This window comes from Pseudonaja textilis, chromosome Z, assembly GCF_049901715.1.
Source record: "Pseudonaja textilis isolate UNSWEBS1 chromosome Z, rPseTex1.2, whole genome shotgun sequence".
In the NCBI taxonomy this organism is placed as follows: Eukaryota; Metazoa; Chordata; class Lepidosauria; order Squamata; family Elapidae; genus Pseudonaja; species Pseudonaja textilis.
Genome location: NC_142008.1, coordinates 95123991 through 95268169, shown reverse-complemented (window position 1 = coordinate 95268169; position 144179 = coordinate 95123991). Strand labels below are relative to the sequence as shown.

The window sequence follows — 144179 nt, the reverse complement described above, 5'->3', positions numbered from 1 at the left end:
AATTAAATCATGCTCACATTTGATTGTGAAAATAAATATTGTAGGAAAACTGGGAAAGTTATTATTTATTCTGGTTTTAAAAGCAGGGTTTTTTTTTAAAGGAAATGTATAATGTGCTTAGTGTTGCTTCACATTGTGAGATGAGTGACATATAAACTTAATAAATAAAAATAATTAAGAAATTTGATGGAGATTCTCAGTCATTAAGGTCATGGCTGTCCCAAAGGTGTTTTTTCAAGTGGCAACTGGACTTTCTGGTTTTTCTTTGAAGACGTTTCGCTTCTCATCCAAGAAGTTTCTTCAGCTCAAAGAAGTTTCTTGGATGAGAAACGAAACGTCTTCAAAAAAAAACTAGAAAGTCCAGTTGCATCTTGAAAAAGCACCCTTGGGATAATTAAGAAAGTTGTATGTTGTTCAATCGAGGCCATATCCTCTCCCAGCAATCACAGTGAAAAGAAATACAGTGATGTCACCTAAGTGCAACTATTTTAACTTAACAAGCAGGAGAGAATTTCAGGGACTGAATTTGAGAAAGAATTCTTGCTTCTTGAATTAGTACCTTAACTATCAAAAGCCACCAGAAAAGGCAGACACCAAACCTTAGACAGGCAGGAAAGGCCCATCTCTTAACACTTGCCCAAATGACATTGCTTTGAAATTGAAACTGACCATAACAACTTGGGGAAGGATTTATTGCTTCTGGAACTGACAGGTAAACATTCCCTCTCTCTAGCATACATATTCTGTTTACAGCTCAACAGGAAAAACAGACAACAAAAAGTAAAAGCCAGTTAAATTAACAAACCCTGCAATCTTCACCCAACCTAAGATTTAAAAAGTTCATCAGCCCAAGAATTTATCTTGAGCCAAGGGTTGTACAGCAAACTATTTTGTTGCAAAAACGAAACAAGTAGTTTTGAGCTTATGCAATTTAGCTTTTTCTTTGGTTGCCTCTACGGACCGACTAAGACGGTATACATGGCAGCCTAGCTCATTTTGGCCACCAAATCCAGCATTATCCATGGTATATTTTAAAAAACACAATGGAAATTTATCGCTGCCTGCAGTGAATAGCTTTTTCCTTCTCTCTTCGGAAAGGGGGCGCCAAGTGTGTGTTAGTAGGCGGAACACTGAAAGCACCTTGCCCCCAAATCGCCCTAGGCTAGCGTCACTTCTTTAGAAAGCGATTCGTCGATTTGATAAACAACATTTTTCATGTAGCGCTGGTGGCATGTTAGAGCTTTGCTTGCAGAGTCGGACATATACATCTGCTTTGTGAAAACTGCACCTCGTTAATTCTGTCGCCTCAAATAACTTCCATAAGAAAACAGGGAAACCTTATCTTGTTCATAACACACGCAAGGGGTTCAACCCCTGCACGTGTCACTCAGTGGCAAGTATTTACCACTATTTGCGTATACACACAGGGAGCCAATCACGTTAAGATTACAGCCATACGTATCTTAGTGACACACACATACAAGGAAACACGGGTTCGCCGCGCGCGCGCGCGCGCGCGCGCGGGTTAACTGTTCGCAGGTAAACATAAAGCGCTTTGCACGTGCCTGAACTAAAATATTACTATTGGACTAAACGGCCTTTTCGGCTTCGACTCATAAAGGGGCATGCACATCTTTTAATTTATTGAGGGGGGAAAATGAAATATATGCCCGTCTCCTTCGCAGGACATCTGGTTTCCACTACATGCAAGCGGCATGATGTCCCGGCCGCGGCGCGGGTATGTTTTTCGTCGCCCTTTTCACTTCCTGCACCCACAACTCCGGTCTCTTACCTGGGCCGGCACGGCCCAGCCCGGTTCCGCAGTCAGGGTCCTCCTTTCTTTCCGGGCCTCGCTCCGTCCCACAGCCCTGCCCCCGTCACAGCCTTGGTTCCAGCCACAGCCCTTCCTGCCTCCGCGACCCGCCTCCCTCCCTCTCTCTCCCACGACCAGACCCGCCTCCGTTGCCGCCCGAAAGCGGGGGCCGGTACGATTAGCCGAAGCTCCCCTTGTCACAGCCCTCTGTTGTTCATACAGCTAGAGAAGTGGTGGGAGTCTCTAGGCGACTACAAGAAACGCCCGCTTTCCCTTCTTTAAGGAGTGCTGTGTGTGCCAACCTCACCCCGACCGAAAGGCACAACTTCCCCATCAGCCCCTCTCCAAAGCGCGCCAGCCCAACTCGCACACTATACCTTCGGGCCACAAACAGTGCATCAACCGCGCACACACGCACTTCCCCGTCCGGAACCGTACACTCTCACATTCACTTTTGTAGCAGAGTGGGCCCCACCTCCAACCCAATGAATGTACTTTCTTTCAGCCTCAGGAGTCTTTGACTACAGCCCGCGATGCTGTCACAAATTCTTTCCTCTTCAGTATTGGCGTAAAACGGTACGCTTATCCCGTTGAGCTTTTTGAAGGGCTGCGTGCTGCATTCGAATTCTTGATTAGTTTTAAGTTGTTTTGTTTTCTTTCGTTTTCTTTCTGGTTAGGAGCTCAGCCTGTTTACTTCGATCGAATTTAGGAAATGGGCCAGTTCAATAAACAAGTCAGCATTACACAGCACAGTATCACCCCAATCTTACAGTCTTCAGACTTTTTAATTTTTTCCCCTTTGTGCTGCTGCTGCTGTTTGGAATAGGCTTTATCATCCTACACGCACAGCTTTCATGGGGTATGTAAGTTATGGAGGTGGGGGCAGAAACATGGCCTCATTTTGGCCTCTGGTTTGCTCAACGCACAATTAGCATTGCCATTGCTAAACACAACCCAATTTTCTGAGTTCACATGCTGTAACTGCTATAACCTACTGAGCAGGTACTGAATCTCATTGTATAAGGCTGAGTTCTCACCACCACATGCTGACATACACACACAAAACACACAGAACAAAGATCTAATTTTTTGATCTCTACTTTTCTCCGTCTACATTTTTCCTTTGAAAAACCTTCCCAAAACTCACTGGTTCATGGAAATCTTTGGCACAAAAACATTGCCATGCCTAGACAGCCTATGTCTTAAACAGTGAAACATGTAATGACATGAACATGTCTTGTTTGCAAAGGTGCTTCTAGGCAAATAATTCCTAACAGATTTGGGGCACTATTCACTCTTCTTTCTTATCAGTTTTTCATTGTGTTTGCAATGTTATTTGCATTAAGATACAATAATGTCTTGAAAATATGAGCAAACTAATGAGGAAGATTTGTGTCCCCGTCTACATTGGAATACTTTTTATGAAATAGGAAAATTGGAATAAAAGTCTTGTCAGAAATAATGTTGGTCTCTCTTGTGGCAAATTTGCAAGTTTCTGAAGCCCAAAACAGAGTTCTAGAAATTATTCATTAATAGCAGTAATAATATTAGTAACCTGTAGTACAATGCTAGCAAACAGAAACATGTGACAGGTTTTCTTTTATATTGCAGCTCTAACTCAGCCATTTTAAAAAATATTTTCATGTTATGTACTTATATAAACCTACAAAGTAATTATAATGTAGCAGTCAATATAGAACATATACGGCGCAGAGTGTTGGCCGGCGACCAAAGAAGTCGAAAGCAGACTCCAGATAATGGAGATGCGAATGCTCCGATGGTCGGTAGGCCTCACCCTACTCGATCGCGTCAGGAACGAAGAAGTGCGTAGACGGTTCAACGTCGTGCCCATCCCCACGGTCATGAGGCAGTCCCGGCTACGATGGTTCGGCCACGTGAGCCGCGCCAAGGAAGAATCTATCATCAAATCTGCAATGAAGGTGACTGTCGGAGGAGCGAGACCGCGTGGTAGACCTAAGCAACGCTGGATGGACACGATCAAGGCCGATCTAGAGATCGCGAAGGCAGACCCGACATACGTGGTAGACAGAGAGGTGTGGAAGCAGTACCTAAGGACATTAGCGGACCTCGCCCGAGCGCGAGACAAACTCTGAAGAAAAAGAAGAAGTCAATATAGAACATCATTGATCAAACAGTTCATGAATTTATGAAACAGTTCTAATAAGGTACAGAGGAGGAAGCTTGTAAATGCAGGTTCTGAGAACATGAACAGAGAATCTGAACAGCTTCCAGAAATAGATAATCTGCTTGAAAACCTGTATTTCCAAATCTCCAGGTTCCTAGATATCCAATGATCTAAAATAGAATAGAAGAATTTTGGATTAAAACTTAATTAAGAATTAATTTATTTAAATTAACAAAGTTTACATATTGATGTGAATTAGGGAGATGATGTACTGTAATGGTATGTGGGAATGACCTTGGGAGACGTGAAAAGGTGCAGACTAGACACCTGTCAGAAAAAGAAGTAATTCAGTCTTGGGAAGGAATTTTGACATGCCAAACATCTCAGAAGGGACCATCCCTAGTTTCTCGGACAGTAAAAGGAAAAGGCAAGGAAAGGTACTTTCAGACTTTCAAGATTCTGTTAATGTAGTCTTACAATAAAGTTAAAGCTAATATTTCTGACTGTGCTTCTTCTGATATCAGTTGCAAGTCTGAAAATCCCTTCTTGGCCATTCACTATGCTCACATTCCATATGCAGATTCAGCTGCTGCTTGACTGACCATTGTCTTGGTTGTGGTTTTTCCACCTGTCTTCCACGTCATCTGCATATACCATGACAGGTGCCTGCCTGAGTCACTTGTTATAACTTCTTGTTTTGGACTTAATTCATCTTGTCACTTTGGGAACGGATGTGGCCTATTTCTGTCAAGATCATCTTCCTTATTCTCTACAGTACCCCACAAGCAGGAGCTTTAGGTTCAATCACTCTGCTTCTGATCACAGAGGAAGGAGGACAATCACCTCAACACCATGCCTCCCCTTTCTAATTACAATATTTGGGCCAGAAGGGTATAATGGATGATCAATGATACTAAAAACCACTTACATCAAGATTTAACTGCTTCTGCCAATAGCTTCTATTTTTATTAATTTTGTTTCTTCCTCTTATTTCAGCTTTTGATCTCTGATTTCTTTCAATTGGTCAATCATCCGTACATTAAGAGGCTGATAAAAATAAACTCATATAGTTCTACCTACTTTCATTCCACACAGTTTTTTTCTGAGGTGAAAGTAGAGCATTTCCTAAAGCTTATGTTAAATAATACCACTAAGTGACAGCAGTTTTCACTTCACTGCATCATGGCAAACAATATGGTTTAGACTGAGCTTTTACCAGTTTATGTCAGTGGCTGTTGTCTCTATAGGATGTTCATCTCAATATACCTCCACAAATGAGTAGAAGTAATTTAGCAATATTTAGACTGATACGATGCAAAACCAGAAGCTGCATTATGAAGATATGAGAGGAAGCCTAACCTGGGCCCATAGCCAGTTTCATAGCCTCTACCTGTCCAGCTAACCTCATACAAGGTTAACTATCAGCATGATTGTTCCTGTTTCTGTTACAAAGGTACCAAGGGAAAGTTTTGTCCTGACTCCATACAAAGTTTTTGTTTGGAGTTCCTGTTGTTTTTATTAGCATGTATTCTCTTGCACCCTTCTTTTTCTCAAAATATATTTATATTTATTGTTCAATAAAAAGACTCTCAACAGCATAATATATAGGTAGTCCTCATTTACTGACTGTTTTCCAGTGACCATTAGGAGTTATGACAATGTTGAAAAAAGTGATTTTCAGCCCGTCCTCGAAGTTGTGGCCATCCTAGTATGCCTGCCATCCTCTAATCACAAATTGGGCATTTGGCAACAGCACACAATTACTGTCCCATGGTCACGTGAATTGTTTTCAATGTTCACTGTCAGTTTCCAAGTACCAAAGTGAATGAGGAAGCCAGCAGGAAGTTGCAAGTTGTGATCACTTGACATTGCATTAACAACTGGAGGTGATTAGTGAGAACAATGATGATTCATAAAACATGTTAGAGTAACAGAACACTAATTGTAGAGTTAAAGTTTTTGTTTTTGTTTTGCAAAACTATCATGGCTGTTTCAAAAGTTGTCTCCATATACATGTTCTTGCTTAGCTTTGTGCTTCACTGATGGTCCAGCTGAACTGGTTTTTGTGCATACATGAATGTATAGACAACTGGAGAAAATTTTCAGTCTTCCAAAGGATGTGGCTGTTTTAATAGAAAAAAGTGTTTGCTCAAACATTGTAAAATAACTCTTGAATGTTTAGCATATTATTATTTAGCATTTTATTCATGACAAGCAGTAGTATAATTTTCATCTCCAAGATAAAAAGTAAAAAGGATGTTTTGCTCTGTTATCATTGTCATAGTATATAAAGATTGGGCTACAGTTTTGGCTCAAGCCCTGAAACATGGAGAAAAGCTGCATTTTGGATGTTACTTTGAAAAGAAATGGAAATGCAGAGAATTTGGGGGTTGTGTAAACTTGTCAAATCAAGTAACATCCATGTTTAATATATACTGGCAGATCAAATCACTTTAATAGAATTGAGATGTAATAAATATATGTTCTTTTCCTTGAAGATCTCTAGTCTAAATGAATAAGAAAAAAGACAAATTCTTTTTATTTCTCATCTTTGATATGAATTACACTTTAACCATTACTCTAACAATTTTAAGAGTTATTAGGTAACCCATGTGCTCTTCCTTTTCCCATACAGAGCTGCGAGGCAGAAGATATACTGGTTTTGCTACTTTTTCATTATGTATTATCCCACATTGTTTACATATTCTGTGATGAACCAATACCTCTTCTTTTACTGTTTGTATGAGTGTTATATTTCTAACCCACCCCCCATCTCCCTCAAAGAAAGGCCTTGTTGGTTATCCTTAATTCATCAGGGTCATAATTAAAGTTGAAGTTTAACACATCTAAGAAACACCCGGTAGGAAAGGTTGAGATTCTTCCATCTTTCTCTCTCTCTTTAAGATAAGTTTCTGGGTGGGGTCCATTCTTCCAGAGTCGGAGAATGTAATATAATCATAACTTTGAAACAAAAAAGTTGTGTGGTAAGATGACTTATATCATTCTCTTTTCAACTTACAAGAAAAAGCAGTCCTTCCAAGAAAGAAATTGCTCACCATGCAAGTGAATAACAGATAAATCATCTGCAGAACTCTTCACTGTAAGACTCACCAAAACTAACTGTTCGCTAGTATGCAAATCAATTTAGTAATATAAGAAACTAGTCTAATGGTAAACAGTGTAATAATTAGAAATGGAAACTAAATCTTAATGCTTTAAACGCAGTTGATTCTGGATTATGAAAATCACACCAAGAGTATGTCTGTGACATCAGTTGTCTGCTTTACCTCTCTGTGATAATAACAGTAACTTCAGGATTTAATCTCAACCAAGGTTCCTGAGGTGTCATTTTTCCGCTTTTAGTGCTTATGTACAGTAGGGGAAAAAAACATAGCTCTGGGAATGTGTCACAATATTTTCAGGATTTGTTTTTTATATTGACAACATTTGTATTGCTAACTACTTCAAAACCTTTAGCAATTAAATCATTCAAGTCATTTGAAATCAATTAAATCAAGATTTTTTTAAAACAAAATCCAAATGCTATAAAACTATTGTGCTATACAACTATCACTTCACTCAAGCACCTATATTCTGCTCTCTTGAAAGCCATGAGGATGGGTTCCTATTGTGGTTCACCAGCAGCCACAATAGCTGGCAGCGGAATCGGACAGTGGGGAAGAACAGGGACCAGTCAGGGAGTCTGGAGAGGACTTGGCGAGGGTCCTGCATCCAATGAAGAGATGGGGTCAGGACCATCTGAGAGTGGGGTGCTGCCTTTCGAGACTTCATAGTCTGGCAGCAGTGAGGCAGAGGACCCAGGGGAGCCTGTTCCCAGTGCACGTGGGCACAGAGCTGCTAGAAGGCGACAGCAGCTGAAACAAAAGGGCAACTCGGAAGTAAGGCTGGGAGGTGATTGCCCCTCCCATAAGGGATAAAAGTCAGGCCAAGATGATGAAACCTTTGCAGGAAGCAAAGTAGTTTTTGAGCATTCTGGAAGCTTTTTATACTTCGGTTGGTTTTTCTTGTAGTTTGGTTGGTTTCTTTTCTAGTTCATTTGATACTTCTGTTCTTGGCTGCACTTCACAGAACTGACAGGTGTGTGCTTAATTCGGGGGACTGTTTGAGATTAATTCCAGCTGGGAATGAAAACAATTCCCAGTGTTGCAATAAAATAGGTTTTGCTTTTAAAACAAGTTTGTGAATAATTACAGTTTACGAACCTGGCTCAGAACAGTTCCATTCTCTCACCAACTGGCATTTATAGGCAGCACCCATATATTGGAAAGGAAAGGAAAGATTTTACATCAGGATTCAACTACTCAGCAGATACTGGAACCAAACAGACTTTGGTTCCAGTTTTTATTTTTAAAAAAGTATATCCAACATGTCTATTTATGAATGACTATGGGAGTCATAACTGGGAGTCTTCACTTACTCAGACAGTGTCTTATGGGACTCCAGGCAGATTGGTTGGTTTGTGTAAAATTATGAATAAATGAATATCAGTATAAGAAGTAAGTTATAAATTAAACTGTCCAGATGTTATAGTAGGAAGGAGAAGCAGATACTTTCCCCTAAAATGTGAACAGCTCCCCTGCTTTCCACAGAGGCTGATGTTAACTTCAGAAATGTCCAGGTGGTTTAGCAATGCAGCTTCTAAGATTACACAAAGTTAATTAAGCAATGTTATACAGTTCAACTACTTTTTAAATCCTGTAACTCATTTATTTCCCATTGAAAAATTCCACTGTGGAATTTTTCAATGGGAAATGGAAAACACTTTATCAAGTGTTACTTGATAAAACTGAAAAAATATTTGATAAAATGCTTTGATTTTATATTAAAAGGATGGATTTACATAACATTTTCTTTTATCTTTAACATATTAATCAATTTTTCAAACAACATATCGGTAATTGTTCACACTCGGGGCTCCTCTAAAATAAAACTATGACACTGGCTTTCATTTTTTTCCCTAGCTACCAACAAAAGAATGTATATCCAACATGTCTATTTATGAATGACTATGGGAGCCATAACTGGGAGTCTGTTCTGTTTTTCAAAAATATGTGTGGCACAATCAAAGATGGTAAAAATAATGTTTCGGAAAAGACAATATGTCCCCAAATCTCTAATATAACCAGCAGAATTGCAAATTAAATTTTTTACATTTTGAGATGTAGACCGAATTCTCATGTATGCTGTACTCTTCAATAATCAGAGAAGAGAGAGTATATTTCAGATAGAAGCTTACGATCCAAAATGCCAGGACCAAAACCAAGAATGACACGTGGCAGTTCTTCCAAGCTGAATTCTTTATTGTTTATTCTGGCATCACATTATTTATATATTTATTCATCCAACAAATTTATATGCTGCTCAGCAGGTGGTGTGGGATGACTGTTGTTTATAGTCACATTAACATCGTCAGAAACCCCCATTTTGAGAATACATCGCCACTCTCTCCATTTTTAATACCTTGAACCCTTGTGCTAGCAAAGTGTTGTAAGGTTTATTGACATAATTATCCCATCCACAGCCAATGGCTGGCTAGGGAATTCTGGGAGTTGAAGTCCATGAAATTTAAAATTGCCAAGGTTGAGAAAACTGGTTTAGAACAGGGATGTCAAACTCATGTCATCACATCATCATCACATGCCATATGAAGACTTTTTTTTTTTCCTTCACAAAACCAGGGGTGGGCATGGCCAGCATATATGATGCATCCAGCCCATGGGACGTGAGTTTGACACCCCTGGTTTAGAAGATTTATATTGTGCTGGCGAAACTTTGCAGTGATTTCTGTAATGAGGACCCTTGCTTTTTCAGTCTTGCTTCTCCAGCTTTTTTCTTTGGTTAGAAGACAGGTTAATTAATTAATTTTAGGTGTTGTGTTCCCACAATATGATTGACTTGGTGGAGTTACTTTTAACTCTCTGCAGTTACTTTTAACTCTGGTCTTCATGAAGACTAAATTGATCCAGTAGATGTTAATTTACTAGGTCAAGTATTCCCTTTTCGATAGTTCCACAACACCTGAAACACATTGTCTCCCTTAAGCTTGTATGGGAACAGGGCCACAAAGTAATTTACTCTGGAGCAATTCTAGAGCATGCCCTTCCTTACTTTCCTAAGGAGTCTTAATGCTTTAAAAAAACAAGTACTAAAATCGTTTTGCAAATTGAAAATCTGTGGAAATGATCAGCACACGGTAAGTTCTACAGAAATGATAACCTTTTACAATACCCAGAGAATGCAGAGTTTTCAGAGAAAGCTGTTTCAGAAGCAAAAAAAAAAAAAAATTAGGGGTATTTGTACTTCTGAAAAAGAATGTATCAAGGGAGTTCATCTTCCGGAAAGCAGTTCCCAAGAATCGTGTGCTCTAACCAGATAGATGCAGGAAGCAACATAGACAGTGGTTGTCAATATTTCAGTGTTTTAGGTGGCCACTTGGGAGTTTCCTGCACTTTCACTTTCAGTCGTAGATGACAGACTCCCCGCAGCCACTTTCAAGAATCTAGCATGCTCTTGTTGGAACTGAAGTTATGTAGTGTTTATTTCTGCCAACTATTCTAATTTATTCCAGACAAATTTACATAAGTATTTGATACTTGGACTGTAAAATTTTAACTAGATCATACAACTACAGTTAAAAGAATGAATAGTCGTTACAACTCTAGATTTTTTAAAATGGTATTTTTCATATTGTTATTTACAAGCTTGTGATCTACTGTTTTCACTGTTTGGCAATAATATAACAAAAATGGTAGAGGGAAGTTAAACTTTCATGAATACGTTCCTTTGAATCCTACACTAGAAAGCAAATATCAATTGGTCAACATAAACATGTACTTGACTGCATTCCATTTAATAGTGTTTAAGAAGCTATCTAGAGCTCATTTAAATAGTCTTAACTGTGAAGTGACAAGACCACAAATGAATATCTGAATGGCCGCTAGGTTGAGAAAAGGGTGTAACTGGTACACAATACAAATAGCTGCAAAGACTCTTCTGGCCTCAACTGCCACCTGCTTTGTGAGTTGCTGCAAGTCCTGGAAGAGCCACAAGTTGTACACCAATCTTGAGTAGGGAAATGCAATGGTCTTGTACTATCCAAAACCAATGGTGAAAACATCTCAGTGCTGGAGGTGTCCAAAAGAATTATCAGTATTGAACCAAACATTGTTTTTCCCCTTCCAGATTCAAACCTCCTCCAGACACTGAACCAGAACAATGGAAGCCTCACCTGCACACCACAATCCAATGTTGAGATTTATGGTTGGGTATCATCCAAATACTGATGATATCATACCCTAAACTGATAGATGGCCTCACTCAGCAGTTTCATGTCGATATTAAACAGGAAGGGGGAAAGTGTAAACCTTGAGGCGCTCCACCAATGACGACCATAGGTATAGTCTCCCCCTACTGACTGGAAGCAACTACTAAGCAAGAAGATGACAAAACAAATTGCCCCAAATTCCAAAACCTGCAACTGATCTAGAAAGATATAATGGACAGTATCAAACATTGTCTGGCACAGGTCAAGTCATCTTTGCAGAGATGGGTGGCACCTTTCAACCAGAGAGTGATCAAGGACTGATTTGCCCATGAAAGTGGATTGATAGTAATGTCTTCCAAATCCAGATCAATTACCCTGAGACAAAAACCCAGATCTGACGTGCAATCTCAAGTGTGCACTGAATCCTCCATTATTCAGGACAGGTCTATAATTGTCACAAAGGCCATGAATTCCTGAGCTACTCCATACTCAACATCCCCACAAGGCAGACCCCCAAGAACCATCAGCTTCATGAATTCCACCATCAACCCAGCTACCTAACCTAACATCTTAAGCAGTGATTATACAATGCAGCACAGTAGGCAGTATGGCAGAAGCAATCCCAACTGTTCTCAAAGGCCCAGCTTCAGCCAGAGAATCTCACATCTGCTGATCAGAGTCAGCTTCAGCCTTTTGTACTCCCTCCAAAACCTAAGGGCATATTTGTAAGAGGGAAACACTCCCCTCTAAGCCCACTGAGATCTCAGATATCCACACCAGATCATATCCCTCATCCAGAGATATAAAAACATAATCTGTTTATTCTCATTTCCTACAAGATTTATGAACAATTTTATAAAGTTGCTGAATAATCATCATTTTGTGGATCGTGAAATTATGATTAATGAAGTACAAATAATCAATTGTGGCTTTGGCATATAAAAGGAACTTCCAGTCAGGATTTATAGTTGAGGTGAAATGTTAAGCAATCATGTATGGAATGGACAAGCTTCCTGCAGTGCATATAGTTCACTTATTCTCAGTCACCATGGCCCATAGCAATTTGTCTTACCATTTTGTGCAGACGTGGCTAGATCCTGCCAAAGGTCTCAGTTGCAAGTCCTGCTAACCTAATGTCAACAAGAGCACTGCCAAGGTGGACAGTGAACTTTGTTTTGGAGGCTACGGATAGAGAATAGAGCCTCCCACTTTGGGAGAAGCAAGGACCCAGGCTTTAATTTATGCCAGGGTTCATGCTGAAATGGCAAGGAATCAGTTCTGATTTTGTTATGAAAATGTAAAATATCAACAAATAAAAGAGCAAAGGTAAGCTAGAAGCTCACTCTGGAGACTATGTTTAATGGTAGAATTCAACCATCAAAAATAAATGTGAAATTTTCTTAATATTAAACAAGAAAGGAAAGAACATGGCTCCAATTCTTTACCTGAAAGAGACAGTATAGTAGTTTAAAATACATACTCCCAGGAGTATGTCTTACAGCTAGTGAAAATCAAAGAGTGGAGCAATAGGATAAAAGTGCCATATTTTCTATTCCTACTTTTATCAAATGGAAGCATGGAGGCTTAAGAACGAGAACCTACTGGATCTCTCTTAAAAGAAACTTGGAAATTGGAATACTGGGGAAAATGGGAAAAAAACTTGCCTGGGATTAAAAGAAAAAAAAAGAAACACCTTTCCTTTTTCTCCATATTGATGAAAGTGTTTAACTTTGACACTGTTCATACAAACCAAAATTTGAACTGAAATCAGTATTACAGATCAATATTACAAATTGTACCTTGGGTGCAAAAGAAGAAATGTTCTACAATATATTATAGCCTTCAAAATTTGAAGACTTTTACATCATTTAATCTTATCTTCTAAATGAATGCCAGAAGTCACTTAGACCTTTAAACAATCTATTGCTGAGAAATAAGCAATCTTTATCTGAACCCAGAAGTTCAAGGAATAGGACTTGTTAAGAAGAATCGGGTCCTTGTTGTTAAGTTTGAGCAATGAGAGGCTGAACCAGAGCATGAGTGCAACAATACTTTATTATGGCAATAAAGGGCTGACCGTGCTTGCCACCCGCCTGGAACTGGCTCGCAGCAATCAGCAACTGGTTGGACCCCGCAGCCTGCTTTTATAGCTGGCTGCTGGGGAGAACTCAACCAATGAGAGAGGGGAAAGAACGCCACTCAAAGTGAGTGGACCTGAGTGAGAACTCCTAGAGTTCTCAGGACATAACACCCCTTCCCCCCCAGCTGTGAACATGCATAGTCTCTGAGGTAGGCAGGAGGTTTATGTTGGCGCCCGGAATGGCGTAGTTCTGGAACATCGTCTGTCCGTCCGGGGGTCTGCCTGGGCAGGCAGAGTCGGTAAAGTGTCACCAGTGTGCCTCGGTTTGGGCCTGCCCTGGGCTGCGTCGGGTTGCTCACTGGGGATGTGCTCTCGAAGGCTAGATCGGGCTGGTCAACTGTCTGGGCGCCGCTGTCCGTGTTCGAGCTTCGAACCGGCTGTAGGTGTGAACTGACCGCCGGGCGTGATGTGGATGTGAGGCTGAGGATGAAGCCTCCCTCGTCTAGTGCCTCTGGGTCCCTGCTGGCGATGGTGCTGAGGAGTCTGCGCGCAGTTGGTCTATGTGCCTTCTCCAGACGCGGCCATCCTCCAGTCTGACCCGATCACGACCATGACCCGGTGATGGCTACGATCTCGCCCTGGGATCCACAGGGGTCTCCAGCGAAGTTCCTCGCGAAAACTGGCTCCTGTAAGATAAAATGTCTCACCCCCGATGAGGAAGCGAGGGGAGAGTCAGGCAGTATTGTGGGTGTAGTCTGTCCAATACAGTCCTCAGTGCGCCTGCCCATCAGGAGATCAGCTGGGGACTTATTGGTGACTGAACAAGGAGTTGAGTGCTGGCTCATCAGGAACCGCGAGAGTTTGTGGTGCCAGTCATCCTTGTTGAACCTTGCCAGGGCTTCTTTAGTGGTCTGACGGCCCTTTCAGCCAGCCCGTTACTGGCAGGATGAAATGGGGCTGTGAAAATGTGGCGGATACCCAGGTTGGCAGCTGGGCGGCTGAACTCAGTCGATCGCGAATCGTGGGCCATTATCGGAGACGATGGAGTCGGGTAGCCCGTGCGTCACGAACAGGCATGTTAACACGTTGGTGATTGCTAGTGTGGTGGTCGTGGATAGCTGTGCTACGTCCGATCCATTTGGAATAGGCGTCCACGACCACCAGGAACATCTTCCCATGCAGAGGGCCGCTGGGTCGATGTGAATTCTGGACCAAGGAGGCTGGCGTTTTCCATCTAGTAGGGTGGCAATGGGAGCAGGACGGGATTCCCTGGCAAATGTTGCAGGAACTTACCCAATTGACAATGTCCTCGCCTAGACCCGGCCACCACATCGAGCTGCGTGCATAGCACGCTTTTCATTCTCACGATGCCAGGGTGTCCCTCAGCAATGCTTCCAGAACTCGGTGCACGCAGTGAGGCCGGGATGACCACTTTCAGTGCCCCATAAGTAGACAGCCCTGCAGACTTGACAATTCCTGCATGCGAGTCTTAAAGGTGTGAATTTGTTATCAACATTGCCACCTGCCACCCCTCTCACCCAGTCGAGCACCTGGGCGAGTGTTCGGTCTGTCTTGGTTTTAGCAGCAATGTCCAGGGCAGTGATGGGTAGGTCCAACTGGGTGATCTCGAAAATAGCGTGGACAGGAGCAGGGTCTTCAGCCGGGGCAGGCAAGGGGCAGCGACTGAGGGCGTCAGCGTGGGACAGTGTTTTACCCGGGCGGTGTATAAGTCTGTAGGAGTAGGCTGCTAGGAAGAGAGTCCACCTTGTCATCCTCGGGGAGAGGGACTTGAGGGGTCTGCTTGTCCCTCGCTAGGGAGGCCCAGGAGGGGTTTGTGGTCCGTGACCAGTTCAAAAAAAATGGCAAAAGGAATTCGTGAAATTTTTCACGGCTGCAACAGCTAGGGCTTCCATATCGATCTGGCTGTAATTGCGCTCCGTAGCAGAGAGCCGCCTGAGAAAAAGGCGATGGACAGCCGGCGCCATTGGGAAGTCAGACTTAGTACCGCCCCAATTCCAAAAGGGGAGGCGCTCTGCTGCTAGTACTAAAGGGAGATTAGGGTCTAATTGAATAAGTACCGCCTCTGACGTGAGTAGTGATTTGACGGCAAGCTAAAGGCATGGTCTTTCTTGTGCCCCCAGTGCCATGGTGACTTTTTGTCCAGTAATCTGTGTAGGGGTTCAGCTACTGATGCTTTATGGGGCAGAAAGGATGCGAAAGTTCAATAGCCCCAAGAACGCCTGTAGTTCAGTTTTGGAGGTTGGAGTGGGTGCCTCGTGGATTGCCTTAACCTTGACTCCAGGGGGTGAATGCCAGAGGCGCCAATTTTATAACCCAGAAAGTCCACCTGTCTAGTAGCAATGGCACATTTTTCTTTTTTCAACTTGAGGCCATGCTATCTGAACCTCTCTAACACAGCTCGAACTCTTTGGAAGAGTTGGGGTCTGTCCCTGGCCGAGACTAAAATGTCGTCAAGTAGGGTACTACACCAGGGAGGCCCTGCAAATCCGCTCCATGAGGGATTGAAAATACCCGGGCAACACTTACTAAATTGGAGACGCTTGCATCGGAAGGCACCCCTGTGAGTGACAATTGTCTGAGTTCCGCTGTTTGGTTATCTACAGGGAACTGCTGATATGCTTGAGACATGTCCAATTTAGCAAAAATGCTGCCTGGTTTGAATGTGTGTAATAAGTGCTGGATGACGGGCACAGGATAAGCGCTAACTTGTAGAAATTTATTGATTGTCGCCTTGTAGTCCGAGCAAATTCTCAGGCTACCGTCTTTTTTGAGGGTGTGACAATGGGCGTCTCCCACTTGGCGAAATCTGTTGGCTCAATGACCCCTTGTTTTAATAGTTTATCCAATTCTGCATCTAGTTTTGGCCGAATAGCAAATGGGACCCTACGCGGTTTTAGCCTGATTGGGATTGCTTGGGGGTCAACTGAGAATGAGATGGGGTACCGTTATAACACCCAGCTCTTCGCTGAATACATCTGAGTAATCAGCGAATAAGGAGTCAGTGTCTGAGGTTGAGACAGCATGGACTCCTGTTAGCCCTAGGCCGAGATGGGGAAACCAATCGAGCCCCAATAAGGTGGGTAGATTGCCGTTAACTACCACTAGAGGTAGGTGACCTTTAAAAGCTTTAAAACTGACAAGAAACTTGCCTCTGCCGATTACAGGAATGGTCTTCCCCTGGTAGTCCTTCAGGCCAAACTGGCATCTCTGGAGCTGGCTAGTGGATAGGCTTGGTTGGAGCCTCTAAGGGTGTTCCACGAGATAATTGAGAGCGCTGACCCTGTGTCAACCTCCATGCGGCACGGTTTACCTTCTAGGGAAACGGAGAGAGAATTTTACTAACAGTGCGGCAAGTGTGCTTGGCAAGGTGATGCGTGCGACAGTTCAATACTTGCCTCTGTGGTCCCGAGTGCGAGGGAGGGTGCCTTTGTGCTGCGCTTTGGGGGCTTGGCAGACTCTCGCGATGTGTCCCCTTTATGGCAGTTATTGCAGGTGGCTCCTTTAAACTTGCAGGTGGCCCTCTGATGAGATCCCCACAGGCTAGGCACAGGGTGATGTGCTTGGGTGGACCGATGTTTTCTTGTTTGGCTCCTACCGGCCGTCTGTCGTTGGATAGGCGGTGAACTTCTTTCATCACTGATGGGTTCCTCTGCTACCACCTCCTCGGAGTGGACTGGAAGTGATGTCAGCTTGGCACTTGGGCCCTGGATTTTGGTGGCTGAGTTTGTTGCCAGCTCCAGCTGCCAAGGCTTCCTCGACTGCTTGTGCGAGGTTGAGGTCTTTTTTGCTAGAAGTCGCCTTTGCAGGTGGAGGTCCTTGACCCCGCAGACTAATTGATCGAGGAGCATGTCCTCCAGGTAGGTTCCAAACCCACAATGCAGTGCTGCTGTTCTGAGAGCGCCATATATTGATTGATGGTCTCCTTGCTCGATTGCTTCCTCATACGGAAGGTGAATCTCCTGGCAATCTGTGAGGGCCTGGGGAATAGTGGTTAGTGAGAATTTCAAGTAACTCAGACCACGGAACGCTTTTCAACTCACGAGGAGCCACGAGCGCTGCGGCAGTATCGTAGACGGTGGCTCCGCAGTAGATTAGGAAATACGATTTCTTCCGATGCTCCCCGCATCCGCCAGGCCAACTGCATCGATATAATGATTGAAGCGGTTCTTATACGATTCCCACTTCTCCTCGTCTGGTTTAAACGCCGGGAAGACTGGATTGGAACTCATGGTGCTGGGACCGGTTGAACAACCTGAGGAAAAAATCTCTCTGGGGCAGCAGACACGTTTTAGTGCCCGTGGTGGGCAAGTGATTTCAGCTCAGGAGAGGCTGTTTTAAATCCTCTCTTTCTCTCTGGGTTAACCACGTTAGGCTGTTAGCCATTGATGGCGTTTGGATTCGCGCCTGAGTGGGCGTCAGTGACTGGCTACAGCGCTGTGTTGTACTCTTTTAGGTTTGAAATTCAAATGACAACCGCTTGAATTTCGCACCTGATACTGAGCAGCTGCGCTCGCAGCGCTTCACTTTCCTGTAGCTGGGCTAACAAGCGGCTACAGACGCTTCTAACTTCGATTCTGACCGCTCTCTCTGGCTGCGGATCAGCGTTCGCTCCTTATCGCTTGCTGACCGCTTTCTCTGTCAGCGGATCAGCGTTTGCTCTTTTTGTTTGCTCTTTTTGTTGGCTGACCGCTCTCTCTGGCTGCGGATCAGTGTTTCCCTTATTGCCGGCCGATCGCTCTCTCTGGGCTGCGGATCGGCGGCTAGTGACTCAGCGGTTGCATGGTGCTTCTGGTAGCCATCCCATCCTCGTCGCCAGTGTTAAGTTTGAGCAATGAGAGGCTGAACCAGAGCATGAGTGCAACAATACTTTATTATGGCAATAAAGGGCTGACCGTGCTTGCCGTGCTTGCCACGCCTGGAACTGGCTCGCAGCAATCAGCAACTGGTTGGACCCCGCAGCCTGCTTTTATAGCTGGCTGCTGGGGAGAACCAACCAATGAGGAGAGGGGAAAGAACGCCCACTCAAAGTGAGTGGACCTGAGTGAGAACTCCTAGAGTTCTCAGGACATAACACTTGTGTTGCAGAAAGCCGGAGGCCTGACCTTCCACAGAATCCCTGAAACTCTATATCACTGTTCCCAAGCAGACAGCTAGGTGAGATTTTTGTAACTAGGTGATTAACAAAAAAAAAAAAAAAATCCTTGAGGCAATTCGCAAGTGATTCTGGTTGCTTGCGCCTGACATAAACATATAATAATACTTCAGAAGCCACAGGAGCAGATTTTTCCCTTCGCTCCCATAGTCTCTATAGATTTTAAGATGCTGACACATTTCTGTCTCTATTCTTTTTCTCTAGCTCTTGTGTGGTTACCTCTGCAGCATTCCTTGAAATCCTGCTAAAATTAAAGAAAGCAAAGCAATGCAATCTTTAGGTGGTATTGTGAACCTTATCCTATGTCTTACTGAAGATACCATTTCATATTACTAATGTTAGTAAAGTACAAGGAACCAATTGTTATATTTTTCCCCACTATTTCCCAGAATGTAGAAAGAGCCACAGGTGTTTTTATATACAAGAGTAGAATATGAGAAGAAAATTCTGAGAAGGTCGATTCAGAATGAATGAGTGGATAGATGAATGAATATTGTAGTATGAGAATTGGCTGGTTCCTTTCATTTCATTTCAAGGAGTTAAGAAGCTGGAGGAGATATATATAGATCTTCAAGTTTCTTTATTGTTTGCTAACTGTGGTGTTCTGCACTGTAAGCAGAATAAATGGGAAGCTCTAATTACCAGACTCTTGGTATATTCTGTCCCTATATAGTAACTAGATGGGATCGTATAAAAAACACATCTCCTTTCTTAACAGATTGACAACTTGGGTTTGCCTGATTCTTGGATTAAAAAAAATACTGCCTCAACATACCCTCTTCAACTGCTTATGTATTTAGCAAAGTCGCATTTCATGGAGAAGGCAAGTTTTTTCATAATAAATGTGAACACTAAAAAAAGCATAACTAAAGAAAAATGCCAGATAGGACACTCTTTCCACAACAACCTCTGATTACATTACATAATCTAATTCTGCTAGAATATGATTGCTACTTTTACCATTACGTATTAATCTTGGAGCTTTTTTTGCATGTAATAAATCATACAACCAAGAGACAACAAAGGAAGATGTAGAAATAACAGAAATAACCAGGGGTGGGCTGCTGGGGGTTCACAGGGTTCGGGAGAGCCCCTAGCTAAGATTCTGTGTAGTTTGGAGAATCCCCAATCCCAGATCTCGCTGGCTCAATCTCTCCCCTCCCAGGAGTCCCCATGTGGCCAGTTTTGGATGCAGGTAAGTGCAGGGCGCGTGCAGAGGCTCAGAGAGGGCGAAAAACGGGCCTCCCAGAAATTTAGGAAGGCCAAAAATGGGCCCATTTCCAGCTTCCAGAGAGCCTCTGGAGTCCAGGGAAGCTATTTTTGCCCTCCTGGAGGCTCCAGAGAGGGCAGAAAATTTTAGCAACAGGTTCTCTGCCCAGTTGCTGGGTGGCCATGGTGGGTGTAGCCCACCGTGGTACAGGAGGCTGGCTAGGCTACACCCACCATGGCCACCCAGTAACTGGGCAGAGAACCTGTTGCTAAAATTTTTGTAGCCCACCCCTTAAAATAACTGCTAAATATCTAGGCTTAGCAACCTGATACTTAGTGGAAACAGATTACCAATAATTTTTAGCAGATTTTTCAAGGAACATATTGCACTAAATTTCAAAATAATGTATTTTTTCCTAATTCATGTATGTTATATACTTCTTGATCAGCATAGATAAACCATGTTCATTGCTCAGAGCTGCCAAAACCATAATTTAATTTGGAAATTTGTTTGCACTTAATGTAAAGCAATAATGTAAATACTCCAAGCTAGCACTGTAATCCCATACACTTGTCATATTGGCCATAGCAATACATTTCTGCTCTCCAGCAACTCAGCCCTTGTGCTCAGGAACTAACTAATAGTAGAAGTTTATAAAATTCCACATGGCTGGATAAGTTGATTTATGGCAAGGGTGTAAAACTGGTGGCCCACGAGCTGGATGCATTACCTGCAGGTTATGCCCACCCCAGCTCCGAGGAGGGAAAAACATAATGAAACATCATGTGACAGCAATGTGACATCGCAAATTTGACATCCATGATTTATGGCATTGGCTAACCAGAAGTGGCACACATCTCTGCAGAATATCTGGCCTGATACAGAACATAGAAATCAAGCCCCGGGGTTTAAAGGGCTTTTCTCCTGTGTTTTCCAGTGTGTTTTCTTTACTGTGTTTTCCAGTGAACCTACTTTGGATATTCTTTCATGACCTTGAAAATAGATGACATCTGTTTCAATACTGTCTTGCTTGAGAATTGCTATTCCTGTTTACCTAGCTTCAGCTTTTACAGCACCTGATAGCTAAAAGGTCACTTATATGAATAAATATATGCTTACTCTAGCTTTGCAGAATACTTTCAGGATATCTTTACATCAGTGTTTCTCAACACCAGCAAGTGTAAGATGTGTGGACTTCAAGAATTCCCCAGCCATCCTGAGCTGAACCAACTTCCGTTTGCAGGAACAGTACCTAAAATTTACAATTTTGCAGAATAATTTACGTTTTAATTAAATGAATAAGGGTAATGTCTTTCCCCCATTGTTTATGCTTAGATTATTTAAATGCCAAACAATAACAACAGTAACAACAATTCATATAATTGTGAGGAGTCCTTGGTGCTTTCTGAACTTGCTTTTTTTTTGGAGATGTTTCAATATCCTAACTAGGTAACATCATCTGTGCTAGGCTAGCATTGATGATGTTACCTAGTTAGCAGAATGAAATGTTTGCAAGAAAACAAGCAAGGTCAGAGAGCAACAAGGACCCCTCATTTCAACCCTGAGCTACAAATATTCTCATTTATTGGTATCATATATTTGTAGATAGTTGGGTATAGTTTTCTGCTCCTTTGATCAGTTGAGGTAAGCATTGATTTCCACATGTACTGTATTATCTGTCTTTTGAGATTAACAGCAGAAAGAACATCCATAGCAGGCATGGGATTCTACCAGTTTGCACCTATTTGCTAGAACCAGTTGTTAACATTCTAAGCAGCTTGAAGAACCGATTGGTAGAAGAAATTACTGGCCTAATCCTGTAAGGAAGGCAGGAAGGAAACATTCTGGTGTTGCTTACAGAAACTGCCTCTCCGTTAACCCTTATTACATTCTTGGCAGGACTAGACTTCCTGTCTCTGGAACTTCCCTGGAGTTTTTTTTCCCCTCCTTTGCTGGTACTTTGCTTGTGTGGAGTGACCATTCAAAGTTAAAATGGCACTGAAAAAAATGACTTATGACCATTTTTCACACTTACGACTGTTGTAGCATCCCCACAGTCATGAGATGCCAGGCGAGGAGATGAGTGCCTTGATGTGAGTGATATTGAGTTGGCCATGCCCAGCCAATAACGTGACCACCAAGCCACTCCCACCAACTAAGTCATGCCCACAGAACCGGTTGTTAAAAAATTTGAATCCCACCCCTTATCCATAGGATTGGTATAAAGCCTATACCAAATGAGGATTTGGAGAACAAAAAATATTATGGAGGGGACCGCAGTCTTATATGAAGTTGGAATTCACAAACCGCAAATAAAAGCTATAATATGAAGAAAGACAAGAAGCTATAAGACATCTATACATTACATGGAGATCATGTACTTATCACCACTGTTGCTAAATGAGACCTTTGTTAAGTGAGTTTTGCCCCATTTTACGACTTTTCTTGCCACATTTGTTAAGTCCATGGTGGTGAAATGGCATGCAGAGCCATTACTGCCGGCACATAAGCCCTTACCCAGAGTAAGTCTTTTGTGCATGTGTGTGTGCTGCCTGCGCACCAGCTGACTGTCGGGTATCTGGCGAGCATGCATGGGGGGGCATGTCATGCAGGGGGGTCACATGTGCATGTGCAGAAACATGTACACGGGGTCATGCGTACATGTGCAGGGGCCGTGGGGCCGTGGGGCCCCCACGCGCATTACCTTCTGGGTGATGGCACACAAGCATGCATATGCAATTATTGATACGGTAGCCCAGAAAGGTTAGCCACCACTGTGTTAAGTGAATAACTACAGTTTTTAAGCTAGTAAATCAGTTGTTAAGTGAATCTGGCTTCCTCGTTGACTTGGCTTCCAACAAGGTTGCAAAAGGTGATTCTATGACCCCCAGGACACTGCAAATGTCATAAATATGAGCCAGTTGTCAAGCATCTGAATGTACAACCATGGAGATGCTGCATTGGTCATCAATGTGAAAAATGGTGATAAGTCACATTTTTCAGTGTCATTGTAACTTTGAACGGTCACTAAATGAACTGTTGTAAGTCAGGACTACCTATATTCATTGGGCTACAGCACAGTTCTGTGCAATGCTGGACCAGAAATCAGTATCAGACGGGTTTTCAATGATGTGCTATTCCAGAGCCTATGAATATAGTTCCCTATATCAGATCACTCAGACAGATGCTTGCTTTCAAACCACATTTTTATGTACTTATGGCAGAGCTCATATTTCTTCCTGTCAATATAAGGTGCTTTGAGCTTAAAATTACTGTTTCAAAATGCATATACAAACATCACTCCAAAATTCAGCCATGATAAGACAAATATTTCAGGGTTCTTGAAATGCAGAAACTATATATGACAACAACTATGTATATGATGATCTCTAATTGGTTTGCAAGAAAAGTATCTCTCTTTGTCCAATGTAGGAAATAAAAGCTGGCTGTTTTCATGGAAACCTTTTCCTTTTGAACACCTTCAATTACTTTGTAAAAATATGGGCATTTTTGACAAAAAATGAAACATTGGGGAAGATGAGATTCTTGAATAGTTCCACTTCCTTCTGTTGCCAACTGTACTTGTGAATATACCAAGCCAACTATGCCACAGCTGAGTTTTATAAGATTCAGCAATTGGTTACCATTTTGTTTCCCCAAATCTTTCTCACTTCATACCAGCAGGACTGAAGGGAATGACTGGGAAGCAATATGAAAATCAGTGGTTTTTTGTTCTGTCATCAGATGTGTCCTTACAGCAGCTAAATGCTATATGACCTCCAATGAAAGAGCTGAATGTCATTGAAGACAGGAGATTTGCAGTGATCTATATGCACATTAGGATAATGTTTTTGCCTGTGTTATGCCACTCCTAAAACACCTTTGAAAATATTGTCTAGTGATATCCTAAGGGTGGGCAATTCCTGGGTCATTTTCAACCCTGTAGCCCCATAGTCATGATCCCTAGAGCTTCCAAAACATGCTACCAAAACTCCATAGAAACAAAACAAAAAACAAAAAAGGAGGGCCATGTGGCACTTTATATTTAGCATTTTTGGCTGAAGAGATTTCCTAATTTTATTTCATTTTTAATACATTGGGGCACATTTGTGCAAAAATGTACATGCTGATCCTTTATGTTCATGTTTTAGAATATGCACTGACAGGGTGATTAAACTTCCACCTATTCTGATCAAAAACCTCCCAAGATATTTGTAGGTTTTCCTTAATGATACTAATACCAATGCTGGAGTTAGAATTTTGGTTGCAGACAGATTTAAATGCAGATTCCCATTGTTACAAGATGTTTATCATTTTTATTTTTATTGGGACAAAAATGCCATATAATTATTTCCTTGAAGATGTATAATATATGTTACTGGAATATCTTCCAGTATTGTTTCAAAACCAGGGGTGTCAAACTGGATTTCTTGGAGGGCTGGATCAGCATTGTAGTTGTCCTTTGTGGGCCGATGGAGGAGGGAGGAGGAGATGGGACAGACGCCCTCCTATCACATCCTACTGGCCAAAATAGGGTGCGGGGGCACAGGGGGCATGCACCCTATTTTTGGCCTGGACAGCCTCCTGCAGCACCGTTGGCCAAAATGGGGTACAGGGAAGCATGGGGTTCATGCCTGTGGTTTCCCTCACGCCCCATTTTTGCTTAGCAGAGGCACTGTTGGCCAGTCCTTTGCTATTTTCAGGCCAGCCTCATGAACTGGATCTAAACCCCTGCTGGCCAGATCCAGCCCACAAGCCTTGAGCTTGACAGCCCCTAAACTTATCAAAAGCTTCTCCAGTATTAGTCAATGCTTTCCAGATATCCAAAGAGAAGACTATCCTGCATATTCATTTTCTGAGTGTATATCTTTATGTAACCAAAGCATCATTCCCAAAAGTTTCCATGTAAAGTAGGACCTCAAAATTTACAATTGGGCAGGATTTATTTCTTGAACCAGAAATCTCCTGACAGCTTTCACTAATAAGCAACACAGCCAGGCTTTGGTCAAAAATAAGATTATAAAGTATCAGAGGCTGACAGTTTGACTCTTGAATCGATGCTGGTCCCCATCCAAGCTGCTTCTAATTGCTGGTCCAAAAGTAAGAAGTGAGGATTGAGCTAGTTAAATTCTAATAGTATTATTTTGTTGCTCAGAGGACAAGCAATGCTTAAACAGGAAACTGAATGAATTCTTTTTGCTATGGACATAAATTTCTCTCGTGGTGTCAAGAGGCAATATATTTCTGAAAGAGCACTCGGGCACATTTTTTAAATGTTCCTCTGAACATTTAAGTACTGCAGCAGCAATGCTGAGGAGGAGGGTAACTCACCCCCCACAGCCTTATACCATTCCTGTGGTAAATCTCTATGATTTTCCTATGAGGATATAAACTGAAGAAGTGCTTTTACCTCATGTTTCCTTTTGGAAAAGAAATAGAATGATGGCTTTTCAGCCAGTCGATGAGGTGAGTGAGCTATTTGATTCTGGCAAGAGAACTGACAGCCAAAAGACTCACTTCTTCCTACCCACTCACCCATTTGTCTTTGTCATCCATAGTTGGCAAGAGAAGTCAGAGATACCACTTTTGTCTCAGTGGGAGAGCCCTGAGCATCCTATTGCCAAAAAGCGAATGACTCTGACAGTGTCTTAAACCTACTTTGGAACTATTTGCTACAGACTAGCTGCTCAGCGTGGCTTGCTCTTGCAGGGGCTGGGAAGCAGGGATGGGATTAAAAATTTTAACAACCGGTTCTGTGGGCGTGGCTTAGTTGGTGGGCATGGCTTGGTGGTCATGTTATTGGCTGGGCGTGGCCAACTCAATATCACTCACATTGAGGCACGCATCTCCTCACCTGGCCTCTCATGACTGTGGGGATGCTGCAACACATCGTAAGTGTGAAAGTCGCTTTTTTCAGTGCCATTGTAACTTTGAATGGTCACTCCACACAAGCAAAGTACCAGCAAAGGAGGGGAAAAAATCCAGAGAAGTTCCAGAGACAGAAAGTCTAGTCCTGCCAAGAATGTAATAAGGGTTAACGGAGAGGTAGTTTCTGTAAGCAACACCAGAATGTTTCCTTCCTGCCTTCCTTGCAGGATTAGGCCAGTAATTTCTTCTAACAACTGGTTCTCTGAACAGCTTAGAATGTTAACAACTGGTTCTAGCGAATAGGTCTGAACTGGTAGAATCTCACCCCTGCTGAGAAGCACCACTAATGAAAGTAAGAAAAGATGACCAGAAGCTGGTTTCGCACTGGGCCAGGGAGTCCTGGGCTTCAGAAATAGTGGAGAAGCAGATATACAAATGATCCCTAAATCTATCAGTTTTCCCACAGTAACTACTCCTGTAACCCTCAGCCAATTAACTGTTTTCAATATCAAGTCAAGAAAAGCTGTATCACATAAGTGATACATTCCATTGGCATTCCATACCATTCTGCTTTTCACTTCAAGCTGCCTAATAAACATTCTGTTTATTCCTCCCTTAGTTAGCTTCTATGGTTGCCAAGGTAACCTTTGCTATCCCTTTTCTCACACTATGCAAAATTATGCTCATTTTCCTAACTGTGTATCAGTAAATACTATCCCAACAGGAAGAAAGAAAGAGTATGATTGACATTAGCCATGAGTCATCCAAGATTCAACTGAAATAGAAAAGACAACTTTTAACACATAATGGCACAAAAGGTTTGCTCCTGATGGATAAGCTAAAAATGTGATCTGGGGTCCATCTATAAAGTTAGTCATTAGGTCCACTTATTGTTTGATGACTCCCCAAGTATGTTTCTTTAGAAATTGTGGAGTAATATGAAATACTGAAACAGGCAGACAGATATCTGTAAGTTCTATTAATGATTGATATCACCTCTACAAACACAATGCCATATTTCAGACACTGCTCTGACTCTGGCTAATTGGGATTTACATATGTAGAACTGAGATTTACCTATAGATGTACAAGTATAATTAGATATTTCCATCAGACAAATTCACTTGTAGAAAGTCAGATTGATGTATGGTTAAATTGCCAGGCTAGAAATCAAAGACTGAGAGTTCCACTTCTACCTTAAGCACAAAGTTGGCTGAACTGGGATCAGTCTTTCTCTCTCTTAGCCTTAGGAAGAAAGCAATGGCAAAGCACTTCTAACAATGTTGCCAAGAAAACTTTATGAACTTCTCCATGGCCTTAGCCATGGACATTGTAGGGTCTTTTGCTACAACCTAATAAAAGCAATGGCTAGTTGTTGACAGTTATGCAATCCAGTATCCATTAAGGAATGCAATGGCCAAAGAATAGCACAGGTGTTGGCCATTTTCTAGGCAGCCTTCTTTCTCAAAGGGTCAAATAAACGCCCTTCCCCATTGGGAAAAATGGGGAAAATAAATATAATACATGCTAAATATAATAAGAGATGGTTAACAGAAGGATTTGAAGATTTAGTGTAATGTTAGCTCAACCTCATCTAGGGTGGATCCTACATGTTAAGCGTTAAATATAATTAAAAGCTTTTTACTTTTGTTTTGTTCGCTATTTTTTTCTTTTGCTGTTGTTAGGATTGAATGTATGCTTTTCTTTTGTTTCATTTTGTTTGTTTGTTTTACTGTTTTGTATCTTACTTTCTACGATAAAACAGCAAATTTAGCAGTGGCTACTCAAGCCTTCAGACCCCCCCAAAAACCCACCCCAAAATAAATTAGTACTGTACACCTGTTGGAATATTCTAGGATAGTGAAGGGGGATAGCATTGCAAAAGACTGTATACTAAGCAAAATTCCTTTGCACATACAACAAATGCAAAGCTTAATCTTATAAGACAATTATACATTAAACCAACAAGAAATTGGTACATGACATTCTTCTTTTTAAATATTGTAACCATCCAACTAGTGTATCTGTTTTCATGGACAAGATCCAATAGCCATTGCTGAATAAGCTTATACCTTTTGGCCTTGTGTACTTGTGAAATTGTTATCCTGCAACATGTTCTGGTCATATGTGAGGTCAGAAACAGTGGTTGGTAAATAGTTGTGAATACGTGGCCCATTTCATTTTTGTCACATTGTCCTTGCCAAACTCTTCTCCAATCCCTGCTCAGTAAAGAGAATTGTGTAAAATGGTGAGATGTGCTGGATGAAATCCAGAGACTCATCCCTTCCCCAAATCATGAGAATTAGTGAGAGAAATTCATAAGGCCTCATGAAGCCATTTTAGCATTTAATGCTTCCAGAAAAATGGGACCACGTGGCTCCAAATTTTCAAAGGGGAGCTCAATCCAATGTATGCAAAATACAATATAATTGTATGCCCTTTACAGGTTTATATATATAAAGTGTTAGCCAGTTTCGAGTAGTCTTAAAAGCTAGAACCAGGAAACTGAATTCTAGTCAAACCTTAGAGATGAAGCCAATTGGATGACTGGACAAGTCAGTCTCTCACTCTTAGGAAGAAGACGATGGCAAACCACTTCAAATCTATAGGTTTCCATTTGAACAGGGCCTCTGAATTATCCTTCTGATTTGCTTCCTGGAAGTTCCTATAGTCTTCAACCATGTAGTTAACCTGAGGCTAATTCAGATGTAGCATTACCCCTGAATGGTCCGCTGGAGTCCAGGTTCCTTTGGCCCTCTTGGTCTGGCTACCAGTGCACATTGGTCTATAGTATAGTCTTTATTGTCTATGTACATCATATATACAACAAAATTGGTTTAACCTCTCTGGTACAATCCATAACAGGAAATATAAAACTACATAAATAGTACAGAGAATAATCCCTATACATGTAATTGGGGCGGAAAAACTAGTCATACGTTTCCTTGTCAGGACCACTGTTAATTGGTCAGCACAGGTTTTTACCACTTTCTCCAACACTCTGTCTGGACCTGCAGCTTTGATGGTGTAATCCTTCTTATGGCAACCTGAGAGCAAGCCATGAATGTTTTATGAGTTGAACAGTTGGGATTTATGACGTTCAGCACAGCTCTCGATTGATGTTCATGCAGGGTGAGTGGCTGGAGATTAAGGGTCTTTGAGCTAGAGCCACAGAGATAGGTCTTTTAACCTCAAAGCAGGAGAAGAAGCTATTCAGCTGCTCCACCGGCAGAGCCTCAGTGTTGGCTGTTTTCATCATATTTCCCTTATAATTGGTTAGATGTTGCAACCCCTGCCACACCTGTCTTGGTTTTTATCTGCCAGATGCTTCTCTACTTTTTGTTTGTATTCCTGTTTAGCCACCTTAATGCCTCTCCTCACATTTGCGCTGGCCTCACTGTATTCGTCTTTATTTCCTGCCTTGAAGGTGGAGTTTTATTTATTTTATTTGTCAATTGTTTACAAGATAATAAGTATAAGTGTATACATAGTTATGAATACATGAAATGGGTACATATAAGAAAAATAAAAGAAACAATAGGACAGGGATGGTAGGCACGTTGGTGCGCTTATGCACGCCCCCTACAGACCTCTTAGGAAAGGGGTGAGGTCAATAGTACTCAGTCTAAGGTTAAAGTTTTTGGGGTTTGGGGAAGAAACTACAGAGTCGGGTAGAGTATTCCAGACATTGATCACTCTGTTGCTGAAGTCGTATTTCCTGCAATCAAGCTTGGTGTGGTTAATCTTGAGTTTGTATCTGTTGTGTACTCTTGTGTTGTTATGGTTGAAGCTGAAGTATTCATTGACAGGTAGGACATTGCAATGTATGATTTTATATATCATGCTTAAATCAGACCGAAGACGGCGTAATTCAGGTTTCGGGCTCTCAGAAGTGATTGTACGTCTGCTGACATTCAGGGTTTACGTTTACTGTAAACTCTAATGCACTTATTCACTGTTACATTGTCGGTGCATGTTTTAATGTAAGAGAGTACAGCATCAGGGAATTCTTGCAACTCCAAATGTTCAAATATACTCCACTCAGTAGCCTCAAAGCAGTCCTGCAACTGGTAGAGTGCTCCCTCTGGCCAGATTTTCCTGACTGGCTGTATTATTTTCCTAAGGGGGATACACTTTGTGTGTGGGGCCGGGGGGAGAGAGACCAAATGCCCAGACCAAAAAAGCACTGAGGAAGATGGGCTCTTAATAACCAGCCTGTTTGTGCAGGTGAGAGCGCCAGCTTTTCTGGACTCGACACCCCACCCCCCACCCCCCACCCCCGTTCAGCCTCCATACAGGGAGGGATCTTTCTCTGCTTGGAAGCGACAGGAGAAACCTGGAGCCTCCTCAGGGAGTTCTCTTCTTATGTGGAGGCTGAAGGGGGCGGGGTGTTGCTTGGTTATTAGGAGCCCATTGACGATTCCAGCCGGCCCTCCTTCCCTCCCCAACTCCAGACCGTCACACCTGGCAAAGGAGGGAGAGGTTTCCTCTGACTTGGGGGAGATATGAGATGGCTCTGCTTTTCTTCCGTTTGAGGGGGAGCCGGTTCCTCCCCATCCAGATCTCCCCAGCCTCCAGGCACCATGTGGCTTCTTAAATCCTCCCTCTTTCCCCCCCAAAGGATGACAGAGGCCCCACATCTTCCACATCTGGAGAACAGTGTGTATTAGTAACTCTACTGTTAGTACACCAGTTGTTATGTGCATAAATACAAAGTCCTCTACCTTTGCTTTTACCGGATTTGCTGTTTTTGTCAAACCAAGGTGTGGTGCGGTTAGTTAGCACCACTGATGCATCTGGTGTAAGTGGATGAAGTCAGGACTCCGTGATAATCATCACACAGCCGTCGCAAATGAGCTTATTTGCCGCCATCCATAGCTCTGGTTTATCAGTTTTGTTGACAAAGGATCTAACGTTGGTTAGAAAAATGCTTGGTAATGCTGGTCTGTGAGGCTGCTTCTGTAACCGAGCTAGCAAAGCAGCTCTGCATCCCTGCTTCTGCTTCCTCTGGTCCCTTGCTCAGGCACCTCTATTGGCCTAGGTCGTTTAGTGTGGTGGTCAGTCTCCTCTCAGCAGGTGGGTCACATGATGAAATAATATTCATGCGGCTGATCAGCCCTTCTTCCTTTCTCTCTCTCTTTCTCTCTTCTCTCTCTCTCTCTCTCTCTCTCTTGAATTGCCTGCTGGGTGCCTTCCTCTCCTTCATGGATTTCTCTGCTTGCCTCACAGAAGCCTCTCTGATCCTATTCTCCTTCTCTCCCTCAGGCTTGCCTCAAAGAAGATTCTCCTATCCTCCCTATTGCCTTCAGTCCTTCTCCCTTTCCCAAGGCCTCTGTCTCCCTTTCCCCCTTAAGCCTCTTTTCCTCCTCTTAGGCCTCCTTTTTCCCTTGCTACACACTTCCCCCACCAAAATTCTTTGGGGCTCCAAAGAGTGTGAAGTTATTGCTAAGGGCCTGGGTGTCAGGGTGATCAGGATTTCGTCTAGCAGTGAGTAGTGCTTCATTTGTGTTATGGCCCAGATACCATATGTCAGTTTTCTAAAGGGATGTATCATTCATTCACTTCAATCTCTGTTCTTTGGGCTCAGTTACGACAAATGAGTCATCCTCTCAAGACGTCTCACACACAAAAGACTCCAGGGCTGGAGGCTTTCCAGGAATTTCTCCCTGTTCCCAAGCTTGAGGAACAAACCCAGGAACATCTTGCCTGAGCTGTTCTGGAGTCATCTCAGTGCCCAATGAGGGGATGACTGTCATAATGTATTCTGGTGACCACAACCAGTTCATACAGCCCTCTTCCTCATCACCATCCTCCTCTTTTCTTTCTGTGGATGGAGCAGACTGTGCTCGAGTCACTGGTTTCCTCCTTATTGGGCAGGGTCCAGTCTCCTGTGGATTAGAAGCAGAGATGCTCGTATTGATGATTTCGGTGCCACCACTTTCAGAAGCCCTCCTTTCTAGTCAAGTCCAATATACTGGCAACCCAGGTAGCTTCTCACTGACAATGTATGGCTGGGAGCTCCATTGGTCTGCTAGTTTATGCTTCCCAGGAATGCCCGCATTTTGCATTAATACCTGATCACCAGGTTGCAAATCGTGAATTCATACCTTCAGGTCATAGTTCCTCTTGTTTCTATGTCTTCAGGCATCTGAAATGGCTTGGGCCTTCTCATATGCAATCTTCAGATTCCTCCTCAACAAGTCCACATAATTGTGGTGTGAAGTGAGTGAGGTTTTATCCATGAAGATGCCAAACACTCTATCTCCTGGCAGTTGAGTCTCCCTGCCAAATATCAGTTGATATGGAGAGTACCCAGTTGCATCATTTTCCATGCTGTTATATGCATGTACAACAGTAGAAATGTGTTGTGTCCAGTGTTACTTCTTTTCTGCAGTCAGTATCCCTAACATGTCAAGAAGAGACTTATTAAACCTTTCAAGCTGTGGGTCTCTTTGTGGGTGGTAGGGAGTGGTGCGCAACTTCCAAATGCTCAGTATATCTATTAGTTGTTTGACAGGTTTGCTCTGGAAATCTCTGCCTTGATCAGAATGTATGCTCTGAGGTAGTCCATAGTGTACAAAAAAACAAGTACCTTGGCTACCAAGGTGGCACACTGATCTTTTGTTGGGAAGGCATGTGCATAGTGAGTGAAATGATCAGTCACAACCAATACATTCCCCTGTCCATTTGTATTAGGTTCCAGACACAAGAAGTTGACACAAACTAGATCCATGGGTCTATGACTTTGCAGATGACCCATCGATGCAGCCCTAGAGGGTAGGGTCTTTTGCTAGATACAATGCAAGCAGGATTTATAGTAGTCCTCAACCTCTTTCTTCATACAAGACTAGTAGAACCAATGTCTCACTAACTGGAAGATCCTCCCGGGCCCCAGATGTCCATGCTCATCATGTAGGGCAATCAGTACCACCTCCCTATGTTTTTCTGGGAGTAACAGCTGCCACTTTTCCTGAGGCCTGTCTGAAGGGCCCTTCCAATAAACCATACCTCCCCGGATCTGTAAACAGCCCAACTCTTTATGCAATAATCGAGCTTTTTTTAGGGAGTCAGATAGCTTCTTGTTGACCACTTCTCAAAGCCCTCACAGACAGATCACAAATAGGGTCTTCTTCCTGATCTCTTTTTAAGTCTTTTTTGGTCAAAACACACATACCCTTTTATCTAACTTGAATGGGGTTACAGAACAGCTTACTCATGGTAGTGACTCCTACAGCTTCTGTCCCAGCTACTCCTTGAATTCTGTGCTTGACGTCTGGATATAGGGCTCCCCATAGGGAGTCAATTGGATCCATTCTCCATCATGTGCATTGGGACCATGAGGTTTCCTCAACAGGCATCTGTATCCCTGTTCTCCAAACCTGGCCAGTACTTCAGGCTGAACTTGAACCCAGAGAGAGCAGCTAGCCACTGATGCCCAATGGCATCAAGTTTGGCTATCATCAGCAGGTACGTGAGTGGGTTGTTGTCTGTCTAAACCTCAAACTCAGCTCCATATAGGTAATCTTTAACTTATCTACCACTGCCCACTTAAATGCCAGGAATTCCAGCTTGTGGGTAGGATAGTTCTTTTTGGTTGAAGAGAGGTCCCTGCTGATGTATGCAATAGGCCTCAGGTGTCCATCATGTTATAATACCCCCCTAAGACCATACTGACTAGCATCAACATGTAGTTCATATGGTCAGTTTGGGTCTGCATAGGCCAAGACAGGGGCATTTGTGAGTCTCCTTTTCTGTTGGTCGAAAGCCTGCTTGGTCCACTCTACCTGAATTGACTCCTGAGTCTTCCTGGGTCCCTTATTCTGATGGAGGTGACCCAAACAATCAGATACATCCTCTACCTTCTCATTATTCAACAGATCATTGAGGGGACTATCTTTGCAAACCCTTTGACAAACCTCCGATAGTATGAGCAGAACCCTAGAAATGATCGCAGTTCAGCCACATTTTGGGGTCTGGGCCAGGAAGTGACAGCCTCAAGTTTCATGGGGGTCAGTTGATATCCCTTCAGCAGAGACAGCCTGACCAAGTATGTGATGGATGTTTGGTAAAATTGGCATTTCTTTAATAACAGTTTTAACCCTTCTTCATGGAGCCTGATCAGAACCTTCTCCAAGCGCTCCTCCTGTTGTTCAAAAGTCTCACCAAAAATGATAATACCATTTAGATACACTAGCACTTTTATCAAATTCATATCTCCCACTCTCTGCTCCATGAGTCTCTGAAAGTTTGCCAGGGCCTACTCACTTTGGCCTCAGTAGGCCCTGGGGAATGGAAGCCCTTGCTAAGGGAGATGTTCCCACCACTCCTATCACTGAGGGTCCTTTGTAATTTCCCAACTGCACTGGACTTCATGGTTTGTGAGGCTTTGTAGAAGCACTCATGTAGTGTCCTCCACCCCCACAGTTATAACATACCACTAGCCTCACTGGCTGCTCAACTGAAGCATAAGGGCTCATCCTCCCATCGATCAGCCCAGCCAGGCTTGTATTCAAAGGCAAATCATCCATTGTCATCCACAAGGTCATCATCTCTGTTAGATGGGATATTTTGGCTTCCATAGTGGTGAGTCAGGCATCGTCACCTCCAGTTTTCCTCATTCCTGCACCTGGAGACCATTCTGGTGGCAGATCAGCTGTGGCCTCTTTGGCTTCTTCCACCACCTCTGTTGCCCTAATTCTCTTTATGAGCCCTCAGGTGTACCCCCAGGTGTTCTCTGCAGCCAGAGTCTTTAGCTGATTCCAGACTGAGTCTGAGCCTAAAATACCTCATGAAAGTTGCCCCATTCTGACCTGTTCCACTTCAGTTGGATCCATCCCCTTCTTTTTCACAATCTGATATAACAACTTATTCAATCGTCTGATGTACTCAAGACACCTCTCTTCTGGAACGTTTGCTCAAATTGAAACAGCAGACTAGAAGCTGTTTTGAGAGGTTCAAATTTATCCTGCAGTAAACAGAGGTAATCTCGCATAGTGAAATACCTTTGGCTGAGTGTTAAGTTTCTAATGGCTTCTGCAGTGAGACCCTTTTAGGTTGTTTCTGACCCTCTGCTTCTTTTTTGCATCTGATATATCCCACTCTTCAACTGCCTGTGCTGCCTGTTACATCCAAGTTTCATATTCCTCTTCCCCTTCTGGCACTGCATCTCTGAAAAGGTATGTAATTCCTTGTACATGGTCCCTGCACAGTAGTTGCAAGTCAGGACTTGGTCGGGTGTCAACCTCCCCATAGCCTGTGCAGACCCTGCCCCTATGGTAACTGTTCCGGACTAGCAGGCTCAAAAGCCTGCAAACCTGATTGGCCCGCTGATAGCCGATCGTGATTGGTCATCATAGACTGATGCGATTGGCCAGTAAACGGGCTGCCGCGATTGGGCCGACCAAGAGTGGCAAACTCAAATCGCCTTCATTGGCTACCTAGCTGCAGCCAGCCCTATATAAGGGGCTGCTGCGGCTGGGATTAGTTGCTCAGATCTGAAGTCACTAATAAAGAGCTGTTGTTGCTATCTGAGTCTTGCCTCCATTCTTGAACCATCCTCCCAGATCTAACAGTAACCAAGGTGTATCTCATCTTGACATCACTAACATTCGAAACATCATCAGAGAATATCAAGAATCAACCATCTCCCCTGATGAAATACTTGATATTTCCTGTGTCAGTCCTGAGCTTAAAAACAAAGATGGCTTGATGACCCCACGCCTCTGCAGGGTCGTTTGAAAAAATTAATCAAGCAAATGCAAATTTATCTTCCCAATAAATTCACTCGCAAAGAGCAACAACAACCATAAGAACTTTCGTTCTCACCCTGATCTAACCTTACAGCAACGTGTACGATCGTGGGAACTTCGTTCTGAGCTCAAATCATATGTTACAACATCTTACCATTTAATGAATATTTCAGCTTCAACAACAACAACACAAGAGCACACAACAGATGTAAACTAAATGTAAACCATTCTAAAGTCGATTGCAGGAAGTATGATTTCAGCAACAGAGTGGTCGATGTCTGGAACTCACTACCTGATTCTGTTGTCATCTGCTCAAACCCCCATTCCTTTACCCTCAAATTAATCTCTATTGACCTCACCTGATTCCTAAGAGGTCTGTAAGGGGCATGCATAAGAGCACAATCATGCCTATCATCCCTGTCCTATTGTCCCCAATTATTAGTTCCTATATCTTGTATTTAAACTTAAGTTTATTCTTGTTTCTGTTATATTGTAAGTTTTTGACAAATAAATAAATAAATAAAATAAAATAAATCTTGGGGGCTCAATGTCTTTGCTGAAGGTATGGACTTGGGGTTGGATGTATCACCCTTGCACTGGTGTCTTTGGTTAATTGAAGATTTTAAACCCCAAAGCACTTAGGAATCCTTATATTCCACTCCAACAGCACATTAAAGTGAGAAGTGTTCTTCATATCTACAATGCATATCCTCTGATATGGGACACAGGCGTTCACCGACTCTAGAATTTGCTGTACTGACTAAGCATCCCTAGGGGTATCAATTGCTAAACTTGTCTCTATCTCACAGTTCTGGTTTTCACACCACTTAGTGATGGCATTGGACTCCATTTTGCTCACTTGGCTCATGTCCATGGATGCTTTACCCCCCGTTGAGAAAGGCCAGAAGGAAATTCCGGATGAGCCCCCACTTGTAGTGCTACTCCTGAAAGGGCCATTGGAATCTGACTTTCCCTGGTCCTTCACACAGGCACCTCTACTGGCCTGGGTCATTTAGTGTGGTGGTCAGTCTCCTCTCAGCAGGCATAATGAAATGGTATTCATGTGGCTGGTCCTCTCTCTTTCTCTGTCTCTTTCTCTGTCTCTCTCTCTCTCTCTCTTGAATTGCCTGCTGGCTCTCCTTCCACCACTTCTGCTCCTTCGTGGATTCCTCTGCTTCCGCACAGAAACCCCTTCTTTCCCTCAGGCTTGCCCCATAGAAACCTCTTCTATTTTCCCTCTCCTGTGCTATTTCATTCTTTTACTCAGTCTTGCCCCACAGAAGCCCCACAGAAGCCTCCTCCTTCTGTCCCTCAGGCTTGCCCCACAGAAGTCTGTTGTTTCCTATCCCCTTCTCTCCCTCAGGCTTGCCTCACAGAAACCTCTTCTATTGTCCCTATTGCCTTCACTCCTCTCCCCAAGCCTCTGTCTCCATTTCCCCCTTAAGCCTTCTTTCCTCCGCTCAAGCCTCCTTCCCCCCGCCCCTCCACTACATAGATTTCTGATGTATTGCGGAGAGATGGAACGTGCTGCAAAAGGTTTGGGGAAGAGTTTGGATACTCCAGCTGTGCCCAAAGTTATGGCTGATGCAGTGCCCTGCAAACATGTGATCGCCATTTGCAATCTTTCTTCCTAGCTTCCCTAGAAAGTCAGCGAGGGAAACTGGTAGGGAAGTTGTAAGCTAAGCTGGTTCCTGAGGGCTGGTAGAAACAAGTTTGCCCTGAAATCCGAGTTTGGATTTTTACTTGGAATGAAAGAGCTACTTAGCCAAGGGACTGACTCCATCTTGCAGAGGGCTGAATCACTGGCAGTTACTTCTTTTACACTCAGAGAGGCTTCTCTGCATAGGAAGTCTTCTCTGTGCTGTCATTTTCAGTTTATTTATTTATTTATAAAGTAGAGATGAAGGGATTCTCTTCTGATTTCTCCAATTCTTACAACATTTCTCCAATATATTTTATTGTAAGCCTTGGTCTTCTTCAATCCACTTTTTAGTTTAATTCTTTTTCTCTCTCCCATAAAAAAAAAAAATCACACTTTTTCAGCATTGCTAAATATCAGTTTGTTTTTTTTAAAGTTATATTGGCAGAATTTTGAATGTTGTAATGTTAGCAATTCCATTTGAGGGCGGGAAGACCTGTTAAATATTTATTAGATCTGTGTGCTGTCCATTTCATCTAGAGGTGGGGTATTTTTAAATATTTCACTTTGTGTTATAGGACAGTCAATGAGCAAGACTGTATTAATGTTTACTTTGTTGGTAGTTTTTTTATTTTTGGTAATTCCTGTGTGCCATTTACAGACTGCAGTTTTAATGTTCAATGTTATTTAACTGTATATAAAATCTTACAATGCAAGACCAGTGAACCAAAAAATTATATAAATTGGGAAGAGGGAATACAGATGCCTAATTTCTATATTAGCAGGTAGTTACTGTTTCACAATTTATTCTTTTCTTTAAGAATAATGAATAATACGGAGAAAAAGATGACTAAGTGCTCATCTATGTATCTTCTTGGTTAATGAGATTTTTAAGGCTCAGTTGGATGGAGACCAAAGTGAAAGATGCGTAAATGTCATCTAAGAATAAATATTAGTATTGGAGCCACATATAGCCAGCAAATCTTTAATTTAATTCAAATTGATCATATTTTCTTTGATAAAATGAAAGCAAAACTAAGGATTCAGCTCATTTACAACAATATTCTTCACAAATAAAGAGGCATGCAATTTGGAGGTACTTCTGAATTTAGCCCAGTGGCCGAGGTCTAAAGTATTGTGAAGACAGTGGACAGTTTGAGGTGGTGGATTTGGGTGCCTATATCTAGAACAGGCATAGATGGCTGCATACACATGTGCCTCAATTTGCATGTGAAATTTCATCTGATTCTTACAGACTAGTTCATTGTAAATTTATAGATCAGCACTGTTAAATTTTTAAAAATTAAAAATGCAGTGCCATTCCAGATTTCACCATAACCGAGCAAAGTTCAAGAGCTCTGGATGGTACTCTGTAAATGACCAGTTCCTCCTGCACATATGTATCTCGTTCATCGAGGTCAAAAAGGAACAAACCCCTGGCCTTTTCAGAAACAGGATCTATCAAGATGAAGTCTCACTCCTTTTCCAATTACTGTATCACTTACTTTACAGGCATTTAAAAATAAAATATCTGGGCAGATTAGACAAGCTTAAAATCTTTTGTACTGACCCAAATCAGGCGCTCTCTGCTTTGGAACAAGAATTTATTTTAGTTTATTTTAATGCAAATGCTAGGTTACCAAGTCACCCTTATGTGGATTGTGATTATAGCAAGTACGAAAACTTGTTCCAGCCAGACTGCATCTTCATGATTGCATATTTGCTGACTCCGCTAACTTGAGCCAAAATGGAGTAAAGGTGAAGTGATTCTCTTCTGAGTTCTTAGGACATCTCTCCGTTATATTTTATTGAAAGCCATGGCCTACTTAAATCCATTTAAAAAATTTAATTCTTTTTCTCTCCCATAAAATCACACTTTTTCAGAATTAGTTGCTAAATCTTGGTTTGTTTGTTTTTTTAAAAAAAAATATATTGACTCAGTTTTAAATGTTGCAATGTTAGCAATTCCATTTGAGGGCAGAAAGACCTGTTAAAATGCCAATATTTCCCAAAACTAGGAACAGGTACTTGGCCTCAAATTTTATCCCTTTAAAGCAAGAAATAACCAACTTGCCAATCTTGACTCGTGTTAATAATTATATAGGGTTAGATTAGGTTATTATTGGATGGGAGACTAGCAAAGAATTTTAGCATTGAATACCATAATGAAGTTAAAAGAAAAAGCACTAATTACTTCATATGGTGGCCAAGAAAATGATGTGGCTGTGCTAGTGAAATCATAAGTTGTATTCCACTTGAGGGAAATCTCACTTTATCAACAATTAATTTGTTCTTATGTGTCTAGAATTCAAACTATAAGCTTCCATGTGCAACTATACTGTTTTCAACTGTCCACTTTACTCATATGTCAGTAAAGTGAGTGTGTTGGGCTTCTAATATAGTCAACTTAGATAAAGCATTCCATAACTACATTGCTACACTAAGGCTCACAGTATGTGCTATTTCTGGCTGTCCAGCTGTTTAGTTACAGAATCTCTGCCAGAAAAAAAAATAAAAGCACCAGGGGTAGTTTTTGGCTTTAAGTACAAAATATTCTTTCTTGGTTTCTCTGACTCATGCCCTCATTCCAGAACATTTGCCACCATCTCCCTTACTGCAGAACAGGGATGTCAAACTCAATTTCATTGAGGGCTGCGTCAGGGTTATTTGACGTTGGAGGACCGGGATGGGCATGGCCAGCTTGTGTCAATCATGTCAAGGGTGCCTGTGGCGGTCCAAACGCTCTGCCAGTGAAAACGGGCTCCTGAGCTCAGTTTTCAGCTGCAATGGCCTCCTGCAACCCTCCTGAGCCTGTTTTCACTGATAGAAGCACCATGGTCCTTTGCTGTTTCCAGGGTGGCCCTGTGAGCCAGATCTAAGCACCCCATGGGCCAGACCTGGTCTGCATGCCTTAAGTTAGATACCCCTTCTGTAAAACTTTCTTCAGCAAATGGCATACGGTTATAATAAATGTGCTCAGTGGGATGGAAAACTTCCAAAAATACTTGTTTATGGAATTTTTATAAATTATGGTTGGTGTTTACTCCATTAAACATACATGCTAAACTGAAAGCAACTCAATGGAATTTAATCGACCTGACTCATGATCTTTCACAAAGTTCACAAAACCCAGCATCAACATATGCAAAGATCTTTTAAATTAAAACTCAGTTTTCACCTTAGTCTAGAGCAAGATCCACAAAAGAAACCTCCCCCAATACCAATACTTTTTGGGTTAATTAGACTATAAGTTTCAGCATCCACAACCTGCTTCCAGTTCAGCCATTGGCCTTGCTAAGCCACTAAAGTTGACACATTCTGGTTTTCCTTACAGAAACTGCCTCTCTGTTAGCCCTTATTACATTCTTGGCAGGACTGATCTTCCTATTTCAGGTACTTCTCTGGAGTTTTTCTTCCTCCTTTGCTGGTACTTTGCTTGTGTGGAGTGACCATTCAAAGTTACAATGGCACTGAAAAAAGTGACTTATGACCATTTTTCACACTTACAACGGTTGCAGCATCCCCAGTCATGGGAGGCGAGGCGAGGAGATGCATGCCTCAATGTGATATTGAGTTGGCCACACCCAGCCAGTCACATGACCAAGCCACGCCCACCAACTAAGCCACAGCTGCAGAACTGGTTAAAAAATTTGAATCCTCTCTCTCTCTCTCTATATATATATATATATATATATGTTTTCTTAAGTTTTCGTGGGTACTTACATGCATGGTATTCAGCTTTGTTCAGGTATTTTCCCACGTCATTATAGTTGTGCTTTTAAAGTTTCGGCAGAATCTCATCTGCCATCATCAGGCTTCTGTACTATGTTCGTCTGTGAGTCAGACAACTGTAAAAGCCTGACTCACAAACGAACACAATACAAAAGCCTGATGATGGCAGATGAGATTCTGCCGAAACGTTGCTACAACTTTAAAAGCACAACTATAATGATGTGGGAAAATACCCGAACAAAGCTGAATACCGTATGTATGTATGTATGTATGTATGTATGTATGTATGTATGTATATGTACATGTGTGTGTGTATAATTTAAATCAGAATCATAACTTGGCCCTTCAACATCTAGTAGAAGCTTTAACTCAGGCAGCATTTCCTTCTGCCATTTCTACTACAGAGGATCAGTGATATTATGAGACCATCCATAAATAGCTCTGTTAAATGATGGAAGAGACTTGCTTATTTACATGCCTGCTTGCTTGCCATAAAAAACGGGAGAGGAAGACAATAATCTTTTATTTGCTTTCATTCTGTTGTTGAATCAAACTTCATACCTACCCTCAATCTTAAAAAAAACAACAGAAATGCTTATGGAAAAGTCTTCATTTTTGCGATGCTATCTGTGAACCAGCCATTGTGGCTCGTTAAAAATATGGTTAAATTAAACATGGCTCAGCACAATGTGTAATTTCATAACTTTTTCTTTCCTGATTCCATCTGAAGTAAGAGAACAAGACATGTCTAATCACCTATTTAAAAAAACCTATCATGTCATCTCTAACCTATCCTTCCCCAAACTAGACATAATTTATTGTTTCAATATTTCTGGATAGGATTTGATTGCCTTATTCCTCATATTCTAGTTACCAAGTCTACACATATTCCAGTTTAAAAAGCCTTAAAAAGTGGCACTTCAAATCAGATATATTTGTGGCTTTATTTCATTCTGGTAGTGTTTAATAGCATAACATCCAAAAGTTGTTATAAATTTGGTTCCAATAGAAAAAATATCTTTATTCTTGGCTGTCATTTGACTACATAAAGTTTCTTCTCTTCTCTTGGCCAATTTCATTACTGTGCATACCAATCATTTGATTTTCTTTAGTCATAAATCAATGGACAAAATATTGACTCCAACAGAGAAATAAAGTAGCAGAATTTATTTATGAGAAAGCTGAAGCTTGTAGGACCAGCAATAAAATATACAAAGAAATTAAAATGGCTATGTTCTTCGAGAGCAACTTGATACAGCAAGAAAGAAAAAGAAAAAGGAAACACTGAACAATTTGAGAAGGAAAATAATGGTGCAAAAAATAACTTGATTAGGAAAGACAAGAGCAGCTTAGTGCTGAAACAATTCTAGTTTAGCATGACTGGAGATCATTATTCTCTTCCTAAAAGACTGTTGTGGCTGCAAAGTGGAGAAGAAGCCTAGGTAGCATTACAACTCTCATTATCCAGACTGTGGTTATAACACAGCTGCAAATTCCCTAACCATCTGCAGGTGAAAAGTACAGTTTTTGACTAGAAAATCTTCTATCTCTTTATCTAGCAAGTGGCTGAGTTCAAACACTATATTAACTATATTTGGATTTGGCTTTCACAGGCACAATAGCTTATTCAGCAAACCACGAGCAAAGCAAACAATGATTCAATTTTCTGTATGAATGTTACAAATCAGTGCCTCTGAATCAGTCTTCCTTAAATTAATTCTCTCCAGATCAGTTGAACTTCAACACCTTGAATCACAAAGTTGAAGTCCAGCACATCTGGAAAGCATCAGTTTTCAAGTGGATGTTTTATTGACTGGAAACAAACTTCTTTCATCATCTTCTTGTATCACCACTTTTCAACTCCACTGAACCACAGTGAGATTAGAGTGGGTCTCTTCAGCATTAGAAGCCTCTAATTCCTACAATGGAGAAACTATAATAGCCAAGCAGCAACTGAGTAACATTTGCTCCATCTGGGGCTAAATTTAAAAAGCCATATGAGAAGGGGGCCACAAGGAGAGGACCAATAATGCTGACAGAAATGAATGGGTAACGAACAGTTCAAATGTTAAAATATTTTAAAGGGATAGTTTTAAACAATATAGCTTATGGAGGGAGAGAAAAAATACCGATAACCATCTCTTTTAACTACTTTAAATAGCTGTTGTTGGTTACTAATATAGTATTTGAAATAGTGCTTAAAGGCAAACACTGGACATCTGTCCTGCAGACCAGATTTAAATTCTACTCAGCCATAAAATTTGGATCATTATGGGACAGTCACTATTCAGCAGCAGGATTCACTTCTTAATTTTGCTAGAAGGAAAACCCACCCTTTCTTTTTAAGGATGAATGCTGTCCTAGGTCGTTTTAGGGCAAAGTAAATAAAAGTGCAATAAATAATCATAAAAGTAACAAACTACATGCTGACAACAAATTTTTACACTGAACTATCAGTTCACCTTTGTCCCATTATCTCAATCTAATGCCTTAATCTGTAGACAGTAAAACATTTTCCCATGATCAAAAGTTTGGGTGAAAGGAAGTGGAAGGAGAACTGACTTTTCAGCTGAATGACTGGGGTTCAAATACTGTTTCCACTGGGGTTTATGCTGCAATCTTGAGTATTAGCAGTCTGTGTAGTTGGAATGTTCTAAAGTCTTTAGTAGGAGCATCAAAGCTCAAGAAGTAACCATACTATTGGCTATTTTTCTAGCCCTTATCTTGCAGAACTGTTCTATTAAGGTGTATTGATCACCACAGAAGGGCTCAAAAACAGGGAACCAAAATTCATTGCTTTGGAAAAGAAACAAATGCACACACTCATTTCTAGAAAAGTGTCCTTTTCTATATCCGTTCCTCCCCCTGGGCTACTTGAACAGACTTCTGCCTGTCAATTTCAACTGCTTTATTTCTGGATAGAACACTTAAGAGGGTAGCATTACAGAAACAGCTTTTTGTGCCATGCAATAAAAATGCGCAGAAGACCAAAAAGCACTGCTGAAGAGGAACACTTGGTCCAGTTACACACTAGAACAAAATCTTCACTCCTTACATTAATAAACCAGCATACATAATGGAAAATTTTGCAGTGGGAAAGAACAGCTAAAATTAAACAGAATTTCTTCCCTCCAACTGTCTTGAGATGAGGCAAGAAGCTCCAGCAATGGTGTACTTTGAAGGAGGATTCTCAATCAAATGTCTCCTGCTGACGCAGAGCTGAGATAACTGAGCTTCATGATGCTGTAAAGGGAGTAAATGTTTGATGCCAAGAAGCCAAAAATGGTCAGCTGTTTACAAAAGGTGATCACATGGGTGAATTGGCACATTCAGCAGTCATCTCCATGTCGAATACCTGCAAGGACTCTGCAAGAGATACAGAAGGAGAGGAATGCAATCCCATTTCACATTGCAACTATATACACGCTCATTGGATTTTGTTTTTAAAGGCCAAATGAAATGTAGTCTACCAGATGTTGCATTCAAGAGCTGTTTCCACTGCCTTGTTAAATGAAGTTGCATTTTATTAGTTTTAATCTGGCCAACCTGTCACTATTTTTTATTCTTGTAAAGTATTCTGCCAGCACCACTTCATTCTCTCTTTGGAATTTCTCATCTTTCAATATTAAACACCTGTGAGGGCTATGAGCTGCTGTTCTTTCATTATTTCATTAAAATTTCATTGGTATTTCTGTCCCACAAATTTCATTTTATCTTCTGTCTTGCTCATTCATTCTTGAATATGGAAACTTAAAACTTCAGAATATATCTATTCCTGACATTTCCTCATGTAATATAGCTACCTTTTGTTCTTGCTTTTACCCTTAGTCTGCCCTTTTGCCAATTCAACTCTTTATTAACGGGCATTTCCCTTTGTCACTTGACCCAAACATTTGATCAAAATTAAGCAATTTTAATCAATTAAGGTACTTCCTTTTAACCCCCACCTTAAGCATTATGTAGCTTTCCTATGGTTTGGGAAATGATAAACAACTGTTATGTTTATGTTTGGGCAAGTGGAGATCTTTTATACGTTTATTTACTCATTTTCTGTGAATGGACAAACTACATTTAAACAGTCCTTTGAGATTAAACTGAGATTAAATCCTGGTTTGCAAAACTGGTTGGAAAACCCTGTCAACAATCATGCTTTGTTGAGTGAAATACAGTAGCAACTAAGTACATAATAAAGGAGTGTGCAGTATTTAAGCCGAAGAGTCAAAAATCTGGAAAACACAATGCTGCCTCCTTCTGGTTTAAATGATAGTTGGATGATTTAAGAAGATACCAGGCCGCTCTACATAACTGCCTAACTACAAAAGCAGCAGCAGGAACAAAGTGATCCCCCTATCCTTCCACCACAGACAGTTGAACTATAAGCCACGCACTCACCAAACTGCCCGCTGGCATTTCCATCAGCTCCTTCACCATTACTGCCAAAATGGATCAGGGATTCAAGTGTGCGGGGAGACATGGGTAGCTCAATAGTGCTACTGCAAGTTGTTCTGAAAAGGTGGGATGGGTGGTGGGGAGAAGAGACGTTAGCAAAAAGACACAAAAGTTAGAAGCTGTGGTCGGACATGGCTCTTCCAGAGATATTCATGCAAATACTAGATTCCTCTGAAATAGACTGGAAAAGGCATTGATAGAATAGTGAGGATAATATAATGTCTTTTAAACCTCCCAGGGCTTTAGGAAGCTGAAAAATATCCTGGCAGCAGTAATCAGTTGGCATATTATATTCCCGAGGTCTATGAATTCACCAAGAATCAAACTGGACTCAAATGAGGCTTATTACTTTTCATTCATTACAACAGAGGCAAGAAGAGAATTGGCACACCCTAATTGAATCATACACACAAAAACATTTTTCCTTCTCTGTTGCAATTATTTTGTTTTATTTTGTGTTTCTCAAAAGTTTTAAATGGATTGTTGTAATTTAGCTCAGTGCTATTGGATTTTGGAAACACAATTGGAGGGAAAGTCTACAAAAATGGCTTTATATAGAGGCAAGTTGCATACTGCTTAATTAAGAGGTTTCTGTGCAGCAGAAGCAATTACATCTCTAATCTGTATAGCAGAAGCAAGGAATGTTGCTAGGAGACTACAATTAACACCAACTCTTCCTTTTGCTACAGGTAGTCCTTAATTTACAACTATTCATTTAGTGGCACTTTGAAGTTAGAAGGGCATTGAAAAAGGCGACACATATTTTTCACAGTTATGACTGTTGCAGCATCTCCATAGTCACAGAATCAAAATCCGGATGTTGGGCAACTGAATCATATTTATGATGGTTGCAATGTCCTAGGGTCATATAGCCACCTATTGCAACTTTCTTGACAAACAAAGTCAATGAGGAAGCCAAATTCACTTAACAACTGTGGTAAGAAAAGCTGTAAAATGGGGAAAAAGTCACACCACCTGTCTTGTCCAACAATGGAAATGTTGGGCTCAATTACAGTCATAAGTTGAGGGCTACCTGTACTTTTTATCTATATATTATCTATTTTGGGATAAAAACCATTGATAATTGAAGCACAAATACCAATAAAGGAGAATATTTGTAGCTCAGAGTTGAAATGAGGGGTCCTTGGTATTCTCTGAGTTACTTGTTTTCTTGCAGATATTTCATTATCCTAACTAGGTAACATCATCAATGCTAGTAAGGAGTGATATTTGCTCTCAGTGTCTTGCCTAGCTATGTGGGTGAAGGCAGCCTTAGAGAATCTTTGGTTGGGCTGAAGCACAAATAACTGGGGAGAGTGATATAAACAATAATTGCTTGATAGAATCCATGGGTCCTAACTTTAGTGAAGAAACCAGACTTACGGGGTTACACAGATGAACTTAGTCTTCAGATATGGAGCAGCGCCTGTTTGTGGACAAGAGAAAAATATCCCTTAGTTTGTGTATCTTAAAATGCAAAAAGGGTCTCCTATTCAAATTGCATTTTTGTTTGTTCCAGTAAAAAGATTTGGAGGTATATGAGGAGAAAGCAAATAGAGAATTATCCCAGAACTGTAAATTGTGTTGTCTTAATCGATAATCCTTGATTTACCTGTAGGTACATTTAAACTTTGTTTAACAGAAAAGCTAAATTTAGATATTCCTGCCTTCGCATATGATTGGACTTGCAAAGTAACTTTGGGTGTAACAAAAACAGACAAGCATTCTAAAGGCTTATTTTTAAATTGCCTTTTCATTTTCCCCCAATGTTTGTTTTTAACTAATCAACAAGAGCCACCAACAGCACCAGATTAAATTAGAAAACACTCTGCAGGAAAATTTGCTAGTTTGTATAAGTGGCTGACAGGGCATTCATTTCTACACATAACATGAAGATTTTGTTAAGAAATCCTAAATTAAATTTTTTTTAGAGAGAAAACAAATGTAGTGAGTAAAAAAATCTCCTAGATGTCTTCACGGTAACATACAGGCTGGTTTGTTTGAAATGGAAACCGAAGAAAGTAGGGTTGTTTAACACTTCTTTGAGACCATCTGAAATGCAACAATAAACTACTTCTATGCCAGGAAAATGGAATTCAGGAGTTAAGTTCATTTTTACTATAGTGAGTAGAGTATGACTTGCTTTGTAGGTTAAAGACTCCATCTTCAGTTATCCTATATCTATTTAATCAAAAGTAAATTGCACTAAATTCCATTAAAGTTTGCACTGACCATACTGCATGTAAGATGCACATAGTTCCTCATGAAGATATCCCTCCACCCAAAAACAAAAAATGCCAGCAACAGTAAGAATCGTCCTCCAAGGTCCAATTTCCAGTTCCTGTTTGCAAATATAAGTATCCTTTTAACAGCCAAGGTCCCTATTTAATGCTTTTGGCCACCTGATGGAATGATAATACAAAGTAGGTAAGGCCAAATGGCACATTTAGGAAAGCTCAAAGGTTTTTCTTTTCCCACTGGGTTTTAGGAGGCACTGTGGAGGCATTCTCCCTTTTCCCCTGTAGACATAATTTATATATTATTTATGGTGTAAGGAAGCGCTTGCAGAGGGAGTTTAGGACTGCAACATACCTACGGTAATTTGGGGAGGAACAGCACAGAAAGTCAACAACTACCTGGGTCAGTGGCTTCAGGATGCTCCTGGCTCTCAGGACGGCAGTATTTTCCAAAGGCCTCTTCCTTAGGAATATCAGGGTACAAATAAACAAGCGGGGAAACCAGGATGTTGGTGGCATCCATGATCTTGTAACCCATAATAATCTCAGCAAATGACATATTATTGAGTTGTTGCTTGGTGTATGGCTCCACTGATTGAATTTGTGTTTTTCCTGTAGAAAGAGGATTAAAAAGGAACAATAGACCCCTTGCCCAGGATGGGGAGAAAAGAGGGGGAATCAAACTCACAGCAATAAAAATGTAATTTGAAAAATATCACAAAATTAAAAATAAATATTGTACACTGATTAGAAATTGGTCATCACTGATTATACTATTAGTAAACAGATGAATTCTTCTGATGTTACAGAACATTCATTAAAATATTACATATGATAACTTCTATGAAAAATAAAATATCAGCATGTCTTGATGAAGTAATATGTCTGTTGGTTTAATCCTTGCCTTTCCATTTAATGAATCTTAGCAAGGATGGGACAGACCTTCCGTAGATTCCTATAAAGCCTAAAAAAACAGAAGTTGATGAAAATAAGTTATTCGCAAAACCTATGAATAAGGAAATTGAATGTCTTATCCTGATAAATCAATGAAATATTGCTTTAAATATTGAGTAATATACAGTAACAAAAATGCTATGTCTGCAATAGATTCCTTAATAATGTTGTGTTGTAATTACCTTGCTGCTGAAGACTTTTGAGTATTAACTCAAATTGCTTATACTTGTCCTATTATTGCTATATTTTGGTTTAAAACAAGATGGTTAAATGTGTGGATCAATTGTTAAGTGTTAAATATGCATATATTATTTCTGATTATATTCCTAGTTGTGGCATTGACTCCTAAATGATATAAGATGTATATATTAGGGACAGTTAACTATAAATGCATGTATTATAGAAAATTGCATACAAAATATGTATTTTTACACATTTTATGTTCAAACACACAGAAAGTCGACAAGGACTCATAACTCCTATAAAAATGACAGATGCTGAACATTTTCTTCAAACCAGCATTTTCTTTTTTTTCTTACAAATAACAGGAACACCTCTTCCTGGATGATGCTTGATAGGGCATCAATGTATTGAAAAAGAAAATGTACTTATTAGTTCTGAAATAAATATATTCTGGCCTTATTCCCATGTAATAGTCAACTGAAATTCTTGAATAGATATTAAATGCTTATTTTTAGGTTTCATTGCTTTCGGGGGAGAGCTGAGAAAGGTGGAAGAGGACGATGACCAGCAGCAAGCTGGATGAACTCAGTGTCAGTGGTGATAAGTCACACTACTGGAAGACCCGAAGGACTGAGCTAGATACAGAGATATCATAGATAAAATCTGTGTCGTTACTAAGAGTTGACTATGACTTAATGGCACATAATCTAGTCTAGTGCATGGCGCTTTTATCACTTCAGGACTGCATTCCTTACCACTAATATCCTTCTCCACCCATGTGAAAGTGATTCCACCTTCCTTACTGCTTTCGCTGAAACGCAACAAAAAGGTTCCTGGAGGTTTTGTGCTCAGGATGGCTCTTTCCCTCTCTTTGCTGATGAAGCCCATGATATATCTGGAGGAGGAGGAGGAGGAAAAGGAAAAAAAAACATATATAGTTTCAATATGGTATGTTTTATTTATAAAGAATCACAAAATCATAGAGTTGGTTGTAATTATGCAGCCACAGTGATTCTCCAAACTTATTTGCTCATTTGAAATTTTGGATGCACCCCAAGAACTATCACAAAATAGCTGTCTGCTGTAGTCAATATGGCCAGTTTATTTTATGGATCCATTTATTGTATTGTGAAAGCAGTGCTTTTAAAATTGACTAAGATCCTATATGCAAGTGTCCTCAAATTTGGGAGGAAAGGGGGACAAGGAGCACCAAATTGGTGAAGGCTGGTTTAGAACTTTCTCACCTTTGAGGACCCATAAGTGACAAGAACAGCTCTTACTATACAGACATGTTGTCAACAATTATGATTTTTCTGGTCACTCTTACCCTTCATTCCAAAGTGCCAAGATGTACTTCTTCACCAGGTCAATTATATTGTCCAGCCAAACCCAGAATGAAAAGCCTTTTCCTGCCATGTTCTCCTGCAGAGAGTAAATCAAGAAGGCCATTAAGCAAACTGGCTCACAGTTTGACTCACAATCGTATGCCTCACTTTCCAAACCATTACCTTGCAGAATTTGGCCCATGTTATTTGGCATCCGGAGTAATTGACACCAGGTCCTAGAACAAATAATGGGAATGGATGAAAAGAAAATTATTTGATTATATCCCTTATTATTTTTACAAATAACTTGAAATGGCAAAAATATCCAACACACCTTCATCCTCCTGTTTTCCCAACAAAAATCCTATGAGATGAGTTAGACTGAAAGTAACTGGAGAGACTGAAGAGGTACCCAGCCAGCTTTTATGGTTAAGGAAGGATTTGAACTCATGGGCTTCTACTTTTCAGCCTGGTGCCTTAACCATTAGACCAAAAATATTCAAATCAAATCAAATAAAAATTAAATGGAGCCGTTGTATAGTTACAGTATTAAATTTTCAGCAATGATAAAGGAGAGTCAGATTCTAATCCCCTTGTCTGCCATTGAGGCTCACTAGAAAGTTCCTGGATTCATATGTTCAGCTAACATGAAATATAACTTAGTTTGATCTGGCTTAATGTAGATGGATGTTGGAGGGGAAAATAGGTATAATGTGCATCATATCACACAAACAATGTCATCATGGCTTATATCAGACACTTATCTTAGCATACTGGGTTAATCTAAATTTTGTGATTTGTAAACCAGACGTTATAGTTTAGAATGTTATGTGATCTCAGCTAACTGTGATTGATTCAAGAATCCAAATAAACCATAGTTTAATGCGATCAGATGTTTAAATTGGACATCAGTCACTACGCACTTGAGATGTTAGCAATGGGAGAGAAATCTTTCCATAGCATCTTGATCTCCTTGGAGGAAAGGGACTTTTAAAAGTAAGGTAATCTCTTTTTTTACATGTTTTTCAGGAATTCGGGGTGGGGTGGGGATTGCCAGCACTGTAGCATTCTGTATATACTCTGGGCCTGGGTTTCAATCATCAGCCAATGATTTCCCAAGTCTATAATTGAAAATTCTGCTATGAATTTAACAAAACCCTTAGTCAACCTGGGAAGGTGGCAATACCTTAGAGTCAATAAACGTTAAGTGGGGGGGGGAAGGGAGTTTGTTACCAAGTAGTTTTTCTGCAAGAGTTGTCAACTGTTCTATGCTGAGTCCTCGTTTGGTGGTTGAGGAGAACTGCCAGCTAAGCACCTCAGCAACTTGATCCCATGTGCCAATGGGTGGCTTTGTGAAAAAGTTCACGTTCTGCCAAGAGAGGAATTATTCACGGTTCATGAAATCAGGAGAAACAGCCTCTTCCCTCTCCATTCCTCTGCACTGATGCCTTCACAGCATAGCATACCTTGGGATTGTTTGTCAGCATGTTGTACCACAAAATTGATGCCCATGCATTCGGCATCTGGCAAATGTTGGAGATCACCACTACAGGAAGTGAATGGGTCTAGGGGAAAAGAATACAAGTTACCTGAGCACAAACTTATCTTTTTTTGGAGTCTTAGGATCTTATTTTTCACAAACAGATTAAATAATTAATTTTTCAGTTCTCCCATCTCACTAAGCAGGACATTCACAAGACCATTTTGCAGCTCTGCAATGAAACAAGCTGTGGTGTCAACATTAAAAGGGTAATATGCTAAGAGCAGTTTAACAATCATTTCTACTTTCAATGGACCACAGCAAATTCTAAGATTGAAAGAGGGTGTTGATCCACTTTGATTTTCTAGTCTCCCTTTTCATAAATGTCCTTGGGTCTGGATTGGAGACTCATATTTCAGAGAAAGATTTATAGTAGGGATGTCAAACTGGATTCCAATGAAGGTCTCACCAGGGTTGTATTTGACTTGGGGAGCCAAGGTAGGCATGGCCAGGGTGGATTTGGCCAGCTTGATGTCACTTGTGTTGAGGGCACCTGTGGTGGCCTGAATGTTCTGCCAGAGAAAATAGGCCCTTGAGCTCCGTTTTAAACTGTAATGGCTTCCTGCAGCCCTCTGCCAGCGAAAACAGAGCTCCATTTTTGCTGGCAGAGAGCTGTAGGCCATCATGGCTGAAAACGGATCCAGGGAGGGCTGCACATGCTCCTTCCAAGCTCCATTTTTGCTGGCAGAGGCACCATAGGCCACTCCTTCACTGTTTCCATGAGCTAGATCTAAGGACCCTGCGGGCCAGATCCAGCCCACTGGCCTTGAGTTTGATAGTTTATAGCATAAACTAACCATTGGAACTACAGTATTTTCATTTAAAGAAGTGGATTGCTCCATTCATTTCAGAGGAATAGTTTCCTACATAAAGGCAAAATAAATATCACATACAATGACTATACGTCCATTACTATAAAGGACAGTCCTTTATTTTAGAAAGCTGTCCTTTAGATTCATTTAATTTAATTATTCTACTTATTTATTTATTAAGTTTAGCACCACTTATCTCACTATCCATTTTCTTGGTTTAGTTTTTGAATCTTCCTTTGTGAAGCAAAGTTACAATGGTTAGTTTACAAATAATTTTTGAACCCATTTCAGGTTATTCGGGTCCTTTATTTTTTCCCAGAAAATATGGCCATTGTGCACTGTTAGTGAAATTGCTATATGGGCATCATTATCTCTTTTATGTGTCTTCTTGGAAACTGTTATGTGAATGTTACCATAATTGAAATAAAGCTTCTTGCTTCCTGTGTTATATTTGATTTTGTTCCTGGCAAAATTCCAAGATGTCATCTAAACTATTACTACAATACAGAAGCTTCCATTCCAGCCATAAATAAGCCTTCCCATAAAGAAGTCAAACTACAGTTAATAGAACTGGTGATATGACACGTTCTTACCTCCAGGTCAATTTTCAAACCTTGGTGGTAAACTTCTGTTTCAAATGTAATAAGATGGAGTTCTTCTGTGACAATGAGAGAGGCCTGAGGAGAAAACGATGAGAGAAAAAAGTTAACATTTGCATGAATTATGTACATACTTAGCTATCATTCATCTTTCAGCATAAGTTTACAGTGCAAAAAAGAGGTTAAAAATAGTAAGCTGAAAAAATGAAAGGCACGGAATAATCCCTGATTCCACTGTGGACATATAATGCTTCACACATTGGTTTTTTTTATTTTTTAACTCAAGATCTCCCCGATTCAATTCAACAATAATTTTCCCAGTCTTCCCCCTTAATCTTCTATGCAAGCCTTAGATTGCAAAGAAAAAGCAAGGCAGTTACAAATTTGTGGACCGCTATCAAGAATCACTCAACAGAAATTTAGGTAGAAACAAATGGGTACTATTAAACAAGGAGCAAAGGCTTGGAAAAACAGACGACATGAGTTCTTTCTGGGTAAACGTTTCAGTGTTGTAAATCTATTCATGTGAAGAAACTAAAGACAGGAAAGCTGGATCTTCCAAGAACAGTCCATGAGTCAAGACCTTGAGAACTTCAGACAGAAAACTGGTCCAGATATCAAGCCAAATGATGGGAATTCACAGGAAAAACAGTCAAGAAGTACGAGGGTTCCCCCCACACACACAACAAGGGCACAGAATCTGGAAGTTCCAAATATGTAGCAAAAATTTCTGTAATTAGAGCAGTTGATAGTTCCTTCTGTGGAGTCATGCTGATTTCTATTGGTCATTAGATGGAAGTATAATTTAGAGCTTGGTATCTTATAAAACTAGAGTCTGGTTGCTTGCTATCCTAATCAAGCAGTCTCTTGGACTGAGTCTGACTCAGAAATGCAGAAATATCTGAGAACCTAGAGCCATCAAAATTACATGTTGGGAGTCTGCTGGTCAATAAGATACTGATAAAGTAAAGCTTCCACAGGTCCAACATGCTAATGACTTCATATTCTGCCTGATAATTGGATAATGATAATGACAGTTGGACAAGGAAGAGGTAGAAATTGGCAGCATGGGGTTTACCAGGATTCACTGAACCCAGTATTGGTAAATATCTATGGAAAACAAGATAGATTTTAGTGAAAGAGGGGCAAAAAAAATTCACTGGCTTGCTGATGGCCACAATTAAAGACCAACGAATTGTCCACATTCTTTAACTTACTTAAATCCATCACACTGAAATTCATACAATGGATTGCCAACTGATAGACCAGGTTGCCAGTGATGGTTAGTGATGTGTTTGTTTTGTCTCTTTGACATGCTTGAATTGGCCCGACAGAATCTGATGAAATGCTTGCAGTTCTTGCAACATTTGATCAGTTGCTATGGCCCCAAAATTCAAAATGCATACAAGAAAAAAAAAACCTCAGAGTGCTATCCAATGTTTCCAGTGTTATTTGTGTATTTATATCCTGTGAATAAACATAAATCCTTTATTAGTATTCTATCCAGATGTCTTGTTGGAAATGGATTTCTCATCTGGTAGACAGTGGACTGGGTATGGCAGGTTGACAAAGAGAGATATCTTGATGTTTGTCAGAAATATGCAGAGTAATGCTTGCCAGAAACGCCCAGTGAACTAGATTCCTTGCTCCAGCTTATATGCTTTTAAATATCAAATCTAATATGTGAACACCAAAAATCTAACAACCTGAAGGAAGATCTTGAAAAACCTAACTTTTCTTACAGGGAACTGTCACCATTCTATTTCAAGAATTTCTCCCATAACAGACTGGGAAGTATGTAACAGTAGCCTTAGGACTGCATGAGCTCAGGAGCATGATGTGGGCTGAGAAATGGCTGTATTCTGATTCCTTGGGTCATGCTTCTGTCCAAGAATTGTTTTGCAGCAGTTGCTTGATTTGCCAAGGAGTATCATAGATGCAAAACTTCTGGAGATATCACGGATGAAGAAGGAGGCAAATCATCACATGCGGTATTCCAGTTTCAAGAAAAGTATCAGATCCTATATTATGGGCACTGGAGATTATGTCAGAATTAAAGTGCAAGAAAGGTAGTGACTGTCAATCATTCAGCTTAGATGCATTCTGGAGATATTTCAAGTTACAGTGATCTGTCATGATCTGTGGTCTGCTGGGCCCCTTCCTATGAATGCCTCTGGGTTTTAAATGTCACGCTAATAGCATACAACTTTTTGTGATATATAGTACATATTGAAACAATGCATGGTAGGAAATGAAGGCTGGGATTCTCAGGAACTTGTAATTATATGGCCTCTTCTACTATACCCGTATCTACCACAAAGGGCTATATGGGGTGAGGATATTGCACAATGGGTTGGGTGGTGAAAGCCCTCTTTATTTTTTCAAAAGTGATCTGTCCCTAAGTGTCCCAGGCATATGACCTTCACATAATAGCAGTTACGAATTGTGTAGAGGCAGAAATATATGTATAATACTGATTGGCAAGGGCCATTCACCTCTGGAAGTGGAAGTCTTTGCTTTCTTGATGAGGCTACCCAAAGAAAGTGGCTTCCATCTTTGACAAGTATATTTGAATTCCTTCAGATTAAATCTGACAATGCAAGAAATCAGTAGTGATTATCTGAAATTTATACTTCTATAATTTGGCACACAGGCACTTCTTCCAAAGGCTCAACAACATTGCCTATACATGCTGTACATATTTCTGGGTAGGGGAAAGAATAAATTACACTAAAATGACATCCAGATAAGTAATAAGAAATTGGTCCATGAAATCCCAGAAATGTTGCTCATCAAATGCTGGGAAAACTGTGAAAGCTTTATAGAGACTGTGCAAAACAACTGTGTACTCAACATTGTCATATGGGATAGGAAACTTTTTTTTTTTTACTAATCACTTTCAGATTTGCCCTCCTGAGAAATTGTTTGGTGGAAATCCAGGTCTTTTGCAGGCACTCAAAGAGTTCTAAAATCAGTTGGAAAGAATGATCTAGATGACTTTTTAAATGAAAAAATATAGAGCTGCAACTCATGACAGGAAAGAATGGATGATTGTTCTTTTCAATGTTTTTGAGATGACGTCCCTCAGTGTTGCCATTGTAGATTCCAAGAGTCAGTAAATCTGGATGAAGGAAATTTGATATTGGGTCAATAGTTGGGAGGGATTGTGGAAAGCTGGGGATGAAGTGTTTGAATGTTCAACTGAGTCCATCTGCTGAGAAATGAAAAAAACTTTTCAAAGAAACTCACTATAACTAAGGGTGGAGAATTTCTGTAACACAATTTTCAAGAGCACGCATTCTAGACTTGCATTGAAGAAACTCTATTGAAATCCATTATGTTCTATCTTACTTGGCCAGCCAGTGAGGTGGGATGTAACAATAAAACAATCACAGGGAAAGCAAACAGCATATTGCTTCCTGAACCAATAAGTCAGTCAGCACACTTTTGGCAGAAGCCATATAAAGCGTTTTCTTTCTTGTGTCTTGTTAGGGCCCTAGAGTGGAAATTGGAACATGCTTTTTACAGCATGGGGGCTTGAGTCTCACCTTTCTATTTGACCGAACAATTTAAACTCATGAACTTGAAGCCATGCTAAATACAACAGTGGAAGGAAGGAAGGAAGGAACTAAAGAATTCCAAGTATTCATAGTGTTCAGGTTCATTCTCACAAGGTATGTAGTCCATATAATTGCACTGGTCATAGTTTAGTTTAGTTTAATTTACTTTATTGTCGTTGCACCTCATACAACGAAATCAAACATCATCTTCAGTGCACATCATGACCAAGAAAATAAACACAAACACATATCTTTCACTCCACACAATGAACCGAAAACCCCCAACACTGCACTATATAGCAGAATTCAGCTACTGCTCTGGGATAGAAGCTATTTTTCAGCCTATTTGTGCTTGTTTTTATTATTCTGTACTGTCTGCCAGATGGTAATAGTTCAAAAAAAGGGTGCCCAGGATGAGATGGGTCTATGAGAATGTTTTGAAATTTCTATAAAGCTCTTCCAAAGAGGGGAGAGGGCAACCAATGATCTTCTGGATAATGACATTAACCCTCTGGAGTGCTTTCCTATCTGCCACTGTGCAATTGGCAAACTATACAGAGGTGCAGTAAGTTAAGATACTCTCTATGGTGCAGCGGTAGAAGGTCACCAGTGGTTTCTCATTCAGTTGTTGTTTTCTGAGAAGCTTCAGGTAGTATAATCTCTGCTGGGCCCTTTTGTCCAGGGCTGCAATGTGGGCACCCCAGGTCAGGTCCTCTTTTATGGTAAAACCCAGAAACTTAAAACCACTTGCTCCACTCGGTCTCCACTGATAAGCAAGGGCTGGATGTCTGATATGTTCCTTTTATAGTCAACTATAGTAATCTTCTATTGATGGTTTCAACAATTATGGGGGGCTTTATGGGGTGTCAAGGCATATCATGTTTACTGTCAAGCTTCAGGTCCATGAAGCTGCTACTTGGTTGATAGCCAATCAATCTATATGCCAGATTACCTGCGACATAAAGCAATAGTATATAGGCATTACTGGTGCTATTTGGGCTAACTGGATATCAATCTTTCCCTGATCCAAAAGCCCATCTAAGTCACACAAAGTTCATATTTTTAAGGAATAGGACACAATTATTTTGGCTGAACATTTGAAAGTAAAATAATGCTGGCTCTTATTTTTGACGAGCTGGTCCTGATTTTGCTGGTGATGAATATAACTGGGAACTTGATTGTTATTGTTCCAATTATCCATCAGTATAGACAAAAATGAAAAGTGAGGTTGTCCTTGAATGGGTCCATCAATGTGATCTAATTCCTATCTGAATTGTGGTTCATATGCTGAAGGTCATTTACATACAGTGTTCTCCAATTGACCAGTGCCTTTGGAATAACTTTCTTATATGTCAGCTGGCAGTTGCTAACTTGCTTAAATTTTCCAATATTACTTTTAACTTCTGAACTTGTCAGCCCATATTGCAGTTGGTCCAGATAAAGCAGACCAAAATCTTTAAGATAAAGGAACATATAAAAACATATGTCAGGAGTGCAAGGACCTGGCCAAAGGATCCAACACAGTTTTCAAGAGGAGCCACTGGACATATCTGATGTAGTGAAAAGGAGCTGGAAAGTTTTGTTGAAATTGCAAGGTATCACAAGCCAAACTGTCTACTGAAATAGCGTGTTCTCAATCGCATGTTCTCAAGCTTTCAGTTTCTCCAATTTGGCTACTGAGGCTGAAAGAGGGAGATTTTAATTTCCGAGGTTAGAAACAACCTGTTTTATGTATTTCAAGTATCCAGTATCTATTCACTGTTGGCTACATTTCTTCCAATTTTATTACCTAGACTGTAGTACCCACCTCTCCTTCTATTCAGCTTTATTTCTTCTTATATAATCAATTCTCACCGGCATGAACCAAAAGGAAACATGCTTTTATACACAACATTTTAATTTATTTTGATATTCATTCCTCATCAAAAAACCACATACTATCTACTTTTCTTCCAGCATATACACATCTTAAATGTTCTTTATTACTTTCCCAGCTTTAATAAACATTCTACCAGAGTAAACAAATTCATCTTCCTTCTAGTTTTCTTGGATATATATGTAATTTATATTCATTCACTTCAATTACTTTGTCACAAATAACTACCTTGATCTTTGATACACTGATGTTCTTATAGCCCTCTTTGTACTATAAAATCTATCCAACATTCACTGCATATAATTTGAGTTCTCAATTGATAACATGGCATTATCTGCATGGAAAAGTATATACACCATTCATAATTTCAACCAGTACGTCCGTAATGTTTTATAGATTTATCCATAAATATATTAAACATGGGATGTTGTGCATTTCTCTAATTTGCTAAACTTTCTTTCCTCCCCACCATCCATACCTTAATTTTATCACACAGAAATTTTCAGGAACAATCTTCTGTTCCACAGTCACACAAAACAATCCAGAATAGCCTACATTACATTGCACCATGCTCTAAATTAGAGAGATTTCTGGCTTTGCAGTCTTGTGGAGGGGATGGTTCCCTGTGAGTAGCAGGCATGCCTGTCTACCATGCATATAAATGGAGTGTACACACATTCACTCGCTGCTCGCACAAGCAGGGATGTGCACGCACTTGCCCTCCACTTCTGTGGCCTGGTTCCAAACAGCTTAAAGCCTGGTAGTGGGCTGCGGCCTGGAGGTTGGGGACCCCTGCTCTAAATCAATAAAAATACGATAAGCTTTTTTCCCCTCACATATACTCATCAATGACCAGCTAGTACAGATATCTGCCTATCTTCTTCTACTTTGTTACTTTTACTTTTACTTCCACGTATCCCACTGGCATTCTGCTTTAGGTTCTCTTCATCCCTTTCTCAAACAATTTTTTTATTTTCATCAAAATTACTCTGTATTTTCTCTCTTCTAATCCCCAAAACTCCTTTCTTTGACTACTTTCTATCTTTTTCTCTCTGTAAACATTATATAATCTATTTCTCTCACCCCAATTCCTTTTCCATTGATGTAATGCCCTAAGGGTTAATGACACTCCGTAAAAATATTTTTTGCTGTTTTCCAAGTAGGTTTCTCATTTTACTTCCTTATGTTCATTTGCCACATATTCTATTGGGAAAATAATCTATCTTCACATAGAACTTGTACTTTTCTGCAATCCTTGTACCTTTCACTAATTCTCCTAATCTTATGTTATAAGTGATCAAATAAATGTTTTTAGGTTTTTTATTCATTCCCCTGCCATGTGTAAATATGAATGAGGTCATGTTTTAAGAACCAACAGCCTTCCCCCCATCCCAAACACTTATCAAATAGTCACCATTGTCACTCATACTTGAGTCTTCAAAAGGCACTATTATTTTTTGTGTACTCTCATCTTGTTCTTACCCATACTATCTGAAAAAATATTTTTCTCCTGGTTTGCATTCATTTAGAACATTATACAGTTTTTCCTATTTTCATATCTAGTTCTTCGTTTATCACCATTCACTGAAGCATAACATGATACAGACATCGACTTATGGATTCTTACTTAGAAATGCACTCAAAACAAATCAGTTAAAATTACACAGTTGTATTTTTTTGTTCTTTCAAAACCATGGCAATTCTTATTTTGTTTAAGATCTGTTCGGGTTAAACAAGGAAATATCAAAAGAATGGGGATCAGGACTAAAATATCCTTTTCAAGCTATATCTAAGAGTGACAATTTCCCTTCTTCACTGTTACTCTATTTTGTTCATGAAAATACTTTGGATGTAATTCAAAGACTGAAAAGCTCTAGCAACTCAATTGTGAAAGGGAGAAACCCAAGTAAGAGCAAAACAAGGATAAGGGACAGAACTATTGTTATTTAACTCATCACCATCAAACTCCATCACTACTTATTCCAACTTAAAACAATTAATATAAACCAGCTACATGGTGGGATACTCACATCACAATTGGCTCTTCCACCATTGCCACATCTCTGCTCTCTCAGTGTCTGTGAATGAAATAGGAAAGGGTTTACGTTGGGTAGGTTGGTTTGGACTTCCCTAAATAAGCAAACCATTTAGTATAAGAAAACAAATCTAAAAGAATATCTTTTATATTTCCTTCTCTTCATTGCTACAATTCCAAAAAATGTTCAAAGCCTAAGTCTCCCTTTTATGAACTTCACCTTGTCATGGTGCCTGAACTCGTGAAAAATGTGGCACATCATTAGCAATAAGAATGTAATGATTTTATACTTTATACAAGTGATTTGTTTCTATTATCTATTGTGATGATTAATCACTCTTAAAGGACGTACCTTTAAATAGCAGCCTCACTAAAATGGAAAGTGGATTATTTCATGATCAAATAAATATAGGAGGGAGAGGAAAGCATTATCTAAAACTAGAATGCTTTCATTTATTCCTATTACCCCCCATGCTGGGCCCACATTTATAATTAAAGAAAAAGCTTACCAAATGTTTGAATTCTGCAGAAAGGCTTCCATTGTTGGACTCCTCCATGTTCATCACCTTAGTATTTGTTCCCAAGATATTAAACTTCCGGGATCTTGATAAGCCAAAGATAGGTATATCTTTAGTCTGTCTAAGCAATTTCACACTCTAAACAAAGAAGAACAAGCTAGGCCCTCCCAAGACGTTTTCCCATCACGTATTTGAAATTCATCAGTCACTTCCCAAAGATAGTATTTAAAGTGTGATATCTTAAAACTTACCCCCGGAGGGCAGCCACTTCACCAGAATCCCTGCAAGAAGGGAATGAATGTGCATCATAAAATCAGGAGAAAATGGATACACTGATCATACTATATAAAAGTAAAAACAAAAGAAATACTGAAGTTTTCAATTTAATATAAAATGGGCATTTAAACATACTTGTCAATGCAAACTTTGATTTTCAGCTGATAATTCAGCTCGGGAAACTTAACCAGTAACCTACAGAAGAGAAAATAAATGTTAATTTCTGAAAACATGTCTCTCCCCACTCCTGCTCATCAGTAACACACACACACACACACACACACACACACACAAATACACAATTAATCTGTAATTTATCTGGTCCATACTAGGCTAAACTGATGATGAGGGTACCAGCAGCTGCTCACTGACATTAGCAGAAATCCCAGTAGGAAAATGATACATAAGACAAAAAAGGATCCATTATACCCATCACTATTTATTTGACAGTTTCTTAATTGCAATGAGTAAAGTGTAGGTAACAATGTAAACCCTGCATCTTTCATTATCTAAAACAATTTTAATAGTTCTCAAAACTGCTTCAGTGATTTACAGAATAACACAGTTGGAAGGGATCTTGGAGGTCACCTAGTCCAGCCCCCTGCTCAAACAGGAGACTCTATACCATTTCTGACAAGTGGCTGTCGAGCCTCTTCTTGAAAGCCTCCACAACTACTGAAGCTATTCCATTGTTTGATTGTTCTCATGGTTAGAAAATTTCTCCTTGTTTCTAGGTTGAATCTCTCCTTGATCAGTTCCCATCTGTTGTCTGGCCTTCAGGAGCTTTGGAAAATAGATTGTCTTCCTCCTGTCTGTAACAGCCCATTAAATATTGAAACACTGCTTTTATGTCACCCCTGATCCTTCTCTTCACTAGACTAGCCATGCCCAGTTCTTGCAACTTGGAAAAGTCTATGTAACCCCTCTTTGCCCTTTGCAAAATACATTTTGCAAATTATAAAATAATTTATAAAGGTTGCAGAATTATTTTTTTCTGATGAAGAATTTAGTTTATTTTAAACTAGCTCTACCCATGCTTCACTACAAAACTATGTGATCGGGCTTAGATTTTAGGGAGGATAATAAGGGGAAAAAGTGTGACTCTGCCTACCAGCATCCATTGGTATTCATCTGGCTAGTGTCCTGTCAGTGTGTGAGGGAGCTGAGGGGTGTTTGGAAACTGAAATATGGAAACTGAAACAGGATTTGCTGTGTGAGCAAGGAGACAGCAAGGAGCCTGGGCGTGGCTTAGCTCAACTGTTCTGTAGTAAAGCTGGTTGTTGTTGTGAAACTAAAACTGAAACTCCTTTCCTCTGCTTGTGTTTTGCATTTGGAACACATTTTTTTCAGGTAGGGAGGGGAGTAGAACTCCTTAGTATCACAGTGTGTTAATAATATATGAAATACTAATGCTTTGATGGTCATTTCGAAAAATCCTTTCTTAGTGAGCACCTAGAACATACATGCCAAATTTCAAGTTTGTAGGGCTTACGGTTCTGGAGATTTTGCGATTATGCATGACTGGTATTTCTCTCTCTCTCTCACACACACATGTATGCTTAATTTAGAATGTGTATGGCCTTACTTTTAGCACCCTCCTTCCTATTTCAAATGTCTGTGAGCAGAAAACTCACCGTACTTTTGTTGTAAATTGTACTCCAGTTTTGATAACAAGTGGACGGTCTGGATGCATTGGCATGCAGGGCTGCCGCTCCACCACAAAAGCACTGTTAAAAGCAAAGAGAAGGTTAGTGGTGATTAGTGGAGGGAATTATGAGAAAAGAAGTGTTAGTTCAAATTTACAACTTCATTGAAAAGTTACAAGAATGCTCGACAATTATACTTGACTGCATTTTTAAGCAAAACAGTCAGACATATTTGAGGTTCCTACTGCTCAAAAATTTATGACATACTTCTCAAATGAAAAACAAAATGCATCATCATTACCAAAAGTACATGTTTCAGGATAAAATGCACAGTGGACATTGTTGAAATTTTAGGTGTTTTTTTTTTAAATTGCAGATTAGTGCAGTAATAGTACAGGACCCAGTCATGAACAAGTAACTGTAAAATACTCTGTTCTCTGGAGTGTGCCTGGCTCTTCTAATTTTTCATGTTGGTCAAGACTGTCTTGTCTGAGTCCTCATTTGAAGTTGATTTTGGATGAAGTGTTAATTTTGGGTGTATTTGTTTATTTGGTTTTAATTTTTGGACTCTAAGTAAACTGACAGGAATGAGCTGTGTGCTATTTATTTACTGTATAAATAACAAGACAAACTTGTGATTGATTATAGTCAATTTCTATGTGCAACATTTTAGCACTCCAGCTGCACAGAACTTGATATTTTCCATGGACCCAAGACAAACAGGCAGTACCTCTTCATGAGATTCCTGAATAATTCCACAATGCGCTCTTCCAGCAATGGCCGGTGTTGAACAATGGGGTCCCCTTTGTAGGAGACTTTCTGCTGCAGCTCCTCAAGTTTCTTAATCTGCTGACGTGTTTGAAGTTGTGACTCAGCCAAGGATGTTATCCTGCGTTGAAGGGTAGGAATGGAACAATAACAAGAAAAACTGCTATACCTCATGTCACCATCAGCTGAATAGCTATACTTTCCACCTAAGGCAGCCATCATAACTATTTTCTCCTGGTTTCTAGATAAAGTTATACAATTTATACAATCACCCAGCTAAACTAGGAATGGAAATCCTGCAGTTCTAGCATATCTGTCAGGTAAGATGGGATTATAGTTTAATAACATCTGGATCATACAAGTAATCCGAGTGAGCAGAAATTCCTGATCTGAATCTATTAGATATGTCAACTCTACAATAACTTTTAAGGTAGAGAGATTGTCCTCCATATTGTCTATTCATGAATATTTTCTATGTATTTCAATGACTTTTTCATTTGGAAGGTGGATTAGAAAGAGGCTGCAATGACAATATATTCTCATTTTGTGGCTTTGTTGAAAGACAACTGACAACAAGTATTGCAAACAAAAAAAGCAGCCAGAATCCATTCTTACCAATTCTCCAAACGATCTAGGCAGATGTTGGGTGGTCCACCAATACATGCAATCTGCTGTCTCCTCTTCCAGTCAGCCAGTTCCTCATCCACCAATGTTTTCTGCACATATTCCATAGCAGATAAGAGCCCAGCCAGTTCACTCACAATTCCCTTTGAGAGGAAGTAACAGGAATGTTGACAATTCTTTTCTGTTCTTATTTATCATCTCAAGTTCAAATAAAGTAATCCTTGCTTAATGTATGTTATTCAGTGACCTTTTGAAATTACAACGCCACTGAATAGACTTATGACTGGTCCTCAAAGTTCCAAACATTACAGTGCTTTGGTGGTCAGTCAACAAAATTCAGGTCCACTCAGACCTATCTGTATATTCAACCACTTTTTGGTTGCCTTCCAGCTGTTGTGGCCAACTATCGCCATTATGCCAACTTCTTTCATGCTGATGCCACCAGAGCATCTGTTGCACTTCATCCAAGGCCTCCCTGGCCAGGGACTTTTTTTTTTCTCAAAAGAAGGACCTTCCTAGAAAGACTTCTTTTGCACCGGTATAGGTAGGGCCCTGCCTTTCATGCCCCTGCCTTTTAAAATTTTGCAGGAAAGCCACACGTGATTTGAACAAGGCCTTATGAAATTTGGACAAGAGCAGGGGCAGCTAGTAGCTGCCAGGCTAGGGGTTCATCAGCAGAGGCAGAAAAGACAACAAAGGGCAATTGGGCAAAGAGGCACAAGGACAGTAAGCACTGGGTGGCAAGGTTGGCAGAGGCGGCTGAGTGAATGGCAGCCGAAAGAGCAGAGTTGGGGAAGAAATAGATGGGTGGAGGAAAATAAAGAGAAGGCAGTCCCTTCTTACCAAAGCTTGGAAGTTACTTGGATTGGAGCGGGTTCCCAGCTAACAACCATGGAATTTGCTTACTGATAGCAACTGTGATTGCCAGGATTGTCATTGCAAAGTAATGTAGTCATTACTTAGCAACGGAAATTATGAGACATTGCTTGGCGACGGAAATTCCAATTTTGGGTGCCACTGTAACTCAAGGATATCTGTATATTTTTTATCAATGAAATATACTTAAATATGAGTTATATCCAGACTTAGACTCAGAACAGAAAAAAAAACCTGGTTAGTCACCAATGATGCCCTTTGATTTCAATTAACATAAGAATGACTAAGTCCAGATTTATCATAATAATTATAAATGGTACATCTTCCCGTGTTTGAGCCACTTAGAATGAAAGAGTGGACAAATTTAATCATAATAAACTGATATGCTTTAGAATTCTACTTTTATATTATGGTAAATTAAATCTTTATGAATTTAGTATAAAACATGATAACCAGGATCTCTGATCTGAAGAATCAGGAACAAATTCTGATTTAGATTTCTAGCTCGTTATGAGAAAAACAAACTATGGTTCATATCAGAGATGGTATTCAGCAGTTTCTGACCAGTTCTGAAGAACCAGTAGCAGAAATTTTGAGTAGTTCAGAGAACTGGTAAATACCACCTCTGACTGGCCCCGCCCCCATCTATTCTCTGCCTCCCAAGTCCCAGCTGATTGGCTGGGTCTTCTTTTGTTGCTCTGCACAGGAGAACGGAGCTGGAAAGCAGGCTAGTGGAGTGGGGAGGGAATGGGATTTTGCAGTAACCTCCCCCTGCCACGCCCACCAAGCCACGCCTACCAAGCCACACCATGCCCACAGAACCCGTAGTAAAAAAAATTGAATCCCACCACTGGTTCATATGGTAGTAGACAAATGCACAAACAGGACTTCCCGTCGATCTCTCCTATTAGCACAACAGTTTAAGCAGAATTTGCCACAAATGAACTCTTACCTTAATGCATAGATATGTAACTTAGCTCTATTAGAGAAAGCTGTAGGCTTGCTTAAAAATTCTCTATTGCAGGATTAGACATTTGAAGGAGACTACAACTGTCAGCCACACAATTGTCCACAGACTCTACAGGAGCTATTTTATAACAGGATGATGTCATCAATATGAGAGGTTGTTTTTTGTGACTTTTAAGTGAGTGTTAATTGGAAAGGGGGATCTCTGGGGCACAATTCCCTGCTTTAATAAATTATAGGAATCACATACATCTTTTCTAGTGATGTAGTCAGAGTTGTGAACTTCAGTTTTCAGAACTTCTCACCCAATAAATACTAAGAATTTCCTAAGAAATTCTTAAGAAATTTAAGAAATTAAGAAATTCCTAAGAATTTGCGTCTTTGAAGTCCATTTATTGGGGACATTAATAATGGTAGAGGCTGCATGTAGCCAAATGATAGTCCACAAAGTACTATGGTTGGATTCACTTGCATAGTTTATTTAGATTAGTATAACATATAAATCTAGGCAGTATCTAAAGAGGATCTCTCATTCTGCTTCCTGCAACCATCCATGGACAAAGGACAAGTTTTTTCCACAAAGCCTGATATCTGCTGTACATCCTGCTGTAAAACACTGACAATGTGCCTTGTAGGTAATGATTTTTGGTTTTGGGGAAGTGAATAAAAGATATGGACATCAAGAGAACTTTCTCACAATAGCCCTCTGTCAGAGTATATTCATGAACTGGAATTGAGCTTGGTAACAAGGTCAGCCAGTGAATAGGCACAGCAACTAAATCAACCAATGAGGATAATTTGGAAACTGAAACTAAAAGTAGCCTAGGCGTGGTTCTATGTTAAGCTCTGCAACTCTGCAGCTATGTTGAGCTCTGAATCTGTCTACTGCAGACAGACTTCTCCTCTTGCTTGCCTGCTGAACTAAAGTTGAAGATGAAACTAACTTGCTTGCTTGCTTGCTGAAAACTGGAGCTCTGAACTTGCAACATGTTTGTTTGAATTTGCTCCATGTTGGAGAAATCTACAACTGGTTTGTAAAATCTACTTATGTTTATAAAGATGTTAAATGAAGCATCAGCCCTCTGTGTTTATTTTTCTGGAGCTGAATTATCGCTGAAAAACTCTCAATACCCTCACCCTTCGCATTTGATCCAGTGCAGTTAGCATTTGCTCCAGCTGTTGCATCTTTTGGCGTGTCACTGACTGGTTGTTTCCGTTCAGATCCTGCATATCTACGAGGGGACACAAGAGAGGGATGAACATTATTTAAGCCCAAATATCAGAGGGATGTTCAATCCCTTCTCTTGCACATCTGTGATTCGCAGCTCATTTCTTCCTAGTAAACAAGCAGCTAAATGGTAATGGTAAACAACCATTTTAGGATTTCCTTACCCCTTTTGTCATTTTGTACATGAAAGTGGAATTGTTCCCCTTTTCTCAACCTTGTTTTTTTTCATTAGTTCCCTTTTGATTTAGATCGTAACTCTTCAAATAAATACATTCTCTAGTTCAGCCCAGTACTAAGTGACAGCAGTGGAGAAGAAAAAAAATGAACAAAATGGCACATAGAGAATCTTGTTGCAAACTTTGCCACTTTTGTACATGTGTCTATACCAGCGGTGTCAAACTTAATCCCATTGTGGGCCGTATCAGGATTTTGGTTGCCCTTGGGCGCTTAAGTGTTTGGTCACCTATGGGGCGCTTGGGAAGGGAGTGATTTGCTCCGTTCCCAAGCACCCCATAGGCAACCAAACACTTTTCACCCACCCCAAAAAAACAGGTTAGGTCTTGTTTTCGGGGTGGCTCTTATTTTGGGGGAAACATGGTATTAACCAGAAAATTCACTGGGTGCATAAAATTTATTACATACCACCTTGACTCTTCAAAGTTTTATAATTAAAATCAAAATCATCCTGCAGGTTCTCCACCACTTTCATCTTCTGCTCCAGATCCTATAAAAGCCATGAAAATTGCACAGGATCATCATATTGAAAGGACTAGAAATATTCAACCAAGAATTTTGAATTATTCCTAATCCCAACATTATGAGTTACCTACCTGGACGCGCTTTCTAACATCTTGTAAGTGTTGTTCCAGCATCTGCTGTTTCTCTGTCACTACAGCAGCTGTAGGGTGGTTTGCCTGTCCACCTTGCTATAATAAAATGGGAAGATATGAAAAAAGGTTAAGAATAATAATTAATTGGACATATCTTGCAGTAATGGAGCAATCATAATTGTGTGCTTGTGCTTGAAGATCTAACTTGGGATTGCTATTGACAAAATGCTTGTGAAAACAACAGTCTGATGTTTTTGTGTTAGTAGTGATAATATTATTTAAGGCTTAGAAAATTGGGTAATTGGGCCAAACAATTTCAGAATCATTAAAAACAGACACCTTATCTGCCTTAGGATAGGGTGGCTTTGGAGTTTCTATAAATTTGGTTTTAACTAGTACTGAGTCTTATAGCTGATGATTTGTTCTACATATGTTTTCTTTCTCTTTCTTTCTTTCTTTCTTTCTTTCTTTCTTTCTTTCTTTCTTTCTTTCTTTCTTTCTTTCCTTCCTTCCTTCCTTCCTTCCTTCCTTCCTTCCTTCCTTCCTTCCTGACATCCCAAATTTATCAAGGAATTGGGTGTCCTTAACACTGAATTAAATAGCCATATGTAAACCAACGGTTATAGCCAGAATAAGTCAAAGCAGCCTTTCCTCACCTGTGCTGCTGTTGCTGCTGTCTGTAGCAGTCGATTCTCCTCCCAGAGACAACGAGCCACAATGCGGGCAATCTCCATAGGTTTTTCCAGATACCTGCTCTATAAAAGAAACAAGAGAACCAAATTTAATGCCCAGGGACTGTTGCTACTGGATAAATATTTTGAGAGAGCCAGCATGTTATTAGCTCCTAAGAACTGAATTGCTGAATCCTGCCAGGTTTCCATTCAAAATTCTACCTTCATAAATGGCTAGCTAACAAGGCTATGCAAAACATTCAAAAGATATGCTTTGCAAAGCATGCTGCTCAGGGTACGCTTATTCAAAGTATCAGAACACCTGTGATTACAGACTTACAGTTGTTTCACAGGCTGTCTTGGTTATCCAAGATATAAATGCATAGCCATTACATTTCGTAGCAGGCCCAACAGAAATACGGTCTATGTATACATGCATACAACTGTGGAAATACAGTTTCAGAGCAGCTGCACCAAGCTTTCTGGATTGTGGCTGCTTTAATGCTTTAAGGAACACTGTATTGCTTTGTGAATTGCTCTTTACAAATCCTTTGCACAAGCCTACTTGCCAAGTAGGTTTGTGTGCTTCTGGGAAGGCCACACAAATCTTGAACACTACTTGTCTTTTCCCCAATACCTAAATTTCACTGATATGTTCTCATTGCACATGGATATTCCTCCATAAGCCTTCACCAACCTGGCTGTGAAGACTAGAAGGAAGAAACTGAGGGAGAAACAGCCTCAGATCAGACAACTCTTTTATAGTAAGAATGTACAACTGGCAATCATCCTTCCTATTGAGAAATGGGACTGAGGCAGGAAATGCAACTCAGGCAGGAAAGAGATATAAGCTACATAGACAGAACTTGAAGTTGTTCATTTTTTATTCCAGTTATTCCTCCCCCCTCCCAGCATTTATAATAAAGGCAGCTTATCAAAAACTGGTATCCTCCAATCTCTACCTGCTGTACCTCTACCTGCTAGCCTTCAAGTTCAAGTAATGTTTTGAAGGATGCCTACCATCCTTCAGACATCTTGGATCACAATTCCCATTATCTCCAGTTATCATGCCCAATGCTCCCGAATTCTTCCTGAAAAATGTAAAGCTTGTTTTAGACTTTTGCGTCACTATGCATCAGGGAATATATGCATGTGGTGTTACATTTATACTTCTGCAAATTTTAACATTTGGGCTAGGGGATGCTCAGATAACAATGTCTTCAGCCTGCCTCCCAACAGAAATTCAGATCAAATAATCAGCATGAAGGATGTGCAGTTCCACACAACATGTAGTTGAGATTAAGGAGATGTGCGTGTTGGTTCGTCTGCAACCATCTGCAACCTATACTTACCCATCAATCTCTTTGCAGCATACTCAGTGCCTACATATTCAATGCCTACGAGTCTAAATCAAGCTTAAGGCGAAATGTTGTTATTCTGTGAATTGATTTTTCAGGATAAAATTGGAATTATTTCTACATTCAAGCATAAATGCCGATGCAGAAATTTATTGGAGAAGGTTGACTTCGAAATGAGATATGATACAATATGTGGGCTCTGAGTTTAACTTTAATGATATGTAAAAAGATGCAACTGAAAAGAAAAGCTGAACTGATTTCTGATTCAGAATAACATTACATGAGACCAGGCAATTTTTGTCCAGTAAGGAGCAAGTAAGATGTGATGGACCTCATTCAAACTACTATTTTCTTTTATATCACCTTCTCTCCTCTATCTTATGTCCACTTTAGTCATTCTCTCATCTAATATGGGGAGTATAAGGACTATTTTCAGAGTCACTAAACTAAATATTTGTATGGAAAGTTTCTCTAAAGTTTCAGACTTCCTTATATTTTTTTAATGAATGATAAGAAACCACTGCAATGAATCTATATAAGGGGTACAAATAAAATAGAGGCATTTTTGGCGGGAAATAACCATAGCCAGATCTTAATTGCTTTTCAAAATGCCAATAAAGTTAGGGGCAACTATACAATGTTGCATCAAAGAACAGTGCATATTATCACCTTGGGGTATTTTGCTAAGTATAGACTTTCTTGGCCTGGGATAGACTAGCCAGAATGATTTATGCTTTAATAATATTATATCTAGATTATCATCATATGTCTTAGATGGGATTGCCCTTAAAAATGTACCAGCACTTTTTGCTAGTACAAAAATTCCTTTGCCTGCTACCATGTGATGTACCTGATTAAAGTCATTTTATACTTACTCTTGGTAATTTAAGCTGTTTCAATATACTTCTGCTGACTTATAAAATCTTGAACAACTCAATAGATATAATCGATTAGAAAGGTTCTTGTGGTATGTACTTGTCTACCTTCACTTCGCATCTTAGATATGCTGCTGCAAAAAGTGTTGCCTTCCTGTTGTGGGCATCCTCTCTAAAGAACTTTCCATTTTGAGTATATCAAGTTTCTTCTATGGTTTGGTTTCAAAAGTATTTAAGATGTTCACCTAGACTTTTAGACTGCCCCAATGACTTTGCTTCTAACCCCATTAGAGGGTTCAGTTTTATTAGCTTACCAATCTGCTTTTGTGTTACTGATATAACTGTTCTTTTTAGTTTTAAGTGAAATACTAATATAATAAGTAATAATTTTATAAGGTTTTCCTGAGAGTCATAATTGAACTAGCAGGCTTGCAGCTGGAGATTCAAGGATACCAATAAAATACTTTTTCTTGCAGATACTAGAAAAGCCCTTAATCATGAGAAAACAACTATTGTGGACTCTAGGATTCATATCACATCGATGACAATCATCCACTCTTTTGTCAGAATGGACTGAAGGACTGAAATTACAATTTCAAATTACAAACAGAGTAGTAATTAGCACCTACGTATTCTTATTGCTATGGAACAATCTGGTCTCAGGCCCTTTGCTTCTGAGCTTTTTAACTCTTGCTCTTTATACAACAATAATGTTAGCAATAAATAAAGTTAATATATTCAGGAAGGGAATCACTTTTTTCTTTTACATTTCAAAATATCAATGCTGCGACTACTAGACAGCACATTTCTTGCATTTTAGACTGTTAGAACGGTACTCGGAGGTGTTTTTTTTTTGACATCTACAGACAGGTATTCAGGAGTTCACATAATACATGAATTCCCAAATTAAAATTTGTCAGTAATTTCTACCTGTAGGAACTGTTTGATCCGGCGTAGATTATGCTGATAGAGAACATTGGATTCTTGTAAGAAGCGACTGTACTGCTGGTCAATTTCACCCAGAAGATTGTGAAATACCAAAGTAGCATGGGACTCTTTGCTGGCAGCATAAGCCCTGAAGACAATAGGAAAGGAAATCCAACTTAATACTATAGTTTATAAGATATCTTAGTCTAATTTCCTAAAGTTCCTATCTATTAAAAGCAGGTCCTATAATAAATAATTGCCAAAAAGTTTCTGAAATTCCTAAAATGAAAAAAGGTTAATGTGAATTTCCAATGAATTTTGTAAGCATAATTCAGGAAATTTAAAAACTATAACACCCACAAAGGAATTTCAATGTCCCAACTGTCAGCATGCTAACTAAAAGAAATGAACTAGGTGGCAGTCTATGGAAAACTCTGGTGGGCGAAACAGTTATCCTTCATTTTAGGAGGTGGAGGTAGAAACTTGAAGATGCTGCTTTCTATGATGTGCTGGCCCAGGAAATAGCCTCCTATGGGAAGTTTGATTGGCAAGAAAAGTCGTAAAACGGGAAAAATTCACTTAACAACTGTCTCAGCAACAGAAATGTTGGGCTCAATTGTGGTGGTAGGTCAAGGACCACCTGTAATCCGGGTGCCAGAGGTACCCCAATTATATTCCTGACAGTTCTAACAATTTCAGCAGAAAAATAATATAATTTTTCAAGGTAAGAGAAAGAGTCTCACAAATTAATGTTGCATATCCTGAAAATCTCTGTGTCTACAGCAGGGTGGGATTCAAATTTTTTAAAAACCGGTTCTGTGGGCATGGCTAGATGGGCATGGCCATGTGACTGGGTGGGGCATGACTTTGGTTTTTTTTGCAGCACCCCCTCTGTGCTCCATTTTTTGCCTTCCTGGGCCTCAAGGAAGCCTCCGGGGGGTGTTTTTGCTCCCAGAAAGCTTCCCTGAGGTTCAGGAAGGCAAAAAACGGAGCACAGGTGGTAGGGAGGGGGCGCACAGCACGTGTTTTGCCTTCTAGGCCTCAGAGAAGACTCCTGGGTGAAGCAGTAAGGCCACGAGGGGGATCCGGCAAAGATGATCATCAGAGCAGCTGATCGTTGGGAGGAAGAAAAAACACCTTGAATGACTGGGCAGGGGAGAACACAGTCAACAATGTCGCGCATGTGAGATAACGACTGACTGGGAGGGAGGTGTGGGCAGAGAGGGCAAGGCCAGCCAGGGGCATGATTTGCCAGTTCTCCGAACTACGCAGAATTGTAACAACCAGTTCTATAGAAGCGGTCCAAATCGGTAGAATCCCACCCCTGAGTTACATGAACCATAATTGCAAAGCTTCTAAACAAGGGGAGGTCAAATTCAAGGGGGTTGTCACATTGTCATGACATATTGCGACTTCCCCCCTTTGCTAAACTGGGTGTGGGAGTAGCCAGTGTGTGTCGCCCATGGACCACAAGTTTGACAGCCCTGTTCTAAAACATTACTCAGGGAGAAGCCAGCAATTCTTGCCCTAAGTTCAAAGGACAGTCAATCAGTTCAGACTTTTGGCAAGAATGATCTGTTTCTTTTCCAGAAATAGAATGGAGGCATAAGAAAAGAAGAAAGGCACTGCATGTATAGATGGTGTAGGATTGATAAAGGCAATCAGCATCTAGCTTCTTGCCAGATTACCTTCAAAGATAATCAACTTTTGAAGAAAGATGTAAAGGAGGAGTAAATTAGTTTGCTTAGTCTATAATTCCAATTGTCTCAATGTGCACTGATATGACCGTTTGGTCTAATGGTCAAGAAACTAGGCTATATAGTGGAAGAGTATGAATTCTAGTCCTGCCTTAGCAATGAAAGCTAGCTGGGTGATCTTGGGCCAGTCACTCTCTCTCTCATCCAAACTCATTTCACAGGGTTGTTGTTGTGAAGAAAGCAGGAGGAGGAATGTGTGATGAATATGAGTTATTTGTAAAAATAATAGAGAGACAAGATATACATAGACACATGCGAGCGCGCGTGCACACACAGATATATATATATATATATATATACACACACACACACCTATATGTGTATGTGCGCAGGCACACATGCATTCATGCTTCTTCACTGCTTCCCTAAAGATACTTCCTCATTAAGTATCCTTATTTTTTTTGAAGCAACAATGTAAGTCAGTTGAATGTCCTTATTTTACTCACTGATTTGAAGAACTCTAGAACAGCACCTCCCCAACCTTTTGGGCACCAGGGATTAGTTCAGTTCTATGGAGAGAGGTTTCTTCATGGACCAGAGGGAGTGTGGTTTCATGTGCTGCTTGCATCCAGTGGATGCTTTTTGTTGATTACAGCTCGGCTTTTAATACCATCATTCCGGATATACTGATTAAGAAGTTGCTGGAAATGGGCCTCTCCTCTCACATCTGCTGTTGGATAAGGGACTTTCTTACTAACAGACCCCAAACTGTTAGGATTGGCAGCTATTTTTCCTCCACTCTTTCTCTCAGCACTGGCTCTCCACAGGGCTGTGTGCTGAGCCCCTTTTGTACACCTACGACTGCACCCTCTCTTGTCCTACTAACTCTATAATAAAATTTGCAGATGACACCACATTGGTGGGACTCATTTCAGGAGGAGATGAGACGGCCTATAGGTCAGAAGTTCTCAGACTGGTCTTGTGGTGCAAGTCATAACCTCACCCTGAACACCAAAAAGACCAAAGAATTGATTATAGACTTCAGAAGATGCAAAGCAGAGCCTCTCCCACTATATATCAATGGAGATTGTGTGGAAAGAGTTCATAGTTTTAAATTTCTAGGAACTCATATTTCCGACAACCTTACTTGGTCAGTCTACTGCAAAGAACGCCCAACAGCGCTTGCAGTTTCTGAGGCTGCTGAAAAAAAGTGGTCTGGGTGAGAAGTTGCTGGTTACTTTTTACTGTTCTACCACCAAGAGCATTTTGGCATACTGTGTAATGGTGTGGTATACTGGATGCTCTGTAGTGGATAAGAAGATGCTCCAGAGATTATAAACACAGCACAAAAAATAATCGGTTGCTCTCTTTCTTCTTTGGAAGAGATTACGAAGACCAGACTTCTCTCTAGAGCACTAAAGATCTCCACAGACCATTCTCATTCTAGTCATTCATATTTTGAACTGTTACCATCAGGGAGATGCTATAGGTGTCTTAAAATGAGGACTAATAGACTGAGAAACAGTTTCTTTTCCAAGGTAATAATTGTCTTGAATCAAACAGTGCATTTGTGATTTAGTCCTATGTATATAGTGGCATTTTAAAACTATTTAACTTACTAACTGTTTCAGATAGTTTTTAGACTAGGTTTTTAATTATTATAAATTAAAAATTATTTTAATTTTTAAGTACTCTGTAGTGTGATTGTGATGTGATGTTTGGGGCACCGTGCTGGAGTAGCTTTCAAATTTCATTGTATTTGTGGAATGCAATGACAATAAAGGTATTTATTCTATTCTATTCTGGATGGGGCTTTGCTTGTTTGCATGGCCCAGTTTCTGGCATGCCGCAGACTAGTCCACAGACTAGAGGTTGGGGACCCCTGTTCTAGAATACTGAAGGTTTTGCTTAAATATAGCCAGGAAGCTAAAAAACAGAAATCCTCACCAATCCTGGCTCTCTATCCAAGGTGCAAGGAACTGCCTGAGTTCCATTGGAAAGCTGTCGCTGTAAAGCTGGTGAAGCTGTTCCAAGTATCTTGTGTCCAATTGCTGCAACTGGTTCCACTGTGCCATCTTGGCAGCTGACTCTAGAAAGAAGAAAATATATAGGGCATTTTAATATGAGCTCTTTATTGATGAGTCAGGCGAATACTATCAAAAAATATCTAATAATCAATTAATAACAACTATTGCTGATTCATAATCACAAATAAAACCTAATAATGTAAACCTGCATCAAAAGGAAAAGGTCAAGAAACAGTCCTTTTTATTGCTCTAAAATACTATTTTACTATATACTAATTTACTAATACTATAAAATTTACTAATACTATAAAATATTATTTTATTTTATTTTTGTAAATAAAGTTTTATTAAAAATTTTCTTTGTTTTGTATTACAGCTTCAATTTTACAATCATGATATACTTGTTGTATCAACATTATACACTATGCATTCTATTATACCTCCTACGTTCAACCATTTAACTTTTCTTTATACATACCATATTTGTCTTTCTTATTCCTATAGTTATAACCAGAGTTTCTATATGTATATATTTTTAATTATCATTATACTCGTATCCCATGTTCCAAGAAACATTTCTATTGGCAATTTATATGTATTTCAATTCATTTTAAGTGACATATCCAATTATTTTGCTTCTGATTTTTAGTCATAATTATTGTTGATGCATGCTCAATAACAAGCTGAAGAATTCCAAAATATCAAACTATGTGCTTTCAATTTGTCAATGCCAACATGTGAAATGTGCTCAGAAAAAACAGGAATCCTAGACTATCTTACTCTCCTCATGAGAAATGTATATACAGGTCAGGAAGCCAAAATATAGGCAGAACATGGCAAAATATTGACACCAGATGATGAAACTAAGGACAACAGGAATACCAGCCTTAGAATTGCCAATGAAGGTATCAAAATGGTAGATAGTTTTTGTCTTCTAGCATCAACCATCAACATTAATAGAATAAGCAGTCAAGAAATACGCTGCTGGCTAGTGTTTGGTAGAACTGTTATGAAGACCTTGGGAAAAATATTCAAATGCCATGATGTGTCTTCACTAACAAAGATCAGAATCATGCAAATCATGGTATCTACTGCAATAGTCTCTGGAAATGGAAGTTGGACTTTGAAGAAGAAGAAGAGCACTGACACCCTTGAACTTTGGTGTTGGAAAAAACTCTTGACCATATCATGGACAGCCAGAAAAGAAACTAATGGATCATTTAAAAATATCAACCTAGAGTTCTCATTAGAGGCACAAAATTAGGCTCAAAATGATCTTCCTTTGGACACATTATGTGAAGATTTAGCTCTCTGGAAAAGGGTCTAATGGTAGGAAATGTGGAAGAAAGAATTAATCAGTGAGATATATCTAGGTATCAACAGCGAATTGGATGGCATACAATCAATCAACAAACCAACTAATCTAGTCATAAAATATTTATTCAATGTCTGTAAAAATTCATATCTTAAACAATTAAGTCTTGCTTAAGCTCTGGGGTACAGAGTTAGTTTTGATTCCTAGTTACTGTCTGGAAAGTCCCTGTTTTTTTCCTGATACAATTTAAGTGGTTTGCCATTGCCTGTTTCTGGAAAGAAGAAAACATACAGGGTATTTTAACATGAGCTCTCTATGACAGTAATGTTACATGGCATCCAGAGTAAGTGCCAAACCAAAATCTGTTTTCTAGTTGCTAATCTTGCTCTAGAATACAAGAAGAATCCCAAATAGCTTTAAATGGCTCTTCGATCCCACAATTCATAGTATATTAAATTCTGTTTTCTTTAATAGGTCACTAGTCAAGGTGAATTCTGCCGAAAGGAAAATCTTTAATAACAAAAAAAAAAATCAGCTCTAGGTCTTATAGTCCTACTTAGGACCAATATGCATTAAAACAAAAAGATAACTCCTCCCCCATTTAATTTCTTTCAAATGTTTTCCTCTACTATGGCTAGTCAAGATACATTTGCTTACATATCACAACAGCAAAGGACACCTAGAAATTAACTGGGGGGATGGTCTAAGATGACTGTCTCCTCCTCCTCTTTTATAGGTAGGCCTGAGATTTTCTATAAGCCTTCTATTATTTCAGTTCCTGTCAGAGCAGCTCTTTATCCTTAATTTTCTCTCCACTTTTGTCCTCTGTCTCACTACTTTCCTTGATGATTTCTTTGTAATTATGCCACCCACTCCTTCAATTTCCCAGTAAAATCCCATCCAACCCTCTGTTTTCTCCTAAATCTGTCAACTTTCACTTCGTTTTCTTCTAAATATGTCAGCTTTCACTACATTTACACATGCTCTTTGGCATTCTGCACTCTTTGCTATTGGTTGCTCCACAAATTCCTAGTCTTGTTGTCTCTTTCTTCCTATTTATATTTTATTACTTGCACCACCCCCCATATTCTTTACTTTCTTCCTCAATACTTCCAACAGCTTTCCTGTCTTGCAGATCCATTTCTTAAATATCAAGATACGGGCAAGCTATATTCATCTGTCTAGTTCAGGTTCACTGGAATGTTGCAGCCAATCAAGTACTCATTTTAAATATTGACTGCTGTAAAGCCTTGCAAGATGTCACTTGCAGTTTGTCCCTCCTCCCTATTATTTGTAATAATAGGTATGGTGCTGAATTGATACTATAAATAGCCATGGCAAAATTCTACAGGATTTTTCCCCCCTAATCCCTTTAATCTGTAATTGGGTGCCAGTCATTAAGTCCTGGACCATGCTTTGGGCCCCTTCTAAAACACTGAGGTAGTTGCCTGGAATTGGGGGGATTAGGATGTCACTGATAGATTTTCCATTTCATGCAGCCTTCCAAACATATAAATATTACCTACTCAATATCTTGGTCAAACAAACTGTACTGGAAAATAAATTGATGCAGCCTCCAAATTTACTTGAGAGGGTCAGGGGCCCCAGACCTGTAACAGTCTATTTCAGCTATCCTCCAGATAAAAGAGTATGTGTAACTACTTATTTCCGCTCTTTTCTTTTGCTGGTTTTGGATATTTTTGTGCTGAGTTTGTGCTTGGATTTCTGCTACTGCTATTCAACCCAGGGCAGGTTGTTGCTTAATTCCCCAAGACTTCTTTCAATCAAAGAGAAACTCTGGGATATCAAAGTAAGAGCCTGTTAAGTAAGCAGTTTGATAAGATTGTTGTTTTATTTGTCTGCTACATATTCACATTTGACCCTCACTTTGCTACTTTCTTGGCAGGTTCTGTACATATTTTTTAGCAGAAGTGCTTTAACATTTCAATTTTTAATTTTGCCAGAATGCTTCTGTCAGCTCTTCTTTTCCTTTCCTGAACAATTCTTCAGTTGAGCCAAAGTCTTAAATCTACCATTTGCGTTATTCATAATTTGTAATCAGTCTGCAAAACATGATTTCTAGGTTGCTCTAAAGTTGATTTGTTGTTGTCTGACCTGTTTCAAAGAGAAGTCCTTTAACTGCAGCTGAGTGAGGAACTGATATGGATCAATCCAACTCACAATGGTATTGTCATCACTCCCAAGTAAATCTTTCTATTCCTTTTCTCCTCTTAATTTGTTCAGCTTCCAAAATTATGTCTTAAAATCTCTTCCTGAGTACATGGCCTTCTTTTCTCTTGTAAATGACTAATAGGCAATTCCAACCTCTGAACAAATTTCTGTATAATCTTGCAATGTACCAAACCCTTCCCCCCCTCCCCACAATTCTCCAGTGGAAGTGTATTACCTGGAAGGCAGGTAGTGGAGTAACCATCCTTTCGCCGGCCATCTTCAGATTTCCAGAATTCATGATCTCCTGATTCCTAGCCTGTTATCTTAACCACTACAACAAACTGTCTCTCTTAATTTTTAGACAAAAGTAGAATTGGGGAGGAGGGGCGTGATTGCACTTATGCAACACTAATTTATATACAAATATGCCACACTTTTACTTTCTATTCTACTGAGAGCACATTACCATAGCTGCTAGTAGCCCACTTACCAATATTTGTGTAATAGTCAAAATAACTCAACCATCTCCACCTTACGTACCAATTGGTTCTCCATTCTCCAAGGTTTACCCCCTTTCAAGAAATAACAGAATACTGTCTCAAACTTCAAATATGCAGCTTCATCTCTTGTTGTTGACAATTTTGGGTTCTCTTCATTTAGAAAACTATGCAACTCTGGAAACTTTTGGATTGGATTTCAGAGCAGATTTTAACCATGAAACTAGTTCACAATATAACTCATTCAAAGAAAACACTTGTGGTAGTGTTTTTTATAAGGTGAGGATGGCTATCAATTACTTTTTATAGCGAAGGCAGTAAGAATTGAAGAATGCTTTTGGGGTTGGTATCTATCCCCAGTCTTCCCAGGGATATTTCGTTGTACTAGATAAATCTTACTCTAATCTGCTCATCTGTGAAGGCTCATTTTGTACATGTAGTTGACTTACAACCATTCATTTAGTTACAACAGCAGTGGACAAAAAATTATAATTGAGCCTCACATTTGTGAACCACGGTCACATGATCAAAATTTTGGCGCTTGGCAACTGGCATTTATTTACTATGGGTGTAGCATCCTGGGAGCATATGATTGCCATTCGCCTCCTTCCCAGCTGGCTTTCAACAAGCCAAGTCAATAAGGGAAGTTGGATCAACTTAACAACATGATTCACTTAACAACTGCAATGAATAGCTTAAGGTCCTAAAATTGGGCATGAGTCACATAGCAACTGCCTTGTTTAGCAATGGTAATTCTGATCTCAGTTGTGGTCACAAGTTAAGGATCATCTGTTCAGAGAAATGTCCCTGGAAAATCTGAAGGCAGAACACCAAGCTCAAAAGCATTCTTCTTCAATTCTCCTTCTGCAAGGCTTTATCTGTCTACAAGTACAGGAGGCCCCCATGAAACACCTCTTTCCAGACAGAATAAAGTCCAAACTTTACACAGCCGCCATCTTCATTAGGTCAATGTACCATTTTATAAAGATTTAAACTTCTTAGAACTTTGTATCATATAAAATGGCTGTGAAAAGTTATAAGAAATTAATGTTTCCAACTGTTTTAAAACTTTAGTCATCTTAATAAAGGTATTGCCTTTATGAGCTTTTTTCTTGTTATTACTTTTTATAGTGTTCATCTATTATTTGTCTATTAGAGTCTATAACAGAACTTACTTCCAGGTGATAGGTATATAGAAGTGTACTGAATATTTTGCTCTGTTAGATCATTTAAATCAGGCTTTATTTCTGCAAATGGTTAGCCAGAAGCCAGAAGAAGAACATAGAAGTTTTTTAAAAAAAAAAAAAAAACTTTTAAAAAAGAAGAAGATCATAGAAGGTATAGCAAAATATATGTTGTTATGTCCTTTTGCTTATTATCAGTTATGAGTATGTATACACAATGAAAGTTCTAGCATGCTGATCAAAACTAATACCAATAAATAGGACCAACTTTCTTAAACCTTATATTTTTGAGGACTAGCAACATATGTGTGCATTTTCAAGTGATTTTGAACCTCATATCCCATAGTCTCTGACTACTGACTTATTATTGATGATGGGACTTGGGAGAACAAAATTTCCCTCTCTGTACTATTCATTTATTTGAATAATTTATAGAACTGCTCATCTCAAAGCAGTGTCTCTGGAAGGCATACAAAGATTGTCATAAAAATAACCATTATAACAATATAAACCTATGATACTTCAGTAAATAATTCCCAAAACAAAAAGACCCTGTCACCAACAGAGTCCACTTAACTGCCTGGTCCAAGGTTTGCAGAAACCACTTAATCTTGAAACAGTGACAAAAATTAACAGGGCAGGGCCATCTGGATCTCTGGGAAACTGCTGTTCCACAGAACAGGTGCAGCCACGAACAAGGCATGACTCTAGACACCAAAAAGATACTTAATGGAAAGGACCTAGAGATACCTGCCCTGTTAGATCTTGTGAGGCAGGCAGAAATAGTCCTGCAAATAGCATGGTCCTATGCCATGTAGGTGGTGACCAGCATATTGAACCAAAAGCCAACTGGAAATCAGTGCAATAATTTAATAATCTCTTAGATCATGGCTCTATACTCCAAGTAATGTTTCCTTTCCTGAAGGCAAGTGGGGTTTTTGCATATATTCTACCTTCTTCTATGAAAAGAAGGAAGCTAAGACAGTGTAAAGGAAATCCTGTTTTTTTTTCCCAAAAAGGGAGACAATGAAGAGGAACAGGATGAGGAAGAACTTGGATTTGTGGCTATAATGAATAATCACAAAATCTTCAAAAGCAGAACTAAATGTAAATAAACGTATAACTGTGAGGTAAATTCATTTGCTAACAGACATTTAGCAAAACTAGATGACAGAAACTCAGTGTTGTTAAGTGATTCTTGAAAAATTCCAAATCTCTGATTAGTGCATCTAATATGCTAAGCAAACTCTCGCTTGTAGCTGAAGTTTCTGTGAAAGTGTAACACAGACTGCCTGGTAACTCAGAAAGTTGCATCTATAGTTTAGGAGAAATAATATGCTTGGAAACTCACAGCAATTTTCCCAGTCATATTTGTAGTTAATTAAGGCAAAGTCTCTTTCACCAATTTAAAATTCTTCTTTGCAAATTTTTCTCCACCTGGATTAAATAACTGTTTATGAGAAAAGCTGTCAAAATTCTTGCATGGGATCTCTTGATTGTTTATGTCTCTCTTTCATTTCTTTCCAGCCTCCAGCCAATCTCTCATTATGATACCGCTTCACCCATTCCTCATCCATACGAAAAAAAAAAAACCACCCAGGAAAGCAATAGAAATTATACTTTATAATAGCAGGCAATAATGTAAGTCAGTGTTTCTGAACCTTGGCATATTTAAAATGTGTGGACTCCCACTCCCAGGATTCCCTAGTTAGCACTGACTGGGAATTCTGGGAGCTGGAGTCCACACAACTTAAAGTTGTCAACTTCAAAAACACTGATGCAGACTCTGGAACAATTTAAAAAAATCTTTGAAAATTACAAACAATAGTTCACTCTGTTTGGCCAAACACTGAGGTTTGCAGAAAAATGCTCACTCACTTCCACACACACAAGTTTAACAAAATATTTGAAAGTTCTGTGTTTTCTTAAATGAGGACTGCGTATGCTCAAAAACCATGGAATGGTTTGTGTCTTTGGAAAAATAAACAGAATCTTCGTGGGGGATGGAAGCAGAAATACAGCTTCCTGGACCTGATCTGTTTTGGAAAAAGGACTTGGTTTTTGAAGGATGATGTTCTGTAACTCTTAATACTTCTCAAGTACATGCAGTTATCCTGTTTTTCTCTCTGTATCTCAACCTTCTGTTTTCTCTCTGTATCTCAACCTTCTAGTAACTTAATTATATTATTGTTATATTAAAGGTGGCTGAAAGTGACTAGTTTCCTGAGGCTGAATTCATCTCAAAAATGAGATTTGGGCTGAGTATTTCTCAGACAGGCAGCTCACATGTTTCGGTAGTATCTTCTCTCCTCAGTTAGGATGAAATGATCCAAGCAACTGGGAATGGGCGTTGGTAAATTTACCTGTGAACGTCCTTTCTATCGATGCTGCAAGAGAGCCCAGGATGGGGTGGACTACTTCTTATGACATCATTAAGCTGAATCTGTACTTGTATATAAAAAGCCAACCCCTGGGAGTATCCCCAGCTTTGGCGAAGATACTTGACAGACTGAAGAAGTGTCTCTGAAAGCAAACAATCAAATACATTAACATGCCTTACCATCTCCGGACGAACTAAGGGAGGGGCTGGGCTCTCTCGCAGCATAGATAGAAAGGGCGTTCACAGGTAAATTTACCAATGCCCATTCTCCTCCATGCTGCAGCGAGAGCTCAGGATGGGACATACCAAAGCTTGCATGTCCATGGGCGGGTCCTCGTCCGGCCAATCACTCTAATAGTGGAACCACTCGCTGAAGAACCCGTCTGCTGAAGGCCGCTGTCACCAAGGCAAAGGAATCCAGACTGTAGTGTCTGATGAAGGGTGACAGTGGCCCCTCTGCAAATCTTTTCCAAGGATGCCTGGGTGGCCCAAGCAGCTGAAATGGCTACACTTCTGGTAGGGTGCGCCATTAGACCACGGGGTACCGGAAGAGCCACTGCTTTGTAGGCTTGTGCAATGCACATCCTGACCCACCTGCTAATAGTAGGGGAAGAGGCCTTGCTCCCCAAGTGAAAAGGGAAAAAGGAGACAAACATGGCTTCTGTCTTTCTAAAAGGGGAAGTATGCTTGATGTAAATTCTAAGAGCCCTTCTAACATCTAGAGTATGCCACTTGCACTCTAAGTCATGGTGTGGAAGGGGACCGGTGGAACCAAGTATTAACCTTTGGAAAAAGGAGGGGTCCAGATGGAGGGGTCCAGACGGAGAACAACCCTATCATTGTGAAAAGTGCAAAGATCCTGCCTGATAGAAAGGGCGGCCAGTTCTGACACCCTTCTGGCTGAAGTGATAGAAACAAGGAAAACTACCTTTAGAATTAGGAATTGGAGAGACACTGTTCTAAGGGGTTCAAAGGGGGGCTTTGTAAGGGCATTAAGAACCAAGTGAAGGTCCCATGAAGGATACCTGTGTACCACAGGAGGGTGTAGGTTGGAAGCCCCTTTCAAAAATCTCTTGACCAAGGGGTGATGGGACAAGGAAGGAAGCGAACCCCATGAAAGAACTGAGAGAGCTGCTACATAAGGTATTGGGGGCTAAACCTTTCTCTAAGCCATCCTGAAGGAATCTAAGAACCTCTGCCAACTGGGCTGAGGAAGGAGAGAGACCCTCCTTGAGGCACCATTGGGAGAAAACCCTCCAGGTGGCATCATAGAGGTGCCTCGTAGAAGGTTTGCAAGACACCTGGATGGTGAGGATAACCCTCTCTGGGAGATTAGCCTCCCTTAGCCACTGCTGCTCAAGCACCATATGGTCAGCTTGAGCCACTGGGGCTCCGGATGGATCAGAGCCCCTTGGTGCAGGGAGATGAGATGGGCCAGGATCCTTCAAGGGGAAGCCACAGACAGGTTGACCAGGTCCGCAAACTAGGGCCTCCTTGGCCAATAGGGTGCCAGGAGAATTAGCTCCGTTTGTTCCGCCAGCAGCTTCCATATGACTGCCAGAATGATGGGAAGAGGGGGAAAGGCATAGAGGAGACCCATGGGCCATTTGCACTGAAGAGAATTGGTCTCCTCCGCTCCCTGGCAAGGCAACTTGGTGAAGAATCTGTTGACTTGGGCATTTTGAGGAGTGGAGAAGAGATCCACCTCCCGGAGTTCCGAATCTGAGGGAAAGATCCCTGAATAGGGATGGACGAACGGACCATTCTGCCTGGTTGACTAAACTCCTGCTCAGCCAGTCGGCTTGGGAACTGTTGACTCCAGAAATATGATCCACAGAGATCGACAGCAGGTGTTTCTCTGCCCATAACCCCAAACGTTCTGCCTCCCTCATAAGTGCCTTGGATCTCGTTCCCCCTGTTTGTTAACGTGTGCCTTTGTGGCCATATTGTCCATCAACATGAGAACATGGGAGCCAGTCACCGAGGCTCTGAAATGCTTGACAGACAGAGAGATAGCTCTGAGCTCTAACCAATTTATGGGACGGGTGCTGTCTGATCTGGACCAAACCCCTTGAGCTATCTGACCCTCCATATGGGAGCCCCAACTCAGAAGGCTGGCATCTGTGGTGATTATTAGCCTGTCTGGTTCCTTGAACTGGAGCCCCTTACATAGGGATGGTGAGAGCCACCAATTGAGGGACTGCCAGGCCTGTTGAGAGAGCAGGACCTTGATTGATGAGTGGCTGGTTCCTGCTCATTGAAAGGGGAACAGGAACCATGGAGTGATTAGGAGTGAAGCCATGCCCATGGGACGATGCCAATACAGGAGACCATCTTCCCGAGTAGTTTGGACAGCAGCGACAGTGGAACAGTCTGTTGTTGTTGAATCTGGCTGATGATCTCTGCAAGGCTTTTTCCATGATCTGGAGACAGGAAAACCTGGCAGAAAGTCGTATCGATGACTGCTCCCAAGTGTAGCAGTTTGGTCATGGGTGAGAGATGGCTCTTCTTGGTGTTGATGAAAAACCCGTGGCTTTGGACAGGGTAATTTGTAAGTCCCGATGGGCCTAGTGGATGGAGGAGGACAGTATCAACATGTCGTCCAAGTAGCATTGTATCCTCACTGGAACAGAATGGAGTAAAGCCACCAATGCTGCTAGAATCTTTGTGAAGACCCTTGGAGCCAATGAGAGTCCGAAGGGAAGGGCTCAATACTGGTAGTAGACATTCTGGTAACAGAAATGGAGAAACTGGCAATGACGAGGCCAGATGGGGATGTGGAGATAAGCCTCCGTGAGATCAATGAGGAGAGGAGGTTGCCCTCCTGAATGCTCTTTAAGACAGAATACAGTGTCTGCATTTTAAATCACCTGTATTTGACAAATTGATTGAGAAATTTTAGGTCAAGGATGGCTCGCCATCCCCACCCCTCCAAGGCTTTGGGAAAAACGAAAAGACAAGAGTAAAATCCACACCCCCATTGTAAGGTGGGAACTGGTTGAATAGCCCTTATGTCAAGTAGGTGTTGAATGACCGAATACATAAGGGCTTTCTTTCAAGTGTCCCATGAAATGGGACAAATCAAAACATTTTCTGGGGGTGATGATAGAAATTCCAATTGTAGCCCTGACCTAACAGTGTTGAGCACCCAGGCATCCGTTGTTGACTACTCCCATTTGGAGACAAGGCTAAGCAACCTCCGATGGCTGGGGAGAACGAGGTATTACTTAGAGTGATGGAAGGCATGACCTCCTGCCCCCGAAAGGGCCATTTACCAGCAGAAGGTTGTTGTCTGCCAGGTGGTTCTTAACATTGGTCCTGGCATTGAGAATACACACTCTGTGGTCAAGGAAAGTGGGAGGTGGACTCCGCCTGAAAGGCAGGTGGGCAATAAGGAGCTAGGCAATAGTCAGCTTTTTTCCCCGAGGAGGAAAGTTTATCTCTGTTCTTGATGAGATACGGTGCTAGAGTCTCGCCAAAAAGCTTGTCTCCTGTGCAGGGGGCAGAGGCCAGCTTCCATTTGTGGTGTGACTCCGCCTGCCAATTTCGGAGCTACAGAAGCCTTCTTGCCGCCACCGAAGATGCCATGGCCCTTGATGTAAATTTGGTGGAATTGAGGGTGGCATCCACCGTGAATTCCGCTGCTGCTATAATTTTGTTAAGGTCCTGATGAGACCTGAGGTCAGAGGCAGGCAATCAGTCCTGAAATTGGTGCAGCCATCATAGAGATGCCCTTGTGAAAAATGATGTAGCGGTCGAAGCCTGAACAGTTGCTTGGTGGTTGCGCTTGAGGGCCTGTTCAGAACGCTTGTCCTCTGGTTTAAGTACATCCTCTGGCTCGATGGGAGTGCCAGAAGAGGGGAATGATGCCACAACCGGAGTGTCTACCAAGGGCACTGCAAGGACGTTGGCTAGGGATGTGCTGACATTGTAGAACCGCTTGTCCAAAGATGATGGACGAGGATCTGCCGAGGGGGAAGCGCCCTGTTCCTTGACCATGTCGAGAAACAAAAGGGGAGAAGGCAAAACCTCTGTGCGTACTACTGGCTTGGAGAAGAGCGAGTCTCCTTGCCCAGAGGGTCCCCGTTGTGGTTCAGGTGCTGCTTCCTCAGGTGACAGCTTGGCAGTGACCAGGGCCTTGCTAAGTAAGGGTTTAAAGAAGGCTAGTTTAAAGACTAATGCAGAGGAGGGCTGATCTGGACGAGAGTCTTCTTCTTCTGAAAGATTGCGATCACAGATTTCGCCCTCTGAAAGAGAGGAGCAACTGTGTTCAGATGGGGAGGCACCCTCTTCCCCTTCATACTCCTCCCATTCTGCCTGTGAAGAATGGACCCTGAGGTCTTGGGGTCTGTGGAAATCTTGTTGCGGAGGTAAGGAAGCCAGAGACTGAGAAGGGAGAAGGGCCTGAACTCTTTCCAGAGGCCGAAGAATCTGTTGAAAACCTTCAGCCAATCCCTGTCTAATGGCTAAGGAAACAACATCTTGGATCTCCCTGGGCCTGATATAAAAGGTAGTGGAGGGCCAAAGGCCAGCTGCAGAGTTCGTGAAGGTGGCTTCTGGCCTGCTCTGGGAGGTCTGAACTCTGGAGGGAAGAGAGGGGGCATAGGGTCCAGAAGTTTGCTGGAAATATGGCCCAGACCTGCTGAAATCCTGACGATCTAGTTGTTCTTCAAATGCCTTGGGGATCAGACAGGAGGGGGTCCAAAGGCTCCATGAACAACTTCACCTCCCCTGGGGGGGCTTCTCTGGAAACCCTGATGTTCGGCTGGCTGGGAAGCTTGTCGCAGTTGCCCTCTCATTTGTTGAATAGTCTTGTTAAATTGTTTCTCTAGAGCCGCATGTCTGCATTTCTCTGCCTTCAACTCAGCCTGAGTTGTCTTCTTAGGGGCTAGAGTCTTAGCTCTGATTTTTGCAGCTGCTTCTCTCTGAGCAGTACGTCGTCTGCATCTTTTCCTTTTAAGTGAGTTGGAGGGCCTGTTCCACTGGGGGGAAGCTCTGCATGAGCACTGTCCTGATCCATTTAAAATAAGCAAGGCTCAAGTGTTGAGAGAATGGCTCTCAAAAGTGCTTAAGGATGGTAGGGGGGAATTGGGTCTTTGAAGCCCTGAAAATGGCCACCGGGCCACTTAAAATGGCCGCTCACCTTGAATCTGAAGAGACTGCACTCCAAGGTGGCCACTGCTTGTCAATGGCTCCGAGAAGTGAATTTCGCTCCTTAGGCTATTGCGAGCCCTGAGGGATCAGATCAGCCAGAGAAGGAAGAGATCGCTGCCCACGCGATCAGCTGGCTGGCTCTGTTATCAGTTTGCCGATCAGTTTTACAATTGGACAAACTGTGGTTATGGGGAAGGTCTCAGACGCTTCCCTGATTGCCTAGAGCGCTTGGGAAAACATTGCTCCCAACCTTGCAGGAGAACAGAGCCCCGCTCTCTTGAAGTTGCAGCTGCCCGGATCCCCAGGTACTGACTGAAGCAAAGGTAGCTTCTGTAGAAAATTGCTGAATAAAATGCTAACGCTTTCAGAGACACAGCTTGTGATTTAAAGACGCCGAGTCAAAGCTGGGGATACTCCCAGGGGCTGGCTTTTTATATACAAGTACAGACTCAGCTTACTGACATCATAAGGAGTCTACCCCATCCTGAGCTCTCGCTGCAGCATGGAGGAGAAACAATAAGATCAGCTAAATTTGAAAAAATTGTATGTTGCTTTCTTAAACTGTGAATACCTTTCTAAATACTGACACCTCAACCTGCAACAATTTGATTCTTTTAAATTTTCCTAATATGAATTACTTCTTCCTCCTCAGAACAATCCAGTCAGCACGTATTTTGGATTATTTTCTGATATCTCATTTCTTATTAACTTCAGTTAAAAAAGATATTGACAACACTGTTTCTACTTCAGATCTTGTTTCTGTAAAGCTCATAATTCTTTTCTGTCAATAATTTAAATGTTTATTACGTATGGTCTCCTTTGTTGAATGACAAAGAGTTTTAAGATGGAACAGGAAATGAGACACTGTTTAATTAACAAGTATTTGATTTCATCACTGACTTGGCCATGGGGCACTGGCTCTTACACAAAGTAAGCAATGTAGCCTCTGCTTAGAATATATTTGATAAAGACATATATTCTAGATCTATTAAAACATCAGCCCTTCAAGGTGGGGCAAATCAGTGGGGGGAAACCAAATCCATGTTAGTCAATACTACTTTTATTGTAATAGCTATAATAACAGAATCTTGTTAAGTCTGAAAGCATTTGCTCCTTCTTCCCTTTATCTTTGTGTTGGTCTGAGATGTTTACGTTCTCAAATTGGCTTGGAGGCATTTTTTAATCTAACTGTTGTCTTGATAGTGGCTCTTCCTCCTGTCCTCTAAGACCATTCCCTCTTCTCTGTATAGAAAACAGCTTTTTTAAAAAAAAAAAAATTCTTATCAACAGATAACTCAAGTGATGATACAACTGTCACTTGACCATTCCTAATAATTTTAAGAAATGTTGACTACAAATTAACTGTTTACATTTATGGAGGTCTCTTGCTTGATGGCTTCACAGCTGACTAATACATAGGGCTTTTTAATTGCCTATTTTATGAAATAATATTTTGAAGTATTTTCAAATATATTCCTACCTCCCAAATTTCAACTAGGTTCAAATATTATTCTTCCTAAGGATTTACTTCACTGGTACATGCTAAGATTAAAAAACTCTTTGGTTTTCAGATCACAACTAGTTATAGTATTCCAATATGAAGCAACACAACTCAGGTTATTGATTGATGTAACTCCTTTAACCTAAAATTGACAGAGTCTAGCAGGTATTTCTTCAGATCTAAAAAAGTTTTTGATATAGTTTCATGGTGGTTTTTGAAATAGCTTTTGACTCATTTCGGGTTTCCCCTGAGTTTTATATTGTGGGTGATTTTTAATTACTATATCACTAAATTTGATAATGTGAAAAGTATATTGTGCTTTAGAAATTAATCATACATTTCAATTCTTAATCTTATTTTATTAAAGTAGAAGTTTAATACCATGATTAATAAATAGGAACTGGAGAAAATCAAACGTGATGCCACTAGGCAAACCTTAGGGGATTGCTATTTGGGCAGCAACTTGCCATGATATTCCAAAAAAGACCTTTATCTAAATTTGTTACCAGACCTACAATGTTGAAAAGTATAGTCAGGGGTGGGATTCAAATTTCTTAACAACTGGTTCTGTGGGTATGGCCTAATTTATGGGTGTGGCTTGGTGGTCATGTGACTGGGTGGGCATGGCTTGGTGGTCATGTGACTGGGTGGGCATGGCTTGTACATAAATATTGATTTTTTTTATTAAAAAAGAGCAACTTTTACCCAAAAGCAGGCAAAGCAGGCAGGCAGATTGAATTGCTCACAGAATCACAGATTAATTTAGAGATATATCTATCTGCAATCAGCTAGCTGAGTCTGTCACATAAAATTTGCTTACAAGCAAACTCACAAAATTAACTCACAACACCCCAAGTATGTAAATATTGAATTTTTTTATAAAAAAGAGCAACTTTTACCCCAAAGCAGGGAAAGCAGGTAGGCAGATTGAGTTGCTCACAGAATCACAGATTAATTTAAAGATCTATCTGCAATCGGCTACCTGAGTCTGCATTGAAAAGCTTCAGTTCTAAGGAAGGTTCAGCTCTGCTTTTAGATTAGAGCAGAACAGCTGATGGTTGCGGGGGGAGGAAAAATAACAACTTACCAAACCAGGCAAGTTGGATGGCTCACATGCCAGGTAAGGAGTGAGTGGGCGGAGAGGGGTGAGGCCAGCCAGTGGAGTGATTTGCTGGTTCTCGAACTGCATACTATCGTGTGTGCAGCGTTTGCAAGAAATCATCAGCTGTGCCACCTGGACAGCTGACAAGCACTGCACTCAGGTGCACAGTGTTTGAAAAACCTCCTTTCCTGCTTTTTCAACCTCAGCTGTGCTGTGCAAAGCAGCCGAGGAGGAAAAAGCAGGGAATAAAGGACAGCCTATAGCCCAGGCAGGCGGGTGCGCCAAACACTGAACCAGTTTGGTTTCAGCTGCTCTTCACAACTACAGGTTCTATAGAACCGGGCTGAACCGGTAGCATCCCACCCCTGAATATAGTTAGACAACATCCTTATATTTTTATTTAAAAGAAGAATCTAAAGTTATGGCCTTTATTTACAATAATAATTTGTCTTTTTAAAAAACCAACAACAACACCATGATAAATGCAGTCTGTGTGTCTGTGGCCTTTTGTTCTTTAAAAAAGAACCTGGGGATTATTGCCAAAAATACACTAAATACACATATCCATATACAAGCACTTTGAGTTGCTATTAAGACATCACTTTGAGTTGCTATTAAAACATCATAGTGCTATCATTGTTTTTTGAAACTAGGTTCATGTCACAAATAATTTTTAAAGGTAGTATGCATAAAAAAAGTCATATAAAGGTTGCTATAGGAAAATACCCAGAAGCATAGCTGGGAAATCCCTGGTTCAAGTTTCATCTTCACCAAGTGACCCTAGACTCATCCTCCCACTTGCAAAGTGATGATTATAAAAATAATGGTTTACTACATAAAACATTCACAGAGATATTAGAGAAGTAAATAGTATGAATTATTCTGAATTCTAGATACACGCAAAATGGACCGCAATGATAGTAGTAGTTGGAAAGTATACCTATAACCAGCTTTCCTGAGAGGATATCTTTTGGGAGCTTTGCTTCTAACTGACTGTCTTCAGTTGGTAATTCCATCAGAGTGCAGCCAAGTGAAAGATGGGATTGTAAAATTACTGGTTTTACTCCTTTTAGTGATTTCAATATGATATAGATTTTAAACCTTGGATTGTTGATAACTGGACACTGGAAAAAGGATTTTTCAATAAATCTACTTTTATTGTATTTCTATTCTCCCGAGCAATAAGTTCCCTAATGATTGTATTTATAATATCTAAGTAAACATGCATGTGATTCAATTGTACAGCTAGCTCAATTATACACATACAAAATGTATGCATCTTCTCCAGTAAACTCATATCTTCATGTAAATATATCTATCCAAATCCTAAATTCAGAAGTTCTTATTTGAGTAAAACAAGGACTACTTCAGTTACAAAATACTTCCAAGAAAATTATACAAGAATTTTCTTCAGGTTACTTTATAAATGAACTGGTCCTTATTTTACCAGATAATAACTTCGAAATTATTTTAGGATTTGGATAGATATATTTACATAGAGATATAAGTTTACTGGAGAAGATCCATTTAGTAATTAAAAAGATTTTTCAAACAGTGCTTTTATTATGATGCAATAAAATAAATTTATTTCAATATATGGAAACCTTTTAAAACTGTAATTTACTTACTTGTTCTTCACTCTATTATTTACTCCACTGAAAATTTAGAAGATTAACAAAGGTTATCATTAAACTGCATTTACTTTTTCAATGCCACTATGATATTCTCACAAATATATTTGATCAATTATAGAACAATGAAAGAGTTGGATGGCAAAATTATGTTATAATAATCTAGCATAATAAAAACCTATGTAAAAGAATATGCAAAATTCTAATAACACAGCATGTAACAATAACATTTATTGTGGCTATGTTCCCTCACAAAATGAAAGACTGAAAGCCCCCTACAGTGAGATATTCCCCCCGTAACAGAAACAAAAAAAGAATCTTGAGGTGCATCAATCTCTAAGTTTTGTGCACTGCATCGAAGTGAAGATTTTCACCACAGCTGTTACTCTCCACAAGAGCCCATCCTCTTGCATTCCCTTTGAAAAGCAGGAAAGGGTTTTACAGTAAATGCAGGAGTTTGTGCTTGCTGGGAACTGTTTGGGAGACACGGAAATAGCTGCTATCAGATTTATTCCATGCATACTGTATGCCATTTGAAAATGAAGTATAAAGACAAGAAGCAGAGCCAAATGTTATCAGTTGCCAAGAGTCTGCATACTACTGCCACGTGAAATGGGGGGAGGGGTGTCTCAGGTGCATACAACTTTGTAAAATATATTATCAGTGTAAAGACCAATTTCAAACGAAGAGAAGGATGGACTGGAGAAGAAGGAGAAACAGGAAGCAAGGAAGGCGAAAAGGGAAGGAATGAAAGGCAAAGAGAATCCACTTTGTCTGTCTGCCTGAATTTTCTTTAATGCTTTACTTTTCAAAACAAAAGCATCAGGAAATGATTTTAGCTCCCCATAACAAAGAATGTGAGTAGAAATAGTGTGTGAGTGTGTGGTGGTGGGATGTCACCTGATTGCTCCAAAAGCAAAAATATTACCAATAAAAAATGAGGAGACACTTAAGAGGCATTAGAGAGATAGTAAAATAATAGGCGAACAGTGAGTAGTCCTAAAATGTATCATGAGCAAGAATGCTTGTCATGCTGAGATATGGAAAGTTACCACTCACAAATGGGCTTTTTTCACTAAAAGCATTTCAGAATTTCCCACTAGGAAATACTGAAATGCTTCCCACTCCTTTGTTATCTTTCCTGTGCTAGGCAAGTATTTTGTATTCTTGCAGGACTTTTGACCCTTTCATTTTATCTCACACTTTTTAAATGGCTTGATTCTCTATGACAGTGATGGCTAACCTTTCTGTCCTCGCGTGCCAAAATGTGCACAACACATGTACTGGGGTCGTACATGCATGGGGGACCCCCATACCCCATGCATGTAGGACCCCCATACGTGTGTTGTGCGCCTTTGCGCATGTGTGCACGACCCCCCCATGCGCACAGTGTTTTTGCGCATGCACGTGCAATCCCCACGCACATGTTTCTGTGCATGTGTATGCGACTCCCCACGTGCACCAAACGTTTCTGCACATGCGGGCATGTCTCCTGCACGTGCCCCGACCCCCACACATGCACGGCAGCTACCTGACGATCAGCTGGCATGTAGGTGACGCATACGCCTGCGCAGTAGATCTAGTCTGGGGCGATGGCTTGCATCCCGGAGGAGATGGCTCTGCATGCCACTTCTGGCACGTGTGCCATAGCTTTGCCATTATGACTCTATGAAATTAAGCAATTATCCATAAAGAACAGAATTGTTTTAATAGGTCAGCAAAACAGGGATTGTATATGAAAAACATTTTTACCTTAATATGTCTAATCTAGGTGTAGGACAATATACATTTTGTTCAAAATGAGGTGCTTCTATTATTTTATACTTATTTCAAACTCAAAATAGGTTATTTCTTTTTTTTTCATATAAATTTTATTGAATTTACAATTAAAAAAATAACATAACAACATTACATAAGAAACAGAGAGAGAAAAGAAGAAAGAAGAGAAAGAGAGAGGAAAAAAAAAAAAGCGCTCGGTCTTGGGACCGAAAAGAAGAAAAAAAAGTATAAAAGGGAAAAAAAAAACAAAGAGACGGAAGAAAAAAAGAAAATACGTTAAAACCAGACAGATATTCTTTTGACAGTCTACAAGATCCAATTCTCTATCTTACTTTAAATATACACATCTTATCGCTATTTATGGTTATTTATGCTTATTTATGCTCATTGAACAGTTTATCCCTGATATAACCAATTATACCACGTATTCCAATTATTATCAAATGCTGAAGACTCTTTATTTTTAAGAGCTATGGTTAAATTGTCCATTTCTGCGCAGTCACATATTTTCTGAATGACCAATTGATCTGTAGGTAAACGGGATGATTTCCAGCACTGGGCAAATGCTAATCTGGCCGCAGTTAGAATATGAATTATTATATATTTTGTCTTTTTAAGAAAATGTTTATCAGAGATCCCTAGTAGGAAGAACTCTGGTTTGTATTCAATTTGTTCTTTAGTTATCTCCTCCAGCCATTTTCTAATTTTTGCCAGTATTTCTGGGCTTCTTTACAGGTCCACCACATATGAAAGTAGGTTCCTCTATGTTTTTACATTTCCAACATTTTGGACTAGAGTTTGGGTTCATTTTAGCTAACCTCGAAGGGGTAAGTGCCATCTATATAACATTTTATACATATTTTCTTTGTACGCTGCAGATTTCGTGATCTTAATGATTCTATTCCAGATCTTTTCCCATTCTGTTAATGTAATGCTTCTTCCAATATTCCTACTCCACATTATCATGTTCCCTTTCACTATCTCTTGCTCTAATTCTACCTCCAATAAATATTTATAAAATTTGGAGATATTCTTTTATTTGATCCTAATAAGATTTTATCTAAGTGTTGTAATTTGCTATAGATTCCAAATTCTTTGATATCTTGTTTGTATCTACTATGGATTTGTATATATAACCACTGATCAATTTTAAATCCCTGTTCCTGTAATTCCTGTCGAGTTCTTAATTTTCCTAAAGGATCTAATAAATCTTTATATTTAGTCGTTTTTGTTATATCCAAATTGTTGGGATGAACCATTGCCTCCATTGTTGAAAGCCAAATCGGAATTTTTAAATAATGTTTTTACATATTTTTTCCAATTAGTTAATAGTGAATCTCTAATAAGATGTCTATGAAAGTACGCCTGTTTAGTTTTCCCCACATCCCATAGAAATGCATGCCATCCTCTCTGAAGGTCGTGCCCTTCCAAGGCTAGAGTTCTTTTATTCAGTAAATTGACCCAGTCTTTTAACCATAATAAGTTGGCTGCCCAATAATATAATTCCCAGTTTGGAGCGCTAGCCCACCTCTACTTTTGCATCTTGTAAGGCCTTAATACTGATTCTAGCTTTTTCCCTTGCCAAATAAATTTAAGAGTTACCTTATTTATATCATCAAAAAATTTTTGGTAAATTTATTGGGATTGTCTGGAATAAGTAAAGGAGTTTTGGTAAAATGTTCATTTTGATTGTGGCAATCCTGCCCAGTAAAGAAAGCTGCAACTTATTCCAAGATTCTAGATCTTTCTTAATTTGCTGTAACAGTTTATCATAATTATTCTCTTTGGTGATTTACTATGTGGTGTTAACCATATGCCTAAATATTTGACCTTTTTGTTGCCTGTATCCCCATGGTTTTTCTAATTCTTTCCTCTGGTTCTCTGTTAGATTTTTAGTCAGTAATTTAGTCTTATTTCTGTTAATCTTTAATCCTGCTACTGAACCATATTGTTCTAGTTCTTTTATTAGATTATGTCCTTTTTCCATGGGATCCTCTAGGAAGAAAACCATATCGTCTGCAAAACGCCTGTAATTTATATTCCTCTGCTTTGACCCTAACCCCTTGGATTTCAGGATTTTGTCTTATCCGCGTTAACAATGATTCTAAAGCAAATATAAATAAGAGGGGTGAGAGAGGGCAACCCTGTCTAACGCCCTTTTCAATGCTTAGTGGGCCTGTTTGTTCACCATTAATTAGTATATTGGCTTGTTGGGTATTGTAAATTGTTGTGATAATATTCTCGAATTTAGTGCCCAGATTCATATTATAGATTTTTTGTATTAAAAAGTGCCAATGTAAGTTATAGAATGCTTTCTCTGCATCTAGAAACAAGAGTGTAAATTGTTTCTCTGGATGAGCTTCATAATATTCTAAGACGTCAATAACGGTTCTTAAATTGTTTTTAATTTGGCGGAATGGAAGGAAGCCATTTTGGTCTTCATGAATGTATAAATTTAAAACTTGTTTTACTCTATTCGCAATAATTGAGGTAAATAATTTATAATCGGCGTTTAAAAGTGAGATTGGTCTATAATTGTTGATATATCTGGCATCCACATCCTCCTTGGAATTAACGCAATCAACGCCTCCCTCCATGAGTCTGGCATTTTGGCAGCCAAAAGTACCGTTAAACACTTCCAGCATCAGAGGCCCTACTAAATCTATTGTGGCTTTATACAATTCTACTGGAATCCCATCTGGACCAGGGGATTTATTATTACATTGATTTTCCATTGCAGATTTTAACTCAGACCATGTAATATCCTTATTTAGTAATTCTTTGTCTCCTTCCCTATTGTTTTATCATTCGTATTCTCCAGATAAGTTCTTATTTTATCCTCATTGATTTCTTCTTTTTTTATATAATCTTTGGAAATAGTTTAATATAATATCCTTTTTCTTCTCAATCTCATGTTGTGGGATACCTTTCTCGTCTATTAATTGGTGTATCAATCTCTTTTCTTTTTCTTTTTAAGTTTATAAGATAGCCATCTTCCTGGTTTATTGGCGTGTTCAAAATAATTTTGTTTGGACCTTCTCAAGCTAATTTCTATTTTATCTTGTTCAATTAAATTCAGCTTATGTTTGGCTAGTATTAACTGATTTTGTAGTCCTTGGGTCTTAGGGGTTTTTGTAATTGTATTTCTAAGTCTTGGATTTGTTGTTGTAACGCGTTTTTGTTGGGCATAAATTCTCTTGTTTCTCATAGCATTATAGGAAATTGTTGTGCCTCTTATAATTGCTTTCATAGTATCCCAAATGTTCTGTTTTGAAGTTGTTTCATTATTATTATCTTTTAGAAAATAGTTTAGCTCCTCTTTCAGTTTATTAATATACTCTTCTTCGTTTACAATTTGGTTATTTAGTGTCCATCTTTTTTTTTTAGTCTCCTATCTCTCCAAATTAGCTGTATTGGGTTATGATCAGCCCATTCATTCGGTAGGATTTTGATTTCTTTTATTTCATTAGCCAAGTCCAAATCCATCCAAGCCATATCTATTCTGGTCCAAGTCTTATGTGGGTTAGAATAATATGTAAATTGTTTTCCTTCAAGATTCCGTTCCCTCCATAGATCTTTTAAATTTAACTCTCTCAACATTTCCTTACATGCATGAAAGTTCCCTTTTCCCCTTCTTGTTTTTCCCCATATTACTATGGTCTTTCTGGTAGTCTGCAATGGAGTTAAAATCGCCAATCAAGCAAATGTTTCTTTTTCAAAGCCTACTATTTTTGGTGAAGGTGTTTAAAAAATTTCCCCTGGTCATCATTTGGGGCATAGATTGCTACAAGTAAAAATGTGATGTGGTTTATCCAAACTTGTATAACCAGAGTTCTTCCTTCGGGATCCGACCAGATTAATTCTGCCTTTACATCTTGTTTTACATAAATTGCAATTCCTTTTTTTCTTGTGTTGGTCGGCGGTGCTGTAAAAAGTTTACCTAATTTTGGACAAATTAGATGTCTTTCGTCATTCTTGAAATATGTGTCTCTTGAAGACATATTATATCTGCGTTATGTTGAATAAGTTTTGAGAATATCCTTTTTCTTTTTAATAATGAATTTAATCCGTTTATATTGATGGAGAGCAACTTCTTCCCCTCCACCATTTATCTACTTCTGCTTAGATTTTTGCCTAGTAATGATTCGGTTCTCTTGTTGTTGTTGTTGTGGGATTTGCTCTTCTCTCCCATGTTGTGGATTATCACTTCCTGAAATTGGAGAAAGTCGTTCCTTTTGGGTTCTGTGATAATATCGGACCTCCTGTGGTCTTGTTTTAGGGTCTTCTTTGGTGGGTTGACTATTCTTATCTGTGAGCTGTTGATGAAAAACTTGGGCCTGTTCTATCGATTCTATTTTGATTTTCCTCTCTTTCCATGTAATTAACATCCCTTCCGGGATTAACCATTTAAAATGGATTCCTTCTTTATTTAAATCATTAGCTAAAAATTTATAATCTTGTCTTATCATCCTCACTCTCTTTGGAATTTGTTTTAAAATCCTAATTTCTCTGCCTTTATATGATATTGTTTCCTCCTAGACATTTTCAAAATTAAATCCCTCAGACATCTCCTAGAGAAGCGGATATGAATTTCTCTTGGACAGTTGTTACGCCTGGCGTAGCTTGTGCTAACCCTATATACCTCATCAAACTCTTTAATTAGATCATCTTTTTCCTTTCCTAGCCATTCAGCCAATATTTCTGCCAACAAATGTTCCAATTCTTCATTTTTGGCTTCCGCCACATTCTGGAATCTTAAATACGCCATTGCTTTGTCCATCTCGAGGTGGACCAGAGAGTCTTCCGTTTCTCTAAGTACATTTTAAATTCCTCATCCATCCTTTCAAAGTTAGTCTCCATGCGTGTTGTTCTACTCTCTATATCTTTTATCTTCACTTCGTTTCTCTCCATGGCCTGCTGTAGAGACCCTATCTTACCCTCCACCTTCGCTATATCCGCTTTCATTTCAGCCTTCAATTTCCCCATCTCATCTTTCAATTCGCTTATATCTGCTCTAGTTTCCTTGTGATTTTTAATCATCATTTCTTGCATTTTAGATATAGCTTCCTGCAAGGCTAATATGGAAGTTTGTATATTAATATTGGGGACATTGGGCTGCTTTTCCCCTATTAAAGACTCCTCGATAGTTTTTTGAGATGTTGGTGGGGTGGCTGTCAACGTAGTCGATAGGGTCGGGATAGCCTTCTTTCCTGCTTTTAAGGCCATAGTTGTTGTGGATGTCATCTCTCTAAGTATTTGTTTTTGTTGATGCACAATTTTAAATATATTATCCCAAATCACCATTCAGTATTTGGGTCCTGTATTTGAAAGACTATTCACGTATTTCAATTTTATATCTCACTCCACAGTCTTTTCCCCTATATCGTAAATAGAGATCTGCAACAATATTCTAGTCAATGTAATAAGAAAATTGGTCAACAATAGTACATCAATTAACACTTTAAGGAATTAATCTTAAATGTCATAAGTAGTCTAAATAATTTATAAATAGATTATATCAACAAAGTTTATCCCTTTTTACTATTAATACTTACAACAGTAAACTCTTAACTCTTTGGTAATAGTGTATCCTCCTCTTCCCCCCTCCCCCCGTAAGTAAAATTATGTAAAGTATTTAGGAGATACAATAGGGAGGCAAGGGGCAAGATAATAAGAGAAGGGGTAGAAGAGAGATTACCACAGCTTCAGAAATTCAACAAACAAACAACAACAAGGAAGTCATCTTAAAGAGAAAATAGTGCCAACTTAGTAAACTTAAGTAGTACCACGTAATAAAGAGAGCAAATTGGGTGAGCTAAAGTTCCATCTTCCAGTTAGAGGTTTCTTTTCAGCCTTCCAATCAGCAAATGGTGAAATGTGCTGACTAATCTGCAGTCCCAAAACCGTCTTTCCCAGCCTACTGTTCGCCTCTGGCTTCTTCCTCTTGCTGCTGCTTCTTTCTTTGCTTTCCAACTTTTAAATCCACATACAAATCTTCCAAAGTCCAATATAATGCTCAATTTATCTTCTCCCCAATATTAAGTAGATGTAATAGTCATGTTGTGCTCAGACCAGTTCCGGATCTCAAATCTCCAGGTTTTAGCAATCTCCTTCTTTCCCCAAAGCTTCCCCCTCACAGAGTAAAATTTTCCCAATTGCTTTTCTGGCCGCTCTCCGCCCGACTTCCAAGAGGTGCTTATCACAACCAGGAGAGAAGAATTTATGCTATCATTCTTCTGTCATTCTACTCCTTCAGACTTCAAAGAATCCAAGATATAAACCGTTTCTCTGTTCCTGTTACTCGATCTAGCAGGCTGTCACTGCTTTGCTTATTCACTCAAGTGGCAGACCGGATTGGAAGCTGCCATAAAATGACAGCTTACTCTTTAGCGCCGAGCTCGGGAGCTTCCCTCTTCACTGTCGGGAGTTGCCTTCCCCCTCTGCAGCTCGAGGATCTCCACGTTGACACGAACCTCTCCGGGGTTCATGTATCCCTGGGGATCGCTCCTGACGCCAGAAAAGGTGTTCGAAGCCTGCACCAGACTTCTTCACCTCCGTTCTCCTGTCCTGCCACTCCAGTTCCTCAAAATAGGTTATTTCAAATTTAAGAATTATTTTGGGTTCAAAATAAGATTTCAAAATTATCAAAACAGCAAATGCAAAATCACTGCTTCAGACTCAAAATGGGCCATTTCCAATTCTATACTGTTCAAATTTGAACTCTTGTTCACCATACACTAATCATTTGCAGAAAAGGGGTAAATGGAGGATGCCCCCGATAAAAAATTATCAACCAACAAGCTGAAACAGAATGATAAAATGGAACATAATAACAAGTGTGCTTTTTAAGCAAAACAAAAGTGTGAATTTTGTTTTTCACCACAACTACACATTTGGCCTACAGACACATTTGCTATCGTTTGCTTTCCACAAGTACAACTACTGTATTCTATCTGTGATCTCTTTCCCAAAAGATTCTCCAGTCAAACCACTGTAAGAGACTCATTTCTGCTTTGATTCTTCTGGTATTTGTGTTCTTCTCAATGTTTTCTACACACACACAGTATTGTAGGTGTATGAGATATAGAAAAGGTTAGGAACCCCTAGAGGAATGGCCTTTTGCAAGGCTTTAAAATTATATACCCAGGCCTGGAGCTTAGAGTGTGTTAGGATCCCCTTTGGCTTTACTATTTGTTAATTATATGGCCTTTGTCTATTTATTTTCTGGAGGTTTTTACTGTTTTATTGTTTTCAATAGTTTCATAGTTTTAGAATTTTAAGTCGAACTGAGCAGTTATAGAAGTTGAATAAATAAACAAATAAATTCCAATATTTGAGGGGCTGCTTCCAATATTTGAGGGGCTGCCACAGGGAGGAAGGGATCAAGCTACTTTCTAAAGCTCCTGTGGGCCAGGCAAGGAATAATGGATGGAAACTGAACAAGGAGAGATTTAACTTGGAAACAAGGAGAAACTTTCTGACAGTGAGAACAATCAACCAATGGACCAGCTTGCCCTCGGAAGTTGTGGGAACGCCATCGGTTGAGACTTTCAAGAAGAGATTGGACTGAAATGGTGTAGGCTCTCCCGCTTGGGCGGGGGGTTGAACTAGATGACCTACAAGGTCCCTTCTAACTCTGATTATCTGTATCTGTAAATAATAGAATTTTCTCTTCTTACTCCTGGAAATCTTTTCTATGTGTTGCCAAGCAGGCTTCATTTCAGTTCTTCCTGGAAAACTTTTTTTAAAATTCTTTTGTAAATTTCAATATAGAATAGGATAGAAACTAAAGTAGCCCAGATCCCCAACAAAGCAAATCTTGTCAGAGTTACAGCAAAGAAATGGAAACAGAAACTTTTGCCTCTCCTCCTTTGTCTTTCTTCAACCAAAATGATACCTGCTTGACTAATATGACTTTTGGTTTTTGCTCTGCACTTTGGAAGGCACTACATCTCAATCTCATCTATGGGAAAATTAATATGCTACTCTGAAGTCCAAACAAAAAGCAAACAACAAAGGGACAAGTAATTTTAAAAATCATTAAGATAGAGGCTGCTGCAAATGTGTCTAGTAGATCTATATGGAGAGGCTGAAAAACAGAATGGCAAAACCAGTCATCTCTGCGGTCAATCTTTTCCAACCTAGACACTTCCGGCTTGTGGTGCTTCGGTGCAGGCAGGATTCCATGACTCTGCACGGGTTCTGCCTGTGTTCACTGCCTGAGTGCCTCGAGCCACTTGGCTTCGGGGCTAAGCCACCTTTGTAGAAGGTGGTGAAGACTGGGGGGTTCTGGCAGGGACGAGAGACATCGCATCTCTCTTCCCTAGCCGGCTAAATCTCCCTCTCCGACGGCAACTGAACGGCGATCTTTTATGGCCGCCATTTAGAAGAGCCCAGCCGGGGAAAGAAATGTGCTGGAGGGGTTTGTGAAGAAATGAAACTGATTTTGCTGACCGGGACAAAGGAACAGTGAAAGTATCCTGGTATTTAACACCTATTAAAGACACATTGTTCCCAGACTGAGTAAGCAGCGAATGAATATCAAAGGGAAAACTTTTTTTCTTTTCACTCTCCTTCCAAACGGAACAGCTTTGAGAGAAATCGAAACCCGCATTGAAGGTATGCTAAATGCTAAAGACTGTGCTAATGCCAAAGGGATATGGATTTCTAAATATTTAAAGAAAATTTTTCTTCTGCTGTGAGTGGGAAGGGAGAGGAAAAAAAATTGAATTTGAGAATAAGGAGCAGACTGCCTAGAATTTTAAAGAGCCATTTGAACATTAATAAGACTTCAAAAGACATATTATAATTGGAATTTTGTGATTTAATAGCAACCCCAGAAAAAGAAATGGAAGAAGGGAAAAAGTGCTAAATGAAATAGTTTATCTGGATTGTTTGGTGACTTTGCATCTTTTGGGAAACGTTTTTTTCTTTGTTTAAAAACACTCGGGTGGTTGTTTTGGGAAAAAGTTTTCCTCTTCATAATGGCACCACTTTTGGATGAATTTAAAACTGAATATCTAAAATATAAAAAGGAAGAACAAGACTGGAAAGATACCTTGGACATTCTTTTTCAATCTCTAGAAATGGCGGTGCATTCCTATGGAGAATTGATTGCGCAGCAGGATAATTGGGACAAAGAAGGAACCATTTTTGATGAACATGTGACCCTACTGGGGGAGAAGAAGGAGGAAGTGGAAAAGGAAAAAGGGATTTTAAAACTTAAAAAAACAACCAAAAAAGATAAAAATGAGTTGAAGGGTGGATATAAGATAAGGAAACAACAGGAAGGGGGAAAGCACAAGAAGGAAAGGGAGGTGGAAAGACAAAGGGGTGAACAGGGTAAGGAAAAGAAGAAGCAAGGGAGAAAGGAGGGGGTGAGAAGTCTCAATGATGGGAAGCAAGATTTGAAGAAACAAAATTTATTTATAGACAATGGGTAAATTTAATTGAAAAAGGGATTCTGTAAGGTACATAAGATTGTGTTATTATAGGCATTTATAGAATAAAATGTTCAAGATATAAATATATAAATAAGTATTAATAGGTACGATTAAAATTTTTCTTTTTCTCTTTATATAATATATTGTGTGACTTTAGGATGTGCTAAACAGAATCCCAATACAAGTTATGTGTGATATTAAGTATTATCAGGTTAGGGAAAGAGTTAAAGGCGTCATACTCTAATTAGTGTACAGGAGAGGTTTTGTTTAAAGAGAAAAAATGAATGGATAGTTGAGAACAGACAAAGAATGTTAAGTATTATGACTTGAACTGAGATGAGTAGAATAAAATTAAGAGAGTTAAAAAAAGGAAGAAGCTATATAGAAAATGGAAAACGGTAATAAGATATGGAATGATATATAAAAGGAACGTGATTTTTGAAGAGGTGTCTGTATGATGAGTTTTAACCCGGGATCAAGCAACTTTCAGAAAAGATGTTTATGTTTTTGTGTTTTATGTCTTGTTTGTTTGTTTGTTTTTTATTGGAAGAGAATAATGAAAATGTATAAGACAGGTGGATATAAAAAATGTATACAATCTAAAGTTAAAGAGATATAATTTGAATAAATAGAAGGAAAAGAAGTAATAAAGAGAAGTTTGGGATAAGATATGAAAATGAACAGATAAGGTAAATATATATATCAAATTGTGCTTGTTTGGAAATGTGATAACTTGGAATAATTCTGTCTTTAAATAAGTTGTTGTATTGGCTTTTTAAGAAAAAAAAATTCCTATGTCATTATATTTTATGTTTTGTTTGTCTGTGTATTGTTTTGGAAAATCAATAAAATTTGTTCAAAAAAAAAAAAATTCCAACCTAGTTGCTCCTGTCTCCAGCCTTGTAGTTCTTGCTCCTTTTCAGGCAAAAATGTAAGTTCACCTGGGGCTGAATCTCTTTTATTATTAAAATGTCCTATTTTCTTTAATGAAACTAAATTCACACAGGGGCTTTCTGATAAAATTTTAATACAAAACCTGGTTAATTGTTAATGAAACAAACAAATAAAACAAAAAAACTCCAGTCACAATATCACAAGAACAACATTACACAGCAGCAACAAAATAATAAATTTTACAACTTCAGAAATACATAAACAGAAAACCAGCTGCCAGAGATTTCTGGAAAGTCACCTAGCACTTAAACAGGTGTTGTTAGGGAGGGCTTCTGAAGAAGAAAAGTCTATAAAAATGACTTGCTTTTTAAAAAAGGCCTTCTCTTGGAAGATTCTGGAAAAACATTATTCACCAAGGACATTTAAAACAAGACTTCAGATATCAAGCAACATGCACAGGAGATAAATGGTCAAAGTCACTTTTGGATTTGAAATGGTGTTGCCTGAACTTTGCAGCAGCACTTTCATAGGTCAATTCATAAATCACACCTATCCCTAATTTTCTTTGGTTAGCTTAGCCAACACTAGTTTGTTGAACCAACAGATTCAAATTTCTTAAATCAAATGAAAGTGTTTGCAAAATAATAAATTATCCATTCATCAGGGAGATTAATTACTGTACTGATCTGGGTGGGAAAAATCTGTCACATTATTTGATTCCATTCCTCTCTATGCAAAGCTGTAACAAATTTATTCATTCTCACAACATATTGCATCTGTTTGCAAATCAGGCAAACAGGTTTTTGCAAATGCCAATGGAATGCCTCTTTCCAAGTTTGATCTAGTGGTTAGGGCACCAATTAGAAACTGGGAGATCATGAATCTGCCTTAGCCAGCTGGGTAAACTTGGGCCAATCATTCTCTTTTAGCCTAACCTACCTCACAGGGTTGTTTTTGTGGGGAAAATAGGAGGAGGAAGATGTTCATTATGCATTATTTATTATGGTTTTAATAATTACAGCTTTACGAGACATCCAGTTTTCAAAAGACATTTCTCACCAACCTCAAGTTCAAATTTGCTCTTGCAATTTATGTAAGGCAAGAGTTTCAGGAACTTGATCTGACAAAACTAATTCTAATTTTTTTCTTCAGATCAAAATAACAAGAAAAATAGTTCCCAATTATGAAACTTTACATTAAATTAGGGAATTCAGCAGCCATATTTTTCTGTCCCAATTAAATTTTAAATATTTGCTTTCATAATAATGGAGGTAACTAGGTCTGTCAGTGGCATTTTTGACAGGATGAAATACTATTTTCAAGTTGGTGCTTACCTTCATACAGTGTATTTTCTTCCTTAGGTGTTACTGCTTTATTTATATGCAAACATGGGAACATTAAATAGACAAGCATCCTGATGAAGCCTCATGGGAATTACTTCTAATTAAATATACAGTGTAAGTTATTTTTACTTTTATTTGTACAATAGCCAAAAATTGACATCATAAGCACTTTCTGAACTTTTTCTATCATTTCAATTTTGTTTCTACATATTTATCACCACACCATTTACTATTTTATAATTTCCTGTAGATATCTCCCTTCTCAATATTAGTCGGCTGCATATATAAGCTTTTTTTAAAAAAAAAAAAAACCGCACACACAAAACCCACAGGAAGCAGTGCATCATTACAGACACCAAAAATATAATTTTAAGTCAGCTGTTGTATATGTCATCAAAACTCTACAGAATGATCCAATAGCTAGGAATTGTGTTAGGAAAGGTATATTGGATCTGTCAAAAGAAAACAGTAAAACAAAGAGGGCATAACACTAGAATCCAGCCTATAAAAATGTAATACTTGTATTTTGCAAATGCCAAGGAAAGTTTGTAGGATTATTGGCAACCAAACTGATAGTCACAAGAGAGAATAACTGATATTTAGCCAATTACATGTACATAAGCAAAATACAAAGTTAATGGGGCTTCCTTGTTGCTAAACTTGATATTAAGGACTTGGAAGCACAAGATTTACCACACTTTTAGATATGGAATAGAAAAAAAGGGGTCTCAGAACTGTCTAGTCAATAGATATAAAGCAAAGTAGTTTGGAAATATTTGGACTAGATTTCTAGAGCTGAGCACCTTTGAGATACAGCTTAGAGCAGGGATCTCTTCAAGGGCCACATCAGCATTATAGTTCTCTTTTGTGAGCCGGCAATGGCGGGGGGGTTGGCAGCAGGGAGGGGCAGTGGTGAGGCAGCAGGGGGTTGGCCTCCTGCAGCGCTCTGACAGCCAAAAAAGGGTGTGGGGAGACCGCACGCAGCTCCCGTGCGCTTTGCTTTCACCCTGTGTCCTCCTGCAACACTTGTAGTTTTGAGCAATGGCTTCCTACAACACGAGGCATTTTGATCCCATTTTTGGTCCATTTTTTTAGCCTGTTTTCAGCCTGATTAGGGCCCATTTTTGGCCTGTTTTGAGCCCATTTTTGTTTGTTTTCTGCCTGTTTTCAGTCCTCTTTGAGCCCATTCTTGGCCTGTTTTTCAGCTATTTTGGTCCATTTTTCAGCCTGTTTTGGGCTTGGTTTTTTGGCCCAGTTTTTGCAGGCAAAGTGCTGCCAGATGCTATGGAGTGCGAAAATGAGATGGGGGGGGGGCTGCGTGCAGTCCATTTTAGCTGCCAGATGCACCATGGGCCGGTCCCTTGATATTTCCAGGCTAGCCCCACAGGGCAGATTTCAGCACCCTGTGGGCTGGATGCAGCCTACGGGCCTTGAGTTTGACATCCCTGGCTTAGAGTATGTTGTGAATCTAACCTTTAAGTGAATGAATGTTTTATATCTATATGCACAAATACCTTTGATTCCCTTTCTATCCATCTTTCTTTTTAGATTTTATTTTTATTATATACATACATACATACATACATACATACATACATACATACATACATATTGCATAGTTGTTATGAAGTCCTGGGATTCTTGAGTAGATTATATCAGGATACAGTTTTACTTAAATAAATACTTGTTTGTGAATTTAGGAGAGGGTGGAAAGTAAATGGATGATAAGGGAAGGAAAATACAGATTGATTTTGCATAGTAAAATAATGTAGTACAATATAAAATTATCCCCTTCCTTCCATTTTTAGTACAGGTACTAAAGACAGACCCAATTCAATCAAAGTCATCAAAGAAACTATGAATATGATGTAGGAGCAGCGGCTTTCATTCTCTCATATTACTAATAATATTAACCATACTCACCAGTTAATATTGAAGATACGCCATTTGCAAGTCCGAAAATAATCACAACTAGCCATTTAATAACACATTGTCCATAATTTATTTAGTCCTTTTTTAAACCACTGAATTTGTTTTGCCACCTTCATATGAGAGAGAATTCAGTTCCAAGTTTTATTATACTTTCTGGAAAAAGTACAGATACTCTTTGATTTATGAACACAATTGAGCCCCAAATTTTTGTTGCTAAGTGAGACATTTGTTAAATGAGTTTTGCTCCATTTTACAATCTTTTTTGCCACAATTGTTAAGTGAATCACTGCAATTCTTAAGTTAGTAACATGGATTTTAAATGAATCTGGCTTCTCCACTATCAGAAATGTAATCATATGACCCTTGGACACTGCAACCATTATAAACATGAGTCAATTGCCAAGCGTTTGAATGTAACCATGGGATACTGCAATGCATTTAAGTGTGAAAACTGGTCATATAAGTCACCTTTTCACTGCTGTTGTAACTTCCTATAGTCATTAAATGAACTGTAAATTGAGGGCCGTATTTCCTTTTCATTCTGAAACATCAGCATTTAATTTCAATATAGGATTTTAAATTATGACATTGTGGAAGAGAAGAAAACCTTCTCCCCAACCCCCTTATATCTCTGTTTTATGGTTAATAAACAACTCTTAAGCTATTTTTTGTAGGGTAATCTATGAACAAAAAAGTTGCCTTTCTTATCCCTTTTAACATCTGCTAACTAGAATGAATGTTGTATTCAAGTTGCAGTCACACCTAAGAGTTTTATCAGGGCATTTTTTTTCTAATGGTTCTTAGCATAGAATCTGCCTCTTTTATAGCAAGTGACCTGTCCATTTAAGTTTCCTTTCCAAGATCAATCACTGCCAGCTGGAATCTATTAACCTGCATGGTGCATGTGTCAAAATGCATCACTTTGTTCTTGTTGACACTGAATGCTATTTGTTATTTTAAAGGAGGAATATCTAACAATTTTTCCTATCTGATCTTGGAGGACATGTTTTTTTAAATTCTATACAGCTGGTTGTCAACTTGCAACCATTAGTTTAGCCATCATTCAAAGTTACAATGGTACTGAAAAAAAATGACTAACAATTGATCCTAGCAGTTATGACCATCACAGCATCTCCATGATCACATGATCAAAATTCAGATGCTTTGCAACCAGCATACATTTACAATGGTGAAAGGCAGATCCACTTAATGACTGACTGTGTGCCTCACTTAATTGCATTGGTTTGCTTAACAACTATGGCAAAAATTGTAAAATTAGGTATGACTCACCTAACAACCACTTTCCTTAGCAACATAAATTCTGGTCTTAATTGTGTTCATAAGTCGAGAGCTGCCTCTACTCTAAGGACAGTTTCCTGGACAGTAGGATCACAGCCATAGAGACTTAAATTCCACAAAGGAAAAATCATGCTATTACACAGATGTCTCTTAAAAAGGAAAAAATGAAACAACCCCCAGCAAGAATCAGCACAATGCCTCCCTAGGAAGCTCTAAACTATAGGGACAGCAATCAAAAGGATTCTCTGTCACATCCCAACCAAAAATTCATTAAAACTGATGGGAAATTCAACCAAGTCCATGTTTTACAAGCAATTGTCGTAGAAGTAGGTTGACTGCTATATAGAAATTATTTTCAAATGATGCTTCGATATCAGATGCTTTTCAAGTGGTGAGTACAGAAACTGAAAAGTAGAATCATGTTTTGAACACAATTCAACTATCTTATTGTTCAGCAGAACTATATTACAGACAGGCAACCAGATTAAGCTTTAATTGAATTTGATGATTTCATATCATTTAGCCAATCAGTATTTTACACTAGAAATATGAGAAACTTTTGTGTCTCATATCCCATATTGCTGAAATATAATCCCCAGGAATTGAAATGCTCAACTAAATTTTAAAAGCACATGGAGACTACAGTCTGGTAGTCATTAGTAGACAATTACCTCTCCACACTTGTATTAAAGATGTCATTTTGATAAAGAGCTTCTTGTCAGAAGACTTGAGTTGAATATGGCTCCAGATTTTCATAGTTGGTAGGCCTTCTGAAATTTCAAAATCTATTCATAGCAGAGCCAAATATATCTAATATTCTTTATCTCAGCCAAATAATCTGCTACCTCTTTACTCTGGGCAAAAGATGGAAACAAATTTGTTCTGCATTCATGACCTTTAACAAGTTTAACTTGTTCCAGACAGTCAGGCTTTTATGTCTGATTATAATGGATTATGCCTAGAAGATATATTACTGTTCTCTATAAATGAGGTCCTAACAAGGATTCTTGTCTTACTTTTGCTTTAAATTTTGCCCTAAGACAATGTTCAGATATTTGACACTGCAAATGTCATGTGATAGAATAGCCAAACAAATATGATAAAACTGAATTACCTGTACAGAGGAATAGGGCTTCTATTCTCAATAAGCAGCCTAGGAAGTCTACACTCCTGAGCATTTCAGGCTAAGAAATGGTTATTTGTAGAAGTTATGGTAGTGGATCAATAATATTTCTAATATACTTCTCCCCTGAGAAGTATCAAATTAACAAATAAACATTTCTATTTCTTTGAAAAGTCTTTCCCCATCTTTCTTGTCCTCAGTTTTCTTATAGCTGGGATAAGGAATGGTAATTCTTATCAAAACTATCTTGCAGAGTACTCAGCTCAGCAATACTTTAGCATACTTTAGAATATTTTTTATAATTGAGCAGCAAAGAAATTGTAGCAATAAATATATAAAGAAATGAACCTGGACTTCTGAATTTCAAATTCAGGTACTTTAACAGCATTGCTTTCATCCAGGGATTCAGGGTGTTGCAGTTTTAACATATCTGGAGTTATGTTATAAGAAGGCTGCCTTAGAGAAAGAAAGGAGCTTAAAAATGGGAACATTTCTTGCACTTCATTTGCACTTGAAATTGTTATAAAGGTAACTGAATAACAGATTAAACCAAAACCCTATTCATAGAACACAGTCAAAAGGGTTCATTTTTTTCCAGAATGCTCAAGGTTTTCAAAACAGTTTCAAGTCTTTGAAAATTCATTAAACAACCTTAGAAATAAGGAGGCATTCCTATTTCCCCTATCACCATACAGGTATACTAATCCAACGAAGACTGTGAATATCAGTAGAATACTAAAAACTGCATTAGCAAGCAAAGGCGATTTCGGAAACAAAGTAAACATTCCTCAAGATTTCTAAATCTCACTAGATTACCCAGTATTGCATTGGAGTTTTCTGTAGAGTAACCTTGTACCCAGTCTTAACCTGTTGAAGGACTTGTGAAAACAGAAACTTCCTGTCATCTCTCTGGCCGCACACCAGAACTCAATTTAGCCAGCAGTGTCACAAGTCACAATGAATGATCAGTTTTCTTTGTGAGATAATATAGGGCAATGATGAAATCTTCAAAACTCATGAATAGATAAGTCACAATTAGTGCAAAATCCTAATCTAGTCAATTTTTGCCCATTGTTGGGGACGAATAGACTTCAACTTTTCTATATCAGCACTTTGCATAACTGTATATTGTTCATTTTCCAATTTCTTCATTATCTCTATAGGATATGAAATATTTCTATACTGGTGCACATAGCTATTTTTTTTAGAATAACTTCACTCAATTCCTATTCAGCCAGATTTTTGAAGCGCAACTCCCATCATTCCTATGGGACTATGGGAATTGTAGCCAAAAGAAGCAAACAATACAAAACCCACCCATCCTTCCATACCATACATATTTACTGGCTCCCTAAGAAGGTAATGGCTGTCAAGGTCCTTTAAACTGCATCATGGGTTCAACCCAATTACCAGAGCTTTTCCTACTTGGCAAAACCAAATCAGTCAAGAAGCCACCAAGCGCCCCCAGCTTTCCTCCAAGATCAGTCACATATGACAGCTCTGAAGGCTCTGTTAACTTCTTTTCCTTTCAGTTTCCACTGCTCTTTCCCATCCACTTACCCTTTCTTCCTATTAAAGCTCCAGAAGTGAGTTGAAAGACACTTCCAATCAACGTTATCTCTAATTTATACAACGGAAGCCATCGATTCGAAAGTAATAGTTTGGGATAAAAGCATCCTTTTAATGCATCAGAGATGCGCTCTAATCGGGGTGGGGGGTGGGGCACTTTGCACATGCTAAGAGGCAAGATCTCTTTTAGCAGAAGTTAAGATTTGACAGTCTCAAAAAGTTCGTTTCTATTCTTGATGGCGCCATCCCGTCCCACCTCGCCCGTACTCCTTCCACTACCAACTCATCTTTAGCCTACCTTCGACCTCCCCAGTATCACTTAGCCACTACAGAGCCGTTCGCCCGTCGACGTCTTGTTCCTACTGCTTCCCGTCGTAAGCTTGGACCTGCCCCCCTCACCCACAGCATCAACGCTACCCTCCGTTAGCGAACCAATCGCTTGCAGTTTCAGCGGACCTTTCACCGGAGGTGCACGAAGCAGCCAATCAGCATGCGCCGCTACTTTTATTATTCATCGGGCTGTTCCGGGCTCTACTTCCTCCTCCCGCCGCTTTGCTGGAAACCCAGCTGAGTTCCGGGCAGTGTGTGACGTAGACGCCTCCGCTGTTGACATGTTTAAAGAAGGGGGAGGAGAGGAAGGAGGATTCAATTGCTCCGAGGCTTTTAATGGGTGTGCGTGAAGATCTTAGGGGCGGGGCCGGGACGGGCGTGGGCGAAAAGAGGGTTGGATCTCCTTACTTTACTCTCCAGGTGGGGGCGCAGCGTCTGCCGTCCGCGGCTCCACCGAAGGAGTCTGATCTGTGGGGATACGGTCAGCGAGTTCGGCGAAAGCGTGCAAAAAGTAGCAAACAAAAAACGTTGTTGATTAAGGCCTACTCACAGTGGAAACGTTGCGCAAAGGAGCCTGACCCCTTATCGCGTCTTTCTTCTTCGGTTGCAGGAAGCGGGCATGGTTGGTTTAGTGAAGAGAAGGACCAGGAGAGAAATGTTAACGGTGTTCCAATATTTGAGGGGCTGCCACAGAGAGGAGGGTGGGTGGGAATCAAGCTATTTTCCAAAGCACCTGAAAGCCAGACAAGGAATAATGGATGGAAACTGACCAAGGAGAGATTCAATATAAGGAGAAATTTTCTGGCAGTGAGAGCAATGGAACAGCTTGCTTTCAGCAGTTGTGGGAGCTTCTTCACTGGAAGCTCTCAAGAAGAGATTGGACATCTGTCAGAAATGGTGTAAGGTCTCCTACTTGGGCAGATGGTTGGACTAGATGACTCACAAGGTCTCTTCCAACTCTGTTATTCTATTCTGTCTTGGAAGATTTACCCATTTTCTTGCCCTTCAGCTGCAAGGTTGGACATCCTCCTGCCGCTGCCTCCCTCCCTCCCCACCCCTTTTATTTTCTGAGAAGAAATAAAGGGAAATGACAAACTTGATGGTTAGGATTTTAGTAACTTTTATTAAAGATTATATTACAGTAGTAAAATTTACAACAAACAGAAAAATAGGAATAAAAGATGCAAAGGGAAATAAAAAGGTAAGACAAAGAATAAAAGGAAAGGGAAAATATAAATATAGTGAAATAAAAGAAATACAAATAGTCCTCAGTTTACGACCACAAGTGAACCAAATTCTTCTGTTAAGCAAGGCAGTTGCTGAATAAGTTTTGCCCCAATTTGTGCTTTTTTTCTACAGTCATTAAGCAATTATTAAGTGAATCCAGGTGTCTTCCACTGATTACTTTTCAGAAACTGGTTGGGAAGATTACAGATAGTGATCACATTGCCCCGGGACAGTACAATTGTCATAAATACATGCCAGTTAAGTGCCTGCATTTTTTCACATGCCATGTGGATGTTACAGTGATCGTAAGTGTGAAAAAGGATTGTAAGTCACTTTTATCAGTGCCATTTAAAGTTCACTCAATGAATAATTACAAACCAAGCACTACCTGTATATAAAAGAAGTGACTCCCTACTTTAATTGCAACTATAAACAATTTTAGTAACTTATAACAAATTATCTCCTGCCTCCCTTTTGTTATTTTGCAAATAGTAAATCATCTTTTCAGTTTTCGTGTCAGCAAAGTCCATTAAAGATTATCAGAAATAATATCAACTATTTTAACCTTGATCAAATAAACCAACTTTATATTCCTTCCTTTTACTTCTAAAGGAATTCTAGAACTTGATTTTATTTTCATTTATTCTTTGTCCCTTCTTACGAGATTCTTCAAAAATGGATTTACTGTTATAAATCCAATATGGAAAATAATTCAGGTCACTCTTGTTGTATGTCCCTTTTAATTATTAACACAGGCAGTTTCTTTGTATGTCCCGTGTAATTTCTTTTTCATGTCATTCTTACAGCCTATCATTTGTAAATCCAAGTTCAGTTCAATCTCTGACATGTCAGGTAAAACTTGTTCCTCTTTCATAAGGACATAGATATTACTATTAACATTAATAATAATTTCTCACTCCATTTTTTGAAAATATTTTTCAATAATTCCAGTTTCTTTCATTCTCTAACTGTTAGTTGAGTTTACATGTTATTCTTTAACAAAAATCTTAAGATTCTAGTGGCCCATTTTTTTTAAAATTTTTTTTAATTCAAAACAAAAACATTTTCCCATTTTATTATAATTATAATTTTATAATTATACTATTTCAAATATATCAGAGCACTTAGTTCATTTGTAGCTTTTTAAAACCAAAGTTTTAATCAAACTTTTACTGATTATTTAACAAAAATGTTTATTTTTAAGCTTGTAGCTAAATTTGTCCTTTATTGATTGAAGACAGCCTCCCTAGAAGTTTTTAGATTTGTCATTTCAATTGAAATTGGAATTTTTATATGTTATAAAATAAAAACTTGAATAAAAAAAACAATTTCCAAATGTGATTATAAAAGAAAATACATGAATTTAGTGCCCTTTTAAAGGTACCAAAAACAATTTGAGCAAGATGGCCATTTTCTTGCCTCCTAGTATTCAAAAACATCCATCTTGCAGTCTCCTTACGAAGAGCAACTGTGTTGTGATCTCCTTACAAAGATCACTTGTGGGTGATCTTTGGTCTTCTTTATCTGGAGAGGTTTGGAAAGCAGTTTACTTGCCAAATTTTCATTCTCTGCAGAGTTGCAGCTGTCTTCATCATTTTTTCCTCTAGAAGCTCATGGTTAGGAAGATTTAAAGAAAACGGCCATGCCATAGTAGTCTCCCTCTCCTATGCTGTAGGCAGAGTTGACAGCAGAGGTTTCATATGAGTAACTAAGCCCTTTTAGTTTCAGTATGCTATGGGAAACTATGAATCTGGCAGATTTAGTCAAAACAATTATCTTGACCAACTGTATTATGCAAACTCAGAAACCCTGTTTTGGAGCTCATAGTTTTGTACTTTCATTCCTCCAAGTAATTAGGATGAAAATGCAAGAAGTTGCACTATGAAATTCAGTGCAAAAATCTAATAGTCAGAAAACAAAGCTCCCAAATGTTGATTGCCTGCAGTGCCAAACTTTGCCTCCCTGGTCAATGGAAAAATGGCTTTTGATATAATGGAAGAAGTATAGCCCCCCCAAATAGGTAATATGGAACTGATCTGATTCAACCAGAAGAAGCTGCAATTGATTCAGTGAGTGTCTGGAATGAACTGTGCAGCACTTTCATCTTCAAATATATTTTATAACATACAGGAAAAAGTTGGGCAGCAGACCAGTAGGCCAGGGGGAACAGCAAGCTGAATGGTATCAAGCCATGTGGTGAAGACAGGCAGTCAAAAGGCTTTTTGTCAGCAACAGGCCCTGCGGCCAATCTAAGGAAGCAGTCCTAGCCACACTCAAGAGTCATAAATGGGCCATGATCATTGGTTGGTCGGTAATAACTTTAATGATGACTGATCATATCTGAGCCCATCATGACAAGAGTTGAGGGATTTTAAGGATGCTGTTTGGGGGAAGGTTTGGGGACCCGAAGTGCATGCAAGTTTGATCCTGGGGTGAGAGCCTAGGAGCGACAAGTATATGTTTGAGGGAAGGTTAGTGACCCATACCCAGAGTGAGAATCAAGTGGTGGACCCTGCATGAGAAAGCCTTCTCTATGGTTGATGAGAGAGACCAGCCTAGGGTGGAGAAAAATGTGACAGCTGGGGTGAATGGAGTATGGGGGAAGCCCTTGGTGCAGAGAGTTTGAGCTTTCTTATCCTATCCTAACATCTCTGGAATGAATGAGTAAATGCATGTGAATGACTGAGTTGGGATGTCAGAGCCTTCAGCTCTTATGAGAGGTAGGCCAAAAGAGAGGAGTATAGATTGCCCTGGGGAACTTAGGGCAGGACATTACATCAATATAGTGATGCTATAGAAACCAAGGGGCAGGTTGCTACAAGGAAAGATGCCCCCTGTAGAGGAGGAGGATATAAGAGAATCTCGGGGATATTGGGCTGTGATCTGACCATGACAGGGGGATAAAGTTGAATTCCCACTAGAACACATTGACATTGCTTTGATAATATTAAATTTTAGTGTGTGACCACTGTTCTGAGTTGAACCTATGACAATCTGGGATAGGACCACAGCCATCATGGAGGACATGAATTCCAAGCTGCTTCTGAAGTTGAACCAGGGAAGGCAGATTGAAGTCATTCAGAACCATAAATTTGGGGAACTTCACTGATAATCATAAAACAGCTTCTAGCAATTGAGGCAGAGAGGTCCAAATGGATGACTCTGACTAGCCTTGATTTAGAGTCCCTATTAAGGCCTTTCTTGCGATAGGAGTAGCAAAATAAAATATTTCTCTTCTCTTTTTGTATCTGCAGAGTGTTGCACATTGACCCTGTTCCAGATCACCTGATCTCTTAGCCTGGGGAAGTTTGGACAATCATCTTCATGGCTGGACAGGAGAATTTGTTCAATATCTGTCACTTGGATTTATTCCCAATTAAAACCCCTGCGTGGACCTAATCTTTATGAAATGCCCAGGGAAATGTCTTGCCCAACAATTTGGGAGCAGTTTGATCCTGTCAGACCTAAGGAAGTGGACAAAGTCCTCTATACCAGTGGTCGCCAACTGGTGGTCCTCAGGCCACTGGTGGTCCACGAGAAAATTTTGGTGATTTGCAGAGAAATGTCACCTCCAGAGCATCCCCAAAGTAATTAATCCAGGCTGTGCAGGAACACAAGCCACCCACATGGCCCACAGGAACCCTCCCCACCCACTCACTCCTTACCTGGCAAACTTGCCTGCTAAATTACGATTTTTCCTTTTTTTCCCCAACCATCTGCTGTTCTGCTGTGCCGGGAGATTTAGATTAACTAGGAAGCAGGAAATGGCTTGCTTTCTAGCTAGTCTTTAGACCTTCGGCTCTGCTTTTAAGCACAGCCGAACCTCCCTTAGGACTGAAGGTTCTATTCAGTGCAGACTCACAGCAAGCAAATTTTATATGACAGACTCAGGTAGCCGATGGCAGATAAATCACTGAATGGTTCTGTGAGCAACTCAATCTGCCTGTCTGCTTTGGGTAAAAGTTGCTCTTTTTTAAATAAAAAATTCAATATTTACATACATGGTGTGTTATGAGTTAATTTTGTGAGTTTGCTTGCAAGCAAATTTTATGTGACAGACTGAGCTAGCCAAAGGCAGAAAGGTAGATCTGTAAGTGAATCTGTGATTCTGCCAGAAACTCAATCTGCCTGCCTACTTTGCCTGATTTGGGGTAAAAGTTGCTCTTTTTTTATAACAAATTCAATATTTATATACATACTTATAATATTTACATACACGCCATGCCCAGCTAGTCACATGACCACCAAGCCACACCCACAAATTAGGCCACTCTCATAGAACTGGTTGGTGAGTTTGGTGTTCCCTGAGATCCAAAAGGTTGGTGACCCCTGCTCTACTCTGTCAACACAATCATTTATCAATTAGACCCTTGTACTTCCTAGCTGGTGAAAGCCTCCAGGACGGTGACTACCAGATGGATTTATGGAATGATAAACTCCTCACTGCATGAGTGGACATTCCCAGGAGGTTTTAACCAGGCTTGTCCTCCCCTTTAAAAAACCCACCATTTGACTCCACCTGCCTGGTCAATTTTTGTCCAATTTTCTATCTACTCATTTAAGGTGGTAGAAAAGGTGGTTGCTCAACAGTTGCAAGGGATTCTGAATGAAATTCTTTCAGTTAGAATTCAGGCCTGGCTCTGATACACAGGTAGCTTTGATTATGCTCATGGATGATTTCTGGCAGGATCAGAGGGTAATGCAACCATTCTCACTCTCGACCTCTCAGTAGTCTTCGAAACCATCAACCATGGTATCCTTTTGGACCATCCCTATGAGTTGTGGCTGGGTGGCGCAATTTTACGCTGGTTCAACTTCTTCCTCCAAAGTTGGTACCAATCAGTTGATAGGGAGTGAGAGATCCAGCCTTGATCACTCGCTTGTGGTGTCTCACAGGACTCCATATTTTCTCCTCCCTTGTTTAACATCTACATGAAACTGTTGAGTGAGAACATCAATCATCAAGGATTGAGGAATTATGTTTGCTGATGATACTCCACTCTACATCTCCACACACGGTGACCCAAGTGATTTTGTCTCTGCCCTGTTGTGATGTCTGGTGGCTGTAGGTTTCTGAATGAGGGACAACAGACTTAGACTAAAACCTGACAAGATTGAATGGGTTGAGGTACATAGAGCTTCAGGATCCAAGTATTTGTCATCTTTAGGTCTAGACACGGATGTAGTATCCTGTTCAGATCCAGAATGCAACATAGGGATTCTCTGGGACTCATATCTCCTTCTTAAAGAGCTGGTAGCAGGTGTGACCAAGGGAGCTTTTGAACAGCTCCAGTGGTGCACCAGTTGGGACCTTTCTTGGACCATGACTCCCTGCAGTCATTTATTCAAGCTCTGTTCATCTCTTGCCTAGACTACTACAATGCACTATATATGGGGCTATCCTTGAAGTCAATTCAGGAGCTTTAGCTGATGCAAAGTACAACAGCAAGAGGAGTCTTTGGGTCTCCAGGATAGCCCATATGACACCTCTGCTCCATGAACTTCACTGGCTACTCGTCTGCTTCCAAGTGTATCATGGTGTTGGTTATGACCTTTAAAGCCCTTAATGGCATAGATCCAGACTACCTGATGAGCCTCCTCATCCCTCTAGGACAAGACTACCTACACTAGGAGAAATCCCATTGGTTAAGAACTTTTCAGGATCAAAAAGAAGAGCCTTCTCTGCTGCAGCACCTGTTCTTTGGAACATCTTACCCTCTAAGGTGGGATCTGCCACCACACTCCTATTCTACAAGAGCCCAGAGAGTTTGCTGTGCCAGTTGGCCTGGGAACCAAATGAGGAAGTTGCACACTGGAGGTAACTGCTAGATTGATGGCAGACTCTACTTCCACTGCCTTTGCTCTCTGCTGTCCACCCATCCATCTTTTTGGTTATCATATTGATGTATTTATTTTCCTTTACCATTGTTTATTATTTTTCTTCTGTTTACACACCTTTTCATTTTTCTTCCTTTTTGTTACTGTAAGCCACCTCAAGTAGCCAAACAGTGAGATAGGCAGTAAATAAATTTAACAAGTAAACAAATGAAAATGAATAGGTGCCATATTTGTGTTCCTGCGTGGTGCAAAACAGATAGTGAATCTCAATGCTTACATGTTTTGTAGCTCTAATAGCTACATAGAATGATCAACATAGATTTCTTCTCTCCAGGGTAGTTAGCAAGACTCAGCCCAGTCTTTAACATGCTTCCAAAGACAAAAAACAAGGGTATGTTTCTGTGTAGCTACTACTATCTCTAGCAGCTTCTTTAAGCCACCCTGTAGGGTTTGTCCAACTATCATGTCCCTCAAAAGAACTGGAAAATAGAAAGCAACTGGAAGGGGTCTTTCCCTTCTTGTGATCTCATGGATATTATCCACCCACCTTCCAGACAAAAGAGAAAGAAGCATGGAGTAGAATTGCTTCTTCTAACCAAAGCGTTCTTAAAGATTCAGAGCATTCCATATCAGGAGGGTTTATTATTAACCTCCTTTGATTCCAAAATTATGGCCATTTATAGTAGGAATGCTATCTTAGATTGGTTTGCATAATGTTAGCCCTAAATACGGTTTATTGGCTTATGGCATAGCAAGTCCAGTAGATCCAGTAGCCATTGTAACTATGTCAGCAAGTTAAAAATACATCAACTGAGGTACACTCAGTAAATATGCTTAGTTAAAAAGTGGCTTAGCATGCTCTTAATATTTCTTTTCAGCTGAAATTATTGCTATTACCAGATGATTCCCAGACTTGGACATTTTTTCTTTCACAGTAGGAAAATATTGAGTATTCCTGCTAGTTTTTTTATTTTTTATGCTTCAGGGACATTCCAATGACAACGACTCAGATTTAAGTCTATTGGGGCTGATTTTTTTTTTAAAAAGATGCCCTTTAAGATTGCTGTCTTCTTTCGTTTTTCTCACGGATTCTTTTATATAATCATAGCTTAGTCTTATTACCGGACATATGAGACAGACAGATCACAATTTCTAGGATATGGTAGCTGCAGGGTATTGGAAGAGGAAGATGTGACATGTAGATTATCCTTCTCTAGGCTGCTTACCTTTGACTTGCTGACCCATTATATGAGCAAAGAGTCTTGCACCAGGATCTTAGTTCTGTCTTGGGAGCCTATAGTCAGTTGAAGATATACAAAATGTCTAGACTTAATAGCGGACTTACAGTCTTCTTTAAGTCATACTATTTCCTTGGTGATACAGCAGATATTTAACTACGCGAACATAGGAAAAATATGTTTCTCTTCATGTCATCTTTGAGTCACATTGAAAATGTGGGTGAGTGTCTGTGGAGAATCTAGGTGAGTGTCTGGAGATTCTCAGTCACCCAGGTCATAGCTGTCTCAAAAACCTTCTGGGTGAGATTTTTTAGGATATAAAATGGGTACTGATAAAGAATATTTGTAGCTCAAGATTGAAATGAAGGATCCTTGGTGTTCTCTGACCTTTGTTCTTTGAGTTTTCTTGCAGAAATTTCACTATCCACTAGCTAACATCACCAGTGCTAGTCAAGAGCATGGTTTGCTCTGAATTGTTCTCAGTTGACATATTCTGTCTTTGGCTCAGGAAATAATATGTAGATGATTTTTGTGAGGAAAGCAATGTAATAAAAGAGGTTGGACTTTTTTCCTTCTTCCAATCCCTCTCTAACATCACTCAGTGGATACAGTTTGGCTCATAGATGTTTTAACTAAAAAGCAAATGACAAGCTTTCAATCAATATTTTATTTAGGCCATGAGGTGGCAGACTGGGTCTGGGAAAAACTGTGTCAAATAGCCAGAAACCTTTCATATAAAAGAAAATTACTATACACATTGAAAAACAGAAAAAAATAGAGAAGGCTATATTGTTTTAATATCTTGGAAGAAATGTGGAGAAACATACAGTGTAATCCTGTGATCTTCCACCTGCAATATAACATGGTCCACATCCAAGTCTGATTTATACATATGCTAAACAATAGTGTAGTATATATCTTAGTGTGTTCTATGAATGCAATTACATGTGATTTATAGTACTGTGACTGCAGTCAGAAATTTGAGAGCTCAGTCAGCAAGTTCTTTCTGAGCTGGAGTCAGCATTTCCTGTTCACAATATTGTACTCAGTGCAACATTTTCATGTTTAACACAAAATGCACATGCTTCTTGGCTGCTATTTGCAGAAATGCATTTATATTTCCTGTCTCTGGAATGGGACAAATATCATTTTCACAGAGTTTAATTCCTTGTTCTATTGTATTCCTTGTAGATTATTATAAATTTAATAGATGGGGACTTGCTTTAAATATCACATGGCCAATATATGTTTCCCATATATATAAATTAAGGAATAAGTGCTTTTCAGCCCATCAGTCTAATAGTTTAAAATAAGTAGCAGAATGAAGTTCTTAGATTTTTTTATACTAAATCTATTGTTGGCTTTCTCTCCAGGAAGAGGGCTTTGTAGGTGTTGCTGCACTTGATTAGATCTGAAACTTATTTAAATTTATTGCAAATTACCCAGAATTATACAGTGTGATGAATATCTACTTTCAGTTTTGTCTTCCTCCATTTAATTAGACATGTTTGTTAATAGTAAAGTTTTAGTTTTGGGATTGTGTAAGCTCTGCTATCAATTTGCCAAATAAATTTTCATTTTGGGAAAGTAACTATAACAATAAATCAAATCATGGAAGATTTGAGATAGATTAAAGTAATTCTTTATAATGTGCAGCTGTATGAAGCATTAAAGCTACTTATGCTTATAATTATGCTTATAATGATGACAGTATCTTTTTTAATACCAATGTGCATTTTAGAATGCCATTTCTAGAGAATATGATCAGAAAGGTACTTTCATGCTAAGGCAGGTGTCAAATTCAAGGCCCACGGACTCCAGCCCATAGACTGTTTAGATCTGGCTTGCAAGGCCACCCTGGAAACAGCAAAGGACCAGCCTGCATTACTTCTGCCAGGGAAAACAGAGCTCAGGAGGGCTGCATGCGGTCCTTCTGAGCTTGGTGTTTGCTGGCAGAGGGTTGCAGGAGGCCGTCACAGATGAAAACGGAGATCAGGAGTCTGTTTTCGCTGGCAGAAGATTGCAGGAGGCCATCCCAGCTGAAAACAGAGCTTGCAAGGACTATACACAGCCCTCCCAAGCTCTGTTTTCACTGGCAGAGGCTTGTAGGAGGATGTCACAGCTGAAAACGGAGATTGGGAGTCTGTTTTTGCTGGCAGAGCGTTGCAGGAGGCCATCCCAGCTGAAAACAGAGCTCACAAGGACCACACACAGCCTTCCTGAGCTCTGTTTTCACTGGCAGAGGCTTGTAGGAGGCCATAACAGCCCCAACGTTTTCACTGGTAGAGAACTTGGGCCACCACATGCATCCCCAACATGAGTGATGTCTAGTTGGCCATGCCCACCCTAGCCACTCCCACCCCAGCTCCCCGAGGTAAACACAACTCTGATGTGGCCTTCAAATGAAATCAAGTTTGACACCCTTGTGCTAAGGTATTGGATTACTAGTCTGTTCTAATTGTTTTGTTGTTGTGCAGGATACTACTGACATGTTGGAATTTATCTTTGGATGGTGTATTTTTGCATTTACAAACCTATTAACCCTTAGGAGCAATATAAGGTGAAAAAGTTAACAGACAGCGTATGCATTTTTATTTTCTATCATTGTCTAAAATGGGTCCCCAACCCCCAGTCCATGGACTGGCACCAGGCTGCGACATGCCAGAAACTGGGCCATGCAAACAAGCAAAGCCCAATCCATGGGATGCAGGCAGCATACGAAACCTCGCCCCCACCATTCCACGGAAAAAACTTCAAGTCCTTGGTGCCTAAAAGGTTGGGGGCCGCTGGTCTAAAAGACTTATTTTGCATGTCTGTAATGTGTCTCAGCTATTATTAAGCTATTATTCTTGAGATCTCCATTGCTCCTTTCTCAGTTCAATTCTTACTCTTTTCTAACTCTGAGCTGTGAAGTTCGAGGTATTTGCCTGACTTAAGCTCTCTCACAATTGTGAAAGCATACTGCAAGCTTTAGGTAGATGAATAACATTGTATTATTCCCATTCCTATTTTCTGACTGCATAAAATATCTGCTATCCAATGTGGCTCTCTTGCTCTTTCTTTATAAATGATGTTATCACAAATAGCTGTACTAGAAGACAGAAGCCCATTCTTCTCCCAGCTCTGCTCCAAAAAGAAGTTGCTGTTCTGAAATGCAAAGATCAGAGGAATCTCCTGTGCAGCTGACTGAGCTGACCTCAATATCAGTGGAAGCTATTCCAGTCTGTCTGATGACATTGTGAGAAGACCCATCAAAATAAAGGAACTATTCATATCACACTACTTTTTGGAAAAAGGAATAATGAGTTACTGAAAGAGGGAAAAGTTGCCAAAAGCCAAATTCCACTTTAAGCACTTTCACTGGAACTATTCTTTTCTCAAAAATCTGAATAATCTTTCATAATCTAATCCGCCAGGAAATTAATCATTGGTTACTTCCTTAAATATTTAAGCAAAATAGCTGCTGGATTTTTTATTTTTTTTTTGTATTGAGGGGTGAGAAGACTTTCAACATTGACTTAATTTTTGTCTGAAGACCAATCTGTGGCACAACTAGACTAAATGATGGATACCGTGATTATGTACTTGTAATTTTTTAAAAATTTAAAATGTGAAATTCTATACCATCAAATGAAATTAACTCTGCAAGGGGAAATAGACAGATACTAGACCTGTACTTGGATAAGAATGATAGGGTGTATCCTTTCCAAACAGTCCCAGGTTCAATTTTTCTTTATCTCCTATGAAGGCAGGGAAAGATTCCTGAAACCTGAGAAGCCAATTTCAGTTAGACAAGGATTCTGCCATGCTGTCTAAACTGATTGTCTCCTCTGCTGGTCCAGTCTATTAAGCCAACTTCAGACATTCTTGTCCAGATTGTGGTGGGACTGGACTGGTGTTCAACTTTGGACTGTGGTCATAATAGGATGTGGTTGGTCATTCCTCCGTTCGTTTCATCTTGCTGGTTGGTAGTCATGAGGACAGTCTTCCGATGCTTTTCTGTTCCTTTTAGGGATTGCTACTTCTTCACTGGTTCACGTACTTTTACTTTCACAGAGTTGCATAAATGAATTCTTTTCAATCTCTTTCCCACATCTTCTCTTTCAATATTGATATAGACTCTTTTTCTGTGCGTGTGATGGTAACATGATGGCTCTGATGTTCCAATAAGCAATGCAACAGGAGAACGGATTGATCTTCCACTGGTAGATATATAACTTTTTCTGTAAATTTATGAACACTTTGTAATAAGGATATATTAATAGTTCAGCTTAATGAAAATAAAGCAGCAACATTGTGACTTTAAAAATGAAAGGGAGAAGTTTTGCATTGCAAGGCTGTGGATGTGTGAGAAACCTGGGGGGTGCATTCTTAACCTGATGGCCACTAAGAGGATAGTCCCTCCAGAGGGTAAAGATAGTCCCTTGATTTAAGGGACCATTGTTAGTCATCTTCAAGAGTATTAAAAAAATGAAAGTTGATAAGTGGTAAAGAACATAGCAGCCTGGTAGTCCAGGATAGAATGGTTGCCCAGGTTAGTGACCAGCCATTGCTGGGAAGGGAAGAAATTGGGATTTGACTGGGGCTTCTGCTTAGATTGAACAAAGTAGTGAGGACCATACTGAAAGGCTTAAAATGGCCCTTTTGGGAACTGGCAGTTTGGAATAAAAATGGATTAGCACAGGAGGGATTTGTGATGGGTTGGCAGTGGCAGTCTGAGTCATCCATTTCTGCAAGCTATTGCTGGCAATTGGCCAAGCAGAAAGTATGAGTTTGCCCTAAATAACTGGAAGATGAATCAATAGTTTGATTCTGTATTTCTTATGTTCATGTGCATTTGCCGCTGGATTCAAGGAGGTAGAGCAAATGCCTTGGGGAGGAAGGTGTAATCCTGTTCTTTATTTCTGCTTTTAGAATCTGACACTATGTACCTATGATGAATCTGTGCAATATTGCTTGCCTTTAAAAAAAACTTTCTTTAATGTGGCTGTAATGGAAATATAATTATTTCCAGAACTTTTTAAAAAGTTTTCATCATTAATTTTCCATGGGAAGGATGTATTTTTATTTAAAATTTGAGAAAGCTAAATATTATCCTGTCACGATTATACACATATCGACAATGCTTTTAAAAAAGCAAAAGCCTTCACATGCATAAAATAGTTGTCATTGTTAAAAATGCAAAAACCAAAATATTACTATTTGCAAATGTTCAAACTATAAACTGTTTTGCACAAGAGATGTAGTATACTTGTAACGTATTAAAGAAGCTAAGATTGATTCCACACCCGCCAGGGAAAGTCACTGTAAATTTCTCTTGTCCCAGCTATTAAGAAAAAGCGGTATCAGGCGTTTCGGTTGCTTTCCAAAAAGAGTGAAGATAATGGTTTGCATTTAATATGAATTCTATTTTTATGGTTTTATTGTATTCTGCCTAGACTCATATTTCTGTGAAATGGGTGATATATAAATATAATAAATGAATATTTAATGATATTCATTTGGGTTCAAAGGATGGGATATAAACACTTTAATTAAAAAGTTGGCAACGGAGAGTGAGACCCCTCAACACATTCAATCTGATCTGTTGCCCTTACTATTATCATCACTTCTGTTTTATTGTTTTTATTTCAATTTGATAGTTGTGAACTGCCCAGAATCACTGAGTCAGGCAGCATAAACATTTAATGTAATATTTCCCACATTATAGAACAAGGTAGTCTGTATCTCTTTCCATCACTTCATCACGTTTTTTCCCCATTTCCAGCAAGATTCCAGTATTCTGCGGCTACAAAAACAGGGGAACGGGTGGATCAAGTCTAGGTGACCTCCACTTTCCCTCTCTTTAACTGCCAATATAAAAAACAAAAGTGTGTGGAAAAGTGTTTGGCACCAGAATTTGCGAAAGCTGCCTTAGAGATTAGAGAAAAAATAAATGCCGAACCATCAACGTATCAAATTACCTGCAAGGTAAAATCATGCAAGCCAAGGTGAACTACAGGTAGTCCTCGACTTATAATCAAAACTGAGCCCAAAATTTCAATTGCTAAGTGCAACATTTGTAAAGCGAGTTTTGCTTCATTTTACAACCTCTCTTGCTAGAGTTGTTAAATGAATCACTGCAGTTGTTAAGTTAGTAATACGGTTCTTCAGTGAATCTGATTTTCCCATTGGCTTAGCTTGTCAGGAGGTTACAAAAGATGACCACATGATCCCAGGACACTGCAACAGTCAAATACATGCCAGTTGCCAAGCGTCTAAATTTTGTCCATATGACCATGGAGATGCTGCAATTGTTGTATGAAAAACGGACATAACTGACTTTTTTCAGTGCTGTTGTAACAGTCACTAAATGAACTGTTGTAGTAAGTTGGGGATTGCATGTATATATTAAAAAAAATCAGTTTCCTTTCCCTTCCTTTCTCTTTTCAACTGTCTTTCCCCTAAAATCTTGTATTTGAAGAGCAACTGCTCTTAAATTCTTGGGCAAGAACAACTGTTTAGTACTAGTGATATTTCCTGCATTATTAGCCACGGGGAAATGCAATCTCTCTCTTGCATACTGCATTTATTTTTTAACAAAAGCCCCTGTAAAGTCTTTGTTTTTGGTAAGATCTATTAAATAGTAAATATATGGTGAACAATCAAAGCCATTAGCAGTCTTCTCCAAACCAGAACATTCCAGTTGTATTGGCATTGCTGTTTCCACCATTCCCAACCAAAAATTAGGCAAACTGGAAATTTTGGGAAGGGCTGCTCTAGAGAGTGAATAGTCATTTGGCCAATCCTGCTTCTACTGAGGCAGCTGCTGTCTCCCTTCCTTCTCCTACTTCCCAATGGGATCTATGTCTCATTTCTTATTTGAATTTATTTCTTGCTCTCAGGAAAAACAGAAGGGAGGTGTTGATGTACTTTTAAAAATGTCATTTGATTGTGGAAATGTTCCTGCTTCTAGTTCACTAACCTGTGTAATGTTGTTCCCCAAAACACTTTACACTTGTCCATGTAGAAAAGAAAGTTTATTATTCATGCTGCTCACCAGGATGCAGTCTTAGAAAAAAAAAAGCAATGCGGCTGCTTGGCACAGCACCCTCTTCCCCACATATTTATTTTCCCCAGAATGAGGAGAGATCCCCATCCCATCTTTGATGGTTTTGAAGGCCAAGCATATCTTACATCCTGGGCTCGCTCTCTTCTTCTAGATCCGTGATAAGAACTGAAAGACTTGAAGGAAAGTGCAGTGCAAAGGGAACAACCCTTACTCACTTGCTTGCACACTTCTCAGTCCAATAAAAACACCCCTTACACACATACACTTCTTCTTGCTAAGGTGTGGATAGCCAAACCATTTCTGGGGATGTTAGAATAGGCAGTTCCGATATAGGTGTGGTATTTGTGGTAGATACGTTGTATGCAGAATTGCAAGACGTATGATGGATTCATAGCTGCAAATATTTTCTCCTTGACCATAGAGACCCTGGGGGAAAATCCAGTGTGAGGAAGGCAGAAAGGTGGGAGCTGGGGTAAATCACAAAATCATGCAAGGAAAGGATAATTACATGTATCAGAAAATGGGGAAGGAGGCCATTGTCCTGTGATTAGAAAGCGAGGCTTCAGGCTCGCTTGAAAACTGTCCCCTGCAAGCCAAAGAGGTAGCTGTATGGAAGTCAGTATGTGTGTGATTTTGAGTGGTGTATTGTTCAGGGAAGGTATCTGAGAATCCCTTTCCCTGTAATGAATTATCTTGTACTAACAAACTCTTGCGCTTTGACTCACTTACTATGTTTAGTAAAAACTGCATGTACTCATGTACTACACAACTAGTTAAAGCTGGCCTACTGCTGGAGCCCTGGCATAGGCAGAAAACAACCCTGCAGTGCTGTCTGGATCCAGTCCAGGAATGGAAGTCAAGATTGCTAACGGAATAGATGATAGTTGCCTCCTGTTTAATCGATGTTGGTAACCCTTTATTGCTCATAGCTGAAGCTGTCATAAAGCTGTCATAAGGCCACATCCACTCTCTGTCCTTGAGCCATCTTTTTTCCCCTTGACTCTCTCTACTTGTCCAGTGTTCCTTACATCCACTCCTCACTCCCAGATCAGTATCCCTATTTCAACCATGTTGCAAAATAGCTTCACAGAGTTGTGTAGCCAATAGTGCAAATGGGTACCCTGTTTATATCATATTTATTGGCATTCACTTGATTTTTACTGGTGAAATAGGGCCTACTAAGTGCAACTTTTTCCATATAATCTCTTGGAAATTGGAGTATGCACAGACTGTATGCCTGAATCAGGCATTACATGGTATCATAATATCTTTGAATTCAAGCAGTAATTTCCATGTTCCCTTCATTATCCCCTAGTTCTATGATATACTGAGCCAATTCTTTCTTTGCTTCCCTGCCTGCGCTTTTGTCTTCTATGTGACAAATTCACTTTTAGGTTTCTCCAGGAAGCATTCTTGACATCAAAAAGGATAGCTAAGAGGCAGCATGCTTCTTGGGCATAGAAATAGATTATTTCTAGGGTAGCACCTTTGGGAAGTTGGGGTATTGCCATGGCAGGCTGGCAAAGCAAGCTTTTAGTAGCAGGAATGGTATTTTGCTGGATTATAAGTATGTTCCATGTTCTATATGATGAATCAGAAATATACAAAAATGCACCTTGAAGCTACATGTTGAAGAAGGGGGAGGCAAGCTGTAAAAATTCTGTATATATCATGTATGTATATGTATGCATGTGTTTGTGTGCATGCGCATGCCCACGTGAGGCCAAAAAGAGGAAATGTGGAAAATGTGGAAGATTACATATTTAGCATTTGATGCTTTTATACTGCCACCTGCCTCACTCACTATCACTCTTTTCTTGAAGCACTGCATCTGATTCCTCAGTGATCTGCAGAAGTGTGCTCATTTCAGGGCTTTCGCTTCTCAGCAGATCTGTATTTTCTGTCTCATCTCCACCAACTTCCACCATCTCGGTGGCCTTCACTTCTACCTCTCCCTCACGGATCTTCTTGACATGAAAGGTGAAAGGTGGCACTTTATAGACAGCTGTCTTGGACCGTGCATAGACTACATGATCAGGGGTGAAGGACTTCTTCAGCTTATCTCGGGAAGTCTTCATCTTCTCCCTGCGTTCAGTGGTGACTATTTTTGTGCCTAGTTTGTTCATTCTCTTCTCCAGGTTATGTCGGGTCTTCTCCAGATTTTGCTTGGTTTTCTCCAGGTTCTCTTTGGTCTTCAGCTTGGTCTTCTCTAGGTTCTCTCTAGTTTTCAACCTGGTCTTCTCCATTTTCTCCTTAGAGAATGCCTTCTTGAAGTCATCAACCTTCCTCATGCTGCTTCTCTTAATTCGTTCTGCTCGTGATTCCTCAATAATCTCTTCAACTTCAACTTCTTCATCTGAGGAGAGCTCAATATGATCCTCTCCAGGGTGCTCCTCACCAGCTGGGATCTCTTCCCCTTCTTCCTCTTTTTCCATTTCTTTCACAGATTTACTTATGCTCAGCTTGGTTGGCAGTTTCACCTCATCCTGCAAAACATAAACAAAAACTACTGTGTGCATAATTTTTTGATCTTTTAGAAATTAATAGGCAGTTAAACTTTGCCCTTGGCTATGGTAAGAAAGCAGTAATTCTTTTTAATTTTAGCTAAAATGGATTTGCTAATCATGATACTTTAGTGTGTTGAACACAGATAGCAATCATCAATCCCAATCAGCTTAAAAATTTATAGACCAAAGTAGAACCTTACCTGGAAATTGTTTGATTGTTGTTTAAGTCTTTCTGTTATTTTGGTATCCTACACTTTGAAGAAAATTCCATATCTAAGCATCATATTCTGGATCATGATTTATAAATATTTTGTGGAATCTTTACAATACTTACTATATATTTCATATTCTTTTTGTATGGCCAAAAGGCCAAATAGTGATAATAAATTACTTCTGAAATAATATATAAGATTACCAAATTTTTGTGCAGTAACATATAAAAGTAGACAAAGAATTATCAAGAGCCATTGAACTTGTCTGAAAATGGCTTTGCCTCATCATTACCCACTGGTCATTTTTTTCATGTCTGCTACTCTACTGAATCTACCTCAGATTTGTCTGGGGGTCTATGATTCTAAATTTTGGATTAGTTTTAACTATAAGAATCAAACTTTTTAGCATATTTTTATATGCATTACTTATTTATTGTTGGGTGTTCTGTATATTTGAAAACAAATTATTTTCTTTTTTTCTTTCTGCTGGCTAATGGCTGCACTAAATTTATTTTGATTTGATCATGGCAAAAATGTTATTGTCTTATTCTTCCTTACTTTGCTTTTGAATGCCATACAAATGATGAGCTGCACAAAGCATTACTTAGCAAATCATGAATGATAGCTATTTCGTCAGTGGCAGAAATGGAGCTATTCTCAGCTTTGTCATAGTATGATTTTATGGACCTCTTTTTGCAAATGTTCTTTAGAACAGATATCTGTTCTATAGTTGTTCTTTGCTTTTGGATGTCCCAGGTATAAAACAATAGCAGATACTTTGAATAAGTAAACTCATCTTGAGTTACTCATGAAGTTATAAAGGCAGGAGAAAAATCTAATGTTGTTAACATGCAACATGGTTGATGTTCATGGTTATGTCACATTGGGCAGCTCAATTCTTATTAAATTACAAATGATAGCTAACTTTAGGAAAGATGGTGTAAGAATGACTTTAATAGGTTTCAAAAGTATCTTAGCTTTCAAAAGTATCTTAGATCATCAAAACTATTCATAGGCGCTCTCACACATGCCATGATCTTGGAAAATTTCACTTGGCGGAATATGTTGCTTTAAAATGCTTTTTTGATATTAGCATGCTCTAATAATGATTGTCAAAGGATTCTCCTCTCTACCCTGACCAATGCATATAGTTTGATTTGAAAATCTTAAGTAATGTAAAGAAAAGTGGGCAGTTAAAGATAGCAGCATATTTAATAGATCTGGAGCAATAGTAGCAACCATATTTTTCAGTACTCTCTTTCTGTTTCTTGGCAATGTAAGGATGAGATAGGTAGGTAGGTAGATAGATATAGTATATACTTTTTCATAGATTAGATATCATTTTATTAAATGCATGGAATGTCATCTTGAGTTGGCAGATGTGTGTATATGTGTATACTTTGTGTACAGAGAAAAAACAACTGTCAGGACAGGTAAGAAAGAAATACATACATAGAATATAGATACATATATTATTTGATTAAATACCCTTATACTATTAAGTCAGTTAACACAGTGTAAAATAGTTTAAAAGCACATAATCAACTTTGTCTAGCCTTTTGTCAGTAATTTCATCATGGATTCTGTGTTTGAAATTCATTTAAAAAGCTATTTTAAGATCAGAATCCATTTGCTTTGGGAAAGTGAAATAATTAACCTACTAGATGTCAGAACTGTTCTGAAAGTGCCTTTTGAAAAGACTGGATTAGCTAAAAATTTAATAGAGTTAATTATTATTTAACTAGCAACAGCTGCAGGAAGTAGCAGGACAGTAGGAGAAAAGAAAATCTATGTGGTTGGGTTACCTTTGCAAGATGCCTGCCCACTTTGGCTTTTCTGAAAGCACATTTTCCATCCGGCTGCTGAAATTGTTGTCATGCTGGCATATAAGTGTAAGAATGCAGCTTTAAACTATAACCTATGTTTGCTTTTTTTTCCCTCTCCCTATCTTTTTTTAAAGGGAAAAACATTGATATTTGTATTGGGATTCTTTTGGCTAAAGAACATGACAAAGATTATTTAAACACATAAAAATAGCGGGATTTATTTAACACATGGCTCTGAAATATTATGACTGTTTTTATTTCTGCCATATACTGCAGACTGCCTGAAAGCATATTATGTAGCCTGGCATTGGTTTGGAACCAGGATGCAGAAACTATTGCTAAAACAATGATGAAAGGGATGGAGAAGGCAGTCCTCATATGTTATGCTAGGCTAGCATAACCTTGACTTGTTGGATAAATGACTGGAATCACACAATATGCAAAACTGGGAATAATATTTTGGAAACTGTAACACCAATATTTTAAAAACATGTTTTCAACCTCCAGTATATTATAAAATGATTGGTGTAGTGATTAGTTTGGTTGTAGTGGTTAAGACACTGGGCTAGAGACTGTGAGACCATGATTTTTAATCCTTCAAAGGGCCAAAACTAGCTGGGTGGCCTTTGGTCAGTTGTTCCCTCTTAATCCCAGAATGCAGATAATGGCAAACTACTTCCCAAAAAACTTGCCAAGAAATTGAAAGGGCTTGTCCAGGCATCCATCAGAAGTCAACAAATATTCAAATGCTCACTCACTCCACTCCAATACCCCTCCACATATTTTTAAAAATATTTTAAAAATAAAATAATAGCTGGATATGTCAATAAGTGTGTCCGTAGGCATAGTGAGATATATGGTCATCACACTGGAGATCCAAGCCATAAACTATAGTTTATAAATCATAATGACAGATTTTATACAGCATGCCTAACCAGAGGCAAAACAGCCATCTTATTTGTGCTGACCCAGGCTTCGTAAATTGTAACTGTTCACAAACTTGTTTTAAAATCAAAACCTATTTTATTGCAACTCTGGGAATTGTTTTCATTCCCAGCCAGAGCTAATCTTAAACAGTCCCCCAAGATAAGTACATACCTTTCAGTTCTGTGGAATGCTGCCAAAAACAGAAGTATCCAATTAATTATAAAAGAAACCAACCAAAGTACAAGAAAAAACCAACCAAAGTACACAGAGCTTCAAGGATGACTCAGAACCAATAGAACTACTTTGCTTCCTGCAAAGGTTTCGTTATTTAGGCCTGACTTTTATCCCTTATGGGAGGGGAAATCACCTCCCAGCCTTACTCCTGAGTTGCCCCTTTTGTTTCAGCTGCTCTCGCATTCTAGCAGCTTTGCACACATGCGCACTGGGAACAGGCTCCCCGGGTCCTCTGCTTCGCTGCTGCCAGACTCCGAAGGCTCTGAAGCACCCCACTCCCAGATGGTCCTGGCCCCATCCCTGCATTGGATGCAGGATCCTTGTCCAAGTCTTCTTCAGACTCTCTGACTGGTCCCCTTTCTTCCCCACTGTCTGATTCCACTGCCCTCTGCACCAGCTACCAGCGAACCACAACACTTATGACTTAGCTTAACATATGGCAGAACCCCCAAAGTGGAAGCAGTAGGCACCTTTAAGAAGCATTTGTCAAAGGTCTTTCTCTGCAGATAAGTAGCAGAATTCCATCTGCCATTTTATATTACTGAAAAATTTGTGCTTTTTCTACTTTTAAAACTTTCATTAACCTCAGTAAATTTGTTTTGAGTACTAATAACCAATTCACTATATATGCAAATTATTTTATGTACTGCAATATGGCTGCCTGATGACATTTAAAAACTAACATTTTATGGACAATTATATTTGTTGATCTGGAAATGTAATCAGAACATTTAAATAAAACATGCTAAACAATGATTAAAAAGCAATGGATGTTTAAAAATTTAAATTAGTATTATAGCTGTATACTTTTTTTTCACTGAGCTGCAATAGATAGCTATAATTAGATATGGAAATTCTGAAAAAAAAAGTAAATGATAGAATACCAATGAAAATCACAGTGGAAATGTCCTGAGTGAAGATTGGGTTTTCTATCTCACGGATGTCAAACATGGTGTCACATGACGTATTGTGATGTTTTTTTGCCTTTGCAGAACTGGGGTCGGCATGGCCTGCGTGTGACGTGTCTGGCCTGCAGGCCACCAGTTTGACAGGTCTGCCCTATCTGATTAATTAGTTGCAAATGCGAAAATTACACCTCTTGGATACAAAACTTTTTTTCCCTCAAATAAATTTGGTTAACTACTGGTGTCACACAAGTTGTAAGAAGCTGGAAAAAGTCTCAGGAAAGTGTATTAATAACATAAAGCAAATGAGATATACATTATATCCATGTTAAAAGCCTAATTGGAAGTAAGCTCAGTTAGGACATTTGGTGAAAGGGCAGCTATTCTTAAAAGGGTAATTCTAGGCATTCAGAATATCCTACTACAAAACCCAGCTTTTTCTTTGCAAATTAGACATAAACAATCTTGCTGAAGACTATCTAAGCATAGCAAGCCAGAGAACTGAGTGGATTGGGGTTTTTTATATGACACTTTCTAGCTTTTAGTATTTCAGTGGCCTCTAACCTTTTGTTCATGAGGGACTGGTTCCTTGGAGAAAGGTTTTTCTGAGGACCGGAGGTGGTTTTGTGTGCTGCCTGCATTCTATGGGTGGGGCTTTGCTTGTTTGTGCAGCCAAGTTTCTGGCATGCTGTGGACCGATGCCACTCCATGAATCAGGGGTTGGGGACTCCTGCAGTATTTGACAGATCAGAATTTCTAATGAGAGGTCCTTGATGGGGTAAAATTTATCCCTACAAGATGGCTCATTCCTTGATTTTTTAAAATTTCTGTTAGGATAGCTAGTGGTAATTAGAAGCTCCAGGTTTCAGCACTGTTTTTGATTGGAGTCAGCAAACATTTTCTATAAAGGGTCAGGTCCTGCCTATCTTCTATAGGCAGAGCTGTCAGGCCAAAGAGCATGGCAACCATTGGACAATGCTAGCCTGAAGGAATTTTATGTCCCTCTGCATGTGGGAAGAATAGCTGAGGCCCAGGGCCTGGCACTCAGTCAACTGCCCAATTTTTAGCTTGTTCGCCCTATAAAAGCAGGCAGTGAGACTAATTTGGCCTGTGAGCTGGCAAGCCCTATTTTAGACTAAAAAGCTGTACTTCCTCCTAAGAGACAGTGTCTGGGATGCCCATGCTTTCTGAAAGTATTTGGACACAGTAATTGCACCAAGCACAACTATATATTGGTTGGTTTGGATTTAATTTATTGTGCAAATGTATCCAGTTTTGGCTAATTCAGTGAATCTTGATTAAAACAACCATCACTTTGTTTGAAGTGTGACCTCATGCATTGAGCATGAGCTCAACCCCTTAAGTTTTGTTCCCACCCACTGCAAATATGTTCCCTCTCTGTCCCAATAACTTGCTCTCAGTGTAACACAGCCTTCTCTCTCCCCTATGCCACAATGATATTGTTTTAGCCTAGCATGGAGACTCACATTATTATTTCTGCACTAAAGCAGTTAGAGAAAAAGATTTTAATTAGATTTTCTTTATGTCAAGGATTTTTTTTTTTAATGAGAAACTTTCAATTATGTAAGCACTGCGATTTTAACGGTGCATCTTAGATATCAAAAAGATGCCCGACTCTTTATCTGTCATCCCAAACCTTTATCATTTTTCACAAATAAGAGATTTACCTAGCATTGTGACTGCAAGCAAAAGTAAAGTGTGCAACAGACATGTGGATGAGAAGGAAGCAGATATGAAATGAGATTGGTTTTCACCCAAGCAGCACATAGTGTGCATCCTGCCTAGCATTCTCAAGCCATGCTGGAAATAGCCACTACCATACAGAGCATTGGGACAGAAGCTTAAAGACAGGAAGATTTATGACCCCGGAGCTGTACTATTTGAAGAGTGGGAATGGGGAAAGCTGTGGAATTACTGGAAAAATTCTTTCCCATTGGCTAAGGGGAAGGAGGAAAGGGAGTCAAACATGGAAATCAATTCTCTTCACACAAGAATTAAGACTTCTGGCAACATTTTAAACATCTCAATTTTTCCAAGCAGGGCTCTTCAGCTTGGCTTTCCTTGTCTTTCCCTTTTACTTAAGGAGTTGTTAAATGAAACAAGTTTCCACTTTCTTCCTAATGGGATGATGGTAATTTTGTCACTTCACTCCTTAAGGTACCAAGAATTAAAACTGATTAGCGAAATGCCAGTAACATGAATTAGAACACTGTTTTTTAAGGGATTGCATTCTTGTCTGATAATTTAGTCCAATTAACTGAAGAATATCAAGAATCACATATGAAACGGAGAATGAGATAATACCAAATATTTCTTTTCAAATTCAAATTCAAATGAATTTTATCTTCCAGGCATATGCTAATTTATGGCAGTACCATATTTTATACTGGTTAGTAAGAGCTGTCCAAACATACTGTATCTGTGATAGTGAATTACCATGGAAATAGTTTTTGGGGGGATGAAGTGACTTTAGGAAAATTTAATCCTTCCCATTTCTGCTGATATTCTTTTACTGCCAGTCCTTTCTCCACTGTTATAATTATTAATTGAATATGGAGGAAAGAAAACCAGTGAATTGGAGGAAGATTAGAAAACTGCCTCCAAATTTTTCCTAAAAGAAGCCTTTCCAGATTTCATTTTCACAAAAATATTCTATTATTTTCTCCATTGTTCTAAACAGATAAGCTACTTCCTATTATCACCTGGACATATTTCCAGAACATGCTACTTGTGTCTTCAATGTTCCAGACCCATTATGCTAAAAGTGCAGCTATGGAAAGCATCCAGAAGGTATCTTGATGATAAGGAAAGAATGATTTTCCTAACTCAGCTATAATGGAGCTGAGTCTATCATGAAGCTGTGTATTTGCATTGACGAAGATGATTCTTTAGAGACAGGCAAATAGGACTGGGGAGACCCAAGTTCAACATAAAGTTTCTTGGAGTAGTCAATCTCTCTCAATTCAACGTACCACATAGTTGATGTGGAGGGGAAACTGTTATATTGGGAGAAACGCAAGAGGCATATCTCATATATGGAAGAGGCATATCTAACAACATGGTGCTTACAATGGCATAGCTATACTCTAAAAGTATTCACTATTAACATAGAACATCAGAAAACACAGACTTTTAAATAATTCCCAGTTTTCTGGTTCTATAATCCTATTTTTTTCCTACCTTTATCCTTAGATTATCTTTCCTTCTTTAATTCTATGCAAAGTGCTTTACCTTCCACTTATTTATTCATCACTTCTTTTGTTAGCTAACGCTTTCCTGGCTCAAACCTCTGTAGACTTTATAGATATAGTATTAGGTTTCTAGGGTGCATTTCACTGTATATAGTGCAAAGTTACCCAGTGAATTTCTTCAGTGGCTGAAGATTGCCTAACATCTAGATAATCCTTATTCAATCCTTTTTTTTTTTTTGGAGTTGCCACCTTTCCCATTCCTAATTCAACATCTTAATCACTACACTATGCTATCTTACATCAATGGGGCTCTGCTGTATCTTCACTTTTTCCCTTCTAGCAATTCCTATTCAGCACTTATTGCATTCAAAACTTTGTATTCAGGTTATATACAAAGGCAAATATTCAAGGGTGATGCATTAAAATATACAACTCTGGCTAATATCCTAGATTTGCATTTGGAGGAAAAATTTTGTCTCTTACTATTTACATACATGCTACTGTGCTGACTTTCAGAGCCTGTTTGAATCTGTTAGGCCAAACATCTGTAAAAGTAATAAAGTTGCAACTGTAGTCCAAACTTTACAATTAGGCTTTTGTGGATGGGAAAGAGCTGCTGTTTGGAATCAGGATATCCCCCACCCCTTTCATGGTGCAGGTCTATCATTTTGTTCACAACAACACCTGGAAGGGCAATTCTTCATCTCCCAGAGACTCCAGTCATCATTGGCCAGAAACATCAGGAATCACTTCCTTCCATGGGAAACTGCACAATTAATGCCTGAACAAAAGTTTCCCCTGCTTCAGAGTTGCATAGCTATATCTGGAAGCCAGCCATATCCGGACAGCATAGCTCTGATTCTTATCAATCTCTTCTTGGCTTCACAACATTTGTACAAGGAGAGATGAATTCCAACCCTCCCCATTGGTGCACGTAGGTCATGTCTTACTTGTTGATCTTCTGCTTGCAGGTGGTCCATAATTCAGCAAGGAACTATAACACCACAAATTATGGAACCCAGTCAATATCAGAATAGAATCCCAATTACTATTATTTTTAGATTTTATCTTGCCCTTTTTATCTGTACCTTAAAGAGGCAAATATACCAATAATCCTTTTTCATCCTATTCCCCTACACACACACACAAATCCAATGAGATGAGAGAATGATTGGCTCCAAGTCACCGAGCTGGTTTTCATACCTAAGGGAGGCCTATAACTCATGGTTTCCTGTTTTCTAAGCCAAAATCTTAACCACTATACCAACAACTCTTTAGAATTCAACACAACTGGAACCATCAGATTAGGAAACACTGTAGCGGCCATGCTGCTGCAATCAAGGGAACTGTAATTCAAACATATCAGCTAGAGAATAGATAAAATTAAGTTTAAAAAATAGATAAAGGGTGGCAAAAATGAAAGATTAACTTCCCAGAAATATACAGTTAGTTCAACAACTGCTCAAATCAAATAAGCTGAACAAATGGTATTTACAATGGGTCCTCACAGTTCTGTGGGGACACATGAACTATGATCATGTGTCCCCACAATCACATAACCAGAATGTCCAAAGTCCTCTTCCAGCTTCCAACAAACAATGTAAATGGGGAAGTTGGCAGGAAATTGGAAGGGGTGTTGGTAGACTTACCGAGAACGCGCCTTCTCAGATAGTGTAGACAGCATCCATGTATGTTTGGTTATAGACTAAATAGACAACACTGAAGACACACCCCCTTTGGGCCACCATCTCCAGTTGTTGATGAATTCGAGGTTTTCTTGTAGATGTTGCAAGAGTCCCATCTTTGTATAACATTCATAATTAGTAGTGTCTTAAATAGTCCAAAAAAACATGATGGCCAGAAAAAGAAAAATGGGTGGGGCTAGATCCTGTCTACATCATCTAAGAAGGCACATTCTCAGTAAGTCTACCAATGCCCCTTCTCCAGAATGGTTTCAACAGGATCCATGTATGGGACATACCAAAGCATTGTCCAATGGGTGGGATTCTGGCCACTATTGAGTCTGTTCTTCTGACAGGACCCTTTGCAAGACTCTCTGTCCAAAAACTGCCTCCGCAGCTATAATGTCAAGTCTATAATGTCTAATGAATGATGAAGGAGTGGACCAAGTCGCCGCCCTACATATCTCCTCCACTGTAGCCTGAGTAGCCCAAGCCACTGTAGTGGCCGCACTATGTGTAGAGTGAGCTGTGATATGTGATGGAGCAGGTAACCCCTGTGCTGTGTAAGTTTTAACAATGGTTGCTCTAATCCATCTGCCTATGGAAGAAGAAGAAGACACCTTCTGACCTAAAGAGTTCTGATGAAAAGATATAAACATAGCCACTGTCTTTCAAAAAGAAGCTGTTCTTTAATGTATATGTGAAGGGCTCTCCGTACATTTAGTGTGTGCCAGAAGTCTTTTTTAGGGTGAGATGGATTTGGGCAAAAAATTGGCAAAATAAGTTCTTGCGCCCTATGAAAATGAAAATTGACTTTAGGTATAAGTAGGATCCAACCGCAAGACAACTTGATTGGGATGGAATATACAGAGATCAGTTCTTACTGACAGAGCTGTCAGCTCTGATATCCTCCTGGACAAAGTGATGGCCACCAAGAAAATTACTTTATAAGATAGTACTATAGGTTGACAGTTCTAAAGGGCTCGAAGGGTGAAACCGTAAGGGCTTGCAACACTTTGGTGAGGTCCCAGGTGGAAAATCTATGCATGACCACAGGTCATAAATCTGATGCTCCTTTGAGAAAACGCCGAATTAAAGGGTCCCGTGTTAATGAGTCTTGACTTGTGCATAATAGTACTGACAAAAGTGCTGCCACCTGTCTACGAACTTTTTGCTGGAGCAAGGCCCTTGTCCAGTCCCTGCTGCAAAAACTCTTAACACTTGGGAGATTGAAGTCTCAGTGGGGGCAAAGTCCCTATCCCTACTCCAAGTACAAAAGACCCTCCAAGTGGCCTCATAAAGTTGGATAGTGGATTGTCTTCTGTCCGCCTGTATGATGTTAATAACTTGAGAGGAAAGATCAGCCCCCTTCAGCAATCACCTCTCAAGTGCCAGGGGGGCAATTGGAGCCATTGAGGCTCTGGGTGTTGAATTGGCCCTGGCTGAGATTCTGTCAGGGGGAATCCTCCACGGGCATGTCACAGACAGACTGACCAAGTCCACGAACCATGGCCTCCTGGGCCAGTATGGTGCCATAAGGAGAATCTCCACCTTCTGCTGCAGGGTCTTCCTGATGACTGCTGAGATGAGTGGCTATGGAGGGAAAGCATAAAGGAGTCACCCTGGCCACTGAAAGCAAAGGGCTTTGACTCCCTCTACCTCCTGGGATGGGAACCTGGAGAAGAAACAAGGCAGCTGATGATTCATCTGAGATGCAAAGAGATCCAATACTGGGTGACCAAATCTTTTAGAAATCTCTTGGAAGAGAAGAGGATGGAGGCCCACTCTGCGTGATCTATTGTGGATCTATTCAACCCATCTTCCCTGACATTCAGCACCCCTGAAATATATTCAGCTTTGATTGAAATCAAGTTCTGTTCTGTCCAGCTGCAGAAGCGAGAAGCATCTTTTGGTAATGTCCTGGATTGTGTCCCCGCTATGATTGACGTGCGCCTTAGTGGCCACATTATCCATCAGGAGTAGCACCTCCTGTCCCACAATTAGATACTCAAATTCCTTGAGAGCGAGGTGGGTCGCTCTTAACACTAGCCAATTGATATTGTGTTTGAGGTCATTATTGGTCCAAGTGCGCTGTGCCACCTTGTCCTGAAAATGGGCCCCACATCCTGAAAGACTAGCATAGGTACTGTGTTTCTCACAAAATAAGGCTGGGCCTTACTTTTTTTTGACCCCTGAAAAAATGTCTAGGCCGTCTTTTCGGAGGTGACTTAATTCCCCCCCCTTGCATCCTCGGGTGGGCGGGCGGTGACAGCTTGGATGTTCGGGAGACCTTCCGCCACTGTTGCTTTCCCTTCTCCCTTGCTGCCGCGGCATTAGAGCAACACCGCGGCATTTGGCGTAGCCACGTGCAGCCAGTCAGGGCTCCTCCCTGCAACTGGAGCCCTGAGGAGACATTTGGTTTCAGGTGCTCCTGTCGCCGCCTTCCCTTTGCCTTCGAAGGTAAAGCGAATTATTTTAAAAATGACACCCTACTACAACAAAGCCTCCCCTGCCTGAGAGGGCTCCCCACGTGGGGAGGCGAATCTCCTGGGGCCGCAGCGCAGGATTGGCCCACCTTGGGAGAAGTGCCCAGTTGCCATTCCTGCCTGGTGCCGGCAGAGCATGAAGAGCTCCGCCTGGGGCGCCCAGCGCAGCTGACAGGCGGGCCCTCCTGCCCAGCGGCAGGGCTCTCACCAAGGCAGTGGCGCGCTCCCTGCCGGGCCCTCCACTTATCCCCAGGGCTCGCCAGAGCCATGCGGGCTGGGCAGAGCCAGGAAAGTGAGCTGCAGGCACGCCCTGTGGCTCTCTTTCCCAGCTCTGCCCAGCCCACACGACTCTGGCGCAGCCCTGGCGGGATGAGCGGAGGGCCCGTGGGGAGGGGCTTAATTTGATTTTATGCCAATAAAACATGGTGGGGCTTCCTATTGGTGGAGGCCGTATAGTTGGAGAAACACGGTAGTTATGGTTATACAGTCTTTGTCTAAGACCAAAGAAGTCCACCAAAGCAAGGATGTTAACACTTTGGTTGGCAATCTTACTCAGATGGGTGAAGTCCCTTTCTTTGTTCTCTGAGATAATAATAAGAACCACTGCAATTCACAGGAATGCAGCAGTGCCCATGGTACAATGTCAAGGCATGGTACCATTTTGCCTAGTAGTTGAGACATTTGGGCAGGGGAAGCCATCCCAGTGGAATGGAAATGAGCCGCTAACTCTTGAATGTCCTCTCTTCTTCATTGGGAAAGAAACACTAATTCGTTTTTTGTATCTATTATGGCACCTAAATGCAATAGCCTGGTAGAAGGATCAAAGTGGCTCTTTTTCCCGATTAACTAAGAACCCCTGAGATTCTGAAGTCTGCAGGGTGGTCCTCAGGTCCCTAGTAGCTAGATTCTGAGAAACCGACTGAATTAAGATATCGTCCAAGTAAGCCAATATCCTAATTGGTACTGTTTTAAGATGAGCTGTTAGAGCAGCCAGGACCTTGGTAAACGTCCTGGGGGCAGATGCTAAACCAAACGGGAGGGCTCTATATTGGAGGTGTCTGCCTGCATAACAAAATCTTAAATACAGGCAGTGGTCAGAAAGGATTGGGATATGTAAGTACACCTCCATAAGGTCAATTGAAGTTAAATAGTCACCATGTCTCACCCTCTTCAAAATAGATGGAAGTGTGTGCATCTTGAACCTACAATAAATAATAAAAGAGTTTAGTCTTTTGAGGTTCTAAATGGCCCTCCACCCCACTGACGCTGTGGGAACCATAATAACATCAAATAGAATCTGTGGCCCTGTTCTTCCTCCAGGACAACTTCCACAGCTTGGATTGTTAGGAGATGCTGAATTGCCTCCACCATCAGTTTTCATTTGGAGGTATTTATCGACACCGGGCATCAGATGAAAAATCTCAGGGGACAGGATTGGAATTCAAGAGTTAGACCCAGCCTTGTTGTCTATCTAACCCAAGCATCCGAGGTTGTTTGCTCCCATTGGTCTGCAAAAAACTGAAGTCTGCTGCCAACAGGAGCCATGGATTGGTTATTTTTATTTGTGAAAGGGCCTGCTGGAGGACCCTCAAAATGGCCGTTTGGCCTGAGGCTGCGATCTTGCCTTGTAACAGCCACCTTGTACAGATTGGGAGTCCTGCCGCTGGCCAAAGTTTCCTTAATTCCTTTAATTAATTGCCCTGTAGAAAGGTGCATGAAAGGAATGTCTGTAATAGGGTGAGAAACTGGTTTCTCTTTTCCTCAAGACTGATGGCAAGATCTTACATTTGTCCTTTGATTCAATGAGCATGGGATCTAATGGGGCACCAAATAGTTTGCCACCATTATATGGAGCTGATGCAAGTTTCCATTTTCTTTTGGTGTCTGCCTGCCAGTAGCTGAACCACAATAACCGGCAGGCAGCCACTGCCAAAGACAGGGCGCAAGATGAGAACTTCACTGAGTTCAGTGTTGCATCTGCCATGTATTCTGATGCAGCAATCACCTTGTTGAAATCTCGATGAGCTCTGATGTTGCTAGTTGGTACTTGTTGGCATTTTCCGTAGCCAAATCAGCGACGACTGGTGAAAAAGGATGTTGCTGTGGCAGTTTTGACCACTCAAGTTGCTGCCTGGTGTGTCTTCTGCCACATTAAGTCTGCCTTTTTGTCCTCACTTTTGAGGACATCATCTTTGTCATTAAATGTGGCTGAAGAAGACGCGAGTGCTCACATAACATCATTGACCTCAGGAAGCTGTAATGCTGCTGCTATTGGTGTGTCAACATTGTAAAAATGGTTATCAAACACAGTCACACCAGGGCACAAACCAGGGAGATCTAATTGTCTTTGGACCATATTAAAAAAGAGTTCATAGGAAGGAATAACTTCATTTTCCTCTTTTGGGTCTGTGAAAAGGGCTTTATTACCCCCTGGCTTATGTGAGAGAATTGGTATTAAACTCCAACCCAGTGGCGTTCTTGGCTTTGGCCAGCAATGCTTTAAATAAATGAGGCCTAAAGAGTCCTTTGAATCCGGATTTTTCTGATTCAGTCTCCTCCTCAGATAGTGTCTCAATTTCTCCTTCCTCCATGGAATAATCTGATAATTCCTTCTCTGAGGAGACAGGAGAGTAA

The 144179-nt window shown here is 39.8% G+C and overlaps 3 protein-coding genes and 1 long non-coding RNA gene across 8 annotated transcripts in view; all 4 read right to left on the bottom strand.

Moving 5' to 3' along the window:
- Window positions 1-2271, bottom strand: part of LOC113442826 (signal transducer and activator of transcription 5B) — a 34938-nt gene extending 32667 nt beyond the window's left edge. Inside the window, exon 1 of one of the 2 annotated variants that reach the window (XM_026710630.2) lies at window positions 2191-2271. The gene's annotated coding sequence lies outside the window, so the exon portion shown is untranslated. Of the gene's footprint in view, window positions 1-1792; window positions 2135-2190 lie in introns of those variants that run through there. The other variant, XM_026710628.2, reaches the window with a different exon arrangement.
- A 3638-nt stretch (window positions 2272-5909) lies between these two features.
- LOC148124161 (uncharacterized) lies at window positions 5910-8237 on the bottom strand. Its single transcript, XR_015740327.1, has 2 exons — window positions 8183-8237; window positions 5910-6082 (listed from the first exon to the last, which is right to left on the bottom strand). It is a non-coding gene; the product is annotated as an uncharacterized LOC148124161 (long non-coding RNA).
- Window positions 8238-41847: 33610 nt separating this feature from the next.
- Window positions 41848-112311, bottom strand: STAT3 (signal transducer and activator of transcription 3). Of its 4 annotated transcripts, XM_026710865.2 has the most exons (25): window positions 112169-112241; window positions 79275-79370; window positions 75473-75614; window positions 71832-71976; window positions 68654-68752; window positions 67998-68093; window positions 67810-67891; window positions 67077-67171; window positions 64089-64240; window positions 63436-63594; window positions 62694-62786; window positions 61195-61254; window positions 61035-61064; window positions 60775-60868; window positions 60261-60308; window positions 52789-52872; window positions 51310-51408; window positions 51077-51212; window positions 50027-50079; window positions 49846-49940; window positions 49274-49413; window positions 47778-47993; window positions 46528-46570; window positions 45088-45200; window positions 41848-44061 (listed from the first exon to the last, which is right to left on the bottom strand). In XM_026710865.2, exons 3-25 carry the CDS (start codon window positions 75598-75600, stop codon window positions 44003-44005), a joined length of 2319 nt encoding a protein of 772 aa, XP_026566650.1. In that variant the 5' UTR covers window positions 75601-75614; window positions 79275-79370; window positions 112169-112241; the 3' UTR covers window positions 41848-44002. The 4 variants fall into 4 exon arrangements, with proteins under 4 accessions (XP_026566650.1, XP_026566649.1, XP_087772269.1 ...); XM_026710864.2 differs by lacking the exon at window positions 79275-79370 and having other exon boundaries at window positions 112169-112311; XM_087916143.1 differs by lacking the exon at window positions 79275-79370 and having other exon boundaries at window positions 47781-47993; window positions 112169-112293.
- Window positions 112312-127507: 15196 nt separating this feature from the next.
- CAVIN1 (caveolae associated protein 1) overlaps window positions 127508-144179 on the bottom strand; it is a 36206-nt gene continuing 19534 nt past the window's right edge. Inside the window, exon 2 of the mRNA XM_026710696.2 lies at window positions 127508-130040. Within this exon, the coding sequence (XP_026566481.1) occupies window positions 129351-130040 (690 nt within the window). The 3' untranslated portion in view covers window positions 127508-129350. The remainder of the gene's footprint in view (window positions 130041-144179) is intronic.

Coding starts and splice junctions, on each gene's coding strand:
- STAT3 (XM_087916142.1), bottom strand. CDS start 112,036: ATGTGCAAAGTGCCCCACCCCCCACCCCGATTAGAGCGCATCTCTGAT. Junction 67,172..67,809: donor AACTTTGAAGAGTCAAGGTG/GTATGTAATAAA, acceptor GTCCCCTCGTAG/ATATGCAGGATCTGAACGGA. Junction 64,241..67,076: donor CACTGGATCAAATGCGAAGG/GTGAGGGTATTG, acceptor TTCCTCTCAAAG/GGAATTGTGAGTGAACTGGC.